Source organism: Strigops habroptila, chromosome 12 (assembly GCF_004027225.2).
Source record: "Strigops habroptila isolate Jane chromosome 12, bStrHab1.2.pri, whole genome shotgun sequence".
Classification (NCBI taxonomy): domain Eukaryota; kingdom Metazoa; phylum Chordata; class Aves; order Psittaciformes; family Psittacidae; genus Strigops; species Strigops habroptila.
This window is the reverse complement of record NC_044288.2, coordinates 5,030,351-5,169,839: the sequence shown is the minus strand read 5'-3', so window position 1 is coordinate 5,169,839 and position 139,489 is coordinate 5,030,351. Positions and strand designations below refer to the sequence as shown.

General features: G+C 49.5%; 7 protein-coding genes and 2 long non-coding RNA genes across 16 annotated transcripts in view; 2 read left to right on the top strand and 7 right to left on the bottom strand.

Annotated features, from left to right (window-relative positions):
• Nucleotides 1-7,639: 7,639 nt before the first annotated feature.
• On the bottom strand, nt 7,640-10,767 carry YRDC (yrdC N6-threonylcarbamoyltransferase domain containing). Of its 2 annotated transcripts, XM_030505073.1 has the most exons (7): nt 10,603-10,767; nt 10,326-10,521; nt 10,094-10,208; nt 9,642-9,761; nt 9,078-9,220; nt 8,644-8,729; nt 7,640-8,185 (listed from the first exon to the last, which is right to left on the bottom strand). In XM_030505073.1, the coding sequence occupies exons 1-6, from the start codon at nt 10,733-10,735 to the stop codon at nt 8,666-8,668; spliced, it is 771 nt and encodes a 256-aa protein (XP_030360933.1). In that variant the 5' UTR covers nt 10,736-10,767; the 3' UTR covers nt 7,640-8,185; nt 8,644-8,665. The 2 variants fall into 2 exon arrangements, with proteins under 2 accessions (XP_030360933.1, XP_030360932.1); XM_030505072.1 differs by having other exon boundaries at nt 7,640-8,729; nt 10,603-10,751.
• A 61-nt stretch (nt 10,768-10,828) lies between these two features.
• Nucleotides 10,829-12,372, top strand: LOC116915281. The gene is made up of 2 exons (XR_004389991.1): nt 10,829-10,867; nt 10,944-12,372. It is a non-coding gene; the product is annotated as an uncharacterized LOC116915281 (long non-coding RNA).
• Nucleotides 12,373-15,141: 2,769 nt separating this feature from the next.
• On the bottom strand, nt 15,142-30,144 carry MTF1 (metal regulatory transcription factor 1). The gene is made up of 11 exons (XM_030505071.2): nt 30,058-30,144; nt 29,257-29,721; nt 24,949-25,187; nt 24,437-24,568; nt 23,831-23,904; nt 23,154-23,287; nt 22,308-22,385; nt 21,183-21,285; nt 20,068-20,624; nt 19,128-19,194; nt 15,142-18,163 (listed from the first exon to the last, which is right to left on the bottom strand). The coding sequence occupies exons 2-11, from the start codon at nt 29,668-29,670 to the stop codon at nt 17,775-17,777; spliced, it is 2,187 nt and encodes a 728-aa protein (XP_030360931.1). The 5' UTR covers nt 29,671-29,721; nt 30,058-30,144; the 3' UTR covers nt 15,142-17,774.
• A 1,142-nt stretch (nt 30,145-31,286) lies between these two features.
• Nucleotides 31,287-49,348, bottom strand: INPP5B (inositol polyphosphate-5-phosphatase B). 6 transcript variants are annotated; one of them, XR_003994219.1, is made up of 23 exons: nt 48,985-49,347; nt 48,811-48,890; nt 47,690-47,787; nt 47,304-47,333; nt 46,738-46,848; nt 42,460-42,553; nt 40,809-40,979; nt 40,154-40,255; nt 39,630-39,744; nt 38,871-38,987; nt 37,840-38,027; nt 37,179-37,290; nt 36,927-37,036; nt 35,882-36,017; nt 35,193-35,303; nt 34,408-34,570; nt 34,015-34,250; nt 33,807-33,912; nt 33,306-33,419; nt 32,850-32,934; nt 32,339-32,466; nt 32,025-32,136; nt 31,361-31,724 (listed from the first exon to the last, which is right to left on the bottom strand). XR_003994219.1 is itself a non-coding variant. In XM_030505066.1 (22 exons), the coding sequence occupies exons 1-22, from the start codon at nt 49,039-49,041 to the stop codon at nt 31,600-31,602; spliced, it is 2,595 nt and encodes an 864-aa protein (XP_030360926.1). In that variant the 5' UTR covers nt 49,042-49,334; the 3' UTR covers nt 31,287-31,599. The 6 variants fall into 6 exon arrangements, 4 of the variants coding, with proteins under 4 accessions (XP_030360926.1, XP_030360930.1, XP_030360928.1 ...); XM_030505066.1 differs by lacking the exon at nt 33,807-33,912 and having other exon boundaries at nt 31,287-31,724; nt 48,985-49,334; XR_003994220.1 differs by having other exon boundaries at nt 33,770-34,250; nt 48,985-49,346.
• A 6,908-nt stretch (nt 49,349-56,256) lies between these two features.
• Nucleotides 56,257-64,406, bottom strand: SF3A3 (splicing factor 3a subunit 3). The gene is made up of 17 exons (XM_030505065.1): nt 64,251-64,406; nt 64,109-64,156; nt 63,920-63,972; nt 63,367-63,472; nt 62,880-62,952; nt 62,461-62,552; nt 62,052-62,134; nt 61,552-61,690; nt 61,131-61,199; nt 60,726-60,793; nt 60,265-60,372; nt 59,887-59,956; nt 59,077-59,241; nt 58,862-58,972; nt 58,293-58,383; nt 57,372-57,427; nt 56,257-56,737 (listed from the first exon to the last, which is right to left on the bottom strand). The coding sequence occupies exons 1-17, from the start codon at nt 64,344-64,346 to the stop codon at nt 56,660-56,662; spliced, it is 1,506 nt and encodes a 501-aa protein (XP_030360925.1). The 5' UTR covers nt 64,347-64,406; the 3' UTR covers nt 56,257-56,659.
• Nucleotides 64,407-69,067: 4,661 nt separating this feature from the next.
• FHL3 (four and a half LIM domains 3) lies at nt 69,068-99,115 on the bottom strand. 2 transcript variants are annotated; one of them, XM_030505063.1, is made up of 6 exons: nt 98,423-99,115; nt 73,389-73,573; nt 73,136-73,310; nt 72,396-72,565; nt 72,074-72,260; nt 69,068-71,005 (listed from the first exon to the last, which is right to left on the bottom strand). In XM_030505063.1, exons 2-6 carry the CDS (start codon nt 73,542-73,544, stop codon nt 70,854-70,856), a joined length of 840 nt encoding a protein of 279 aa, XP_030360923.1. In that variant the 5' UTR covers nt 73,545-73,573; nt 98,423-99,115; the 3' UTR covers nt 69,068-70,853. The 2 variants fall into 2 exon arrangements, with proteins under 2 accessions (XP_030360923.1, XP_030360924.1); XM_030505064.1 differs by having other exon boundaries at nt 73,389-73,570; nt 98,423-99,069.
• UTP11 (UTP11 small subunit processome component) lies at nt 99,116-104,467 on the top strand. The gene is made up of 8 exons (XM_030505062.1): nt 99,116-99,302; nt 99,387-99,448; nt 99,964-100,066; nt 100,308-100,421; nt 101,085-101,178; nt 101,903-102,033; nt 103,606-103,716; nt 104,183-104,467. The coding sequence occupies exons 1-8, from the start codon at nt 99,240-99,242 to the stop codon at nt 104,264-104,266; spliced, it is 762 nt and encodes a 253-aa protein (XP_030360922.1). The 5' UTR covers nt 99,116-99,239; the 3' UTR covers nt 104,267-104,467.
• A 26,726-nt stretch (nt 104,468-131,193) lies between these two features.
• On the bottom strand, nt 131,194-132,317 carry POU3F1 (POU class 3 homeobox 1). The gene has a single exon (XM_030504479.1). It carries the CDS (start codon nt 132,315-132,317, stop codon nt 131,196-131,198), a length of 1,122 nt encoding a protein of 373 aa, XP_030360339.1. The 3' UTR covers nt 131,194-131,195.
• A 5,520-nt stretch (nt 132,318-137,837) lies between these two features.
• The window catches only part of LOC115616071, a 12,420-nt gene continuing 10,768 nt past the window's right edge, over nt 137,838-139,489 (bottom strand). Inside the window, exon 4 of the long non-coding RNA XR_003994205.1 lies at nt 137,838-139,489. This exon is cut by the window's right edge and continues 1,611 nt beyond it. This is a non-coding gene — a long non-coding RNA (uncharacterized LOC115616071).

Sequence of the window (139,489 nt, the reverse complement as noted above, 5' to 3'; positions counted from 1 at the left end):
CAAGGTTACCCCAGGGCTTGAAACACACAGGTTGTGCCCAGCAGCCTCCCTCCAGCCCATCCTGCCTGTGCCCCTCAGAGTGATGTGGACAGGGACAGGCAGCATCCTGAGGTCTGGCTGGTGGCAGTGGCTGCGTTTCTAGATATCCCTTTCATCTCATCAGAGGCTGCTAGATTTAATTCCCTGCACTTGAGTATAAAGTCAGGGTCCCATCCGGAAAGCAATTTGTGTCTCCTGGAGCAGGCAGTCATAACATTTCCCATTAAAATGTAAATTTGGCCAAGTTTTCTGGCATCTCTTTTCCTTCCTTAAGGTAAGGAGAATATGAACTTGTATTATTTTTTCCATCAATGTTATCTTCCTCTCCGTTTTGTGCTAAGTAAAAAAGCTGCCCGATATACACCTTCTGCAAATTAAATTTGAATTGAGCCTGACAGCACAACAGGGATCCAGATTACAAAGAGATGTGCTCGCCTAATTGGAATCATTTCCAAGGGGTTATTTGCAGAAGCGTTAACCACGGAAGGTTGGGTGCCAGACGTGGTCTCTGCACCCAACACTCAGCACTGCCCTCGTGGTGCTCCCAATACTGGCAGCACCGTGCTGGTGGTGCTGCCTCTCAGGAACATGCTGGATGCTGAGCAAGAGGGACATTGAGATGAGCTCTTAGGCAGAAGCTCTTCCCTGTGAGGGTGCTGAGGCGCTGGCACAGGGTGCCCAGAGAAGCTGTGGCTGCCCCATCCCTGGCAGTGTTCAAGGCCAGGTTGGACACAGGGGCTTGGAGCAACCTGCTCTAGTGGAAGGTGTCCCTGCCTGTGGCAGGGGTTGGAGCTGGAGGAGCTTTAAGGTCCCTTCCAACCCAAACCATGATGCTATGATTACTGATGATTTCAGCCTTCCAACCCAAACCAGCCTCTCCCAGCCAGGCACTGCAGAGCCCCTGGGGCTCCCAGGGCCAAACAGACACCGGTGGTCCCTGTTCCACCATGGTCCCCATTCCACCACTTGCATCCCCAGCAACGTGCTGTGCCCCCACCACCACCAGCAGAGAGGGGAGGAGATAACTTGGAGCAGGCACAGGATTTCAGCCAAACCTGCTCAGAATAATTAAACCACTGGTCCTTGCTCACACTGCAGTTTTTTAAAGATGCTCTTTCATGATTAAACCCCCAAATCCCTGGAGACTCACCACTTCTTGTGCCTTCAGACACCTGGAGGCAGGGAAGTGCTGTCTCCACGCCTCGGGAAGCTTGTCAGAGTCTGAAGGGTATTTAAAGGATACGACTATACACCGAGGAGAACAACCTGAAAATTATCTTCTGATGGTCATCTATGCAGAAACCATCAGGGACCAGCCTGCCCATCCCAGGGCTCCCTGCCCAGAACTGCTGCTGGACATGGCTCATCAAAGTCATGCTGGAGCAGAGCGGCTGCAGAATTAATATGGGAGCACAGTGAATTAATGACTATCTGCAGCTGCATTTCGAGTGGGGATAGTTTCAGGTGCAATGGTTTCAATGATATTGTTTCCAAGAAGTCTCCCATTCTCCTGACTAATTTGAGGTTAACTAAATGTGTTTCTCACCAGGAGACAGCTCATCAGCTCAGCCCCCAGCAATGACAGCTCCTGCAGAAGCAAGACTTGCTTTTATCCCCAGGAAGAAGCAGGGTGAAGTTGTTCCATACTCTTGTTTCTCTTGCAGAGCCACCCATGGGAGCTGCAGCACCCAGCAGCCCTGGCACCCATTACCCCATGTATGGCTATTGGCCACCACATCATCCTAAACACAGTTTGCCTCCCTTGAGGGGCTCCAAGACATGCCCAGGTCTTGGGTGATGTGGGGAGATGCAGGGCAGTGGGGTCCCCCCATCCCAGTCCCTCTCCATGGGCTGGTGTGCCCTGTGTGGGGCAGCTGCTCCGTGAAGGAAAGGCATGAATTGCGCCAGCCGGGATGGCCACCATGGGCTTGGGGCACACACACCATGAGACATTGTGGCTCCCAGAGGCTCAGGAGTTCCCCCTTCCCCAGACACCTTATCACAACAAGCTGTGGCTAATGACAGTTTGCGTCACGGAGTAACCAAGTAATTGCACTTGACAGAGCTGCAGCCAGCCCACTTCCCAGCTGCTTGTGGGCAGAGTTAATGGAGAGCATCATCACAGACACAGGGGAGAGCTGGTTGGTGAATAACAATTAACAGCTTCATTGCAAGGAGGGGGCTGATCCAGGGCTTTCCCTGTCCCAGAGACCTCCAGGGTCCCTGGGGCAGCTCATGGCACAGCACAGGCAGCTCTTGGAACACACACATGGCTCAGACCGCAACCAGAACCTCTGCCCCTCAGCAGCAGTAAGTGAATGAGCAGCAGCAGACACCATTCATTACGCACAGAATCATTCGCTGGTGACATAAAAGGGAAAAAAAAGGATCTAATTCAATCAAAATATAATTAAATGAATAGTTAATTTAACAATTCCGCAGTGAAAACCCCTTGACCTCTGGAGCCATCCTCCCTGCAAGCACGAGCTGCTCATCGCTCCAGCACTCAGCCTCTGGCACCCCATGGCCACCCCATCTCTTGGGCACATCCCTACCTCAACCTGCTCTGCCCAAAGCTCTCTCCCCAGGGACTCATCCTGCAGCCATCTCCAAGGTGTCAATTCCCTTTAGAAAGGCTAAATTACAGCCTTTTTGGAAAAGGGAGGGGAGAAAAGAGAGAAGAAATGTGCATACACAGACCACATTCCCTTTAATCCCCTGAAAAATCCCAGTCCTAGAAAATATTCTTTAAGGAGATGGAAAATAGGGAGAAGATGAGCAGCATCCAGGTGGAATTTCCTCCAGATAAAGGAGCTGAGAGCAGATCTGACAAATGTGTCTGGAGTGACTCGGGAGATGCTGTCTGGGAAGCGGGCGCTCCAGATGGCCTCAAGGTCCCTTCTGTCTCTATCGTCTCTGCTTCTACAGGCTAATTCCTTAAATCAGCACCCTGTGGAAACGTGCCAGGCATCCCGCCAGCTCTGGAGCTGGAAGAAGGGCTGGAGGACACTAGAAGTGGATCTGCATGCACAGTGCGTAAAAGGAAGCTGGGATTTTGCAGTAGACCCCTATAATCTCCAGAGATACACTCCAAGGAGCATTTTACGGCAGATTCCTCTTGAGACAGCAAAGCCCTGAGATAAAGAGGTAGAAAAGCCCCAGCCAAGAACTGGTCATCTCATGGGTGCCCCTTCCCATGTGCTGCTCCACAGCCCTCTCCTGTTACAGGCTCATTCCTGAAGCACAACCAAGAGCTGCAGCTCAGCATCCTCCTCTATGTACAGGACTGGACAAGACGGACACACTGCCAGGGATGGGGCAGCCGCAGCTTCTCTGGGCACCCTGTGCCAGTGACCCACCACCCTTATTGTAAAAAATTCTTCCTTATATCTAGTCTAAATTGACCCTTTTTTAATTTAATACCATTCCTCCATGTCCTGTCACTACAAACCCCATGAAAAAGCCTGTCCCCATTTTTCTTATAAGCCCCCTTTAAGTGTTGAAAAGCTGCAGTGAGGTCTCCCTGGAGCCTTCTCCAGGCTGAACATGAACATGGCTTGAAGCACATCTGCACCATGCCTGAACTGTGGCTCTGTGAAGCCATACGTGTTCACCCAGACCTGCAAGCTCCAGGAAGGACAAGGAATAAATCTAGTGCCAATCATCATTAGATAGCAAAAAAAGTGTAAAAACCATTATATACATTCTCTGCGGTACCCTCGTGTAACAGGACCTCTTCCTGGGCTGCTCTAATGTGTGTCCCGCTTCCAAACAAGAGCAAAAGTCTCCAATAAAGAGTTCTCCAACTATCCCAGATATGAAATGTTGTCAGCACAACCACCTCTGCCACAGAACAGCTGCACAAACTACACATGGGTATGGAAAGCCACAAGCTTTTAGCCACCAGCTGCAGCAGGAATGATGACACAGGGAATGATGACACAGGAATGATGACACAGGGAAGCACTCAGGAGACATTCATCAGTAAGATCACAGTGAGAAGCAAGAGTTATCCACCAACTGCCCAGCATGAGGCAGACCTGATCACCCGGCCAAGGCTCCCCAAATCAACCCACTGACAGCACTTTACCCCCATGGCTTCCACAGGGATGGAAAGGGTCGGACACTCAGCACCCTCACCTCTGATACCCACACAGACTAAGCCTGCCTGGTCTGTTGCTGCTTGTTGGAATCATCTCAGTCAGTTTGAACTGGCTCTGCTAATGAGGTTCTAAAGATGCATTTTTATGTGGAGGGCAAGCACTAATTAGAATGCAAGCCATGTATTTCCTGCTTGGAGTGCTCGTGCCAATGTGATTTCAACACGGGTTGCAAACACAGGAGTCACCCTCATCTGTGAATTGGCTTATGAAAGTGTTTCTAGTTCCACCACCTAGGCAGCTCTCCACTCCAGCAGAAACTGTTTGTCTCTCCAGCATGTCCAGGGGTGTATTTTCACATCACATCTCAGCAATCACAGCCTGCAGTGTCTCAGGCACTCACCATTGCTGCTGCTCCTGATGCTGCATCCCCTCGGATGCTGCACACACAGCTCCTGGCATGGAGTCTCTGCACAAAGTCACTCAGGATAGCAGCAGGTCCCAGCTTTGGAAAGCACCAAGAACCTGATTAAGCAACAAAGCCTGGGTTTGCTCCATGCTGGTGTGTTCCAGAGGTGCTGACAGTGCCCAAATGCTGATGCAAAGGCTGGTCATTTTGGCTGGTGCTGAGTACATCACATTGACAGCTACAGTGACCTGCAGCCGCCCAGAAGCCAGAGTAAAAAAGGGATTTATAGTGCCTGCATTTCCTGCAAGAGAACAAGGCCAGCAGCCGTTTCACCCGCTCCTGAGTGTGGCTCATCCTCTTGATGCTGGTGGTACAAATAAAGCTGTCACTTGCAGGAACACTGAGCACCAGCAGCACGGAATGAGCCAGAAGCAGAGACACCAGTTGAGATGCTGGGATGTTTCCCCAGTTTTCTGCCCACTGAGGCTGCTTGCAAAGGCTACACCAAGTTGTGGCAGAGAGACAAAGCTTCAGGCACCCCAGAGCAGACCACAAAGCCAGCCCCTATCCACAAGGCTGTTCTGCCTTAGGGCTTTGCCTCACCTTGAAGACCATCACCTTCCACCCAGCTATGTGAGGCTGTGAGGGCATCACCTTCATCTTCCAATATATCCAAGGGGAAGGATGAGCTGCTGCACCAGAGCCCCAGCAGCCGGGGCAGCAGCTCCTGGGAGGGCCCTCACCCGGTGTCCCTGTGCCGTGGCTGTGGCAGCACAGAGGTCAGGAGCGAGCTGCACCCTCGTTATTGATGGTGCAAGATTAGCTTGTCTGAACAGGGAAATACATCACCGGAAAAATAGGAAACATTTGGAAAGTGGATGGCGGGCATGAGAGTGATGAATGAGTGCTGGAGGAGCCTGGTGAAGATCAATGAATAGCTGATGAGCTGAGGAACAAGACGGAGGGAAGCTTCACCATGCAAATACAGGGAGGGAGCAGAATCAGCAGGGAAATTGCTCACTATGATGAGATGTTACTGTGAGTCCCCAAACAGCCTTTACATCTGTGCCACAGATGCAGGGGAAGCCAGGCATTGGGGCAGCTGGCTCTGGCTCTGCTCAGCATCGGGTTGTGGAAAGCAGAGCACCCAGTCTGCCTGCCGGGGCTCCAGGATGGACCCCCTGTCCCCATCAAGTCACGCCTCTATCTATCCTGCAGGATACCTGGTTTGGAGAGCTGAAGCAAGAGCAAGGGCTCAGAGAAGGGAAAGCACCCAGAGACCCCTCACGCACACGCTTTGCAGATGACAGTAACTCGCCCAGCCTGGTGCTTCTGGGCTTTTACAGCAGAAGCTCCACACACAGGCAATTTCTGTGAAGACATCATTTTGGGGGTCAGCTCTGCGTGCATTACAGTCCATTAGCAGCGACTGAGACAGCTGCTCACGAGCAATAAAGATACATAACCACTGCGTGGCACTGGGAAAAATCATCCCGGCGTGGGCTTTGCCAGGACCAGGCACAGGCGGGAGAGTGGCACCACGTCCTGTTCCCCTGCCTGCAGCAGGCAGCTCATCACACAAACCTCCATCTGCACCACAGCAACACCATGTCAGCACAGCCCCAGCCCTGCACTCGTTTATTAATGCTTTCAAGGAGCCGTAGAGCCAGTGCAGCGCTGGCTCCAAGGCTTCCTGCAGTGGCCGGAGCTCTATCTAGTGGTGGGAGACAAGGTTCCGGTGGCTAGGCCACCCTGGAAGCAAAAGGCTGGGTCCTGCTCAGCTCCCAGAACAAACCTGTATGGATGGAGGCATCAGGGAAGCCAGTGGGAGTCATTCAGGATGAGCATCGTCTCCAGCTATGCAGTAGTGAGAAGGGTCCTGGTGTAGTGGTTTTTGGGAACTCCTGGTCCTGGACCTTCTGCACGACAGGGCAGTTGAGTCGGGTGGGCTCAGGGATGGGACTCCAGTAAATACTGATCCTTGCCATACTGCTGGAGGACGTAACACGCCGGGAACAGGGAGACCCAGCTGAGCCACGTAACCAGTTCACCCGGTTAGACGTGGCTGCTAGACCTGAAGAGCCTGACTCGCTCAAGTTGCGCTCACGACTTCCAAATCATTGTTGTTTGGATGGTTCTGCCCTGCCTTCAAGCCCCTTCATCTGCCAGCTCATAAATACTCACAGACAGCTTCTAGAGGCCCTGAACTCACAATATAGTGACAGCAAATTCACTGGGCTTTGGATTTCTGTGCAGTGTCCTTGTCCTTGACACTAGATATGGAAAGCGAAAGCTATTCCCACCTCCCTGGAGCACCCACCCTCAGCAGCCTGACCTCTGCAAGCAGCTCAAAAGGAAGCTGCTTGAAAAGAAAATGACAGCAGCTACTTGTGGGATGATGGGCTGAATACAGCCATTTAAAACTGTCCCACCACCTCCTTCCCTGCCGCTGGTTCTTGGAGACACCACCTGAATCCTGGGCCAACCTTCTCACGCCACCAAGGCTCCCACTCTCCCTGCAACATCGCTTACGATGCTGTATTCATAGCGCTGCTGGTGGTGGAGGGACACAAGCATGATGTCCTCTCCATGGAATACAACGGTGTGTACATGTACTTTGCATCCAGTGGTTTCTCTTTTGGCTCATCCCACCAGAACTGGAAAGCAATCAAGACTTTCTGTGACTCCAACGTGATGTTCATCCCCAGCATCAGCCTGGCCTACGTCGACACCAGCATTTGCCCCTGGAACAGCCACAACGCTCAGAACAGTGGGAAGTACTATGAAAGCTCTGCAGGCTGCTCTCATGGTCAGGCCATCTCCATCACCAAACAGAGCTACTGTTCTCACTAAGCACCTAAAAGTGATGGACAACAATGTCTAAAAGTAAGCATTTATAAAAAATCATTCAAATTGCTCACCAGTTTTTAAATTAACAATAGCTCCGTAAACTTTACTTTTCAATGAAGGATAAATACCAGCAGACACTTTCATCCATTCCCTGTTTACTCCCCAGCTTAGCACTGTTTCCAGAACAAAACCAAAAGAGAGAAGTCCACATCTAAAAAATGAAGATCAGCAAACCAAGAGCTTGTTTCATTCTTTGTATTAGGAGGAAGCCAGGTCCTTCTGAGCTCTTGTCTAGACAGGGACCATTGGAATACCGTTAGTTTTCAAAAAGATTTACAGCTTCACCTCAGTAGCAGGTTTTCATTACATTTAGAACAGAGAAAAACAGCCAGGGGACACCAGGGCTATAACATGGTGAAAGCTCAAAAACTTCTCTATCCTTGCTTTTCTTTCAGTGCAGATACAATAAACAAAGACATGGAATAAGTGGTTAAGGAGAGGGTGGGTGACATACACCCCCCATCCTGAGAACAGTCTAATGTGCAAATAGTTGTATTTCAAAGGTCTAACCATGTTAACAAAACAGACGGGTATTTGGGAATGATACAGCAGCACAAGGTCAGCACATATTTGAGTTGGTTTCTCAGACTACAGCAGATGTATAAAGATGATCCAAGGGCTGGAGCACCTCTGCTATGGAGACAGGCTGAGGGCTGGGCTTGTTCAGCCTGGAGAAGAGAAGGCTCCAGGGAGACCTTGTAACAGTCTTCCAGTATCTAACGGGGGCCTACAAGACATATAAGAGAGGGACTTTTGACAATGGCCTGTAGGGACAGGCCAAGGGGAATGGCTTTAACCTGCCAGAAGGGAGATTGAGATGAGCTCTTAGGCAGAAGCTCTTCCCTGTGAGGGTGCTGAGGCGCTGGCACAGGGTGCCCAGAGAAGCTGTGGCTGCCCCATCCCTGGCAGTGTTCAAGGCCAGGTTGGACACACGGGCTTGGAGCAACCTGCTCTAGTGGAAGGTGTCCCTGCCCGGGGCAGGGGGTTGGGACTGGATGAGCTTTAAGATCCCTTCCAACCCAAACCACTCGGGGATTCTACGATACTAATCAACACATACCCACCAACTACTGCTCCGTTTTTCTATCTTTAGTTTATTAACCCTGACAGAACCCATCGACCTTATTAAACAAGGCCATGAATGCCCATTTCCTGAATGCACAGGCACACAGTGCCCAGCCTCACCAGCTCCTCAGAGTCTGAAGTCTTAAGATGATTCTGGTATCAAGCCGTACTTCTGCGTCAGGATTTCAACTGTAGATGTGAGAGCACTGTGGGGTGAAAGAGAACCATCAGGAAAAAGGGTTTTTAACAGTTAAACTGCATTTTGGGGGGAAAAAGCAATCAGCCAGATGCAGTACTGCATTTTGAATCAAGGGGAACATGAACTCCAGAAATTAGTGTTTCACTAGAAGCTGCTAGAAAGGGGTGTCCTGCACTGGGAATTTGGAGCGCTCTTTTAGGATTGCTGAGTGGGCTGGTAATTAACCTAAACAGTGTTAATGTGACGGTTCATCTGCTATGGGAAAAGAAGCAAACCAGGACCCACTTGAACTCGAAAGCTTCGTTTCGTTTCAAGCGAAGCAGCAGCTCAGATACATGCAGCACAGCGAGCTCACCAGCCAGGCCGAATGATAGTGAACTTCCCCGACACAGATAAATCAACCACAGTTGACCCCAAGCGACACTCCGGGCTCTGAATGTCCCCAATTGGGCCTCCATCGATGATTAAGGACAACTGAGGCCACAGGTCTTGGAACTCCTAGAAAAAAGATAAAAGAGATGTGGCAAACAGTCCTGAAGATGGTTTGTGATAGTGTTTTCACTGCTGGACGTTCTGGTGTTGAGGGAGATGGTCTCTTCCCTTGCTCTGTCTGGTCAGCTCACTTTTTTCTGTCATGAGCACATCCCACTTTGATTTTTGAGCACAGATTTATCTCAGAGGTGTAGGAAAGCCACAAGGATTCTCTGGTTGATGCCTTCTTAACTGCACCACCATTTAAGAGTGCACAGTGGAAGCCAGAAGACTATCAGGACACTGGGGGGCAAGGACAGGGCATCTGTGTGGTGCTGTACCATCACCAGGGTCACAAGCTTCACACAAGCTGGTTTCCAACTGCAGGAGTCCGGAGCTCTGACAAACTACCACAAAAACATCCCTTAAGTGGCAAACTCAGCCTTACCGAAACCGTCAGCGTGCTGGCCTGAGAGCTGATGTTAGCACTTGTTAAAGCCAGTGGTCCAGAGCAAGCTCGTGCCAACTCCCTGATGAAAGGGTGGTTTGGAATACGAACGCCAACCAGCTACAAGGAAGAAGAGAACATGGTTTTACACGCAGGAACTGTTTTAATCTTGTGCTGCCTATCGCCCTCTTGACTTAAAGCTGATGCTTTAGAGAATGATACATCAACAAGCACTGAACCAGCAATAATACAAGATGCAAATCAGCCCCTAATGCTGTGTTACACCACGTTCAGTAAGTCACAGGGGGTACAACAGCACAGGGACCAGCTTTGGGAAAACACCCATCGCTGCTAAGCACGGTAAACACACACATAAGAGTAAAAACTACTGCAGCAGAAGCACAAAACACCCCCCCTTGAAACCAGATCCACCTCCTGTAGCAAAGACCTACCGATGTGAAAGGATTCAAGTCTTTATTTAGCTCTTCCGAACGCTGTAAGACCAGGGTCACAGGTCCAGGAAGCAGGTCCCGCAGCAGCTCATCCGGCACATTGACATGGCAGTACCTGCACAGTGGGAGGATGCAGCTTCACCCCGGTGCGGAGCAGCCCTTCCCCGTGGCCTCGGGCTCTCACGACTGCACCGTGCAAGGGCAGTGGATCCGAGCGGAGGTCCTCACCCACCTGTAGAGGCGCTCCACGTCCCCGAGGCAGATGGCCAGCGGCTTCCTCCCGTTCCGCCCCTTCAGGCTGTAGATGCTCCGCACGGCGCCGGAGTCCTGGGCCAGGCACGCCACGCCGTACACCGTGTCCGTCGGCACCGCCACCAGCCCGCCCGCCCGCAGCGCACCGACGGCGGCCGTCACCGCCTCCCTCCAGCCTGCGCGACACCGGGGCGGGTCAGCGATCCCCGGCCCACCCCGCACCCCCGCCGCGCCACCGCCTCCCCCCCGGCCCGTACCTTGCGGGTCGGGCTGTGCCGCGCCGCCGGGCGGCAGGAGCAGCCGAGCGCTGCGGCCGCAGCCCAGGCCCAGGCCCGGCCGCGCCGCTCCGTCCCCGGCCAGCGCCAGCGCTGCCCGCGCCGCCCGCCGCATGCACGGCCCTCTTCCGGCTCGCAGCGGGCGGTGCGGTGATGCACCTCCGGGGACGTACCGGGGCGGGCCGTTCCTATGGCGACGCGGGACGGACGGACGGAGGCGGCCGGGGAGCGCGGCGGGCGGCCCGCGGTGGGTACCGGGTGCGGGACGGGACGGGGAGGCGGGCGGCCCGCGGCCCCGCCGCTGAGCGCTGTGTCTGCCGCAGGTGGAGGAGCAGCTGCGGAGCCTGCTGGAGGCCCGGCAGCGGCGGCTGCGAGCCCGGATCGCCGCCTGCGAGAAGCTCACGGCGGAGATGGGAGCGCTCCTGGACGCGCTCCGGGCTCCCCCTGCCCTGCTCCCACCGCCGCCTCGCCCGGCGCCCGGCCCGGCTGGAGGAGCCCGCCCGCCTTCCCCTTCCCTGGTACCGGGAGAGCCGGAGCGATAGCAGGCGCTTCCCACAGCTGTGGCCTTGGAGCTCGCGTTGTCCTGCGGCACCGATACCTTATCTCACCCAGCTTACCCTTCAAAGCAAAGCGGGATGGGCTCTGTCTGTACCTCGTGCGTGTGCCCGGGTCTGCTGCTTACAGGAGGAGGTGCGGCCTTGAACAGATCCCACCGGTTTGTCCAAGCATGGACTCTTCCCTTGGCTGTTCACAGGATCAGGGTTTGGGAATGATCCGCTACACCGTGGGGAGGCTGGAGAGGAACAAACGCTCTGTGCTGTGGGCAGCGACTCGGTCCTGACTATCCCTACAGTCCCAAAGTCAGAGATGCATCATCCAAGACATGCACAAGCTACAGAGGGCCCAACTCAGAGGTTTGGGGTGGGATGGGCTTTTTTTGCCACATGGAAATATTTTGCCACGCTGAAAGCTTGATTTACTCAGATTGAGGGAAGATTAGGAGATTCAGTCTGTTTTCCTTATCGACACTATCTTTCTGCAAAGCTCCTCTTCTTACCAAGGACCACTTAGTACCTAAAACTTTCAGAGCTGCAATGCTGAAGCTCTCATGTTAACCAAAGGAAGAGTTGCCTTTCTCCCTGCCCCTGCAGCATCAGCTGGCTCCTGCCACCTTATGGCACCTAGACGGGTGTTTGCGTGAAGGGGACCAGGCAAGCCTCTCCCCTCTACAGAAATTAAGAACTTTAACATTAACAACTTCTGCTCCAACTCCTGAGGATATGGAGTTCATGAAGGGCAGTGCAGGTGGGGAGGGAGGATTTGGAAATACCTTCACATCCTGATCAGTTCCTAAGGGGGCAGGGGAAGGATCCTCACACATCTCCCCCAAGAACTCATAAATACTGTTAGGAAAGACTATTATAACACAATGTTTAAATAAGCATTTAATTAGGATTCCATTAGTATTAATATTGCTTTCAATTCCAAAAAAGTTAATTTCCACTTCTTTGCAGATATTTCAAAGTACAATATTAACTTCATACAAAATGAGCAATTAAGCAAACACCATTATTTCACATTTTACATTCTTCAAAAAATACAAATTCATATTTACTCTTTGTTTGGGGGTTTTGGAGATGCTCTTCCTTTGGAAGTACTGTACCTGTAACTAACATCTTCACATTGCTCAATGTAAGCACATTTTTTTTTTTTTCCCATGTTTCATAGTTAAATAAATTCCTTTAATACCCATACACGCACTCTTGAAAAACTGGGGTTCTTTTATTTTGCCATCTCTAAGCCCACTGCCCAGCTCCCCACGCGTGTCAAACCAGAAGCAGTCAGGAGACAACCTGTGGTTCTCCTACAATTCCTTGGCTTCCCAATTATGCCATCGCTGACTAGGACTTGGGTAAGGAACCAGGCTCGAGGTTTGCTCATCCCTTCCCAGCACACTGACACTGCTCTGTGTGAAACCCAACTGCAACCACAACTCTCTCCAAAACAAGGGCCAGACCGATCGCTCCGGTTCAGTAAGCAAGTGGAAGGACACAAAGCTACACAGCAAGAAATACCAGCTACTGTAACTACGGTACTGCAAAAACATACCTTTGATTTTGCTGAAAAAAGATCATATGAAAAAAATCTCTTGTTTTTAAGAAAAAAGTAGAAACTGCATTTAGTTTGAGAAAGTGTACACTGCATAATGAACCAAATTTTGGCCAGCTTGCACACCACCAAAAGCATGGTGTGGGATTTTTAAACTAGTTCCAAGAACACACACACTTCGACTATGTACACGACTACATAAATATCCAGTTTCATTTGCATTTCTCAGTGCAGACACAGAACCCAACGTCTAGAACAGAGGAAATACACCAAGACGAGACGCAAAAAAGTTAAAAGTTCAGCCCTGTCCATGAGTATCAACTCCAGGTAACATTTATAAAAACCATATTTTGTTGTTTCCAAAATATGTTACGGCAAAAAATAGTGTACAATTAAAAACTATGCAATCAGAAACCTGTAGGGTTTATTAAAGACATGCTTTGCTTCTCGTTTTTTGCCTTACAATCCAGATGGACTCTACCAGTTCTGCCCAGCTAGCTCAGGTCACTAATGCCAAGGACTCTGCACTCAAAGCATTTCAGAGAGACAAGTGTCACTGTCCTCGCTGCACAAGGAAGAAGCTGAGGCACGGGGCAGTTACGTGACTTGCCCGAGGGCTTGCAGCCAGCCAGTGGTGACACCACGACCCTGTCTGCTCAACATCACAGGCCCGGCTGCCTCTTTCTTCAGTTGCCAGCGGTGCTCCCCCCCAAACCAGGAACAGCTTTGCAGCACCGATCAATTCCAAGGTCAGCGACACCTTAACTCATCTCCCCCAGCAGTTCCACAACCAACAGGCCAGTCTTAGTTCCTTCTCCAAGCCTTATTCCTAATCGGTGCAGGAAGAGCACTGTAAACAGTTTAACAACATTGCTGCAGTTGCAAAAACAATACCTTGGACGGCTGCAGAAGCACCATCCTCCGTGAAGTAAGGCAGATAACATGACATCAAAACGATCCCGAAGACTTTAAAGGTGCAACATGCCCATTTCAGAACAGCTTGTCACTTCTGCTCACCCTCACATGGCAGAACAGAGGACGAGGGAGGAAGGGTGCACACCAAGGAGCTCGGCTGTGTCCAACAGAAGTGACAAGGAGCCCACCAGAAAGCATGAGAGAAAAGGCCTGCTAAAGCACAGTGCTCTCAGTGGAGTATTTGCATAGATTGGACGTTTGCTAATGATGCATAATTTAGTTTGGGTACAGACAGGGAAGGGCAAGTACGTCACCGAGCTCATTACTACAAAGATTCAGTTAGACAGACACAGACAGACCTACCACATGGGACAATGATCTTTAGCTACAAGTATTGCACCAAGTTAAGTGCTCTTCTTTGCACACCCCTGTTAACTTTTACTCAGAGCAAAAATAAACTTTGTGAAAGTATATATACAAAAGAAATTGCAGCAATTGGGTTAAAGATAAAATAACCTAAAGTGCATTTTAGATACCAGTATGAGGTTCTGTGAGCTAGTCTTTCTGGACACAGCATTATACAAGTGCCCAAGTCGTACTTGTTCTATATAATTCAGTACCAGCATTTAAGCAGTGCTGATTTTCCATCCCTCTAGCATCTACAAGCATGAAAAGCAACTTCTACAGCCTTCAACTGTATGCCAAGTCTGCTTCCCTGGGTCACTGCTTGGTGACTAGAGTGGCCAATGTTGGCAATTCGACCCATTCTATATGTTTAAGCTTCTGCACCCATCCAGAAACTGTACAGAACCAAGAAAATCCCCAAAAGCCACAAAACAGCCAAACCTTTAACACAGAAGGACCCCAAGCAGTGCAGCTTTGCTCTCTGACTGATAATTGCAGGGGGTTGTGAAATGTGGGTTTTGCAGAGGGAGGACACGCTGTTCTCAGAGGCTCCAGCGTATGAACAGAACATGCCCCATCCTGGGAACCCAGTGTCTTACCAGATCTACAGCAGTAGAAACTCTCCCCCTTTCTTTAACAATATTGTTGTGAACACTCTAAATGCTGGGGCAACAAGAGGAGGACAGAGAATTCTCTGGCACTGAGGAGTCTCAGGGCTTTGCTGTGGCTGCCCTCCCTTGCCAGCTACTCACAGTCTCCTCCCTTTGAAGCGCATTAACCACCACCCCAGCAGTACAACGCCTGAGGATGCAAATGTCCACTGTGAAACACATCAGATACGTGCAGATGGGACACTCTGGAAAGCAGACCAACAATGAAGCAACAAAAGCACACATCTGTACAACACAATCAGGTGGGATGCACAGACCGTGGCGCAGCGGCCTGAGCATTCAACAGAATCACCACACTGCTCTCGCTTCGTTACAAGCTCTAATCAGTTTCACCTAAATTGCAGCCTGTCTGATGCCTGTACAAGAGGGTAATGGCAAAACCAGCGCACCTAAAAGTCAGCATGAACTTGGAACACTTTGCTTTTCCTAGAACACATCAAGAGAAAACAGTAGGTGTGAAAACAGCAGAGAGGTTTAACTGCTGACACCCACTCGGAGAGGATGGCAGCAGTGAGGTGCTGCACGCAATCACGCTTCCAAATTAGCTTCTGATTTCAAAGCCTTTGGTAGATTCTTCTACTCACTTCTGTCACAAAGCAGTTTCTGAAGATGCTATCGGGCCCAATGGAAGGGTGGTTGAGGTGAACTAAGTCACGAGCAGCAAAAGTAGCACAGAAAAACACCTCCCTGAAGGACAGAAAGGCTCAGAAGATGCTAAATCCAGGCCACATCTGGTACCCTTGTACCCATCACCCCACAACTCCAGGGGAATCTGCATGCTCCTGCATTAGTAGAATCTCTCACACACACATGCATCCACTCTCCCTCAAACACAAAAGGCCCCCTGCAGTGGCCTGTGCCCCACAGGACACCTCACACAGCTCCAGGCACCACTCACACTCCTCCAAAGTGGAGCTCTACACTGGTGGAGATTATCTCTGCGAGGACAGTCCAGCCACACAGGCTTGAGACTATTTATTTTGTGTTCTAAACAGTTCTTGCTGCCATGCAACCATACTGCATCACGAAACTAAGATGTAGGAGGAAAAAAAAACCACGGGACCACCATCTCGCTACCCTCTAGGGATTACCATTACAAGAACCAAACCTAGAACACTCTTTATCCGCGTTTCATGGATGCAAACCTTATTGCTGCAGAGCCCACATCCCCACTGTCACACACACCAACACAAAGGGAACTATCAGCGTGCTTCCAGTTCCGCTGGTGCCCCCAAGCTCATCACTGCAGTTACCAAAAGGGAGCACCCTGCCCTAGCAGAGTAAGATGACACTTCCCAGGCACAAAGCACTCTTTGCACAGCCTTTCCTCCCTCATGTTCACCCTAACGGGATGGAGTTTCACCCTTCTGCATGTCACAACTGGAAGGGAGTTGTCAGAGAGGTGAAAAGCCAATTCCATCCGTGCTGTGGCAGCGCGTTCACTAAGGCTACACAGAGCACATCACCAGAGGGTTTAAAAAACCTGCTCATCATCCCACATCCTGGGGAGGTCTGGCTGCAAGCAGAGGGTTCTCCCCCCAGGAGGTACAGAGAGCAGCTTTGATCAAGTACAAAGGGTGAGAGACCTCTATCCACTGGGATTTCGCATTCCTAAATTTAGTGCGCAGAGACACTCCGCGTTAAGTGGCTTACAGTCATTATCTTTGTATCTCACTAATGACAACACTGTAAACTGAATAAAGACTATTTAATATTCTTTCCTTTAACACAAAAGGACTGACAGCCAAAGCCAGAAAGATGGAAAAAACACTATAAAATTACATCTTTTAAAATAATGCAGCATAAATAAACCATTTAGAATGAGACTGCATTTATTGCAACATTACAGGCTTTTTGGTGGAAGGGGGGGTTTGTGGTTTATTTACCCTGAGTAGGTTAGAATATAGACTTTCAGTTTGATATGAAAAACTACTATGTTGTGTAACTTCTTTTAGTCAAGAAATAGCCCCGTGCACAAAAAGCTGGCATTGCAGTAGGCTGGAGGCAGATTCAGGCAGAAATCATATAGCTTAACAGAAAACAAGGGAAGCTTGTGGACAGCTGAAGGATAGACTCACTGAATTCAAACTGAGTTTCGGTTGAATCATTCTGAAGAGTTGTTCTTGACAAAAGATGAGAGTAACCAGCAAAGGCACCATGCTCCTGATTAAACAGTCACGGGGATTAAGAGGATGACTTGGTTCTGAGCCAAATAAATCAAAAGAGCAGCAGGCACCAACCTGACTACACCTGGGACTCACTGCATCCTTCAAAGAGAGGCAAAGAAAACAGACTCTTGAGCCTGAGGAAGCAGGGGCTTCGATTGTGTTTCCACCTTGTGAAACAGTGTCTGCCACCACCCTTTGAAGTCCTAATGAAATTAAATGAACAGACCCATCAGGAGCACAAGGTACTTGTGCTCCTCTGAAATAAAACTCCCCAAAAGTTTCTGTAGGCTTTAGTAACAGCGTTAGTACAAAGCTCCCAACTCAGTGGTGTGACAATCACATTCCAGTAAGATTGCAGATAAATCATCTTCTACAATAATGCCATTTTCTGCTACAGCAAATTCCTTTCCTGGGCTCCCCTTATAGTGCATGGTTAGTATCAGACAAAAGAGACAGAAGAAAATTATAGACCCAAGGAGTTGTAACAAAGACCCACTTGCTGCCAGTACCTTAATCCCAAACATAAGCGATGTGCAACTGGAGACAAACTAAACCCCCCCTTTTCTTTTTAGAATCTTTTTGCACACGAGTAACCTTAACTTCTGTGTTCACATATGACAAGCAAAAGTGACAGACAGTGCAGCCAAAACAGTTCATATATAACTTAGCATTTTCTTTTTTTTTTTTCTTTTTTTTTTTACCTTTTTTTTTTTTTAGATAGATTCTCAGAGATGGATGTACCTGGGACGTGACTAAGATGACATCTGTGAAGCAGAAATAAGCCACAAAACTTCCAAAGAGGAAGGAAAAAGAATCGATCCTTCAGTTTCTGCTTCTAAAGGAGAGGGTTTTACCCTCCAGGTGCAAAGGAAAATCTGGAACATCTTCACTTAGAGAAGCTGTTATTCAAACCCATTTCTTCCTCACCCTGCAGTAGTGCTTCGATTGGAATTATATTAGATGGGGTTTCAGGGCTTTGGAGGGACAGGAAGTCCGATACATCCATGGCACTTAATGTTTCAGTCTGTGAGTCTGGAGGGTTAACTATCTGACTGCTCTGCCCACATGAAGGAGAAGGGGAAGAGGAAGGAAAGGTCTGAGGCTGCAGCTGGGGAGCTGGCTGCTCCAAAGCTTTTGAATCAGATGAGGAACATTCCTTCTTAACAGTGGCTTTGTCCTTGGCAGAGTCTCGGCAGGCACACTGACACTGGCAGGCCTCCTCCTGCTTTATAATAATGACAGGAACACTGAGACCAATCTGCTGAACAGGGTTTCCTGAAGGTGAAACAGAAACAAAACACAATGGAACTACATCATTTCACAGCAGGGAGAGACAAACCCTCTTTGTTAAATTAGACTGTATGCACCTTGCAGCAGAGATCACATCTCGCTTTCTTCAAGCACAAGGAATAACTCTAGCAGATGGTAAGTAAGAAAAATGTGGCAAGAACTCTCTGTTGATGAGCAACCTGTTCAGGTTGAACCCAGGCTCAGCACAGTACGCCTCTTCTCTGACAACCATTAGAACTTTCACAGCATCAAATCTAACACAGAGTGGCATTCAGATACCCCAGTCCCTACGTACCAATCTGTGAAGATGATGATACAACATTACACCAGCGATTCTACTCCTTGACACCAACACAGGTATTTTCCTGTTCATTTTCTCTAGTCTGCTTTTCTCTCCCATCTTGTTTCTCATGCTTCCTCCTCACTCTTCCTATGCTGCTCTACCTGCCTGGCTTCCTTTCTTTAAGATTTACAGTTTAAACTTACCTGATCAATCTTGACTCTGACTGATTCATCTTTGCAGTATACCAACACATAGGAACAGAACTTCTACAGTTGTTTCATTTTGATGAATCTCATGGATAGTGCTTATCAAAATTGCTGAAGAACTGATTAAGTTTACTAGTTCACTACCTGTTCCATGTCTTCATTTCAAAAAACAAAAAGACAAATTATGTCCTTGCATTTCTCTCTTTTCCTCTATACAAGTTCCATTAAAATACTATTTTTATGAACACTGGATCTAATTTACAAGTTGTCACAGAAACTACTATGGGACAGATCTCAGCACAAGCCTCTGAGGGCAAGGAAAACCTCAGGAAGGTAAAAATATGAAAGGATTTTCTTCAGCGTTTCTAGAAGCAATAAATTCACCACAAATGCTGGTCAAGCCAACAGTACCACAAAGAAACAGAGAGAGAAAGAAAAGCAAGTTCAGTGTCCAGCTTACCTGTATTGCCAGCTACTGGTAACGCGGTGGTAAAAAAAACCTTTTCTACTACTTTTGGAACTTGTGGCTTTAAAGGGAAGGGGAAAAAAAAAAGAGAAAAAGTGTGAGTTGATTCCAATACCATTTCTGTTGTTCAAATTCTAAGCAGCTTCAAGCAAGAGAAACAGCTATAAACATATTCCAAAGAGAACACAGAGGAAACTAATAATGAGTGATAACATTTAGCTTGGTTCTGGGCTATGTTCTGGCTATCCCAAAACTCAGAGAGTATTATTTCAGAGGTCCTAAAGATGGGAAGCAATGACCCTCCACACCACATGCTTGTTAACACAGCTTGTGGGTTCTGACAGCTGAATGACTGAATTCTTCAACAGCTACTGTGCTTGCTCGTCCTGCTTGTACCCACAGCCATTCACTCTTGAACATTTGCAGCTAAGAAAGCCCACAGACAGCAACAGTATTCTGAAAGATAAAACCCTTGAAGTCTCAGCTACCCAGGTTTACTGGAGAACTAGAAACATTCTGCTTTCCCAGAAAACTTCAGTATCTTTATCAGGCTACATCAGGAAGAGACAGATCACAAAATGCCTAGACACAAACTTCAGAGTCTTTTGTGCTTCTACTTGTCAAAAGTAGATGATATACATTCTCGGGCCATGTGGCACTCTGTCTGACACCTAACTGATTACTGCTGTGTCAAGTCTGTCACTGGGGAAGAGATTAAAGATCTCAATCTATGTTCTGTTTATTTCCTTATCTCTTTTAGGGGGCTGCACTGGTAGCACGTTTATATATATTAACATGATAAGCATTATACAACACTACATCCTGGTTTCTTACAGTTATCTTACAGTTACAGGTTTGATCCTCTTCCTTTTCAAAAGCAAGGACTCTAGGAGGCAAAGAGACGGTTCCAACTACACATAGTGGACATACTAACCATTTGTTCTTGGCTTTGCGGAGAACCAGTGGCACCATTTAAGATCCATTGTAAGTTTTGCTCTCCCATGACAATGCTGGACTGCAGAATAGCAGTGCTCTGAGAAGGAGTAATGGTTATAGTTGGATTACTGGTCAGAACAGAGTTCGCACCAACAGGCACAGTCTGAACGACAGCTGGCAGGGGCTCAGTGGCACTTGATGGTGTTGGGGCAGATGCCCCAGCAACCACTGAAAGTCCTTGCACGAGGGGCTGTGGTGGGGTCTGAGTATGCTGCAGGAAGTCTTGGTGACTGGCTGCAAACTGTGTGCTGTGAGGAACAGGCACTTCTGGGGATTGTAAAACAGTTGCAGGATTTCCAAATGCAGCTTGCTGTGAGCTGGTTCCTATGGAAGAGGGAGCAGCAGGGGCTGCTGAGGCTTGTAGTGCTGAATGTGAAGGCTCAGAGATGCCAAGCTGCAGTACAAGTGGAAGAGACAATGACGCCGAGTCTCCTGCAGAAGGCGGAACAGCAGTGACCGAGTCTGTATCACCGTTAAAACCATCGATCAAGGCAGCTGCCAAAAGAAACATGGAAAAATGGAAACACATCACTTCTCATAAGATCTGAATAAACTATTTTTTCCAATGAACTTAGCAGAAATCCCTCAGCTAGTTGCTCAGTCAGGTATTACCACTTCCACATCTTCAGACAAGTGCTCAAAACCATGTAACACCAGACAGTGAAACCTAAAAGTAGGTCCAAATTTAGGAAGCCAGTAACACTCAATACTACACACAAGCTCATCAGCCTCATTAGCTCCAAGAAACCTTTTTATGAGCCAGTTTGTGCAGCTACCTCAAGAGAGGAAGCTTGAAAAAGCACTTATGTGGAAAGCCCAACAGCATCAGTGTCAGCATTTGTACAACAGCACACTGTAAATGCTCTGTCAGTTCCTCCATCACCATCCGAGCATTACACCCTCTCTGAATACATTTCAAAACTGAAGTTAAAGTTCTGTTTGCTACTTAAGAGTTATGTGGGGCAGCAATCTGCAGCCTGAAATGCTGAATTAAGTACAGAGGAGGAGAACTGTTAAAAAGCTCTCTCAAAATAGAGCAGATACAATCTGTACCTGTCTGCTGAGAGTCATCCTGATTTGCAGTGTGATCTGGGCTCTGAAACATCGACTCAAAGATGCTTGCTGGTGAGATTGTGCTAAGGTCTTGTCCATGTGTCTGGCAAATAGAAAATACAGAGGAAGACATCAAATAACGTTCTATGTCAGGTCTCCATAAACTATGCACAGTCAAGTAGTGTATGAATGTCAGAAATACCTCTCCAAATAATCAGCCACCTTCAGGAAAGGCAACATATTTCACTTACCTAGTGTAAAACAACATTGAGCTTTTACTACCTACAATCAAATTTACCAACCTAATGAGCAAATCCTTACAAAAATAAGTCATTCAAAAGGAAAATATATTCTTCTGCATCCACACTTTGTTTAACCCTTATTTCTGCCAGAAACAGAAACAGACATTGATTTGTTCTTGGCTGTTTGTGAAACCATTTCTGGAGCAGCAACAAAATGGCTCTGCTTAGATTAGATCCTGGACTATGCACTGCTTGTCACCCACACTGCTGTAAGATATATCAAAGTGCTGCATGCTGCTTCCACATCGAAACACAACAGAATGACCCTGTCTCATCAGTATTTAATTTCACTATATGTAACATTTAAGCTCAGTCAACAGCTATCATAAAGCAAGAACATTGTTATGGTAAAATCAGATGCAGAACCTTTAAAAACCTGCTTGAATTAAGCACTGCAATATTCGGAGGAAAATCTCTCTCTTTCACTCAACTATGCTGAAATATTGGAGGTTTTGTTCCAACATTCCAAAAGAACAGCAGTAATATGAGTCAATTTACAGGCTCAATAGGGTGTGTAAGAAATACATTTTTGTCAAGATTGAGCCTCCTGCAAATTGCCATGAGACAGAAAATAAGGCAGCATTCAGTACATCTAAACCAATCCTATCCAAAGTCACTTATTCTGTGGAAGAGCTCATCTCCTCCATGTACAGTCGCGAAATGAAAGCCTGAAGCAGAGCCTGCTGGAGGCCCAAACAAGTGAAATAGAATCCACCAGCCACACGTATCTACTCTGCTGAGTTCTAGTTGAGAGGACAAGCACGTTGCCAGAGAAAAGCAAAACTCAAATGACGGGTGAGGCAATTCCAGGGCAGTAACTCACTGGATTGGAGTTCTCCCGCAATTCTGAATCTGTTGATATGAGGCTTAAGTCACTCAGACAAAGCGAGTGGCTTGTATCCTGTAAAGAAGAAAAAGAAATGAAGTTATGTATTTAAAAAGTAGCATCAGCAATGTTTTTCATTACTTTCTGGAGTCCATACAATTCTGCTTAGGCAGATTTTTTACCTATATGTGATCCAAGTCTCAGTTCTAAACTCAAAGGAGCAATATTACTAAGCAAAGGAGATTCAGTAGCTACCAAGGATACTCAACATCTTTTTCACATTGCTTCCAAAAATTTAAATAACAAATCAGCCTATAGAAAATACAAAGTTTAACCCTTAACAGTTAGTATTTATTTTACTTCACACACTTATTACGTAGCTTTGATCAAAACATAAGAACCTACAAGGAAAGCATGATAATACATCTAACTGTCTAAAAACTTGTGTCAGTATTTGACATACTCAAAGCAGCAGTAGCCCAAGCATTAATTTTAACGTGATTCAAATGAACAGACAAATTTAAATGAGCTCTTCTAAATAAAACCTGCTCACCAAATACCATGCTAGAAGCTTGGGGAATACTGATCCCTCTGTTTATTACCAACACGCTGTCAACACGGCATATGAGAACAAACCCTACACTGCCATCCTGAATGCCAGCAACTGCAGGACTTAACCTGAGTTCTCAGTTCAAAACAGAGGCACCCATGGGAGACCAAGTACTTAGAATTCTCTTTGTAAATCCCAGTCTTAAACATTATACCTTTAGACCAAAGAATTTCTTCCCCACAGTTTTTATCTCCACCTAACACAGAAGCATTAGGAAGAAAAATGCTACTAACCTCAGATACGTTGTTATTGGGAAGTGCATTATAGGAATGTCCTTTCTCATGACCTTTCATGTGACTCTTGAGGCTATACTGTGTACTAAAAGTCTTCTCACAGCCATTACTGGGACAGAAGAAGGGTTTCTCCCCTGTAGGCAGGGCAAAACACATGTAACAGACTTACAAATGTTATATCAGACACATACTGTTAAAGCACCTAGGAGAGGAATAATATTTCATACAAACAAGATTATTTAATGCCACATCATGCATTCAGCATTCTTTGGAGTCTTGCAGATATAAGCTTCCATTTTACCATGTGAATTGACACAGGAACGTGACATCTCATTTTGATGCATCGTTACTGATATATTTGTGAAACACATTCATGAAATTCAAGACCTCTCAAGCATAAACAGAAGTGCATAAATGGAATACTGGGAAGTGCCCTGCCCTGGGTATAGGAGTTTGCACTTGGCCTTGTTAAACTTCCATTAGGTTCACATGGGTGCTCTCCTCCAGCCTGCAAAGGTCCCTCCAGATGGCAGCCCTTCCCTCAAGCATATCAACTGCACCACTCAGTTTGGTGTCACCCACATATTATACGTAAGTATAAACACATATCAGGATTCTGAGAGTGCATATAAACTGAATAAGATCAATTCAAGAAAAAACAAACCCTTGGGACTTACCAGTATGTGTCCTAACATGTGTTTTAAGGTGGTGGCTTGCAGCAAAAGCCTTTCCACAGCCGTCATGCTCACACCTGAATGAGGCATCAGAGAAAAGATAGCATCAGGCTTATTTGATGAGTTAGTTACAACCTTTGATCATGCTTTGCAATAGTCCCAAGACTCAGAAAAGCGGGCCTAAGCTCATCTGTTTTAGCAATCAGGCATCTCCCAACAGCTCCTGTGGATACTACACAGACTATAGCAGGCCTTTGAATAGAACTGTAAAATCCAAGCATGAAATCAGCATTTGAAGGGGGCCTCCTTCATGAAATAAACCCTGCATCACAGCAGAGAAGCAGCAATATGTTTTAAGAACATGCTCACTGTGGCACAGATTTAGGTTTAAAAAATAGCTTGACTATTCTTGTCTTTGAAGACAGTCATTTCACCCACTTCTACAGGCAGCTGAGGGAGCTCTAGAACAAACATGCTCAAATGCCAGCCGCCTTCAGTTCTTTTCTCCCAAGAACAGCTTTTCATTCAGGACAGTCAGAGCTGCTTTTTGGCACAGGCAGCCCATTACACAAGTCCCACGGAGGTAAAAATTGCCATCCAGTGACCTACCGAAATGGCTTTTCTCCTGTGTGTGTTCGAATGTGCTTCCTCAGGTCGCTGTGCGTTGTGAAGTATTTACTGCAGCCTTCTGATTCACAGTTAAATGTTTTCCCTGTGTGAAGCCTCTGATGTGCTTTCAACCTAAAAAGGATGTGAAAAAAAAGCCCCTAGATTCTATGATTCAAGACTATTGTAATATAAATAAGCTAAGTATGTCATGATAGGTTCTGTCATCCCCCTCTTGGCATAGCAGTTCCATATTTTGGGAAGGTTTATATTTATATCTGTACCTGGAAGAAGCATAACAATTTCAAGGCCAGGTTGGACGGGGCTTGGAGCAACATGGTCTAGTGTGAGGTGTCCCTGCCCATTGCAGGGGGGTTGGAACTGGACGATCTTAAGGTCCTTTCCAACCCAAACCATTCTATGATTCTACGATCCAGACACAAACAAAAAGCAGATGCAACTTGCAGAACAACAACAGCCACATCTACGAGAGAAAATAAGCAGAGACTTCCTACCTGTACAGTGTATTGAATGCCTTTTCACAGCCCTGCACATCACATTCAAACGGCTTTTCCTTAGTGTGCACTCGAACATGGATTTTGAGGCTGTAGGAGGTAAGAAAGGCCTTGCCACAGCCTTCTTGATTGCAGACAAAAGTGTATTCCCCACGATGTGTCTTTTGGTGAGTGCGCAGGTTTCCGGCAGTGCTGTAGGTGCGCGGACAGCCCTCAAAGGTGCACTGGTACCTCTTCACCTAAGAGACAAAATGCTGCATGCTTAATCATTTTGAAGCATTTCTGGAATCCAGACAGGGTAGATCTGCAGTTAAACATCAAAGACAATGGAAGAGATTTTTACACCAAAGCAAAAAGAACATTTAATGGTCAGATAACTTAGTATTTCTGCTTTACTACGTGAGGAAGGGGTGGCACACATAGGAAGGCTGACCTTATAGAATAATCATCTAATAGAAGAGGTGGGAAAAGGAAAAATGTGATCTGAAATGTTTCTAGCTAAAAATCTGCTAAAACAGTAGGAAAGGATGTTAAGAGTCTATCAAACCTAACCACTATTCCCATATAGTGCCTGCATTTCACCTGAGTGCTTCCAGCAGAGCTACTTACTTGTGGAGGAAGATGACAAGGGAAAATGTACGTTCACAACCTGACTCTCAAAAGCACAGCCCTGTGTGCTGAACTTCCATTAACACCCTGAATGAGAACTACAGTTTTCGCCATCTCCTATGGCCTACCCGTCAGTCCATTTATTACTTCATTTTATCTCAAAAGCAGCCTCCACTGTGCTTTGTTGCTCTCTCCTGTGGTTACTGAAATAGGCAATGCCTGAAGTGCAGTGAATCCAATGGGATTTCTCAGGCAGCTATCTGGATCACCAGGAAGCAATTTTACACTGAACTTGATTTCATAGCCTTCCAGCTTCTGCAAGAGGCAGAGAGACCACGCAGAAGCTTCCAGTGTGCCAGTCCTAGCACTTAATTAAATCTCATTCTCTCTTGTGAAGTAGAAGGAATAAGCCATCCGATATGCTTGAATAAATTTAGCTTGAACATTAATTATCAGCCTTTCATTTGACTGTTACAGTTGAGAAACTTTAACATCTAAAAGTGATTATAAAGCCCAAGAGAGGACTTGGCAAGTCATACTGGGTATAATTTGGGTTCTAGGCAGCTCTCCGCAAGGAAAGAGAAACAAATAGTCTCTCAGTTACTTCCAACCTGTTTCGTAGGGGACAAAATTGCCAGTAGGACCCCTTTAATAATGCTTTATAAAATCTGAGTATATAGGAGTTGAGTAATCTCTGCAATCATCTCTTGTTGGTACCACAACAACAGCACCATGAAAAGCACCATACAGAGAAGGAAATAGCGATTCACTGTAAAGCAACTTACCCTTGATTTATACCTCAAACAAGGTAAAAGTTATCACTAAATACGCCAGTGTTACAATACAGTTACAACATCATGTAGAAGTTCGGTTATGTTGAGTCAGCCAAAACACAAGAGCAGAGACCGATAAGAGACAGACACAAGGTCAGAAAGTACTTTTTATTACAGGAGAAGAGGTACATTATCTTCACCAGCGATCATCCGATCAGTCCAATTCACCTATCAGCGCTGAAGTCAACTTCCCTGTTCCAGTTTTAAGGCAGCTGGAAATTAACACTTTCCATGCTGCACTATGGGACATTCTCCACCGTCCTTCCCGTAACACACAAGGGCTCTGACACAGACATGAACTACCTAAAAAGTCAAGTGAGGAGTCTGTGAAGCTTTCTAGGTGTTTCTATTTAAGTCTAGAAAGTGAAAGAAAAGGAGAGAATTAATTCTAGATGAAGGATTTGGTTCCTAGCTGCCAATGCACGTCTTTAAAGGAAGATGGCAGTACCACTTTCAGTTTTAAGGGCCTGAAGTAGGCCAGAGGCCTCGCAGCCCTTCCCCTCTGCTCAAAGGCCAAATATGTTATTTCCCAAATCATTTCGAGAATGATACTGCCGACAGAAGCAGTGCTACCACCACATTTTAGGCAAAATTAAAGCAGTAAAGCATTTAATTCTCTTTTCCCATTAGGAACATTCGCACATCAGACAGACAAGCACTGATTATACACATAAATTATGCAGCTATTGACCATGAAAGCCCCACAGTTACAGCAGCAAATACTCCAGAGTATCCCTGTACACTTGCAGCAACAAAAAAGGAACACACAGCACAGGAAAAGCCACAGATGGGTATGAAGAGTACAGAAACAAGTTGCTTTGAAGACAAAGGACAGTGTCCTGTCTCTCCCAGGGACATGCACCAGAGGGAAGCCAGGAAAGTTGTGATTAAGCATTAACTTAGAAGAAAGAACTAACTGTCCAGTAATCAGAAGAGTGGCAAAAGCAGAACCTGTCACCCTGTGCCAAAGTCTACTTCGACTGCTCAGTTTGCCCTTAACTCATCCTGAGTTGATGAGATTCCCCTTCGATTGCTCCTCTTTTCTACGGTATCATTGAACAAAATAATGAATTTGAAATACAAAACTCTGCTCACGTTCATTCTCACCGACATAATTATAGTGAGGGAAGTATAATATAACAAGAGGAAGTTAAAGGTAATTAATGAAGTGTAAACCCCTCTTTTGCTTCATAAATGTCTAAGACCGGCCTGAAAATTTAAGACTTTAAAAGAGTTCTCTCAAGTGTTAGAACTGTGATAGATTGGAAGTACCAAGGAATTGGACTTTTAGAGATGAGCCAAACGTTTGGGGGCTTTGGAATGTTTCCTACCCCATCTCCAGGCAATTCACCAAGCATCTGGAACAGCAGGAAGGACCAAAGAGGGTTTTACAAGATGGAGGAGTCTCACCTATGCTTAGAGCTTATTTCCACTGCACTCAAATAACTGCCCCTCCACTCCAGAAAATTAATTCAAGACATGGAAAATAAATTCAGATTAAGCATTTTATTAGGAAATTCCAGGTCTTGCAAGCTCCTTTTTTAAAAGGGGAGGTGAAGGAATAAAATCAGTTTAATTACATGTGCAGCCATCAACGCTTGTTTAGCCAGTACACGCTGTTCTCAGACACTACTGATTACAAGCTTATTATCCTACAAAAAGAAAAGTACTGACGTGACTAACATACACAAATTAAGCATTTCAGCAGCTCAGAACATAGGATACAGCAGCTGCTGATATGAATAACAACCGAGCAGAGTTCCTTACACTGACATGGGCTTATTGGACAAACCTCAGTCCAGAAGTTCCATAATTGCAGAACCAACCTCCTCCAGCCCCATTTCCTCATTGCCAAGCGAGTGATAATGAAGGTTCCCTGCTAATCTGAATTATTCAGTGATCAAACCCAGCTTCCTTTCTCAGCAAGGGCTCATTTCTGCCCTCCTCTCTTACACTCAGTATCAGTTACACGAGCAGTTGATATTACCACCAATGATACCAGCAGAGACACTTGTACAGATCATCCCTTATTTAACTAGAAAGGGCCAAAAAAGGAGCACAAAGTCATCGCTATGTTGATATTTCAGTCGACTTGACATTGCTTTTGCACTTGGAAAGCAAGAACACCAAGTACAGGCCCTCAGCACTTTGCACGCAGGTAGAATTCATTAGGGAAACAGAACTGAAAGTAACTGCCATTTTAAAAATGCAAGCTGACCTAAGAGTTCAAACAAGAGCAGATGCTGGTTTAAAGCTTCCCTGATTTTCCTCTCCCAGTTTCGTTGTGACAATAAAACTACAAATAATTTCAACTTTGGCATCCTGAGTTTCACACTTCAATTACTACCAACAGTCTGGAAGTGCAGCCAAGTTACAAGTCCTCAAGAACGTGGTTAACCAAGGAAAAACAGAGCTTTGGTTATCTGTGAAGCCAGGAAATAATCAGCCAACCAAAAGAAAATTAAACGACCACTAAAGTTACACACATTACTAACACAAACGTGGTTTCAGTACCATGTTCTCCTGCTGTCTATCATGTTACCACACGTCAGACAGTGCTTCCTGACTGCTTCACAAGCAAGCAGCAGGATATTTGAGTGAAAACTGATGACACCCGCAGCTTCTCCTCACTGTGGGAAGCAGCTCTGCCTACCAGCAGAAAGCATTACTATCACTGAGTATACCAGTGGATCTAAGGGAGTGTAATTCATTCCACTCCACAGTAACCTTTAAGAACAAGGGAACCTTCTGACTGCCTCCCAGCAAACAGCTTTAGAAAAACCCCACATTTTCAAAGCACTTAAGGCCACCAGGTGAAAAGCACTCACAATAAGAATCACATTCAGAGTCATATTTAGCTACTTACTTCTTTAAGCTTGGTTTCAGGGCATTCAGACTGCAAAGTGAGCGTTGCTCCTTCGATATTTCTTGGCATAGGAGTTGAACCAGGATTTATTGTCAGATGAATCTGATCTGGAGAAATAATGTGTTGCACATAACCCTGGGACATTCCTTCATGATCTGCTATTAAATGAAATCCTTCTTCATGACCCTCTGGCAAAAAAGGCAAGTGATCAGCACACTGTCCTTCATCCTCATCATCTTCCAGCACGCTGTGGTCCTGCTCTATCAGAACAGTTGTCCTGTCATAGACCGTCCCGGACGATGAAGAAACCAGCCCGTTTTTATCAGCAAACCTCATCATATTGTCATCTTGGGTTAAATCGTCTTCCTCCACTTCGTAGTAGATAACGTTGCCTTCGGGACTGTTCTCCCCCATGGCTCACCGCCTCTCAGTGCGATATCGTGCACTCAGACCGTAGCGACTCATCTGCAACACAAGGACGGGCGAGGGGGGGGAAGGAGTCAGGCGGCTCTGCCCCGGCCGGGCCCCCGCTCCTCTCGCAGGCCCAGCGCCCAGGCAGAGGCCCCGCGGCCCCGGCCGCACGCCCAGCCCCAGGGCGGGCGGTGCGGGACGCGCCGGGCCCTGCGCCACGGCCCCCGCCCGCGGGCCGGGGAAGGTGTCCCCTGCCCGACCGCGGCGCTACCCCCGCCCGGCCCGGGCCCGCGCTATCCCCGCGGAGAGCCACCAGCGGGGCCCGCGGCGCCCCCCTGCCCGGGCGCGGAGCCGCATCCCCCCGGCTGCAGCCGGCCCCGCCGCGCTCACCGGGCTGCGGGCAGCGGCGGCACCTCCTTCCCCGCCCCGGCGGCACCATGATCACCAGCGCACTCCCTTCCGCTTCCGGCCCCGCGCGGACCGACGGGAGCGCCGCGCCCGCCGCGGGGGCTGGCGGGATGGGGCGGGCGGGGACCCGGCGGCGGAGGTGATCACGGCAGCGTTAAACGTGGTCTATAGCACCAGGATACAGTCACCGATAGGGAAAGAGCACAGGGAGAAAGAAGCTACTGGGGAGGGTGCAGTGGAGCCCCCAGGGATGATCCGGAGCATCTCTCATGATGAGGGGTTGTGGGAGCTGAGTGTGTTTGGTCCAGAGAAGAGCAGCCTGAGAGGGGATGTCATCAGTGCAGATAAATCAGAATGAACCAGGTTGGAAAAGATCTTTTAAGACCATGAAGTCCAACCGTTCCCAGCACTCCCAAGGCCACCACTAACCCATGGCGCTGAGGCCTCGGCTACACGGGGTGTGAACACTTGCAGGGACAGTGACTCCAGCACTGCCCTGGGCAGCCTGTTCCAATGCCTGAGCACCCTCTGGGGAAGGAATTGTTCCTCAGCTCCATCTAAAGCTCCCCTGGCGCAGCTTGAGGCCGTTTCCTCTTGTCCCGTCCCTTGTTCCTTGGGAGCAGAGACCAGCCCCCTCCTGGCTCCATCCTCCTGTCAGGGAGTTGCAGAGAGCGATCAGGTCCCCCCTGAGCCTTCTCTTCTCCAGAATAAACCCCCCAGGTCCCTCAGCCGTTCCTCATCACACTTGTGCTCCAGGCCCTGCACCAGCTCCGGTGCCCTTCTCTGGCCCCGCTCCAGCACCTCAATGTCCTCCTGCAGTGAGGGGCCCAGAACTGACACAGGATTCGAGGTGCAGCCTCACCAGTGCCCAGTGCAGGGGGACAATCACTGCCCTGGCCCTGCTGTCACACTGGTGCTGATACAGGCCAGGATGCTGGTGGCTTCGTGGCTGCTTGGGCACAAGCTGCTCATGTTCAGCTCCATCAGTCAGCAGCACCCCCAGGTCCTTTTCCACGGAGCAGCTTATCTCGAAGGTGGGTGCCGGGAGGATGGGGCCAGACTCTTTCCAGTGGTGCCCAGTAACAGGACGAGGAGCAATGGCCATAAACTAAAACACTAGAAGTTTCACCTCAACATAAGGAAGAACTTCTTTACATCGAGGGTGGCAGAGCACTAAACCAGCCAACATCAAGAACAGACGAATCAGCTGCTAAAAGGCACTGAGAACTCTTTATTTAAATAACAAAGACTTAGAATTCTGAGTTTTAATACAACTTAAATAAAATACAGTGTTAAGTCTCAGCTTTTATATTTTTGCTTGTCTACATACAGCTTATTTAGAAATTTTATATACTTTACAGCTTAAACAGTGACAGCTGATTCAAGCTCCCTGCTCTGTGCCTTCAAAAGCCATAGATTGTATAAAATACTATGCTATATATAAAAAAAAGGCATTATACTGTACAAACCCAATATTTTTACAGTAATTTGATACCTAAAAATAAGATTAGCTGCATCTGAGATTCATGGTAGATTGTCTTCTATCACGAGGAACTGATGGATAAATTGCTGAGCTTTACTCTTTTCAGTTATATCAGGTGGAGGATGTCCAGGAGGAGGTCGAAGCAACAAGCCACCAAATATACTAGCTGTATTAATAAAAGAAAAGAGAAATCAATAAAGCTGACAGGAAGAGCCGGTCAGCAGCAGAGTATCAAGGGTAATTCCCCCAGCCTCAGTGAGTCAGAGACAGCACCTGCCTTCGGAATGGGGTAAGATAAAGCTGGTGACCCACACACCTCCAAGTCACTTAGGCTGCTGCAGTGACTGTTTTTCTATGGACTGTTCATTGTTAAATGCTTGAGAACAGTGAGGCCACAACTGTGCTTACGTTTGTTACATACACTGCCAACCCCCTCTGAACAGAAGGGGTATTTTGCTCTCCTTACCGAGAATATTCACATCCAAATGGTTTTTGCACGAATTTTTCAGTAGTTCTCGGAGAAATGCCATTAGATAGTCAAACACATTCTTATGGCACGCTGGCAGCTTAGAGATAATCTGAGGAAGGGAGAAAAAACACCATTTATATTGAAGACACAGCAATGGCTTAGCAGCATCTACTACCAACATCACCCTGTCTGCAAATACTAACAGCCCTTCATAACCAAAAAGCACCATTTCTGAGAGCAAAAACTGGTCTGGCATAACCCAGTTTGCCTCCCCTCCCTCTGGCATTACAGAACAGTGAAGCCAGCAATACCTGACAGCTCTGAGGGTAGCTGTCGGCACTCTCCAAACATCTGCTGTAGAACCTGGAGCAGATGACCGGCTCGGGCAGGCTTTCCAGGAAGAGCAGGAGGGCTTCTGCTACCGAGTGGTTGCTGCCATCTGATCCAAAGAGGGTTAAGGAAGAGGCAAGTACAATGTGATCTGGTTTGGTCACATTTCTGCTGACACATTAATCTAAGTCTCCAAGAACCCCTCATATTGTTCACAGCTTTGAGTTAAGCCACTTGACATAGCAAGCTGTTTCCTTTGGCAGTTGGACTCTTACAGGATTCATCAACAATCATTCGTCAACGTTGCAAGGAGGATTAGTGGACGCATTAGTACTGACAACGAGGAGTAGCAGAACTGCAGAGCTCAGTTACCCCAAGATGAGACTCAGTGATTTAAAAACCATGGTGGAGCACAGCAGATTGATCAAATCTTTTCCAGCTTTGATCACTGAGGTGTAGTGAGCTTTACCAGACGTCAGGCTGAAAGGATACGGAGGGTATCGTGTATTCCTTTGTCCAAACAATCTCGGATTTGCTCAAATTCAGATCTGAGGCCTGGTTGCTGAAACAGATCCTCCTGCAAAGACCATTAGTCATTCTCAAGGAAAATAACAGTTATTTGGGTAAATAGAGCAATGTTGTTGTAATCTGGCTGGAAAAATCTCTCTAAATTGTTAGTTATCAGCACAAATCTCACCATGAGCAGCTCTAGCAAGGCTGCTGTGCAGCAGCAATGCAGGAGGGAGGCTGGTGATGCAAGCCACACACAGACAAGCTCACCAGCATGAAATGGTGCAACCCGGAGCACCAGGACCACTTATCACAATGTCCTTTATCTCTCTCTACCATTGGCCACAGTTCACAACCACTGCTATTACCAGTATCTTCTTCAAAACTAAACCCAAGGCAAACCAGTTATTTTGTGTTTCCAGTACAAACACTACCAACCTGCTGGGAAGCATTGCGGTATAAGTAATCCACCATCATCCACAGCTCTTTTGGAATTTCCAATGGCTTTTCAGCTGGAACAGCATTACCACTCATTTCTAGTGGCATCAGGGTCTGAGGGAAGGAGGTGTGGGGAGAGAAGGGAAAAAGGAAAGGGAGAAAAAAAGGCAGCTAGCCAAGTCCTTCCTCAGCTCTGCAAAAATACTTCACAAAGCTTATACCTGAGCGTTAAGACTTGCTGAGAAACTGTGCAGCTTCACTCACAACTTCATGCAAGACTAGTACAACAGGCACTTCTATCTGAAGTCCAGATAGAAGAAACAAGCTGCTCTCATAAACATGCTTCATGTGCACTGAGCTCTGTAGAAGCATTACATCATGCCTCACATAAACACACACATCTCCATTCCATGCAGAGAAAGCCAAAGGCTTGGGGAAAAGGTCTACATTTAGAAGTTGCACACCTTTTTTAAACATGCAGGCAGAGCAAATGGATCTTACTTCCAGTGCTCTCTATATGAAATGGGTTGGTTCCTCCACGTGAAGAACTAAGGCAGGGTGTGCAGACGGTGCACTGGAGAGCACAAGCTGCATCAGCATTCTCAGACTATGGACCAGGGAAGTGGAAGAAGGCTCCTTAACAATAAAGACTTAACATCTAGTTTAATGGTTCTTGTGGGTTCAGAAGACAATCTTGTCTTAAACTCACAAGTTTCCGAACGGATTCTGCTGACATGTCCTGGATCGGTACCCTCATGTGACACAGCGCATGAATAGGAGACCCAAAGCAACTTGGCAAGTAGTTGCCTGTTACAGATAGAAAATAATCCTTCCCCCTAATCAGGTGCAGGACCAAGATATCTTCAAGTTTTTCCTCTCCAGAGTTTAAGTGTGTAGCTGTAGATTTATTAACAAACACCTCCAGTTCAATTGTGATCTCAGTATCTGCCAGAAGACAAAAAACCCAACATAATTCATTAAAGAAAGGTATTAAACCAATAAGCCTGCAAATAGGCAGAGCAGTCTCAAAACAGCAGAGAGAACTAAGATACAAGGTGACAACAGTAGCTCATTAACAAGAGATGGACAATGAGGACCTCACCTGAGAGCAGAAAGCCCTTACTGGGATTAGCAATGAGCCACTCCTTGGAGTAGCTGTCCTCATCTGGTTTGCTGATAAATTCAAACTGGCAGGGCACTTGTCCATTGCGGATTGTAAACCTCTCCACCTGCAGCTGCATGTATTTAACATCCTTAAAATGGAACTAGAAACAAATACCAATCACCATTATCAGCCAATTCCACCTTGCCAAGCACTAGCAGCAATTCCTGTCCTGTGGTTTAATCATTAAGCAGCAAAATACCCAGATTAACCCCCTTGCTCCTGCATCCCATCTCTTTCAGGACTACACAGGATTACATTTGCTTACTCTATATGCTAAGTTGGTTGTATCAGTGGGCCCTTTAAAACAAACGCTCCCCTCAAATAACCTCAATGAAACCTGAGAACAAGATAGCTCTAGCCTCAAATGTCTCATTTGCTTATCTTTTGTAGGCCCCAAAACACAAAGCAAATGCCAGTTTTGTGACCTTCTCCAAATCCTCCAGAATTTACATTTTATATTTCAGAGCAAGGGCCACAAACTGTCCTTTTACTCTCACCCCACCTCAGGGAGCAGTACAGCCTGTGTTTCAGCCTGGTACTGTGAACGGAATTTACCTGCATCTAAACAGAAACTACTATTTCTAGGGCTTGTAAACAAAGAACAGTTGGAAGACAAACTATTATTCCTCTTTGGAACCAGACCCCATGGTCTAGAATCCATTTTCTACTGCTGGAATATGCTTCTGGGGTCTATGGAATCACAGCACAGGAACATACCCTACCTCTCTCTGGGAGAGGGTCACTGAGGGAATGTTGGCATTCTCCAGCTTATCCAGGGAGCGCACTATTTCCTCACAGGCTTTTCGGTAGAGCTCCTTATCCACAACTTTCACCTGAAAAGGACACACACTGAAGCTACAGGCACTTACTGTACCTCTGTGGGAGACCTGTAACACAGCTGGTAACATGAAGTGATTTGATTTTAGCAGCACACTAGTGTATACAACACGTGTAATGAACAGAGCCACCTGGAGCACTCACACTCCAAGCTCCCCTTGGGATCGTGCCATAACTAGCAAGTAGTAGCAGAGCAGCTCTTGTGGTTTTTCCTTAAATAAAAGTCTGAAAACACTCTGCTGTGCTATTAATGATGTAGAATTCCTGCACTGCAAGTTTCTGTGTTATCAGGTAAATAACAAAAACAGGCAAAAGATCACTTCTGAAAAAACACCTCCAGATATTCATGCATTATTCTGCTTCACTGAGTCATTTAACACAACCCTGCCTTACTAGGAACCACAGTCCTACCTCAGTATCTTATCTAGCCCACCTTTCAAGCCATTGTTCTCCGTGGAGGCCATAAAAGCAGGAGGAGAGGGAAATTGGCAGGAGAACCTTCCCCCTCCTTCCTGCTCTCCCCACAGAGAGCGCAAGGTCAGCGAGTTATTTCCTTCAGCATTGATGTACTTACCCCAATTTCAAACACGGAGCTAACTGGCTTATGATCACTGATCTTCAGAGCCATATGGCTGCGATAGCTCAGCTGGGTGATGTTCTGCCCTTTCCAGAGTATCCGATCACACCAGGCTGGAACACGACACTTCTCACTACAACAGAGGTACAAATGAGTTTCCAGGCACAGGGCAGGCGGGGTAGCAATGCAAGGCACAATCCTGCTCTGCCACAGCCTTGGTGTTTTCCTGATGTGGCGTGGAGCTACTTCTCTACCAAAGTTGTATTTTCTGCAGTTTCTTTTCCTAGTTACAAAAGTTTATTTGTCTGCTATTAGCTATCTCTGTATCACGCTTTACTTTCTATTTCTTTTCTACCTCTAGTGGAAGGTGTCCCTGCCAGTTCCAACCCCCTGCCACGGGCAGGGCCACCTTCCACTAGAGCAGGTTGCTCCAAGCCCCTGTGTCCAACCCGGCCTTGAACACTGCCAGGGATGGGGCAGCCACAGCTTCTCTGGGCACCCTGTGCCAGCGCCTCAGCACCCTCACAGGGAAGAACTTGAAGCCAATATCCCCAGTTTACGAAGAACAGGTCAGCCACTCTGTAGTGTGTAACACGAATGCTGGTCTTTTGGAGGACCCACTCAGCTACAGACAGCACAAATGCACCATTTCAAACCCTAGCTGGTCTGGCCTTAGTAGGTACAGCACATATCAGCAAATAAAAGATCCTGAAAGTTTTGCTTGGGAAAAGAAAACCAAACCAAACCGAACCAAAAGAATGAATCCAACTCAAATGATTCCTTAATTTTGTGCAGCTCTAACTAAGAGGAAACCCAATGGATAATTCCTGGAGGAAAAGAAAAAAAGATTAGGAATATCTGACAAATAGCAGTGGAAGAAAAGCAACATAAATAGATGTAAAGTGGAGATGAATTTTGGAGCCAAGGGAGAGGAAACAGCAATAACCTCAGAACTGCTCCTGTTTATAGTATTTATATATACATCTGCAATTCTTTTTAGCTTTATTTCCTTTGGTAGCGTCGCACGAGGCAATCACCATACCTTGTGTCCCAGTCATCACAGCCTGGATCATATTTGTATGTTGGCTGGAAAGAAATCTCTCCCTCTGTAAAGCCTTCAAAGGCTGCATTTGCATTCATTTGCCTCTTTAGCTAAGGAAGAAAAAAGGGTAAAAAATGTAATTTTCAATAAGCTCGAGCACAGTTCCCATATGAGCTAAAAGGGAGATGTTCAGCACTGCAGTTTCTAACTAGCACCCTCAGCACCACCTGCAGGTAGGTGAGACATCAGTACCTGGTCATACTGGCAAAGCTCTAGAAATGCTTTCTCATCTACAAGCTGCTTCACTTTTGCCACATCCAGATCCTCCAGCCGATAGTTGAGGTCACCCAACCATAAGACCACACTGAAAGAGAACGTACACCAGAAGTCTGCAGAGGCCTGAGGATGACCAAAGCACAAGCTGGCAGCACCACAGCCATGCCTCAAACCACCCAGTGCCAGCAGGAGCTCTTCTAACCTCAACAGGATCAGGTCTACGCCTCTCCATCAGAGAGAACAAGAGCGAAAACTTGAAAGAGAAGCTACATTTTCTACCTTTGCTGGGTTTAATTCCTACTCTGCATGTTTGTCACTATCTCTTAATAACTGGTACTTTTAATAGTCCACACTGACTAAATCCCACGACCCACTTGGGAAATCGATGCGTATTATCACCCCATTCCCACTCCATGCTTGAAAATAAAAGAACCTGGAATAGCATAAGAAGGCAAGGGACTTGTCAGCACTGTATAGGTGACCACTCTCAAAACCAGGCTTATGGTAAGGCATTTCAGGCCCCTCCAGATCACTGGGCACCCCTTCTCACAACCCTGCTGAGAGAACCTCATGCCCCAGTACATTCACATGGTTCTTCCTTGCCACATGCAGCAATTCACACAGTCAGGAAGCATACTCGTGTTTGCCAATAGTGAGAGGGGGCAAATTTGGATTCAACTGCCAGAATTGCATCCGAGAGCAGATGTCTTTGAAGTCCTGGTTCCTCCGCTCGTATTCCTCCATGTGAGCTGCGAGGTGGCAATTCACAATGCACATGCTAGTGTTATGGAATTTAAACCTTATGGCAACACCACCTTTGTTACCCTGAAAGACAAAGACAAAGACATTGGTCAGAAGCTTCTACACAACAGATTAATCTTTGCCCAGATGAATCTTTGGACAAGCCAAAAGACATTGAGGCAGATGGCTTAATTGCAGAGGAAGGAAAAGGCTGAAAATGCCACTGACGATTATTGCATGAATTGAAGCCAACAACTCACGTGAGGGGTGCACACAGCAATAAAACACAGCAAGCACATGGAGCTCAGTTTGTAATTCAGGAATTAACTAACACAAAAGGAAAGTAAAATCACTAAGAGAGCTGGTCCATTACTTCAGCAAGTCCTGGAATCAGTTTAGCAACAAACTGGATCTTTTAACACAAACAATAAGAAAATTGTAAATGGAGGAGAATGCACACAGCATAGCTGGTCAAAACCACCACTGACAAGGTATAAAAACTACAGAAACTACATTCAAAGGGCACAGATTTCATTCAGTGGTTCAGAACGTGCAGGAAGTCCTCCTCGGAAAAACTAATCTGGATAGACACATTCATGTTTCTTCTACTCACATCTCCTTCTGTTACTTGCTTTGGGCAGAATCACAGCCAACAACAAAACCACGTGAGAGCAAGGCCCCACACAGCCCAGCATGTGCAATCAGGAAGAAAAGGCCTTCAAAGATTCTCCCTCAAGGTCTTTGAGCCTTTGCAAGCAGAGGGCAATTCCCTCTGGCAACGCCCAAAGCTGGCATGAGGACAGGAGTCTGTGCTTCCAAAGGCAGCTGCATCCCTCAGCTGGAGGAATAGCCACTATGTTTAAGGAGAGGGGCTCTCCAGGGCTTTTCTATGTCTCACCCCTTCTCATGCACAGTTGCCATTCTTACCATCCTCCCCATGACTCCAGTTCCCACAGTCCCAGCTTCCACCTCGGAGATGTGCAAAGCATGCTCTGCTTTCACATAGAACAGAAGCATGATTCCCACCAGCCGCACAAGTTTCACCTGAAAAACAGATGCTATTCCATTAAATACTTGAATGGGAGAGGTTTTGGTGTGAGAAGGCACATCACCCCCCAGCCCAGAACATAGGTCACCAAAATACAGATGGAGAAAAAGAGAGTTCCAGGCTCATCCAACAGAGCAGCCGGGCGCACAGGCACTCCCAGCAGCACAGCACACGGAAGAGACAGGGACCAGCACCCCAGTAAATGAAGCTGAAGCCCAAAGCAAAACCTCCAGCACAGGCACAGCCCATGCAAGGAGCTTCCCTTCAACAACAGTGACAAGAAACAAAGCAGACCTAAGGAGTGGGAGCCAAAACATAAGTAGCATTCCTACCAAGATACTCTCACAACTCACTCCACCATGCCCTGTGGAGACAGACATGGAAGAAGCTACTTCCTATTCTCTTCCCCCATGATAGCAGGAGCTTCCTTTATGCATGGATGCCCAGCTCTGCTCTCCTGTCCTGCCCTCACCTCAGCACCGTGCACATCAACACTCCCTGCTTCACCTTCAGAGCACTTCTGCCTGACCAAGAGCTATAGACAATGAACTCTGGAAGTCGCAGCAACTGAGAATAAGAAAAACCAAAGAGAAAAGAGGCCCAAGTGGAAATCAAACCTCCCCAAAAGCTGCATTTACCTTTGCATATTTGGCATCTGGGTGAAGACTGTCAGTTACAGCTTCAAACCATTCTTCTTCCCTCGGTGTGTAAGTGAAAAACAAGGCATCTCTACTCAGATCAAGCTCCTGGAAACTGTGTTAGAGGAAGGAACCCATGGATGCATGCACTTGTTTATGACTCCCCAATCCTTCCCTCTGGGAAAGAACTAAATCAATTTATACTCACTATATTTATAACTGAAAACTCAAATTCAGTTATGCAGATTTTAGAGGTATGTTAAGTGTAAAGCTCAATCACTATTAGTATTAAGTTGAATGGCACTAAAGATTTTGTAACACTGCAGTGCCAGAGTTCAAACACTAACAACAGATTTACAGCCCTTCCAGGCTGTGCAAACACATACTTTAAAGCTGTGCAATGGAGTAAGGCAGTACAAACATTCCTCAGCTGTAGTGTCTTGGCTAAACCTCCACGCTACCAATTCACAAGCAAGCAACCCACAGTCAAGGTATGGAAGGATGGGCCAGAAAGAGGCACTCACCCCACACAGTAGATGTCTGGAGGCTCGGCATCGCATGCCAGCCAAGGCTGGAGGCTTTCTTTGGGTGACTGACCGTTCACATTGTATGTCCCCACAAAAAATCTGAAAAGAGAGTAACTAAATCCCAGCACTGCAATTGTAGAGCTGATGGAAATACTCCTATTATTAACCCAGGTGCTTAATACTACATATAACTGATGAAGAGTAACATGTTTCTGGGGGGAATTAGGAAAATGTGACAAAGTTTAAACCCCTAAAATGATGTAATTACAGCAGCATCTTTACAGACATGTTTTACAGACAATACACATTTACACGTAGTATGGAAAAGAAAGAAGACTACATGATAAGCAGTGAACAGAGCAGTGAGAGAGAAGGCCAGAGGTGCACAGAACTGATGCATATCCAGACACAGTCTGAAATAAGCACAGGAAAAAGTCATTTTAAAAAGGACATTTTCTCAACAAGAACTAGAAGGTCTCAACAGAGACAGGAATGAAATTCTTCTCTGCTAATGCCTAAATGAGGAAAGAAAGCTGTTCTGGGAAGTAAGGATCACACTTTTCTAGTGTCCATCAAACCCAGATGAAATAACAGCTTATGCTAATGAACTTACAGCCCACAAGAAGAAGTTCTTCTCAGGAATGATCATTACCTGAAGTTCTGGATGTATGTGTAGGAATCCACCTGTTGTAGAAGCTGAGATTTAATAATAGTGTCTCGTAGTCCAAACTTTGGCTCTGATAAGATTGAAGCCTTGTCTGACACCATGACGCTGGAGGACCGCACCATTTCAGTTGTCACTTCAGGTTTGAGTTTGTTTTGCCTGGAAACAAAAGCAAAACTGTGTGATGAAACCCAGGATATACACACACCCTGAACAGCTTCTTTCTGTCACCAAGGACTTGATTCACATCTATCTGTTTCACTGATCATAGTCAATGTTTGGGATAAGCAAACAAGACCAAAAGGAGCATTTCTTGTACCTGTAGATAAAAACAGTGTAACTAACTGAAATAACAAATGGTCTTCACTAATCTGGTGCAACCTGTTGGTTCACAGCAGGCCTTACTCATACCTCAATGTTGACACAAAACCTGTACACCTTTCCTGCTTCCTGGAGTAAGGAGGTGCAAATCTCATCTCCTGCTGCCCCTGCTCAGCCCTTCTGACCTCAGCAGAAGCAAAGCCTCTGGTGGAGAACTCCCAGCTCTGCCTAGAAAGGAGGCAGCACAGAGCGGGTGGAGGTAGAGCTGGTTTTATTTAGTATCTCATGGCTCTGCAAACTCCTTTTGCAACAGCAATAATGCCACAGCTTGGGAGTTCCCACACCGAAAGGATGATGATATGAATTTAAGGTCACCAACTTGCACACCAGTGCCAAGGACAGCACACAGGCTTTGAAGGATATATGGCAAGGTCCACAAAGTCCTGGGAACTGGAAAATGAAACTGACATTTTAAGCGTGTATCTATGGGACAGGGTGGCCCTAAGCCAAAGCTCTCTGAATTACAAATAAACAACACTAGCAGCTCCTGTCCTACTAAACCTCCAAAATATGCCCAAATAGGGGACTAGCAGGACTGTCCTTGAGAGGCTGCACTGAAATTCCCACTAAAGCTCTGACAGCATCCTTATGCTGAACTTTTTCCTCTCCTTAACTAGAATCTGCAGACTCTCTTCTCAAAAAGCTGACAACTTCTGCTTTAGATTCCACCCCCTCTGGGGACTGCAGCTGACACGGGCACCCACAGATGGAACTAGATAACGCAGCTGCAAGATTGCTCGAGCTCTGGTGTGTGCACAGGCCTCACACGCTGCCACCAGAGACCAACTTCCCCCGTTGGTTTCCCACTGAAAACCAGGAAGCAGAAAGATCGCTGCACTTTCTTTTTCTTCCTTTAGACATCTAAGCATCAGCAATCTGCCCACCGCAGCTCATTCCATCCACACGCAACCGAGTACCCAGAACTTATATATATTTACTGTCACTATACAAGATCCTTTGTGGAGGAGAGGTGTAGCTAAACCAGCAAAGAAACGTTGCCAGCACTTTTACTCCTCACTAGACCTTCCACAAAGAGCTGACGTGCACAACTCTCCCTTCAAGTGAACACCCTTGACAGTGTTCAAGGCCAGGTTGGACACAGGGGCTTGGAGCAACCTGCTCTAGTGGAAGGTGTCCCTGCCCGTGGCAGGGGGTTGGAACTGGATGAGCTTTAAGGTCCCTTCCAACCCAAACCAGGCTGGGATTCTATGATTCAACTGCTTCACCAAAAACTACGCAAAAAGAGAGAGATACCTACCCAGGAGCACTTTTATCAGTGCTGTCACGGCTCCGGTTCTGACTAACCACAGGCTTTTTTCCGTTCTTTTTGACGCCTTCAGAGCTAACCACTTCTGGAAAGGAAAAAAAACAAAACCAAACCGAAGAGTTTCACATTAAACACAAAATGTTCTTTAATTTATCAACGCACTTATGCAAACACTGGCAAAAATCTGTCAGCAGAATGTAAGTTAGAGCTGTGTGGAGAAACAGCACCCTGCAGCCTCTCTTCCAGTTACCTGAGAGATCTAACCTAATCTGACAGAACTGTTCCGTGACGATGCAGCTTCCCTTCTAGAGGAAGAACTTGACACTAAGATGTGGTGGGGTCACGGAGAACAGCAGAGCTGTTGGCTCTCCATTAGAGCTAAGCCAAACCAGGACTTAGCAGCACAAAATCCAGGGCTTTATCCTAGGAATCTAAAAAATGTAGGTTAATAACAGGTTTTTCCTTTCTGAAGCAAGGCAGGAAGTCCAAAGAAAGGAAGAGAAAAGGAAGAAAAAACAACCCCCCAAAAACCACACTGCCATTTATAGGGTTTCTACTTATCTACAAGCACACAGCAAAGCACAAGCATCTCCCCCCTCAAGACCATGCAGAACAGAGTCACCACATGAGCCCACTGTACCACAGCAGAAACAAGTGCCTCAATGCAAACTGCACCCTCCTAAAAAAGTACAGGGCTGCCACCATGCAAATGTAACTAGATTCAGGGGTGACACTAAACACATCACTTTACATTAGCAAAATTTGACTGGTCTTTCAGGATTTAGTTTCAGTCACAACATTCTGCTCCTACAAATGGCAAAGGAACAGTTAAAAAAGACGATCCTGCATGGGGGTCTCTGTGTTTAAGATGAACAAACAACAACCTCAAGATGATGCTACTTAGTACATAAATCTAATGATGATATAGACATTGTTTTTAAGATGCTAAGGTTCTAGTCATTCAGCTGAGCTGCTCTTTCAGTGAGCACAGCCCAGAAGAATTAAAATGTTATTGTTGTCACAATACCAGCTCCAGGACAAGGGTGCAAACCAGAAATAGAACCTGAAGTACTTTACCAAGGCACTCAGCATGTAAACAACCTGACAAGAAGTGGCCGTGTTCTCAGCTTGGAAAACCTCTTCTGACCAAGAGCCCTCTGAAAATAAAGACTGTGTAAGAGGATTTATCAGAGCCTCGCTGCAGAAGAGCCTGTGACTCAAACCTCATTATGGATCACGCAGCCAAAGTCACACAGGAACAGGAGCATACGCAGCTCAGAGATGCGCTGCAAAGCCTGGTCTTGGTGAGCTGGGACGGAGCTCACCATAGTACTTCATATAGGCACTAAGTACTTCACCAGTGCTGCCTGAGCCTCTGCAAGCTCTACGGGTAAAGACCAAGCAATGTAGAGAGATAGGAAAAGGGCTTTAAGCTAAAAGAGAAGAGACTGAGATGAGCTCTTAGGCAGAAGCTCTTCCCTGTGAGGGTGCTGAGGCGCTGGCACAGGGTGCCCAGAGAAGCTGTGGCTGCCCCATCCCTGGCAGTGTTCAAGGCCAGGTTGGACACAGGGGCTTGGAGCAACCTGCTCTAGTGGAAGGTGTCCCTGCCCGTGGCAGGGGTTGGAACTGGATGAGCTTTAACATCCCTTCCAACCCAAACCATTCTGTAACTTGTATCCTGTTCAGTGCTGCTGATACAGCCACTACATGATCCATAGATCACAGTCATGTATCACACTTTTGCATTTTAACCTCATTAGCTGAAATCAGTTTTAGGTAGGATTCTCCTCAGACAGACATCAGTCCTGGAAAAGGCCTGTTTCCTTTAGACAAATCTATACCTAGATACAGACTGCTGTAGCCAGAGGGATCTGTGGGTTAGCAAACTGAAGTGGAATATTTAGTAAGATAATGACCTCGTTCAATAATTGAAATGGGCACAGAAATGAAGAGCTATGTGCAGAGATTACAGAACAGCAGGAAGCGGACAGTCTGAATCAGGCAGGATTTGCAGCTAAAGGAGATTTAAGCGGTAATAAAGATCCTCTTGTTAAAAACATGCAGTGACATTATAGTGCCACAGCAGGAAAATGTATTGTATCTTTTAGATAACATAGAATTTACACATAAGTGTTCAGAAGGGAGAATTAAATTAGCCTTGTCATTAGATAGATGAGTCTTAGCCAGTCTGCTCTTTACTTAATGGAAGTGTAAGCAGCAATCCATGCAGGACTGTGCTACTCCAGCCTGGAGGGAAATAAGTTTGTTCTTTTCAGGGTTCCAAACGAAGCAGCACCACATTTGTGACTGTGACTGCACAGAGGTAGCTTTTGGGGTAGGGGCTTTAATCAAAATTGTGAACAGAAACCATACAAGGTACATTTAAATCCCTTTACAGATGCTCTCATTCACCAGCCAGCTTCAATTCACAGATGAGATAATGAACTAATATCACCCTACTACCTATCAAGTTGCACCAGGGGAGGTTTAGGTTGGATATTAGGAAAAATGTCTTCACCAAAAGGTTTATCAAGCACTGGAACAGGCTGCCCAGGGAAGTGGTGGAGTCACCATCCCTGGAGGTATCTAAAAGCCTGTGTTGCCCTTAGGGACATGGGACACGTTGCCCTTAGGGACATGGTTTAGTGATGAGCGTGGCACTGCTGGGTTAGCGGTTGGACTTGATGATCTTAACAGTCTTGTCCAAGCTAAACAATTCTATGATTCTACTAGCAAATGGCAGCATTTAGACAGCACTTAAATGCGCTTTGATTTGCATATCAAAGTTGCTATCTCAGTATGCATGTTCATTTAAGGGCAGAATGAGATACAGCTATTTCTGGAAGACAAAACCTCATTCTATACCGATTTATGTTCCAAAAGACCCCAAGGGATGGGGTCTTACAAGGGGAAAGAACCAAAAACAAACCAACCAAACCAGATGCCTAGACTCCTCTGACTCAAGAAAATCACAGAGTCATAGAATCCCAGGTTGGAAAGGACCTGGAGGATCAGCTGGTCCAACCTGTCTGGGCAAAGCATGACCTAGACTACATGTCCCAAACACAATGAAGCCTTGAAAAGGCAACCTGGCCAAAGCTCAGAGGCACGATTTGATAGGGGAACTACTTCCTAAGGAGCTCACCATTCAAAGGGTGTTACTGTGCTCTAGAAACAACAAAACCACAGTAACAAAAGGCCGCGGTTGCGTTTCGTTCAGCCTGTTTTCCCTCCCGAGCACAAGATACGCCCAGGTCTCTCCCAGCCGGTTCTAGGCTACACGTTCTCACACGAGGGGCCATTCCCGACCCCTCCCGCTCGGCCCGTCCCAAAATTCGCCCCTTCCCTCCTCTGCGCTCACTTCCAGGAATCGCTTGGGCGCTCCAAGATTCCCCACACCTGCGCTCCGCGAACAGGGAAGCGGCCGCGGGGCCGAGCCGAACCGGAGGAGCGGCACCGGACCCACGGAAGCCCCGACGATCCCCGCCGCGGGCGTCGGCCCTCGCAGAGCGGCCGGGCCGTGCCCGAGCACCGGCGCTCCCCGCATAGACGCCGCGCTACCGGGCAGCGCAGCTCCACCGCCCGCCCCGCTCCGCTGCCCTCCGCTCCCCGTCCCGTCCCGTCCCGACCCGCAGCCGGTGGGTCCCCGCGCTCACCTCGGCGGAGCCGCCGGCCCGAGGACATCCCCGCAGCTCGGCACCACGACCGGCCCCGGCCCCGGCCCGCCCCGGCTCAGCACCGCCCCAGCGCCCGCCCCGTTCCGGCCACAGGCAGCGGCGGCGGCAGCTCCGAGCGCGTCTTCCGCGGGGGTCGATCCAGGCGCTCAAAGCTCCGTGGGACCGCGCGGCAGGAACGGAGGCGAGCCCCGGCCGGCCGGAACGGGGAGCGGGGTGACCGCGGGGACGGAGGTGAGCGGGAACACGCGTGGCCGCGCCGCTGATCACCCCGGGCTGATCCTCGCCTCGGGGGCGGGAAGGGCAACGGGAGGACACGGCAAGAGGGAGGGCACACGCCGGCAGCTCTGCCTTGTCTTCACCGGCTCCAAACGAGCCTTTGGACTGCACCAGCAGCAGGTACCAGCATCTGCTCAGCCAACACAGCGAGCATCTCTGCTGAGCTGGGTGAGGAGCCATCATGCTTGCAAGCTCTAACAACTGTGTTCAAGTTTCAGATGCTGACGCTGCTCTTCAGCAGTGACCAGCCGAGTGTCTTCACCTCCCTCCACCACCAAACCCGCGGGTCACATCCAGCCCGTGACGGAGCTCGTACCTTCCTGGCACCGGCTGACCTCCCGCAGGAACGTGCGCGTGTGGGAACCGAAAGGCAACTGCACCGTGAGTTCATCATGTTCGGAACTGATCTGGACAGTCACGTCACAGCCTAAAGACATGGGGAGAAAAAAAGCTCCTGGGGTCAGCCCTCAGCAACCGAGCATCTCCTGCACACTGTGGCAGCGGGTTAGTGCATGCAGATTTATCAACAAGCCTCTGCAAGCCTTCTGACCCTGTTCCTTTCCCACATTTTACATGAGAATGCCATTTAAAAATGGAAAAGTCAGCGTTTATAATAAGTTTTATCCTGTTCATTCAGTGACAATGATTAATCTTCCAGTAGCAGTTTAAAAGCCTCTGGAAAAAACATTCCTTTGGTTGAGCAGGGGGACAATACCTGTTAACATGAATGAATCAGAGCAAACAGCACCCCAAGACCCCCAATAGGAGCCATACAAGATCCCCCCACTCCACATCTGGACCACCAGAGCCCCTGCTCCAACCCCGTGGAGTGTAGCTGGTGCAAGGGCCCAGGAACACTCAAAATACCACAAGAGAACTTACCAAGGACATGAAGGTCAGTGTCAATGACAACTGCAAATGTAAAACAAAGTTCTGGTTACTAAGCAAGGCAACGGGTTTGCAGCCCGCGCTGATGATTTGAGGTTAGCAAATTCCTCAAATCCCAAATATTCCTGGTACGAACAGAGACAGGCAGAACAAAGCTGCTGGGGCTGGGAAGGACATGGGGCACTCTGGGGTGCAGAGCAATTCATCTAGCAGAGCCCTGCCAGCTGTGCACGTGGCACACAGGAGTCAAAGGGGATTACAGAATGAATTAGAAATGTGAAGGCTGAATAGATCCCAAATTTCATTAAGTAGAACAACAAACTATGGACTCCAAACTCTTCTTTGGAGGTGGTTGCTAAGCCACCCAAGTGTGTTCGTACCTTCTTCCACTGCAAACCCTTCTGTGATGGGGATGACTTTCTCCAGGCAGACATCCTCAGCCTCGATGGCCATCCGCCGGTGAGTGTATATGTGGATCCTGCAAACACAGAGCAGACACAGAGGCAATACCTCCTCGATTCTGGCATCGCTGCAGGTACAGACAGATCCCATCCCACCCAGGAGCACCTGTGAGCACAGCCTCACACCAGCCCCAAAGCAATTCTCGACTGTGCACCCATCCACCTGCTTACTCATCATCTGAATAAGAATGAATTGTAGCACCATGGAATCCCAGGGTGGAAGGGACCTCAAGGATCATCCGTCCAACCCTTCTACGCAAAGCATGATCAAGACTAGATGAGCCAGCAGCCTGTCCAACAGAAGGGTTGGAAGGGACCTTAAAGCTCATCCAGTTCCAACCCCCTGCCAAGGGCAGGGACACCTTCCACTAGAGCAGGTTGCTCCAAGCCCCTGTGTCCAACCTGGCCTTGAACACTGCCAGGGATGGGGCAGCCACAGCTTCTCTGGGCACCCTGTGCCAGCGCCTCAGCACCCTCACAGGGAAGAGCTTCTGCCTCAGAGCTCATCTCAATCTCCCTTCTGGCAGGTTAAAGCCATTCCCCCTCGTCCTGTCCCTACAGGCCCTTGTCCAAAGCCCCTCTCCAGGTTTCCTGAAGCCCCTTTAGGCACTGGCACTGCTCTAAGGTCTCCCTGGAGCCTTCTCCTGGTTGAACAATCATAACAGCGCCCAGTGCTGGGGAATCCACCACTTCCCTCGGGTGATTATTCCAGAGGCTGATTGTGAAAGATTTCCCTTTTGTGTCCAGTCAGCATCTCCCACAGGAGTGACCTGTGCCCATCACCCCCCACCGGTTCCATTATCACCCCTTGTAAAAATTGAGTCTCCATCTTTTTTGCAGCCACTTGAAACACCGGAACGAACATGGTTGTGTCCTGGCAAAGCCACCGGAGCGCAGAGCCCGCGCCTGGCCTGTCCCCACCTTCCCCCGCTGCCCAGCGGAGGCCTTTGGGGCAGGACGTGGCTCTCAAGCGGCCTCCGCGCCCCGGAGCCCCCGCGGCCGCCCCGCTACCACCCGCCCTCCGCGGCCTTGTCACCTACGCGAGCCCGCGGCGGGTCTCCACCAGGCCCAGGAGCCGGCTCTCCGTGGCCTCCCCCGCGGCCAGGACGCCCTGCACCGCCTTCAGCTCAGCGTCAAGGAACGGCCGCGGCGAGACGGGGCCCGCGGCGCGGTGGGGACGCGGCCTCCCGCCGCAACCCCGATGCAAAGGATACGATCCGGCACGTCGCACCCTCCCCCAGGGTCTCCTGGATAACGACCGACTGGTCCATGCTCCGCGCCGGTCGGCGACCGCTGCCCGGCACCGCTCAGCGCCACTATCGCGACGTGTCGTGCCCGGCCCACGGCGCCCCCCAGCCCCTCAGGCGGGGCCGCTACCGGCGCCGCCCGGCCGGGCACCCCCTCCTTGGCGGCGGTTCCCGGGCCCGCAGCAGCCGTTTTCCGTTACCCTGCGCGCCGGGGCCGGGCCGGGCCGAGCCGCCGGAAATAACGGCACCGCCCCGGGAGCCGCGGCAGGGACCGGGGCTCGGCCGAGCGGCAGCTCCCAGCCCCCGGCAGCGGGTTCGGGCCCGGTTCGCAACCACCCGGGTCCTGCAGGCCCGGACAACGCGGCACCGGCGGGTCGATGCACTGGGCGGTCGGGCAGGGAGGGAGGTCCGGGGGTAGTGCAGAGCCAGAAAGGTTCGTGCCCCGGTAGAAACAGGACGTGCTCTTTTAGCAGTAGCACCTTGAGCCGTTTCCGTGCTGGATTTCAAGACCCGGCTGGCACAAGTCTGCTTATTATTAATTCTTATTACAATAATAATTATGCGAATTAATTAACACAGAGCGTGTGAGCAGGTGCTAGAAACCGTCCCCAGTCTTCTGCATAGAGGTGGGAGAGTTTGGCCTAAGTCAGGTCTTTCCACAGATGTAGGAGCAATAGCCAAGATCTAGGGAATAGGAGAACTCAGAGCAGTCCCCATTAAAGTAACTGCTCTCCATCTGCCTTCCTGCTCCCATAATCGTCCTCCAGCAGCCATCCAGAATGGACGAGACAGCAAAGAGGAAATGAAAGAACAGTCTGAAATATTCACTGTAAATCTCTGGTCTTACAAGAAACATAGTGCTGGATGGTGGTTTTGAGACAGAAAACCCCTCGTTTTCATCCTGTTTTCACTTGCTGTGGATATGCTGCTACTGTGGCCTGAGTCAAAATCTAAACACACCCTTGTGCCGTGGTTTGGATGCACTGGACCAGCAGGCTGAGGCCGCCCTGCGACGTGGAATGGGCTGGGTACAGCTTCTGTGAGGCTTCTCTCACCCAGTCCCACATCTGCTGCATGCTGGATTCCCAACCCACAGCCCCTCACAAGGGCTGGCAGAGCAAAACCCTTCCATCAGCGAACCAGCACATCCAGGCCCTCCCCTCGAGTCACGTCATGCTCAGACACACTCCAAACACCCCCATCACTGACCAGGGTTCTATATTTGTGCAATCTTTTAAGAGACAGCAGCAGCAGAGGACAGCAGAGCGGGTGTGTGCACTGACACTGATGACTTCTGCCCAACGAGCAACACAGCAGCTCTGTCTGATGCAGGAATGGGCTGGAGGTGGTTCACGTCATGGCTCTGCTCTGCCTTTAGCAGTAGAGAATCATAGCGGTGAAAGGGGATCAGCTAAAACATGAGATACTTTTAGATGAATCCCATTTTCCTGCTTCAGAATTGGAGCGGAGACACTGTGCCTAATTTCACCTATCCAGACAAGAGGTATCCCAATACCAGAGCAGTTTTCAACTAACAAGTAAGAGGATGCCCAGAAAGGCCATGCTGTGAGCAGCTTATCAACTAAAGCAGGCTCTGTGCCTTCAGTCAAGGCAGAATTCTCTGGGTTTTAAGCAGGCTTAACACCCTCCTGTTCCTGCTTCCAAGGTCACTCATTCCAGCATCCATAGCCCCAGCTGCAGCAGCTCCCAGAAACCCTCGTTAGCTTGCAAATCTCCCAGGCCTCCAGGTTTTTGGCAGCACAGGGAAGAACACCCGTTTGCAGCTTCCTTAGTGCATTGGTTAAATGCTTTTCCTCTGGCAACACTGGGGGAGTCTTGATTACAAGGAGTTAAAACTCACTGAAATGTAAGATGCCAAACAGGACATGGGACTCACCCAGCCTGCGAAGGTGCAGGATTTGGAGTGGAGTTTAGGGATGGGAGATGGGATTTGGGAATCAGCAGCCGGGGCCTGTGGAGGGCAGCAACTGAGCCAAGCTCAGAGGCCTGGGGTTGCCCTGTGGGCAGGAAGGACCTGCACAGGGGGAAGAAGCAGCCACATGCAACTGGGCCACATTGGGACAGGGATGTAACAGCGGGTGTTCAATAGTGGCCTTGGCTGAAGTCAGAGAGCAGCAGGGATGCTAAGGAGCACTGCAGAGCTCCGCTGCAGGCAGGCAGGCTGCGGAGCATCCAGACTGCTGCTTACCCCCAGAGGGAAGCAGAGCCCCTGGAACCGAGGAGAAGGGCCACCCCACACACCATCAGCTTCAAGAGCGAGGCCGGAGTCACCCGCCCAGCGCTATTGACGTGGACTTTGCCATCCAGTTTCAGACAGCTTGCTCTCAGGGTAGCTGGGCAGCACTCCTGGTAACAGGCAGCCTTCGTCCCACCAGCACAGACTGGTTTGGCAGCCTTGCAGGCTTTGCTACATCCCGCCATATAATTCAAGCCCATCTTCTTCATCTGCAAGGAGAAGAGAGACATTAGCCTGGGGGTCCTGCCAAGCTTTTACTATTCACATCACAGGAACTATGCAGGCTCCTGAGCTGTCCTGCTCTTTAGCCCCAAGGCCATACCTCACAGAAGTCCTGCCCAACATTGCATCTAGCAACAGCCTTCTTGCCTTTGAAACATCCATCGCCGTGACAGGAGAACGCTGTGCACACCTTCCCCTACAAGAGAGGAGCGGACACTGAATGTTCATCAAGCAGGACTCCCAGGACAAGAACTGAATTTTACACAGCCCTTCTTTCCTAAGGGCTCCTTTCCAAACCCCTCTCTGTTCTGCTTGGCCAGTGTTGCCTCAGGCATTTTAGATACAGAGGTAAAAAGACAAATATCACCCATCTGAAACTGCAGGAAACTTGAGTGAAACACCAGCGGAGCAAACAAGTTTCAAGCCTCCTTTTCCTTCCTCTTAAGAGGCCTCTGCGAAGATAAGCGCCTTTCCCTCCATGCAGGCTCAGGAAAAAGGCTGCAGTGCCCCATCGGTCCCTGTGGCTGCAGGAAATGCTCCATGCAGTCAGCTCCAACTGCTTGAATTGATGTTAGTACTGGGTTTGGGAGCAGGCCTGTTTGACATGGTTCATTATGGACTCTTTTCTTCCAAAGCTCATTAAGGATCCCCTTCCAGAGGCAGGTTTTGACCCCATAAAGCAGGTGCAGGAGGGACCTTTCCCTCTCCCCCTGCTCAGCCATCCCAGCGTGCAGACCCAGAACCCGCAGCCACAGCAGCATCTGCCCGGCTGGTACCTACGTTTTTGGGGGGAGCTCTGGGGGTGGTGGTGGTCGTAGGTGGCGTGGTGGCGGGAGGCAGGTCACCTGCAGACACAAAAGGAGCCCTGTGAGGCTGTGCCCAGCACACAGCCCATGCAGAACCCTTCACAGCCACACACAGGGCATTCACCACCACAGTTCACATGCAGCCACAGCTCTCTACAATGGGTTTTACTCACCATCTCCCTCTTCCATAGCAGGATTAACCTCAGACCACTACCACTGTGGGCACTTACCATAGGAGCTGGCGTTGAGCTGCAGGCAGAGGGAGGAGTTGCAGCAGTCCAGGGCGCACTCCCGTGTGCTCACACTGCTGTTGGTCCTGCACATCTCCGAGCCACAGGTACTGCTGCACCTGGCTGTGTAGTTTGTGCTGGAGAAACGATACAGCTGCAACAGCAGAGCCAAAGGAAGGAGTGTGAAGAGATGCCTTTATGAAGGAGCAAAGGTAACTGACAGGCTGCCACAGAGAGACAAGGGAAACTGGAGAATAATGGGCTTAAACTTAAACAGGGCAAGTTCAGGTTAGACAGAAGGAAGAAGTTCTTCCCTGTGAGGGTGCTGAGGCGCTGGCACAGGGTGCCCAGAGAAGCTGTGGCTGGCCCCATCCCTGGCAGTGTTCAAGGCCAGGTTGGACACAGGGGCTTGGAGCAACCTGCTCTAGTGGAAGGTGTCCCTGATTGGAACTGGATGATCATAAGGTCCTTTCCAACCCAAACCAGGCTGTGATTCCGTGATTCTATGGCACAGACTAGTAGAGTACTGTGGGTTCCCGATATAAAGAGAAAACAGACTTTTCCCTATCACAGCCCCCCTGCACCTCCATACCTCACAGTAAGTCTCATTACGGCACGTCACCGTCCCGTTGGCGTGGGCTCCATCCTGGTAACACCTCTCCCCGAAGCACTGAAAGCTCTGGCAGGTGAGCTGGAGGGAGAACACACCATGGTACCACTGTGCAGCAAAGCCTCCTTTGGTTTGGGTGCTGTCCCCAACCATGGCCTCACTGTCTGGAGAAGCTGCATCCATGCACCCACCCACCATGCCCAAGGTGCTCCCCTTCCACCCAGGAGATGCTCTCATGGGACTCCTGGCTCTGAGAGACCAGTTGGGCTAGAGACCATGGGGCTCTAACAGCCAGGCCAACAACCTTCTTGCCATTCCTTCACTTACCATTGTTTCTTGTGTACCATTCACAGAGGTGTTGGTGGCCACCAAGGTGTTGGGGGTGGCCACTGATGCGTTGGGGGCCACCGAGGTTTTGGGGACCACTGAGGTGCTGGGGGCCACCGAGGTGTTGGGGACCACCGAGGCGTTGGGGACCACCGAGGTGTTGGGGACCGCCACCAAGGCTTTGGGGACCATCGAGGTATTGGGGGCCACCGCCGAGGCTTTGGGGACCACTGAGGTATTGGGGGCCACCACCGAGGCTTTGGGGACCACTGAGGTGTTGGGGGCCACCACCGAGGCGTTGGGAGCCGTGTTGTGCTCTGGAAGACAGAAAGTTCCCCCTTGGTGAAGGAAGCACCACCAGCCTCACCCTGCATCCCTTCCTGAACCATGCCACAGCCCAAAGGGACCTGCGGGAAGCATCAGTCACGTTGTGGTTGGGGTGTGGATGGCACTCAGTGAGAGGATGTCCCAAACAAGGTCTGTTTGCAGCCAGCAATAGGGCAGCCCAGAAGCTCCAACTAGCTCCCAACAGAGACAACAAGCCACCACAGCAGCACTATGGATAGATGTTACATCAGCTTCTCCCTCCCCCTTCCAGCCACGCTGCATGTGAAGAACAGGCTTTCAGGGGTCAAAACCTTGGTAGAAAGTTCCTCAGCAGAGCTCCCTCCTATAGAATACAGCCTGGAGGGGACAGGGGCAAAGTCCCCGTTGTACCACACTGCCTTTGCCCCGCTCCCCACAGAACCCCCCAGGTTTTCCTTGGGGTGCAGAACTCACCTGCTGTGGCAAGAGGGTCCTGGACGCAGAGGTGCAGAGCCAAGACGCAGAGCAGCAGGCCTGGAATGGAGTGGGGATGGCTGAGACCACCACATCTGCCACCCGCTTTAGCCACAGCCCAAAGAGCCTCCCCAGCAGCAGAGGCAGCTCACCCCAATACACCAAATCCAGCCTCCGTGGAGCAGGGAGGTTGTGGGGAGCCCCACAAGCATGCCTGAGGCCAGGGACCTGTGCTGGTTGCAGGGAGCAGCCCTGCTGCAGAAATACCCCCTGACCTGCCCAGAGCCCCCAGTGACAGCAGCCACCCTTTGTCCCATGGAAGCCTCTGGCAAAGCCTCCAGCAGCTGGGGCAGGGATGGATTCCTTGGGAACGCCGGGATGGATGCTGCAGCAGAGCCCCTGTTACCTTGAGCTGCATGGATGAGCCATCGGTGACCTGCCATCTCCATCCACCAGCAGCTTCTCCCAGGACCTGGCAGGAAGAGGCACGCTGAGAGCTGGGCAGCAGGAGAGGACAGTCCAGTGGTCACTGCCAGCATGTGCTCCCTGTGCCTGCCCTGCACACGGCTTGGGATGAGGTGGCAGAAACAATCAGGACAAGTTGCGTAAGAAAGACTTCTCCTATTGAGTTTTTCTCATATAATCCCAAAATGGTTTGTGTTGGAAGGGACCTTAAAGCTCATCCAGTTCCAACCCCTGCCACGGGCAGGGACACTTTCCACTAGAGCAGGTTGCTCCAAGCCCCTGTGTCCAACCTGGCCTTGAAGAAACCATTCTACAGCCTTTATTCCAGACATCATGGGACACTAGAGAAATCCAGGTTGTTTAGCACTCCATGTTTGGTCCTTGTAGTGGCAGGACATGCTTTTCAATCCTAAACTCCTGGCAGTAATACCCGCCAACAGCACCCCTGCAAACTGCCATCCAGGTCCTCTCAACAGGCTCTCAACCCAGAGATCACCTAACATCTAAATAACCAAATAACTCAGCACTTTGCCACTGTGCCTGCCTGGACTTAGGGAGCAACACGAAGGTGCTTTGAGCCACAGCTGCAGCAGGAGGTGGTTGAACAAGTGCAGAAGGGGCCTGGGAGGATGCCCCTGGGAGCCACGTGTTCCCGTTGGTGTGGTAACCCTCCACCAGTGCTCACAGGCAACACACCAGCTGCCAGGAGCATGAAGCAGCTACAGATGATGCTTGGCACCGTGCGGCAGTTTGCTGATGCTTTGCACATAAAGACATGACCCAGCAGCAGCAGCACCCATCACAGGAGGCTGAAGCTTTCATGGCAACCACTGAGGCTGTTCATTCCAAGCGAATGAGAAGACAAAGCAGGCTGGCATCTCTTTTAGCTTCCAAAGTGGGGCACCCACCACCCAGACCAGGTTTGGCCCTTCCTGAGCAGGGCACTGCTCCAGCACAGCCCAACCCAGCTCTGAGCAGGCTTAGGAACAAACACCCACCAGCCACAGCCTCATCCCAGGGACAACTCTCCCCCAGGGCAGGGAAAGGGAAGAACCCACAGCACTGACTCACCCTGTCCGTGTGCTCCACGAAGCTCCAACACACCGGGGAGAGCCTGCAGCCACTGCCAGCAGTGGAGAGCCTCTGAGCACCACAGGAGCCGTGGCACCAGCCCCACAGGCTGCACCCTGGTGCCAGCAATCAGCTCCACCCCTGCCAACCACCCATCACCCAGGGGAAGCGCTTGTTACCTGCGGCTCCTGGAGATGCCAACGGCTCTGCACAGAGACCACAGGGAAAGGGGGTTCTTTTTGAAGCTACAGACGTCATCGCCCAAGCCAAGAGAATCCACCAGGTCTTTCGAGTCAACAACAGTGCTGGAGAAGTGACCACAAACTGCCCACACAGCCCAACCTAAACCAAGCTCAGTGAATTCCCTGAAAAACATCCCAGTGGCCAAAGCTTCACAGGGAGGCAGCCTGAGGTAAAAGCAGCAACAAGCCAAATGCATTTGTTTTGCAAAGGAGCCAAAAGAAAACCATGTAACGTTCATGTGTGCTTTATAGAAAGTCAATCCTCATCATAAAAATTTCCATCAGCATGGGAATGAGAGAGAATAAATTGTTTCTGACAATTCAAACTGTGTAGAAAGCATTTAAAAACCACTGCAATCAAACCTCTTCCTTCCAGCATACGAAAGGAGACAAGTTTCTCAGCACTTCCTAAATTAAAATTGGTTTATTTTTTCATGTTTTGCCTTTTTTTTTTTTCTTAATATAAAACAAAGTCACAAGTCTGCTTTTCACAAGGGGCTTACTAAAAGTGATCCTATAAAGTATCCTTGAAATCTCTATTCATGCACATACAAAATCAGGAACTGAAGAGCCAGAGCTGCTGACACATCTCCACTTGCTTTTCAGGTGTGAAATCCTTCACTTGGGAAAAGCTACAGCAGGCCTTGACGTTTCAGGTCTTCATAGGTCTTTTTATTCACCACGTTCCCACTGGAATCCTCATATTCCTCCTAGAACGGAACCAACAGTTTAGAGACACCTGAGGTTGTACTACAGTATTTAAAGTTTAGCTCCAGCCAAGAACCTCTCTACATGAGGGTATGCAGTGGATCTACCAGCAGGCTCCATGAGAAGAGCTTATGCCAAGGCAGAATAATTACAAGCTGTAGTACAGGCAGTATTTCATAGAATCATAGAATGGGTTGGAAAGGACCTTAAGATCATCTAGTTCCAACCCCCCTGCCATGGGCAGGGAAGCCTTACACATGCCCTGCATAGTGGTTTGAGATAGAAGTATAAGAAAAGGCACAAGTGTAAGTGAACACACTGCTCACAACAGCTCCTTCTTCTCACAAAACAAAGAGGACATTGGGACTGTAAAGCAGCAGCATATTAAAAGACTCTTACACAAAGGGCTGAGCCTGTGCTCTCTGAACCACCCTCCAACACACCACCAGAAGCACTTTCCACACACCATCATTACCACGAGCTGTGCAATGAGCAGCATCAGTTCCTGCTTCTCTCTTCAGTGTGCAGGAGATTAAAGAGATTCATCTGACAGAGCCAGAGGGTTCATGCCAGGTAAACAGGAGGATCCCACACACACAGGACTAGACACATCCAAATGCCCCTGTCGTGTCTCACCTCTGTATCAGGCTGCCATCTCTCCGAAGCCTTCTGTTGTTTCAGCTTTGCCCACACTGTAAATACAAAAGTCATACAGGATCTGATGCCATTTCCCTTGAGATACTAGTTTTTCATCTGGTCGAACATACACAAGAGCTTTTTGCAGTCCAGGAATGTATCTATTACAAATTTATCATTCTTCTGTATGGTTTACTGAAAGGCACAGAACTAAAGCAAACAAGGCTTCAAAGGGATCATTCAGGATGGGGCACAAGATAAAGATTCAAAACCACTACTTCAGAGATACTGCTCCAAAGGTAGTAATAGCTTTTTGGGAAATCAAGGCTTTATTTGGTTTCTTCTAGGCAACAATTAATTTACCTCCAGGAACTACAACCTGTACCTGTTAACCTAAGTGAGGCAGATTGAAGGAACAACCTCTGCATGAGATAAATACAGCTTCTTCAATACATGAGCACAGATCACTGTCAGCTCTAAGGACTTGTGGAGGCTGGCAAAATCTGCCTATAGGCTCTACCAGTTCCAAAGGTTTTTTCTAGCTTCCCCATGAAGACACTGACAAAACTCAATGAAGAATTCCATGGGATGATGTAGCCACACTCTGCCTAAAGAAATGGTGGCCCATGGCACTTGGCTGAGATTTCACACACAAAGCACCACAGCTGGTAACAACACAGCTGGCAACAAATGAACACTGCTGGCAATCCCAGCATCTGTTCCAGGAGGTATCCAAGGAAGAAGAGAAGCTGCTCTCCCCTTCAGAGCTGGGAGGGATTATCCAAGGAAGGATCATCCCCCATGCACAGTGTTTCTTACTCTCCCAAAACTAGTCTCTGGTCACAGGGAAGGGCAAATCTTTGGCCAGAGCTAATAGAAGAGTTTACAGCACAAGTTCCCTGTTCTGCCATCAGTACTTACGTGAGACTGCATCCTCAATCTGTGTGACATTGGCAAAATGTGCAGTGTTGGGAATTCCCAGGCATCTCATTCCGTGAGCATGTCGCCATTCCTGGGGAGAAGAGACATAAGTCAGTGTACAAGAGGGAATGTCACTTCATCTGCAACACCAAAGACTATAAAGACACACGAACATCTGGACAGGGTGAAACAAGTACTATCAAAACACAAATCTAAACACAGTCCTAAAAACCTCTATTAAAATATTTTTCCTATACTTTAGCCAGTCAGTCTAAAGTACAACAGACTGTCAGTCAAGAGGCACTCTGCACAAACCAGATCTGGACACTGGAATTAGTGTTCAAACAAGAAGGAACTAGACAGAAACTGGCACAATAGATCTTAGTGGCACAATGCATCTACACAATGTATAGTTCCAATCACAGGGATTGATGCCCTGCAGCATCAGCCCAGACCCACATTTTAGCAGTGGGAAAAGTGCACCTGAGCACTCCACTGACTTACTAGTTACTTCTTATAAAGATTATCTGAACATGGCATTGATGTTTCTGTAGCAAAACGTTACTTACTGCAAAGTGACGCTGAAAAGCTTTGGGCCCTCGGTAGGTGTAGTTACCACAGATCTCACAGTTGTAGTTGATGTTTAAACCATGTAATTTATACAACCAGTATGGGATCGGCTGACAAGAGAAGAGAAATGAGGATTAGGTCAAACAGCAAGGCAGGTTCAAACAGCAGAAGAGTGTGGAGTCAGTGACACCCCCCACTTTTCCAGCCCTGTTACCTTGCCATCCCAACCAAGAGGCAGGTTTTTAGGATTATAAATGATTTCATTTTCTTCATCTTCACTCTCGCTCTCACTGATCTGCTCTTCCTCCTCCTCCTCCCTCTCCTCCCCTGTCCGTGCTTGCTTACGCTGCACATTCTCATGAGTGAGGTGCCTCTGTTCCTAGGGTGAGAAAAGAGAAGGAATTGTTCACAGCAAGGAAGGAAGGGCAAACTCTTGCAGCATGAAACAACTTCATCAATGTTGGGCTCATTTTACTCAGCCCAACAACCAGAGTCTTTAGTGTAATATTTCCTACTTGCAAAGAATTAAACTCATACTACCATTAGCACTTCCAAGGGGACAAGCTAACCCCAGCAGCCACCCTGCTAAAAGCAATCACCCCAAACTGAAACAAGGACTTAGGGCAAGCATCGAGGCAGAACAAGTAAGGGTTTGCAATACCCTGGGATTTGGACATAAAATGGAAATTATCTTCATTGATGTGGTTCCTAGAAGCAAAACACACCCCCGAAAAGACACGGCAGGCTTCCCCAGAACATGCAGCCTCTGGGTCTGGGATAGACCCAAGACATGCCTGTTCTCAAAAGCCTGCAAAATAATTATCTAATGGAAATATAAATGTAATTCATCAGATTCTACTTGCTGAGAGAAAAACCTATCTGCTAAAATGCACTTTAAAACTGTGGACATGAAAAGAACTCTTCTTACTGCCTATGAAAGCACTCGGTAAAGACATGGATGACCTTTCAGTCACTGGTTGACAGCTCTGAAATAAAAACCTCCAAGACAGAATAAAATCCTTACCCCAAGAACTTCCACATACTCATAAATCTGAGCTTCCAGGAATGCAAGATCTTTATTCCTTTCAGTGTCTCTGGAAATAGATAAAGGAACTTAATGAAGCCCATTCTAAAGGAACTTAATGAAGCCCATCATGTGTGCACTGAGTTCCTACAAACAAATCTGACTTGTATACAGCAAGAAAACAGAAACAAATATCAAATAAACTGCACACAAACTCAGCTCTGGTGTCTTCCACTTGGACTATTTGGACCAACATAAAAAGCTTTTAATACTCTAAGAATCTCTCCATCACGATGATATAAATGTGATGTCTATAAAACTCTTCTCATCCGAGTGAAAAGAACACTCCCAACCTCAGAATGACCTTTAAGAACTCACCTTTTGCTTCCTTTTGTCTTTGGATTCTTAGCAAACAAGGAAGGATCAAGTGCTTCAAGGGATTTGCCTTTAGTGCTAAAAAGTCTCTGGGCACGCTCTTCCAGAGTCCTGTGGAGAAGCAGGGAGGAGATGAACCCAAACCCCAGTTTTACATTCCCTGAGAACTATTTGTATTCATGCCACAAAACTCTAAATGTAGCTTTTAAGAGCGCAGGAGATTTCCTATTATGTCTTCATTCCTCAAGCCAAATTCTTCCAAACAAGAGACTCCAGTACAGGACACTTGTCAACACAGGAAGGACACCACAGTATCCCCTGACTGGTTCTCCAAGTTTTGTCTTTCAAACATCATTGAGGTAACTCTTGTACAACAGAGTTGACAAACCAAGTATCCCATAAAGGAATGCAAGCCAGGAAAACCTCAAAAGCTGAAAAGGAACTATAAGAAGACTGCAACTTACCCACCACATTTTAGTCCCAGGGCCAGTAAAGCTGATTTTAACCTGTCCAGTCCCAGGGAGGCCAATTCCTGTTCAATTGAAATAAATCACAAGACAGGAGCTATTCAGCAAACACAATATTGTCGTAAATTTATTTTAACTCATTAGAAAAGACAAAAACCAATGAACAACAAGAAAGGACTGTCAAGGGTGCACCACTCCTCACTGAAGAATGAGAAATGTGACAAATCGGACTAGATCTTTCAAGTTACACTCCCCTAACAGGAGAAATTAAATCGTCAGCATAATCCAGGTTTTATCCAGCACAGAGAAAAGCACAGCAAGTCAAAGTATGAAAAAGAACAAAATGATTAAGCTTTTACCTGCCCAAAACATAGCCTTAAGTGCAGAGCACTGAAAACTTACCTCCCAAGAGGAAAATGCTGAGAGGTCCAGGTGGGCTCCAGCATGAGTGAGTGCACTGCTGGTCTCTTTCTGCCAACAAAAGACACATACAAGATCTTCGTGACATCCTACCACACTACTTCATGCAATATTCTAACCTCAAGAAAAGCAGTTAACTTCACAGATAAAAATCCTCTCGCTAAACCAAGCAAGGGAACAACAGAAAAGCTACAAAATAAGCAAAGCTTTAAAAGGTTTGTTTCAAACCAGTTACGTTGGGTTTCAAGTTCAAGGTGGTATTAAGTTGCATCTTCGTGATACACAACCACACACCTTGCTATGAGACTTAACCTCAGTGATGACTTTACACAAATGATGCACATTCACAAATGGAAACCTCTCACAGACACAGAAGCATCCTCAGAGCTCAGTGACTGCTCACCGGCCAGCCAGGGAACGTCCCATTTTCCCACTTCTTCTCAAACTCAGTCTGAATTTTCCCAAAAAGTTCATTCTGGTCCAGTAATGGTTTCACTCGATCTGTGTAATCCTGTAGGTACTCAAGAAGCATTTCAAGGTACCTGGCAGAGGAAGCACAGGTCAGTCAGTATCAACCTCTAACATTTCTCTAACCACATCTTTGGAAAGTAATCACCCTGTAGCACTCCAAAGGGAGATCATTAAGAGAATGACACATGATTTGTAGATGCAGCAGTTACAAGGATGAAGCAAGGTCCTTCCACAGAGTAGAATGTGGCTTTCCAGAGTGTTGCTGCACATTTTCCCAGGGCTCAGACACATGACTGAGTTACTACAGCTCAGTGACCTGACTTACGTGAGTGAAGTTTGACTGTTGATTATATTCTTAGCAACTGTACACTTAAGAAGCAAACTGCTTCTCATCAACTACCATAAAAGAAGCAGGTAGGCAAAAAGGCTCACCTCTTATATTCAGCATTTTTTCTCTCCTTGGGAATATCGAAGAGTTGGTCAAATGTGGATAAGTAAGTGATATAATCCAATTTCTACAAGGAAAAAGGGTGAGTCAGACTTTATACACATGCAGCCAAATTAACAGCCAGTTTCCAGGTACCAGACGAGAAGAAAAGCACTAGCTCATGCCATCATTCTGGACTGGAGAGGCCTGGGGTTCTCGGGGTGCTAACACAACTATCAGCACTCAGTAGCTGAAAACAGGAGCTTTTTACAAGGCCATCATGACATTAACAATAGAGATACCAACTGAGAGAACAAGACAGCAGAATCACAAAGCAGCACGCAGAATTCAGGTGCTGTCAAGGTGTACGTGGAACAAAGTGACTTTGAAATAGCTATTTGGAAATAAACTTACCTCTGATGATTTTAGGTTGATGTACTTGAGATAACAATCATGCAGATCCAGGTATCGTCCATACCCTTCCTCATCTGTGAACTCCACCAGGTCTGTAGGGAAGATCATGAAATGCTTTATTATGAGCTTCATCTTCTCTACTTATTACACATATACTTTAGAACTTGAAAAGGATTAATCCTGGACTAATTTATGCTTAAGGGATGTAAGTTGATCAGACATCTGGCAGCTTCTCTGTGTAAGCACATTAGAACATTCCTCAAGAGGAAGAATTTAAATGACAAAAGAGCAGTTTTCAGAAGTCATTCAGTAAAAGGGAGGTGGAACTCTGAAGTGTGCAAACCAGATCAAACAACTCGTTAAATAATGCCTCTCAAGCACCATATTTCCACTGGCCTCATAGAAAACTACACACTTACTTTGAGCCTCTTCACTGGGGTTGTCTCTGGCCTTCAGCAGTTCCTCAAACTCCACTGACATTGGAACACAGATCTTCAAGAACAGGCAGAAGTTACAGAAGTTAGTTCCTTCAGCCAATGTCCCAGGATAATTCATACACAAATCACCACAGGCTGCAACCAAGAGAACTCCTAAAGGTGCCCAAAGCATTTCTTCACCATTACTTTTGCATGGGCTAAAAGTCTCAGCAGCAAAACGTGTCTCAGCTAACACACAGAGAACATGGTCAGCATCTTCTATCTTCTACCCACACTACTCACACAGGAGCTAACACACTGCCTCTGAAGCACTACCCACCCTTGAACACCTTCTTTTCTCAAGCAGCATTTTAGTGAATTGAGTATTGTAGCTTAAGGTAATTAAAGTGGAAAAAAAAAGCCTGTTGATTGTAGGGATGAGGAAAACAGACCACAAACCTCCTGTTGTTGTGAGCAGGTAACCACTCACCTCATTCGGGTGCTTCCGATGAAATTCCTTTATTTGTTTCAGCCTGTTGTAGAATTCTGCAAATTCATTTGGCCCTGAAATGGCGCTGAGCTCCTCCTTCCGTAAGCTGTGAGTACATGAAGGAGGGACAGGTTACAAGGGGAAGGAAAAACACAATGACACGGTCTTTCTCCAGGTCTAGTGCTGCATTTTGATCACACAAAACTCTGCTAAGACTGATTCCACACCCCAGACAGTCACATCAGTGCTCAGTCTGCCAGGCTGATGGTGTGAGGCTCCAGGTCACGGCTCCACTAGACATGTTGTAGTCTGCTCTTACACAGCTCCACAGCAACTCAGGGCCTCCCCATTAAACCAGGGAAAGAAAACGTGTATGTCCAGCATGGACATAGCCAATGTGCAACCTGGGTCCTGCTCCAGCAGCTTTGGTCCCCAAAACTTCAATCCTGGTTTCACAGACCTCATATATTTAAAACTGACTTTGAAGAGCCCCCAAGTTCTTCATCTGCAAAACACGTTCACGCAGCAAATAAGGCATTTGGACAGCACTTACCCGTCCTTGTCGTCATACAAGTCTCTCAGGTTGCCGCTCACCTCCATGTACCTCTAAAAGACAAACGCAAACCCCAAATGATGCCATCAGGGCCGAGCCTGGCTCACCCCGGGCGCTCCGGCAGCTCGGCCCGGCCCGCGCCGCTCCGGCAGAGCCCACCCAGGCCTGTCCCGGCCCCGCTGCACTCACGTCCTGCATGGCCCGTGTCCGGTGGTCCGAGTTGATCTGGTCGCGGAGCTGAGGGGAGAGGAGCAGAGGGTGAGGGTGGGCAGGAGCGGGGTTAGGGGCAGGGTTAGGGGCAGGGTGAGCGGGGCCGCGGCCCCGCACGCACCGTGGACTTCTTGGTGAGCATCTCCTTCACCATGACATCCATGAGCCGCTCCCGCTCCTCATGGTACCGCCGCTGCTGCTCCAGGATCGTCTCCATCCTCCCGCGCCCGCCCGCAACCCGCCGGCCTCCTCTTCCGCTCCCGCTCAGCGCAGCGCCGGAAGCCTCCGGTCGCTCCTTGTGTCCTGGAGGAACGTTCCGGCCCGGAGGGGCGGCGCGGGGCCGGGGCTTAGGGGAGAGAGGCCAGGCCGGGTGCTGGGGCTTGTGGAAAGGTCTTTTAGTGCCAGGAAAGGGAGGACCCCGCAGGGCTGGAGCGGTTCCTGCCCCGTGGGGTCCGGTGAGCAGGCCAGGGCTCGGGCTGAAGCCCACGTTGGAGCACACATGGAGTCCCCGTGGAGCAGCCCCTTGAGGCTGGGAGAGGTGGGAATCGTGGAGTCATAGAGTCAGTTGGGTTGGGAAAGAGATTTAAGCTCATCAAGTCCAACCCCAGCGCTGCCAAGGCCACCACTAACCCATGGCACTGAGGCCTCGTCTACACGGTGTGTGAACACTTGCAGGGCCGGTGACTCCAGCCCTGCCCTGGGCAGCCTGTTCCAATGCCTGAGCACCCTCTGGGGAAGGAATTGTTCCTCATCTCCATCTAAACCTCCCCTGGTGCAGCTTGAGGCCGTTTCCTCTTGTCCCATCCCTTGTTCCTTGGGAGCAGAGACCAGCCCCCTCCTGGCTCCATCCTCCTGTCAGGCAGTTGCAGAGAGTGATAAGGTCCCCCCTGAGCCTTCTCTTCTCCAGACTAAACCCCCCAGGTCCCTCAGCCGTTCCTCATCACACTTGTGCTCCAGGCCCTGCACCAGCTCTGTCGCTCTTCTCTGGCCCCGCTCCAGCACCTCAATGTCTCTCTTGGTTGGAACGGAGAAGGGAAAAGCTAAATAGCTCTCGCAACGTCCTGTTCAAACACTGCCACAGCTGCTTTCCATAGGGTTATCTGTGCACAGATACAACTGTGTGCACTCCAAACCAGCCCTGGCATCCCCCAGCACAGCACTCAGCCTGCTAGCACATGTGGTTGAAGTCCTCCTGACCATGGCCAACTGCTCCAAAACCTGCTCCTATTCCCCGTGCAGGGGCAGGGTGTGCACACAACAACCCTCCTGCACAGCGTCCTTCAGCCCCGCGCACACGCTGCCCTACACAGACATGTGCTCTTCCTCTGTGCCTTGCTGCAGAGCGTGAGGCACAAGGACAGAGGAAACAGGAAGAAGTACTTATAAAATGTCATGGCTTTAATTGCCCTTATCAAGATGACTGTGAGCTTGCTTAAGTAAACACTCGCCCTGCACGTTCCGGTGCCTGTCTGCGAGCAGAGAGCAGCCCTCATGCAGCAGGCTTCCCTTTTGGGGAGCTCTGCTCCCCAGGGATGGGGTGGGCATCCAGCCCATGCAGCAGTGGTGCTGGGAGCCAAGGCAGAGCGTGCAGTGACCCTCCACAAGGCCTGCCTCTGCCTTGTCTTCCTGAGGCAGCTCCCAGGAAGCAGGACAGATGGTGGCTCAGCACAGGCACTGTTGGTATCCACAGCACACGGCTTATGGAATCACCTCCTGCAGCCAGTTTGAGGCAAGGGCTGAGGGCAGGGCAGGGAGCAATGCCCAGGCTTGTGCCCTGGTCACCGGGCTCATCACAGCCATCCAGGCACCAAGCATCCACCCGGGTCCAAGCCCTTGTACCCCTGAGACCAAGGGAGAAATGCCTCCCCATCCCATGCAGGTGGCAGCACTGACAGGCTCCAGCAGCATTACATGACCCAGAGTCTGAACTGGAAAGAAATAAGCCGTAGGATGATGTGCAGCCCTCGCTCTGTCTCTCCCAGATCAAAGCTGTTGCCCTTGGTACTTGGGAAGCACAGACTGTTGTTGTCTGACGGGCTCTGAACAACATGACTGCACTGGAGTGACCTGGTCCTGGTGGAAGCCCTCCCACAGAAACCCTGGCTGCAACCTTCCACTTCCACTTGGATTGTAACTGCCTCCTTCAGATCCACCCGGAATGCCAAGCAGAGATTGCCCCCACTTTCCCAGCTGCAAAGCTAAAATTAACTTGTACCTCAGCAATCAATGATCCCTATTTTTTCAAGCAGGAATGATAAATGCCTTTAAGCCAAAAGCAACAACAAGAAATTGGGCTTAATTCTGGCAGACAAACATGGTCCTGCCCTGGGAACAGCCAATTCACCGAGGAGAGAATGGTACTGGAGGTAAGAACATTGTCTGTAAGTACTCTCTTGCACTAAAGGCTGCCCCAAAGTACATCAGTTCCTCCTCGTGGATGCCTGTCTAAAAATAAAAAGGGAGATAAGATTCTGAACTTAGTGTTCTTCCATTTCTCTTTGCATGAAACTTCATCCCTGGAAAGGGAAGGAGTTGAAATCAAGCAATGTCCCATCGTGCCATATGGCCTCTTTATTTTGGGCTGCTGGCATTAGGAGGGTCAAGGTGGGACAAGACCAGCCCCCGTGTGACCTCCCTGCTCCTCTTGCCGTGAATGGTGCCCCTCGGTGCAGCTTTGTGCCCATGGCTGTGGGACAGGCCTGGGAGGGACATTGCACAGTTTTCCTGGCAGGAATCCTGCGGGATGATGGGATCAAACCCACTTGTGCTGAGCTGCAGCTCCTTCCCCATCTCCTCAGGACCTTCACTATGCGCTGCCCTGGCAGGGTGGGACAAAGGGACAACCAAAAGAGACCTGGGGGATGCCTGCAGGGTTCAGCCTGGCTGTAACCACAGCCCTGTCTCCTAACTCTAGAGACAAAGGAGGGCTATTCACACTTCAACACTTGCTCTCCCACCATTCCTGGGACCTGCCTGTTACCATTGTGGTGCTGAGCCTCCAGCCCAGCACCATCAGCCTCCTGGCTGGTCAGCTGGAGGGATGCAGGAGCAGCCAAGGCAGGTCCATGCTCGATGTGAGGAGCTCAGACAAGGCATTATGGGCACAGTAACCTGGCTGCTGCCCGAACCTGTGTGCAGCCACAGCTGGAAACGGGGCAAACACCAGCAGGGAGCTGAAATTAGCCCTTCCCTCCTGCCCAACCCCAGGCAGAGCTCACCCCGGCTGTGCAGCTCTCGTCAGCTCTGGAGCACAGGTAGGTGTTGCTGCCTCACACTGTACCCAACACACCAGCAGCTCGGCTCTGCTCCTGGGAAAACTTGCTGGAAGAGCAGAACAAACCCCTGGGATGTGAAATCGTTGCCTGCAGCCAGCCCAACCCAGGAGCAGCCACGTCCATCTCCAGGGGAGGAAGCACACAGCCAGCACGGGCACTGCTGCATGGCCAGCACTGCGCACCCATCATCACCACTGAGCCGAGCCGCTGCTTCCAGGCACTGGGAAGCATCACATCCCTGTCCTGGTCCCCATCCCTGCCCAGCCACCAGCCAGCCCCTAGGAGGGCCCTGCTCTCAGCACCAGCCCAGAGCAAGGAGCCCTTTCGGGACCCCTCGCTGGGGCTGGTGCAGGCAGTGGCTTGGCCCTAGCTCTGATCCTGTGCTGGTGGTGCAGCTCGGCCACGTTTGGTTCATGCTGGGGCCTCTTTCTCCACCCCAGCCTTGGACTCCCAGCGAGTCCCCTGCTCCCACCTCACCCCGTGCAGCAGCCCCAGCCCCGGCCTCCCCCCTGCAGCATTGGCCTGTGCTTAATACTATTTCCATGGCTGTTGTAGAGCTGCTCTCTGGGAGTCTCGGGGGATGTTTGTGCATGACATCACCCTCCCCCTCCTGTAAATCAGGCTCTGGGCCCTGCACAGCCATGACCCATTCATGACAGGGATAAAATCCAGATGTTCCAGCGCTCCGTGCAGCTGGGTCATTTCCTTTTTTGGCTAAAAACGTGAGGCTCTTGAGGCTGCCTGAAAGAGGAGCCCGGGGGCCCTTTGTACAGAAACCTTGTGTGGTTAATCCCTGGAAACAGCGCTGCAGGAACAAGGGGTTGTGGTGCTCCCGCTGCAGCACGGGCTGAGGCTGCTCACTCACCCTTTGAGGCCAAGCAAAACCGGTCACAGGGCAGCAACAGCAACAAAAGTGTTCCTTGAACAAGCCCGTTAGCTGCCAGAGCAGGAGCCTTGGAAGGAGCCAGGAATGTGCCAGGGCCCTCGTTGCCCACTGTGGTGCTGGAGCAGCACCCGCAGGAGCAGAGCCAGGGGACCAGAGCGGGTGCTGGGGGCCAGGGCAGGCCGGCCCAGAGGAAGTTGTGGCATCTGTTAGTAAATGTAAAGGAATCTGTGGAAAATAGTTTCAGATGTTAGGGAATAACCGGCTCCCTGGCTGATAAAAGTGATTAATGAGCATGCACTGCTCCGGGGAAGGCTGCCAGGACGAGACCACTGTTATCCCGATGGAGATTACAGCAGCTTCCCCACCAAACCTCCTCCCGAGAGCCTACGTGTGCGGACGAGGGAGTGCGTAGCGCAGGGGGCAGGAAGCTTGGCTGCACAGTGGGATGTGATTCCATATCACAGTGATCCAGACCAGCTCCCGCGGCGGCGCAGGATGCTGAGCCTGACCCGACAGCCAGCCTGGAGGCATCAGCCGCGTCCTGCTCGGGCCTGTCCTGCACAACAGCCTGCCTGGACAGACAGCAGGCACGGACAGACAGGAACCCACCGCAGAAAGAGGGAGCTGCTGTTTCTCTGCCATAACCCACAGGACTGGTACTGAGCACTGGGGGGGGGTCACCATCCCCAGCACAGGGTGAGGACAAGGCTGAGCAGAGCCACATCGGTTCAGACAAAGCTCTGCCTTGTGCCTGCTGCTTGAGAAACACACGAGAACAAGCATCACTAAAAGGGTTTATTATATAAAGCCATAGGAAATACACAGGAGAATGAGGTTTAGGACACTTCCTTCTTGAGACTGCCCCAAGCTCCTCAGAATAGCAAACACACAAACTCTGATTTGCCTGCATCAAAGCTTTCAAACGAGGGTTCAACAAGGGTCTGAATACAGAGTTAATAACACTTCAACATGCATAACATTTTAACAGGTTTTTCTGTTCCTAAGTGAAGCCGGGGGGGGGGGGGGCTTGCCCCTTCATCCTGCAGTTGGTTATAAAATGACAGATATTGGTGACAAAAGAGTACAAAAGGGAAAAAACCAAACACAAGAAGATGCTTTCAGAGAAGTACATGGTTGTCTAAGCAGGAAAGCGGGGTCAGCGTAAGTGCCCCAGCAAGACAGAAGCAAAAGGGATGCAGGGACAAGGCAAGCAGGAGCATCCCACTGAAGGGGGGGGTCTTAAGGGGCCCGGGGGCAGCTCAGCCATGGGGCAAGGATGGCTCGAGCCCTCGTGTGAGTCCGGGGTGGCTCAAGATGTCCCATTTTGCAGTTCGGGCCAGTGCAGGGACTTGGGGGATGCAAAGCCCCTCCTCAGGGGAGCTCAGGCGCCACCTTTGCTTTGGGACACAGCGAGGGACGAGCGTGGCGGGGGGGGAGCTGCTGCGCTCTGCCCATCGCAGGGGAGACACAGCCCTGGCAGGAGCAGGCTGTGGACACCCCGACTGCCCCCCTGACTGCCCCCCACATTCCCAGATCTTCCCCTCCCGTGCTCCCACTGAGCACAGACACAGCCCCACAGAGGTCTGCAGTGTTACCTGTGCTGCTGGCGGGTGGGCTCAGCAAGGTAATCCCCATCCCATGGTTTCCCATGGGAGGGATGGAGCAGGAATAAAGCCCGCGGTGCTCTCAGCCTTCAGCACACCCTTCTCCAGAGCCCAGCCAGGCACATCTCAGGGGGCTGCTCCATGCACCAGCTCAGGCACTGCAGAGGCAGCCCTGGGAGATCCCGGCACAGATGGGAACGGGGCAGGGAGGTGATGGGGCAGAACACCCTTTACCTGTGAGTGATCCGAGCTCCTCATCCACACCTGAGTGAGAGCACCTCCACGGAGCTGTGCAGAGCACAGGGTCTGGCCTGCAAATGGTGAGGTGGCTACAGAAATCCGGAGCTGGATCCCATCTGGCAGGACACATGCTCTTTTCCTGGCCACACTGCAGCCTGGTGTCCCCCACGCTCTCCCCAGAGCATGTGCCTTCATGCCCAGGTCAGCACAGGCCAGCCACACGTGTGCTGCAAAGCCATCCACGATGGAAGCCAGCACGGCCAAGCTGCACGGACCAGGAGCTGCTGCCTTGTATCACACAGAGCAAGGGAAGCACATGGGGAAAAGAGAAAAGTCAGCACTGTGCCAGGGGGAGCAAATACATGCTGCCAGCGTGCAGATCCAGCAGCCCAACGCTGAAGCTGCTGCTGCCCTTTGCTCAGCTGGGGCCCTGGGCTCAGCTTGTGGTCAGACAGGAAGCAAAAGGAAAGAGTAAATAATGGGGGGGGGGATCTTGAAGCTTCTCTTTCAATTTTGTTTAGCTTTGACTCTGCACAGAGCCATAGCGTAGCGTATTCTAGCCTTCAGGAGGGGCACAGGAACCCCCTGAACACACCGTGGTTCGGGGTCAGCCCCCATCTCCTGTGCCTTGTGCCCTGCCCCTGCAGTGTTGTTGGGGTATCTGGCACAAAGACCCTGAAGAATAGAGAAAGCCCCTGCCCCACGGTGTCCTCGGAGGCTCATAGGTCGCTGCTGCAGTCGCGGCACAGGATCTCATCGTTGTCAGGGATGAAGCCTTTCCCCACCAGCGAGGTGTTGCAGCGGGCACAGTTAAAGCAATTGTGGTGCCAGTGACGGTCCTCAAAGGAGACATATTTACCACCACCAAAACCTACAGGAGGGACAGAGAGCAGCGTTAGAACCCCTGGGGATGAGCTTCCCACACAGACCGAGCCCTTGCCCAGCCATCTCCGAGTCAGGCACCCAAACCACCCCCAGCATAAAATACATCTGAAATACAACTATCCACTCTTGCAGGGGAGAAGAGGACTGAAATGATTTCACACCAGACTTTGCAGGGTTGAGATACTCAGACCAGAATCACCATTTGCTCCCCAGAGATGAGCAGGGAGCGGAGCTGCACCACCACAGCGGGTGTGGGGAGCTCCGGGCAGCACTTTCCAAGGACAGTGCTAGTGAAATCCCAGGAAGAGCTCTCCTGCCTCCAGCCCCAGCCCAGGCTCCTGCAGAGGCTCTGGGGGCAGCTTCCTTCTTCCTCCTCCAGCAATGGCTGGACTTGTGGGCTACGACTCCCTTCTCCCCGGGACTGCAACGAAGTGGTAAGGACCAGACGGGAAGCGATGTGCCCAGGAGCTGCCATGTCCTCAGCCAGAGTCACCCTCTGACTCACCGGCTGATTAATGCCTTTGCCTGCCTGCCCAAGCAGCGACAGACATGAGCTGCAGAGGGAAAGGTCAAGTGGAGGAGAAGAGGAAGGAGGACAGACCCTCCCAAGGGTTTCTGCAGAAGAGGACCCTCTGCTTCCCCTGTCGTAGGCAGGTACGACAGGTCCAGACTCCCCTGCAGCAGTTGCTGCTCTAGCTATGGCACACTTTGAAAGATGCAGATGAAGGGACACAAACGACCATAAGACCACTGCAACAGATTCTCTCTCGTGGGGTTCCTCAGAAGGTGACTACAGTTGTTTCTGTGGGGGACATGCCTCAGGGCACTTTGCACTCCACAGCATTTGTCCCTGGGAGGCTTAAAGTGCCTGGAGACACTTGAGCAAGGCTGCATGGTGGAGATGTGTATGAGCATCATATGGGCATGGTGACACATGCACTCAAGAGGGTGGCTTCACCCAGAGAAGTCACCACATGCCTGGATATCCAGATGCCCTGAAACAGGGCAGGTAGGTCATGCAGAAGGGCCCTGTCACCAGAGCTGTTCTGCTCACCTGTGATGGGCTTTGTGCAGGCACTGCACTTCTTGGCATAGAGGTTCCCAAAGCACTTGATGCAGTAGGGGTTGTCATCCTGGGAGGTGAACTGCTGGCCAGCCAGGGGGGTCTTGCAGCCTGTGCAGACGAAACACTCCTTGTGCCAAGGCTCATCCCGGTAAGTCACTCCTCCCTTGGTCAGGGTCTGCGGGAAGAGAGCACACACTGGTGACACATGGAGGTGCTGGAGCCTGAACCCTTCTCTGGTGGGGCTTAGGAGTGGAGAACATATCCCTAGATCCCAGAACTTGGGCACTTTGGGCTGTTGGGTCAGACATACCTTTTTGCAACGAGTGCAGCGAGGAGCGAACTTGCTCTCGTAACAGGGCACACAGTAATAATCCTTCTTGTCTGGGATGAAGGACCGCGAGCCGATGGGCTGCTGGCAGCTGCTGCATATGAAGCAATGCTCATGCCAGGTTTGTCCGTTGTACTCCAGCTTACGGGATCCTGCAGAGAGAGTTCACAGTGACAGAAGGGAGCAGCACTCGCACACACATGGGCTGTGTACACCGGTCCTGCACACCCAGCTCTGTGCCTGCCCGCCCTGTGGCAGCACAGGACCGCAGGCAGCTGCAGAGGGACACCCTGCCCACCCCACAGCCCCAAGGGGAGGGCTGCAGGCACATGCCCCCGGCACTGGCACCCAGGCCAAGGCAGAGAGGCCTGTTGTAACCTACATCTGAAGATGGTGCCAGAATGGCCAAGCAAAGACACGCCTTTGCCTCAGGCCACCTCCAGAGACGCTCACACGCCTTCAGTCATTCCTTCTCTCCTCGTCAGCACACACCAGAAAATGCCCAGGAAACCCTTTGTTATTTCCCTCCCAGCTCACTTCCCCATGGAAAAGGAGGAACAGACAGAAAGGGCTGCTGTGGTGACTGCAGCTTGGCAGACAAGCAAAGTGCCAAGAGAACAGGAATTCATGTCTCTCCCTCGCTGCCCTAGTGTTGGATCCCGCAGCCCCAACACTGCTGGGACCAGGAACCAACTGCAGTGCTTGACTCTGCCTGCTCCTACCTGGCATGACTGTCTTCTCGCAGGCAATGCATTTGGAGGAGAACTCGCTGCAGTAGCAGTCATTGCACAGCAGCTCCTCTCCTTGGCAGGTGAAGGGCTCATCAGCCAGGGAACGGTCACAGCGGAAGCAGCGGAAGCAGTGCTCGTGGTAATGACGATCCTCATAGTACAGCTCCTGGGGAGGACAGCTGAGATGAGGAGGGCACACATCACCCAGGGAGCACCCTGCCCAGCCACGGGGTCCCGCACTCACTCTGCAGTCGTGGCCGATCAGCTCTTTGCACTCATCGCAGGTGTTGGCAAAGTGGGCATCGTAGCAGGGGATGCAGTACGGGCCGTTGTCCATCTGGATGTACTTGCGCCCATACAAGGACTCCTTGCAGTTGTCGCAGTCAAAGCACTCTGTCATGGTGCCAGTCTGAGGGCCTCCTTCACCTGCTAAGAGATCAGCAGAGATGCTGGGTCAGTATCAGCTTTCCCTGCCTGAGAGGTCCCTGCACAGCCCTGCCAGCTCCAGAGGGTGAAGACCACGAAGCCCTGCACCGAGCCAACAAACCTGTGTCCACACCAGGACAGGACACAGCCGCGAGCTGCTGCGCCTGCTCTGTGCCTGTATGCGCTTCCAAACAGCCTGCACACATTCAGGCCCTGGGATGAATCTTGCTTCAGGTTTAAACTCAAGTTCAACACTTGGAGTACTTAAGCACCACTCAGAGAAACCTTGACACATGAGCATGCAGCTGAGCTTCTCACTGTCTGCCTCCTTGCTGGGAAGCAAAGTGTAAATGAGGACCAAAAGAGACAATTTATGTGCACTAAAAGTTTTTGGTTTGGCACTGACAACAGGACCACGCACACGCTGTGTGGGTGCGCGTCCACTGCCACATCAGAGCCAGCCACCTTGAGGGAGACCTGTTTACCAAGACCCACACCTAGGCACCAGCATGGCCCTGGACCAAGAGCAGGATTCCTCCTGCCAGCCTGGGAGCTGAAGCTCTGCCCGATGGGGCTGTCAGCGGTTCAGATTCTGGAGCTTCTCCAGAACTTTCAAGCAGCTGCTCCAGGGGGAAGCAGGAATCAGGCACCCCACATGGCCGTGCCCAGCTACGCAGCTACATCCCAGCAAACTCTTTTGCACATGATGCTCCAACTACAACCACTCTTTAAGGAGAAAGTGCTGGGGAGGGTGGGTGGTTTACAAGCAACAGAGGTGCTGCGTGCAGATCAGACACCTCTCATTGCTCCTTGTCTCCCTCCCCGACAAGAGGTTTGAGGAACTATTTCACTTCCTTTGGAGCACTAACTCCAGAACAAGAGTATCTTCCTTCTGTTTGGTTTAGCCTGGTTATTCCTAAATATGGAGTTTTCCACTTGCAAAATCACACCCTGCTTTAATACAGGTTGCTGTCAAGTGTAGACAAGCCCGTGGAATTACATCGGAGCAGTCAGCAGCAGAGTGCCACACGCTGCAGTTTTCTCCGTGAACCCACCCACTTCAGAAAGAGCTGTTATGGCTCGATCTACAGTTTAGCATTTAATGGGACACGAAGCTCATGGAAGCTCTGAGTCTCCCCGGCCATCTCCCTTAGGCTGGGAGGCAGCCTCCGGGACAGAAGCTGATCCAGACAGCTCTGACTCATGGCCGCGAGCTCCCCAGGGCTATTCTTGGTCAAGCCACACAGCTCCCAGCTGTTGTCAAGCCTGGTATGTGCTGATAGGCCTGGTGGTGAATAAATCTAGTGTTCCCACATGGCTACGTGACCAACAGAGGGGGAACAAAGTCCCTTTTCAGACACTCTGGTTACCCAGCTGCTGCCCCGGCCGCTGCTGACCGCTCCGTGCCCTCCAGCGCGGCAGGCTGCTGCGCGTGGCTGCGGCTGCAGGAGCAGCCCCACGGCGTGCCCCTGCGAGCAGCGTGGCCTTGGGGCCACCGCTCCACCGAGCCCGTCCTCCAGTGCCCCCCAACCAGCAGCGCCAGGCTCGCAGCGGCTATTTCCAGTGTATTGCTGGAGATGGGGCAGGTTGCACAGGGCAGCCAGACGGGTGCCAAACTGGAACCGCTGCCCCAGCTCTGCCCACAGTGTTCGCTCCCTCTGGGGTATCCCAGGAGGTGCTCACTCTTCTGGGCAGCAGCTCCCAGCACCACGCAGGGCTCCTGGCCACTTCTCACCCACCACCTCCTCCTCTGCCACCCCACTTGCCTTCACTCCCTGAAGCTGCCCGGGACCTTTCTCTCTCTGGTAAAGAATGAAAATCAAATTAATAACCCTCCTCTTCCTCTCAGCCGTGCTGAAGGGAACTTTCCAAGGTGTGTCTGTAATAAAAGGGCCTCTAATGAGCACTCCTACCCTGGGAGCGACGGTACCGCTGGAGCTGGGAACTGCCGTGTTTGCTCAACGGGCTGTGCTTTATCTCTGTGGTCCTGTAATAGGGGGTCAGAGGACATGAGAAAACACGAGGGAAGGAAAAATAACTTCAATGAGGAAGGCTTGGATTTTACTGGTGACACAGACTCAGCCTCCCGAGCACTGCTGCCTCTGACACTGTCCATCTGTGAGTCCCTGTCCCCAAGCTCGAAACAAGGGACAGCACTTCCCTGCGTCACAAGGACAGGAGGTGAGCAGATAAACCCACCCAGTACTGAACCACAAACCACCCTGATAAGGAAGGTGCTGTCCCCCAGCTCCACACGCACCCTTGGGACCCAGTGCGAGCAAACACAGGAGAGCTACGGGTGGGAGCACCAGCTCCCCAGCGAGTGCTCAGGACCTGCTCTCCCAGGGCAGCCGAGCTACAACCATCATCAAAACCAGGATTAAAAGTGACAGGACAGGGACATTTCAATCCCAAATGCTTTGTCACCCAGGCTCCTGGCAGTGCCAGGACTCCTCTCCTCCATCCCCAAGGGCAGCTGGCACTCCTGAGCCCACCAAAGCTCCCCATCAGCACTCACCAGCAATAGCGCAGGTCCCCCGCAGGATGCACGACCCAGAGGCAGTGAAAACCATATGACACCGAGGAAGACCCTTGCTCACCTCCACTTTGAGTAGTTTCTCCCCAAAATCTACCTACATCTCCTGCACGCTGTGGGAGCCAAGCTCCTGCTCTCAGGCTCTGGACTCAGAGCCCTTGGCTGATGCATGGGCTATGAACAGAGCAAGTCCCAAGTGACGTGGCCAAGACTGCTGTGAGAGTGTACGGGATCAGCCTCCACGATGCCTCTTCCACAGAAGAAAAGGAACAGCCCCAGGAAGTTTGCTCAGGGTTATTTGTACTAGATAAGCTGTTTGCTCTCTTTGTTCTGGTCTCGCAAGCAGTGCTGGGCAGGGGTGTCAAAGCTCTGTGCAATGCCAAAGCAAACTCTGCATCTTCACCCCCCGACGACACAGCACTGCTGGAGACCAAGTTCATGGAGAAGAGGGAGGTGGGACAAAAGAAGTGAAAGAAATAGTACAAAAGCCCACAATTCTTACTGTGATTGTGGTGAGGAACCTGGCAATTGTCTCCATTCGTGAAGAAATGCATTTACGAACCCCTTTAACTGAGGCTCAGATTGAGAACTCACAATACAGGCAGTCGCTATGTGCTAAATCACATGTGCTCATCATACTTCATAGTCTGCCCTGCCCTGTAAACATTAGCTGTGATCAAGGGTGATGTAAGTAACGCCTTCAAATACTAACCAAGGTGTTGCCCTAAAATGATGGGATTCGAGTTGCTAAGAGAGCGTTTCCTTGCCCATTACTACATGGCTGCAGTCCCTGTGGAACGAGGAGCAAAGCAGGTCCCTCATACATGGGGACGATGGAGCTGGGTGTGGGGTATTCTCCCAGCTGTCTGAGGGCAAAAATAAACAACAGATATATGCCTGCCAGCTGCCTACCCTTTCCCTCGGACAGATATAGCTGTGCTCATGGAAGAAAGGAAGTCCAGTTCCTCTCCTGTGCCCATGAACAGCTTTGGGAACAAGAGCTCCTCTCACAAACAACATTTAAAGTGCTCCAGGATGCAAATCTGATCAGTCTGGAACAGAGCTCAGAATAGCTTCACGTATGAGAAAGGTCAGCAATTTGTCAAGGACGCCCAACAGAGTCCACTTTCTAATTAGAGAGTAACATGCACCTAACACCACCCCGGTGTCACTGTCCACAGCAACACAGCAGGTGGCTTAGCAACAGCCCCACGAGATTAATACATTCATTTTAGTGTCGATCAACTGGGGAGCTATTATGCAAAGGAGGCAGCACAGAGCGTCCGGGGCCAGGCTTTGTGCTGCACGCAGTCACTGAAGAGTTTAAGCAGCCTTTTGAGATGATTCCTGCTACAGTGAACTCCTCCACGGAGAGGTCTCATGCACATGGTGAACCTACAACCCTGTGTCACTTCACGCCGGTTTGTGGTTTGTTGTCAGGTCACAACCAGCTGCTCCACTAAGTGATCCTAGAGCAACCCATAAGGTTATTCCTAGGGAAACATTTAATCTTTCCAGGACACAGGAATAGACCTGCCTTTAACTGTCGGGTTCCTGCCTGTTCTCTTCCCTGGGTTGTGCTGAGCACTGCTGGTGCAGTTGCAGTTCACACCTAAACAGAAGAGACAGCACAACCTCGCTGGGACAGGCGAGTGTTCCCCATGTAAGGATGAAACTGCCCAGGGACAAGGCTTTGGAAGACGGTCCTCAACACGCTCCAAGGTCAGAAGAGGAGAAGAACGCTTTTTGTTCCTGTTGGCTTTCCAGAACCATTATGGGTCCTGGAATCTGTGTGAAATTGTTTGTGCCTGCCTCCGACCCTAAAAGGGAAACCAGCTGCTTGCTCTGAGGAGCAGCTCCAGCCCTTCTGTTACACTGGGAATGTTTTCAGTCCTGACACCGCTCCTGCGGATCTGCTCATGGTCACTGCACACCCCAGCCCAGGCTCTCCAGGGTGGTGGGGACCAGCTCCATAGGGCACCATGCACGCTGCTGCTTCTCTGTGCCCTCTTGCTCTGCTCCCAAACCCACGAGCATGGCTGTAGATCTGACACGTGGGAACAACATCCCTCATCTGCTGTTACAGGAGATCCTGCTTTCAGGTGAGAGGCTGGAGGCAGCTTGCCAGAAAGGTGCTGAGTGTTTCATCAGGGTAGCCCAGCCTGCACGGAGCACCCTCAGGAGCAGTGTTGCATCAAGCCTTCACCCGCCTGCTTGTAGCTTGACTGAGTCACTTCCTGCCTTTGGATCTTGCCTTGGATCTGTCTTCCAGCCTGGAGCCTCCCCATGGACAGCTCGGCAATCTCAAGGATGAAGGGCTGCTCTGGGGGGGGGTTAAAATCCTTGCAAGGACCATGGGCCTCATCCATGGGCAGCTCCCCCATCCCCAGCACAGCAAGAGGATGCTGCAGGTCATTTCTCCAACACATAGCGAGGATTTGGTTCTTACAGTCGAAGGAGGAGACAAATGAATCAGCTGGGTGTAAGGCCACACAGCCCCCCCCTGCAGCACTGGGATGTTGTGCTTGTGCATGTGCATGCATCAAGCTTGCACCACAGTTGTTTGCCCAAGCACGGGCAAACCAACCTCCTGCCCAGGCTGCTCTGGGCTCTGCAACAGATTTAGGGAAACGGCTGGCACAGCTGTAAGGAAACACCCTGCATTCCCAATGGAATCAGTGCTGTCAGAATCACCCTTGCCAGCAAAGCAGGCAGCCTCCTGAAAATGCCCACAACATGGAGAGGAACAAGTAGCACAAACTGTTAAAGCCTCTGGTAAGTCACAAGGAAGACCTAAGATAGCTGCATGATTTTAATACAGTCTTAGGATGGCAAATTGAGGGTTGCCTAACGTTCAGAAGGGAACTCTGAGGTTTCCTCTAACCAAAGAGCAAAACCACATCACGTGGACTTCTCCCGACAGCTCTGCAGATAGATCAAGATAAGTGCTACAATCACAACTGTCCCTCAAATGTCTGCTCTTGCCCTTAAAGCAACAAAGCCTCACCTGGCTGCAGCCCACAGCCTGCTGCAGGAAGCACTGCACTGTTTGCACAGACTGAGACATCACACCCGGTCCCAATGGTGAACAGCCACGGTGCAGGCACAGCCACCACGTCCTGGTGAGCACGGCAAAGCTGAGCAGCGCCTTCACATGCAGAGGGTTCCAGAAGGTGCTGCTGAGGGCAGGTACACAGAGTCCAGTCCTGCCCCAAAGCAGCTTCCCACAGAGAGGAGAGGCTGAGGAATGAGGGTGCAAGTGCAATGAGGAACTCCTAATAGAGACAAAGTCCAACTCTGGTAAATGCAATAAGAGGTGCCCTCTGTCTCAGACAACAGGCTGACATGCAGGATGAGAGACAGGAAGCATCTTTATCACTTTATCCACCAGTGACATGGCACAATATATATGCTAATATTTATTTGCTGCACTATTCTACAGAGGAGGTGGTGATGGGATGCATCTCCAGGAGGCCAGGCTTGCCTTTACACTGTCTTGTAACACCAGCAGTGCTGATTCTGGGAGGAAAATGACCACTGATGCCTGGCCTAAGTACCTGCTGGATTCTGCCAAATCAGAGACACTCAGAAGATCTGCAAAGCAGCAATGATTTTTTTAAGGTTCAACTTTTTGAATTACCAGAAATGATTGGCCAGATCTCCCAGAAAGGCCAAAGAAAAGAGAGACCATACGCAGAGTCAGCTATCTGCACATGGAAGTAGTTTTGGCCTCGATGTGCTTACAGACTGCCCAGTAGGTATGGTCCGCAAGAAATCCTGACATGGACAAAAGGCTGTCAGGAAGTCCAAAACTCTGCTGTGGTTTCAAAACACCAATGAGTTCACAGACCTTTTTCCTCTAAATCCTTCATTCTTTCTCCCAAGGTAAGGGAACGTAACCCAGAACTTTTCCTACGTATGTGAAAGGAAAACCTCCTGTGAGTAAGTCAGGCTCTCACAAGGCAGCATCCCCATACAAGGTAATGGGACAAAGTCTAAGCAGTATTTGTGCACACTGGGACTTTTGTCCCTTCTCTACCCTTTAAAGAAAGAATCTCTTTTTAATGAGGCCACAGTTGCAGGGGAATCCAATTTTCCATGCTACAGTGGAAAACCAGGCGGGTTTGCCCATCTGAGATTCAAACTGTAGTTTCCTGTGGCCAAGACCTTGCTTTTTTTGCTTTTGGCTTTCAGCTGCTTTTGTCCCTTTCCTCCTCAGATCTGCCCTGCCCGAGCATGTCCCCTGAATCCAGCTGTGAGCTGAAGCATCCACACAGGGAGCATGAAGATATGTAGTTTGGAGGAAGAGAAAGAGACCTGTTCAAACAGCAGCAGTGAGAAATGCCAGGCTTCCCATGGGTACTGGTCACTGGGTCCACCCCCCTTCCAAAATCCCAATCAAGGGACAGCAGAGCGCAAGCTCACAAGGAGAAAGAACAGACAATTCCAGCCCTTGCTCTAGACTTATTTTCTTTAGGGAAAGTTAATTCTACCAGGGTCAGAAGGGAAGCTTAAGGGCCCCTACTATGCACCCATAAAACGAAAAGCTCTGCCCAGGAAGAAAGGATGGAATGATTTAAGAGTTAAAATTCATTACTAAAGGCAAGGGTTAACTAACTATTTCAGGTTCTGAACAAAATCCTCCCTCTACAGAGGGCAGCTTGGACCAAGGGTGGCACTAACAGCAGCGGAGCTGTTGGGACACACTCAGAACAAGCAGCCTGCGTCATTCTGCTGACATTAAAACTGAATGTTTGCTCAAGAGATCAGCTGTTAATCTTATTCAAAATGTATACAGAGCAAGCACATTGTGCACGCTCAACAGGAAGTCTGGAATTGAAACCATTTGGGCTGTTTGGACCTCTCAGGATTCAAACAGACCACTGAACTGAAGGAGGAAGTGAAAGAGGAGTAAGATATGGACACATCAGAAACTTCTCCCAGCCAAATGAAGTCCTTTTTAATAGATGGTAAAAAACCTCTGGTTTAAAAATGCGCCAGAAGAGATTCTGGCCCGTGTCTGAAGAGGCTTGGGAGGAAAGAGAGACAGCCTGGCCCAAGCTCCACATCGCAGGTACTTTCCCCTGCCACGTGCAATGCTGGCCAAGCAGGAGCCTGTTGGCAGCAGTAGCTTACACAATGCAAACCTGCTACTGAAGCTCATCACTGCTGCAGGACAGCAGCTGTAGACGTGGCCGGGGTGACCGTAATAGGAAGAAAGATGCTGGAGCCAAGTTTCAGGGAGTGTCGCTGATCACAGGATCAGAGGAGTGAGAGTCATGGTCCAGGGAAGCTCCCATCGGCTTGTGGTGCCTCAACAGCCCTGGCACAAACGCCACCAGTTAGTGGGTGCTTGACAGACCACATCATAAGAGTATGCCAATGTCCAGTCCGCAAATTCCCTTAGTTTCCTCCTTCAACTAGAAACTTGGGCAAGAACGAGGAACTTGTTGCTTGTGCACAGCTGAACAAGCCTTTCAGACATACTGAGCAAACCGTACCTTAACCATCATCCTACTGGCAACAAACAGTAATGCAAGAACACAAAACAAAGCCTAGAGATAGTCATCAACCATATAAAACAAATTAATGGGCAGCGGCTGGCCTCCAGGCCCCAGCTTTCACACCAGGTCTAGGCAGAAGCTAATCTGAACAGTGAAATGCCTGTTGCTTAGCATGGTATAAGTTATCTGTGGACCTTCTTTGCCTGTGCCATTATGAAGTGATGGGCAAGAAAAGGTGGTGGGAAGGGATTATAACTGGAGGAAGTTTCATCAAAAAAGTAATGACGAGAGAATATATAAATGCACCTGAAACTAGAACTTGGTAGATAAGGTTCTTCATGTTACCTGGCTGTTGTAGCATGTGTGGTTTCTGTTGTGTGCTACAGCCCCGTAACACCACACCTCATGGCAACTACAACCTTGCATGAGGAACAGGGCACTGCACAAGGCCAGTATTCTCCAGCAACAAACATATGACCACAAAGATCGAAGGGGAAAATACATCCATGCCCCAAACTCAAAAGACAGAACTCTGTCACAGAGCCTAGGATGTCCTAAACTTTCCAAATGCAGAAACCCAGTGAGATCTTTATAACGCTCTGGCTGTTAGAGAAGGAAAAAGGGAGTCCCGAAGAATAAGCATGTTATGAGGATTATAATCTAGCAATGAAAGTTTAAATTTAGACTGGATTGATTTATTATAACCCAGCAAAGTTGGCCCATAGCCATAGAAATGCCTAACTGCTTATCCAACTGCAAACCCAGGGCTCCGGCAAGAGCGTTTCAAAATCTCTTTGCCCCATGAAATAAAGGTCATCCCCAGTACGCCAGAATTCAAACATGAAAGCATGACAGGAAATGACTAACTGCGCACTGAGGCCAATTTACCTTCATCTTAGATCTGCTCAGCGCACAAGAATCCTGCAATTCAAACAGACATCACAGCCTGAATGCAGAAAAAACAAGCTGACTGCTCTGGCTGCTCGTTCTTGGGGTCTGTGCATCTCAGCACAGATAGCACTGAACAGAATGGAATTCCGCTCTCTTTCCCTAAAGGTCTCTCACAATTCTAGCCCTATGCTGTAGTTTTCACTTTTCTTCGAGGCAGCTGTTATTTAAATCGAGGATGAAGCCATTCTTATTTCTGAGGCAATACATAAGTTAGCATTTACAAAGCTTTTCATCGTCCCTGAATAAAAGCTACTTAGATTATACCTCTATTTTGCACATAAAGGCAATCAAGGGGCTGCTTCCAGCGTGCTTCTGAACAAGCACACATGGGAGCTTGTGGCCAGGCTACAGGATGCAGTGATGGTGCACGTGTTTTGTGCCCATGTGCTGAAAAGCAAACCTGCGTGGTCTGATCCCTTACTGTCTTCTCTAGCAAGCCTGACAGCTCTTTGCTGATTAAGGCTCTGCTCAACTTCAGGGGTTTTTTTAATAAGCAAAGCAACTTTGACTTACAGTAGCAAGAAAAGGCACAAAAACCCAGACATGTTTTATTTAATGCATGCCTATTACTTAAAGGGCAAAGTGAATTTTTTCACCAAATTTGGTCAAAATACTTTTTCCAACTTGATTCTTTGCCCCCCAAACATGAGCATTTGTAGTTGGATTCTTGCAGATATACTGACTGAGAAGTGTAACCTGCATTGTAACCCTGGCAGTTTGGTGCCTTTTGGGTCCCTCCACCTGCATGCAAAACCAGCAGAGAAAGCCAGGAAGGTGACAGAAGAGACACCTCTCCCACCATCCGACCACTGACCATGGGACTCTCCACCTGACTATCTGCATGAGAAGTAAGGACAGTCTCAATCTAAGGTCCTTTTTACAGCTGCTGGTGTCCCTTGTGAGCAAAGGCAATTACAGCTCTGTAGCCCGCAGCATGTGAGCAGCTTCTAAATCTGGGGAAGGACTGAATCCTGGCAAAGGCAAATTGTCTCAGGTTACCATCCCGAGAACTGCTTGCCTGTGGTCCGAAACAAAACTAAGATCATTTGTTGCCTGGGAGATGCTGTTATGTGCCAACTGCAACCCTCCTGAAAAAGGTATTGCTCTGCAAGGACAGCATAGCTGAGCCCTCCGAGCAACAGAAAGTACAGAACAGGGACAGACAGGATCATCGGGAGGGGAAAACAGCCTCTGCTTTTAGCCATGGCCTTGCCAACATAGAAGGGAAACAAGTTTCCTTCTGTGGCTGAAGAGTTCTCTGCTAGGTGATGTGGTCATCCAGTGTCATTCACTTCAGCGATACAGAGCCAGTTATCTTCAATCATCTCCCTTTTAAAGCATTTCTCACTGGCACCTTTAAAAAGTACTCTTAGATACCACATATTTTAAACAATAGACATCATAAATAACATCAGTTGTAACTGTCACATATTTAATATAAAATCTCTAGGAAATAACAACATGCTTTCCTATTTCTGCCATGCTGCACTGCCACGTTTTGAGCTAGAGTGGTACCCTTGAGGGAAAACTGGTGCCACATCCAAAAAGGCTAAGTGGAAACAGCTATTTTAAGGGGCATGAATGCTCAGAAAATTTACAAATGCCTTTATATCATGTATCTACCCTTTGGTTTCCAACATCTATGCCCCTGCCCGCTGCATGGGTCTGCCTGTGAACTGATTGTTGCTCAACATGGCAATGTGGGCAACGTGGGGCACTGCTGGTGACGGGTGGCACAGTAAAACACATGTGCTGGCTGTCCTTAAAATCTCCCAGAGAGAGGAAAACTGCTCCTTCACAGAAATAAACCCGACACACGAACCAAAGCAACGTTAGAGAGCCCGGGTTCCAGGTCTGTGGCTCATTTGCAGAACCTCATTCTCTCATTCAGATCTGAGATTTACAAGGGAATCTACACAAAACAGATTTGTCACAGATTAAAAAGGAACCAAAAGGTCAGAATTTTAACTAACAGAGGCTCCTCTCATGACAACTTTCAGGTAAAGACCAAGAAGAGTTGATGTGGCAGCCCCTGAAAGCAGCAGATACGAAGCAATGCCCCATTTCTTTGCTGCAGAGAAGGTGCTTCACGCTCATCCACTGAAGGAAGCAACAGCAACCCGCTCTTTGATCATATTGAAAGGTCTTCCAAAGCTCTTTGCGTGCACACGCAGTTTGAGGACCATGGGCTTTACTGCAACAAGTCACCACCAACTCCCTAATAACCCTCCTGCAGTTCTCCAGACCAACCAGAACAAAAATGCTCTATTTCCAAGTGGTTTGTCCCAAATTGGCAAACCCCAAGACACAAAATAGACCAGTTCTGTTACCTTGCATTGCTGAATGCGATGGGCCAGCGTAAAACCCAATGGTCCCACCAGCTCTCCCAGTGACTCACAGCACAGACAGTCAGAGCAGGTGCCACCAGCAAGAGACTCTCACTAGTAAATCATCACTTCGCCAGCGAAACCCTCAAGTGCTTGCCCAGAAACAAAAGCAGTCGCATCATAAACCAGAGGGTGACATCAGTACAGGGATTGCATTTCCTACAGAGGTTTAAATGTCACTACTTGTGACTGGAAATCGGACACTTATATTCAAGTTACTCTAACTTTTCAGAAGAGGCATAAGAATTGCGATTCTGATTTTGTGTAGATACAGTTCACTTCCAAATCCTTTCCATTTCACAATGTCATGATGACAGAAAAGGAAAGAAAATAAAATAGAGAACAAGCAAAACTCATAACATAAAGTGAAAGGCGAATGAACATCAATTTAAGGCTGACTTACCAAGTCAGGTGTGAATGAGGTGCGCAGCAGAACTCCTTGCTTTCCACTGGAAAGGGTCAGTGTTATTCGAACAGCTTGATCTACTTGGGACCCAGTTACTCAAAATCTCTGGATTTCCCTCTTCCACTCTTATTCAAAGTTCTGCTCTACATCTTCTAAAATTAAAACTCAAAGCTCTCAAGGATCTGAAAGCACTTATTTCATCATTCCTTAGTTGAGCCACAGAGTACAAAGACTCTGCATATACACATATATATACACACACATACATAGTCTGTGCATAGGGTCTAACACCTTCACCAACCTAAAGTGCATTTGTGATTTTCCACACACAGCTCTTCAGGCTCTCCAAAAGCAACATATCCAAGACTCTACACAAGCACAATGGGTCAGATTTAATCTTCCTGTGAGTTCATGATGTTTGCACAGGGTTGAGAAATACTAGAAATAAAACTTCTCTTGGCTGAGTTACATGCAACACTGCGTACTTCTTGCTATTAATGACTCTTTAGTAAGTACTGCTATTACTCTACATATTCCAGACTACTCCAAGTTGGGTATGGCAGCAATTTTCTTGGTATGAAGTGTTCACTGAGTTAAAGGTAGCCACTGAAATGCCTTAAAATTTAAATGCTGACTTTTCTCTTTGGATATTTCCAAATGCAGATGAGAATAACTAATCCACATTTAAGGACACAAACTAAAGATTAGTTTCTTTACTTGGAAAGCAGTTTAGCTCCTTGACTCCCTGCTGCAAATAACACGAATACGATGATCCAGTGCAAGACCATAAATGAAAGGGCACTCAGTTTCCACAGATCCAACATCCCGTAACTCTCATAGGATTGTTGCTTCCTCAGTTTCCTAACGGCTGTCACCAGCAAAAACATTATTTACCCTTGTAATACCTGCAGGGCAGGCAGTTATTTTATCTCCCTCGTGGGATTTGCACCTCGGTGGGTTTTGGCACAAGGCAAGCCTGGTAGAACTAAAAATGGAATCAAGATCCAAGTCCCTGTCCATCTTTCTTCTTCTGAGATGCAGCACATACCCCTGTCAGCCTGGAAACCGTGACACCCACTAATGCATTTTATAGACTCATGTCCAAATAGATTCCACAAACTGAACTCTGTCACAGGCAGGGAAAAAAGGAAGGAAGAGAAGGAGGAGAAGGGCATGAGGTTTAAGGTCCCTTCCAACCCAAACTGTTCTATGACAAACAGACACAGTACTGCCCAGTTATCAAGTACAGTTAATCCAGACTCCAGATCTTTCAACCAAGTAACACCATGTCTTTGCTAGTTGCTCCTGCTATTTAAACTTTAGGCTTTCAAAGTGAGTGCTCTGGGTTGGAAGAAGGCACCGGAGTAGTGCAGCACCAGGAGTTACACACCAGTTCAAAGCGTGTTAGTCCTGAAGAATAGAAAAAGCCATGTTTTCCTCAAATGAGAGTAGCAGAATTCCAAGGTGAGGTCAAAAGCCTGGCAAGAGTCAGCAGTTTAGGCTAGTGTGTGGGATCACGATGCTGACAAAAGCAGTCCTTCCACTCAGAAACATTTCGTGATCCTCATTTTTTTTTGTTGCTGTTCTTTCTTCACCATCTTCCCATCTTAAGCAATACCTGGGAATACTGCCATCAGATGTGGACCTCAGGGAGGAATTCTGGTCTTCAACCGTGCTGAAATTAGGCCTTTCAGACAGACATTTAATATTGTTTATTCAATTTCATTTGTTTCATTTGAAGAGCCTTAAAAAAAAGACCTTTTTCACCAGCAGTACGGAGTGAGGATACACGCTGGTTTAGTGGAAAATGGCATGATCAGCAGCCACACAGATCTGACCTGCAACAGCAATCACCTAACCTCTGATACACTCACGTGAGGGAAATCCTGTGGGCTTGGATCATTCAGTAAGGTTGTTTTACGCTTACAGGAACACCACGTGTCCAGAATGGGCTCTAAAGTGCTGAGATACAGTCTGAAAAATCAACTGCTACTTGTTTTTACAATGGTTTTTTGCATTTTCTATGAAATAAAACCTCCCAAAGCCCTCAGGAGGCAGAGCTCAGCCTGGAAAGGATTTTTATGGTTACACTGTAAACCCACAGAAAGCAGGGACCTCGAACGGAAACAGTTCATTACAGCTGAAATCCTGATCCCGGGTTCTGCCTGAAACAACTGGGATTATTTCTCCAGATAAGCAAATTCCTGGTGCTGAAACCCACTCTGATATTTAAAGCAATTCAGAGAAGATGCTGAGTAGTCACTTTTCTTCCCAGATAACGAGATTGGAACCGTATTAATCGATGAATTTCTAAGTGAACGCTTGAAATCTGGGTAAACAAATTTAAAATATCAAGGTCATATTTACATTCCAGCGTAATAATTCAATATTTAATATCTCGTGCTTCCAGTATTCTAGGGTTTTCTATGCACCAAAGTATTTAGGCATGTAAAAACCATCTGTAGCAGCTGGAAGGCATTCATTTGGGCTGCCACGATTAATTAGTTTAAAAATACATAACTAAAGTGTTCATTTTATTTCCAAAAAGCTAACCCTGCTGCTTTGAGCTCTATTAGGGGGCTTGGTGAATAATGCTTATGCAATGTTCTCAGCGGGAGGGATCAGATGCCACAGTTTCACAAATGCATACAAATATCTTAACTAAAACAAGTCTTGGATTTCAGTTAATGCTCCTCTGGGCTGACTCAAGTCATTATTCACAGCAATATGAAAAGCAGCTTGCACATAGTTTATTCTCTCTCCTCTGCACCCAAATGCCCAGTGCTGAAATCTGCATTATAAAATCACTGATGAAATTTCTCTTCATACCTGCGATTCACATACCTGTGTTAAAGAACGACAAAACATAACAAGCCTCTGTGTATGCCTTCTCTCTCCAAGAAGTTCCTGCATAACCTTAACACGGCTTTTGAAAAATCAAATAAGCAAGAGGCACAGCTGAGATTGTAACAGAAAAAAAGGGTTAGATTTGGCTTAGTATCCACAGGGATCACTTTTCTGGCCAACAGTTTGCAAAGGGTTATTTATGGCTAGCCATTTTTTGCTGGAAGATGCTGAGGTTTTAGCAGAGTTTCTGCAGAGTATGCAACAGTATTCCGCATTTGCTCAGCTAATGAGTTAAATCATTGCAGCTCTCTGATGACTTGAAGATTATGGGTGTAGGAAAAGGGAATGCTCGGCGAGGGGAACTTTCAGCAGTCACCACCAAACTGCGGTTAAAACAGACACCAATGACTCTATTCAGCTCCCAAACCTCAGACAGTTTCCATTTTCTCAATAACAAAGCATTTTTGTGGAATGAGGTAACAGTCTCCATCTGCCAGGTTCTAACTCTCCACTAGGATTTCTCAAGAGTGGGGCTGAAACGAGGGCTGGCCAGCGGAGCCCAGGGCTGCAAAAGGCAGGAGTCCCTCCTGCCTGGGAAACAAAGGGACAAAGCAGACCCAGGACAGACCTGGAGAGGAGCCTCTGGGATCATCACAGGAAATCTCCTGGGAGTTTGTATCAAAAGTAGCCTCAAGGTAGCTCCAACCAGTTCCCAGTGCAAAAGGCTGAGGAAAGAGTGAGACTTTCCACTGAGGATGGACTGGGACAGGCAGGAGGGAGCAGAAGACAAATGGGTGCCACAGGTTCAGTGGTCAGCAATCCATCATAGCAGTGTCAGGAGCCCAGAGCAGTGTGATTTAGAAGCGAACAGAGATCTGTGAGCACACAGTGCAAGCAGTAATACAGCCATCCTGCTCCCCAGGGGACACCACAGCTCACAGGACTCACGCTGGGATGTACCCTTCCACACCTGAAAGGCTGTGGAGCTGAGCCAGAGCAGTTACAGCCTCAGAACAGAGGTTGGAGGAGGTTTGGGGTTCTTGCCTTGGTTTTGTATTTGGCAGCCTGTATCTTGGCTTCTCAATTCCAGGGATGCTGAGCACCTATATCCATTCCTTTGATTTCAGGCAAAGTCAGCTCAGTTCCTCTGAAGAGCAGACCGTTCATTTAGATTCAGATGAAGATGCTGCATCCTGTTGGGACCCCACATCCAGCCTTCACCTCCTTCTGTAAGCAGCTCAGACTCTCAGCTCCGGGTTCAGCACATCTCACCTGCCTGCCCTGCCAAAGGATGAGCAAACCAGAACACCACAACCCCAGGCTCACTCATGCAAATAAAGGTAAAAACCTTGGAACAGCATGGAGAGATGAGGCCAGCTGGAAAGAACTCGGAGGAAAACGTGGCTACACAGCACGTAACACCAGGAAAGGATCTTCATGGTGCATGTGGGTCTTCTGATCTATTTTTTTTGTCCCTGCATATATAAATCTTTAAAAAGCAATGCAGGAAATTCTCCAGGACGCTGCAGCAGCTGGTGCAAACGGATGACTCGGGCAGGTCAGAACATACAAGATCCAACTTAGCTACTACTTTGGTAAATAGTGCTGCCAGGAGCAGTTACTCACACCATTTGGAGCCCTCGTTCTGCCTCTGCGGCAGAAGACATTTGACTATAAATTTTAAGTCAAATTTATAGTCAAATGTTTATTCAGAGGGGTAAGAAAACATTTCTAGAAAATCCCTTCTGATTGTATTATTTTAGTCTGGTGCATCAGGTTTTATATTTACAAGGACAACAACAAGCATTCTCAAGCAGAAACTGCCCCAAAGCTATTTTTGCACAATTGAAATTTGCAACCAGATCTATGATGCTACTGCAGTACAAAGGAAGAATCAGTGAGGACACAGATTTAAGTGTCCTGTTTAACATTCACCAGAGCATCAGTTTTACTGATCAACCACAAAACTTCATAGCTGAAGACTCAACCAAAGCAAATACATTTAACCCCGGTGCTATTTAGTCCGAGGGAGATGCTGAAATCTGTGCACTCATACATATTCATATGCCCTAAGCAGCAGCAAACTCATAAAAACACATGGAGCAACCGGAACTCAACTCACCTGCAACCCAAATTGAGAGACATTTCACCTCCAAAGATGCCAGTTCTCTAACCATCAATCTTTAATTCTGCAGGTCAGGCACAGCCTCCCAGACATGCACCGATGTAAACCAAGGAGGAGCTTTTTAACAGGTTTTGACAGGTTGCCCAGAGAAGCTGTGGCTGCCCCATCCCTGGCAGTGTTCAAGGCCAGGTTGGACACAGGGGCTTGGAGCAACCTGCTCTAGTGGAAGGTGTCCCTGCCCGTGGCAGGGGGTTGGAACTGGAGGAGCTTTAAGGTCCTTTCCAACACAAACCTTTCTATGATGATTCTATGAATATCAGAAGATATGGGGTGTACTCACACCACTGCTGCTAATTTCCTGCATGGCCTTGTACAACTTCCTTCCCACCTCTACATCTAGTTCTCCCACCTAAAGCAAAGGCAAATTTTCAGTTGTTTTTCTGAAGGCGTTTGTGTTCCTGTAGCTTTTTTCTCTTGAAGTTTTGAAAATGTTAGTATTGACCTCTTCACTCTCTCGTTTAATACCACATACCCAGCTGGATACCTGGAGAACACAGCTGCCAAGTGGCATACCTTCTTTCCCAGCCAGGACAAAACATTTCCCAAGCCATTTTTCTTCCTCTGAAGAATGCTGCTGCCAAATCTCTAATACTAGCCTCACTGCAAGGTCAGCCAAAGAGGACTTCCATCAGAGATGAGCTCTGCTAGAGAAGGCTCCCTGGAGATTATAAGAATAGTACAGTCAAGCCCAGATGGCAACAACGTGCAGAGCACATTTCCAGCAAACAGTGACTGGGCAGAGGACTATGCAAACTAAAGTCCACGCTGAGTTCTGCTACCTGCTAGCTAAGCGCTGAAGTCTAGGCTGAGGCCTTTGGGAAAGGTCAGGCTGGATTTACAGGCTCTGGAGATACTGCTTTTGTTCTCACTCTTTGCTTCTCAGTTCCTTCATTAAAAGATACTAATCTCTCTGTAAGGCAGCTCTTTGGAGCCAAGAGTTTAGATATTATTGCAAAACATATGCTTAAAAGAGACTGGAAATGATGTTGGCAGTGTTACAGAGGGGAGCGAAGCGCAGCTTTGGGTCAAAACAAGAAAAAATAAACCTAAGCTAGTAAGCAATTCCCATGTGATGGTTTAGGAGAGCCAGCAAAAGCTTCTTCTAGAAAGAAAACAATACTGTGAGAACGAAGCTAACGAGAGCTGGCTCTTGGAAAAATAAAAGGGCAGTAATGAGGCAGAGTATTGCCAACAGCACATATCCAAGAGAATCTTTCTGGGAAACCGACCCAAGTCCTTACACTGGAAAGCCCTGAGGGACTAGGGACCTTGAGGCTAAAAGCTGGCAAATTGCTGCATCAGTTAAGGTTGGTCCCGATGTTTTCTACTGCGTAAGAATAATTTGGTTTAGCCTACAGGTCTCTCTAGAGCAATGGGTAAATTCAGGCTGCTTCCTCTGGGAAGGGAAATGGAGTGTTTGGCAAAGCCCTGCCCAATGGGACGTATTTAGAAGGTTTCCCACCATTGACATCCCTTCAGCCCAACACCCAGCCCAGTGCACCCAGGCTGTTGGCTTTGCTTCACTCCCCGTGTACCACCAGAGCTCAGCGGCGCTGCCACAGCGCACGGGGCACATCGTGCTGGTGGACACTCACTTTGGTCAGTGCTCCACTGGAAAACGTGATGACTGTGCCTCCACAGAAGCATCTTCTGGAGACTCATTCACCCAAAATGGACAGTTAGAGCAATTACTCTGATGTATCTTATTTTCCAGAGGGATAAGGAGACCTTGTTCCATCTCTCTGTTTCCGAGAGATCAGTTAACACACCATGGAATAAGTACACTGATGCAGAATTGTAAAGACAAGGCTTTTGTTTGCAGCATTCTCTTTCATTTCCAGTCCAACTACTCATAGTTACAGGAGTGTACAGATCACAGAAGACAATGAATGTGATCCCTCACTGCGCTTCTGTGCTGGCACAGAACAATCCTGCATTGGCAGGGGATGTCAAGGTGCTGTCTAATGACTTTCCTCCTCTTCCAACTCCTTTTCTGATTCATGTTGCCATCTTCCTTGCAATTGACCTAAATAACATGTTCAGGCAGCGCTGGAAGTATTTCTGCCTCATACTTCAACAGCAGGAATATCTCCACACCTGGAAAGGGTATTTCTTGGGAAAGTCACACCTCAGGTGGCTTCGGAGCGTCCTTCCCAGGGAAGGAAGAGAAGCACCGTGTCTTGTCTCACTTCATCTGTAAGACTTCCTGGCTACAGGAGAACAAAGGTTGCCCAGGTGCAGAGAAAACACATGCTATGTCTGTGCCCAAGCCCCAGCAAATCTGAACAGTGTGGGCAGAGTATTCAGTTACCTCATTTCCAGGTGTGCTGTCAGCATGAGCCATGACTGGCTTGGGATGAAAGAGGGAAAACCGTTCCTAGATCTGGACTTGTCTGCATCGTTTATGGTAATTATTGCCCAGCAGCCTTTAATCCTTTAATGTCGTATCACACTCTCAGCCCTCAGTTTCTCTATAACCTTTTGATCACCGCTTGCTGTTCCACTGAAGAAGAGGCTGGAATATGGAGTGCAAGACCACACTATCCCATCAGAGCCAAAGGGAAGAGGAGAGCTAAGAAAGCCACTACAGAAGGACTTCAGCAGGTCAGCCATCTTCAGACACACAGTGGTTATGTATGCTAGCAACACACAAGGACTTAAAGTAGCCATATACCTAAATAAAAGCTCTCCAGCTATTCACTTCAGCACCTTTTATAACATAACAAAGCATTCAACACCACTACATCACAGGAATACAGGAACAATCCAACCTCTATTACCCTACAGAGGCTTCACACAGAAAGATTTTTGATCCTCTCCCAATCTCGTTCTTTCCTTTACCATAAGTTTAGGCACTCCTGATAGCCATCAAGATACCTCACCTCTTCACAAACCCCTGCAGACTACTGGTCTCAATGTTATCTTACAGCAATGGGCTTCACAGCTGTGTGCTGAGTAAGCGGAAAAGCAAAAAGTCAACTGAAAATGCATTTATTGCCAATAAGGAAATAGACTGTGGGGAAATGCAGGAAGGTATTCCGAAGCTGCATGGACTGTCACAGCACTTCCAGCTCTCACATGAGGCAGTTCTAGTATGTGATCTGCACACTACACCTTGCAAGGCAGGCACTAGACCCTCAGCAGCCTAAGAGAGGCTTTCTAATTCAAAAGCTACACATAAATAGAGTTCCCCTAGCACAATAGAAAGGAAGTTATACTTGATGTGTATCACTGCCTTTCCAGGTAACTGAGCTTCAAAACTGAAGCAGAAAAGCTGCAAGCAAAACTCACACATCTCTGTGCCACAGCATGCCTGTTTAGTCCACAATAGCTAGTCTCTATCTGTTATCTCTACATTTTTTTATTAGCTCATGTTTACTTTGGCCACACATCCAAGCAGTCATTTAAACAGAGTAAGAGAGGGAAATCTTGGACTCCCAACAATGGCCACACAGTCTAATCTGCCGCTGGGGACAATGACTTGACTCCTATTGGCGTTTAGTGCTGGCAGGGTCAAGTGTAACATGTGCTGAAGGAAGCACTAGGGAAGCAGATCTGCGGCCGTTCCAACCACACTGAGCACTTCCTTGAGCTATTCAGAGGTCCCTTTCCCCCTCGTGTGTAGAGAAAACAGCTCCAGCTGTCCAGTCACCTGCATTGGCTTCTCCTCTCCCTGGATTTATGACATTGGAGGCTGCTAAAGGTTCCAGGTTAGATACAGCACATTCCTCTGGCTTCCAGCTCAGGCTTAGTTCACAACTAAGTTAGGAAGCAGTTAAGATTATGTCCTTGGCATCAGTCTTGTATTTGGTGCTGGAAGATAATTTATATTCCTGAGCAGAACAGGCACTGGGCAGGTTGGACATAAACCCCAACAAACTTCCATGCAGCGCTGACACCAATCAGAAGGGTCTAGAGTTAATATTCATCCCCGGTGCTGATTTAAGAATTAGTATTTTCTTATTTGAGACGTTCAAAATACTTTGCATAAAATCACTCTGCAACTTGCAAGCCTAGGACAATCTACAGTAATCAGAGGCAAACAAAAAATGACGCGAGTTAATGTTAACAGATGACAACAGGCCAAGTGAAGCCAAAGCAAGACTGCACTAAGAACAAGAACATAAATTGTAGGGTTTTTATTCCATTGCTATTTGGATTTTATGTTAAAACATTTCTAAATAATTCTTGATTAACTATTAACGTAGCTCTAATATACATGTCTTGCCAATTGCTCCCAGAGTAATATTATCCTCTCAGTGGGCTCCTGTTGAGCCAGAGCAGAATCATTTGTTAAAACCCCTCTCCATTTAGCAAATATGAACAGACACGAAGTGAGTCACTGAGCAGAGGCGATTCTGCTAGGATGAAATACAGGAAGGTGGAAGCCATGTGGCATTCTTCAATTTCCCCTTTCCTTTCACAACCAGCCCCTTGGTATTTTCTTCAACAGGAAAACTGACACTCCCCCTCCCTGTAAACTGCTGACAATTGTATTTTACACCTGGCAAAACCAGCGCAAAGCGGAAGGAAGAGAAGAAACAAAGACCCAGGACTTTTCTCAGCAGCTACATCTCTGCACAACGGAGCAGTTTTCTTTCCAACTGCAGCCAAAGAGCCACCACTTAATGGACAAAGTCTACAAGTACAGATGAGCCTTCATGGGAAACACCACCTCCTCTCCATGGAATGACACAACGGGGAACGCTGCAGCGGCTTCACGGCAGCTGCTTCCCAGGGAGCAGCCAAAGCCGTTAAGGTTGGCCCAAGTCCCACCGAAACCACCACAGCACGTGCAGCTGAACCCCTTTGCTTGCAAAATCTCAGCCCTCATACTCAAATGTCCCATCCTTTAACAGTTATCCTAGATTCTTGGCAGCAATCTGAAGATTACATAGTACTGGTAACGTTTCTCTGTCCCCTAACAATTGGTCTCTTCCCTTTCCTAGATGCAGCTGGTGTCTATTGTTCTACCTGTCTTTTTTTAAGGAGAGTAAAACATTTACATCTGTTTTCATGACCTCACCAGGCAAAACATTTGTCAAGTTCTCTCTGAATTTTTCCATTTTGGCCATCGAAATTGCATCTCGTTCAGCAGAAATAGTCAAAGGCCCCTAAGGAACGAGGTGTAGCAGCTTGAGGTCTGGAGTCAAATGCTGAGCAAAACTGCAAATGTCATTGCACTGTCTTCTTCCCAGACCAAGGTCGGTGCTCCGTGGTGGGCATGGGCAATCCAAGAACTGTGGATGTCAACCATGGACACTGACTGCTGAACACCAGAGGAGAAATGGTTTCCTTACGTGAGCAATTACAAGAAATGATGAAGCTGTTTGTTCAGTGGAGAAGCTCGGCTTTTATTCAGACCAGTCAGTCCCCAGGTTTCCATAAACACCTTTTTTGCCTATGGAAAATTTCTTACACAAAAGGTGAAGCAGAGGCAAAAGGTTTATGCTCATGTCTCTCTCTGAGGCTGCTGCTGCAATCAGGGCTCTTCAAGCATGACCTCATGCAAGCCAAGGACAGTGGAAATCCCAGAGACATGGATGAGGACCCCAGCAGGCACCATGAAAATCTTGTGTATCAGTGCTGTGATTACCATCGAAGTACTTCTACAGAGAAATGGGGTGGGAATCACCAGTTTATCCCATTTTCCTGCTGGCATTTCAAAAACACCAGCAGGCCACGCAACAGCACCAGCTCAGCCACAATTAGGAACACAGGAGAAAGCATCTTGCGGTTGAGTGAGTCCTGGCTCCGAACAGAACCAAGTGCTTCCACAGTTGGTGCAGTGGGAATTTCAGTAACCTGCCTGCAGAGTTTTCCCTGGCTCCATCAGTTAAGGATTCAACTCTGTCTTAAAGCTGTGAGGTTCAAACCCCAAAGAAATCACTGAGCTCATACCCCTCCAATATCTGTTGACCAGTGAACACTGCCCATAGCCACACAAGGCTGGTACTGTGTGTGTCATCAGGGCAACCACAATGACATGGGCCCGGGAAGAGCCTCCTGCCTTTCTTCCCCATGATGATCCTGGATAGTAGGGCCACCCCGCTGATGGGCTGTTTCAGTCTGCTCTAAACCCAACTGCAGCATAAACAGGAAGCAGAGCTGACAGCAGACGCGCTGCAGATGGTTGCAAACCCTGCAGAGGCAATGGCAGGGACCTACTGTCCTCCCAGAGACCAAGGAACCAGCCTATCTTCAGCACACCAGTCCCTGCTCGGCTCTTCAGTGCTGTTCTGCAGGCAGGGGAGATACACAGCTTTTCCCCCAGAAGGCACCTCAAAAACATCCAGCATGGGGAGACAGTGGTGCTCCAGCAGCTGAGGCCATGGAACCATTCACAGGGCTTCCTGCTAGGGAATTCTGGATATTTCCAAGCACCACCCTGCCTTCGGTGTGCCTGCACCACTCCCTCTGTACAGGTTTAAGGAGCTCTTATTCCAAAACATACTTTTGCTGTAGAGCACCCACTATAATTAGTGCCCACAATTGACTATATTGCCTATATTTTTGTCTCTTGTGCTATGCCACCAGTCTTAAAAGTATACAAAATTACAGACCTAGCTGGGAAAGAATTAAACCAATGCTCACGACAAGTAGCCAACAAGAGGAGCAAGAGAACCAAATGGTCTCCATCCTAGGAGAAGGAAGGAAAATGGCACAAAAATAAGACAGGAGAAATGTCAGACTTCCCCTTTCCTGCTGTCCTGCCTATCAGGAAGTCAAACCACATTTTGACAAAGCAAATTAGGGAAATGAGGCAGCTTCAACACTGTTGTGAACATCAGAAAAAGATTACTCATGCCAGAGGCAGATATTTAAATACAAGAGACCCCTAAGGACATATCCAAGAAAACGCTTCTCAAAACTGAACAGCAAAGGGAATATCTGACAACCCCATACCCGAAGGGGCTGGAAGAGCCACAGATTTCTAATGCTTGGTACAGGAGTCTGAAAACTAAAAGAAATCTCCCCGAGCTGTTCTCTAGTGGCATGGGCTGCCAGCAGGATCCTGCGCCCACCAGATGGGCCTGCTCTGGGGCCGCCTTCTCTCTGCTCCTGTGAGAGGTCTTCCACTTTGGGGAGACTTCTTTGTGATTTTCAAAACTGGGAGATAGCGAAGGCATTAAATTCAATTCTAAAAGGACAGAGACCTCAGTATCAAAGCAGCACCGTGAAGATAAGTAACCACCATCATCCACCATCCATTTGAGCTGTGAGTCAGCGGGGAGTAATTCCTGCTAACATGCTTCACCCAGGGTAACTATAAAGTGAATTCTCATGGAAGAGTCAAAGTGATTAATGCAACCACAAGTACAAAACACCAACTAAACTGGCAACCAAAAAAGAAAACATCACCTGAAAGAAAACATAACCATCTGAAACAAAACTGTGCTTAGTTAAAAAACCCCAACACATTTTGAACTGATGCTGAGCTGCTTTTTAATAGCGAGATCCAAACCGTGACTGTGGAGTCTTTGTTTAACACACACACACAAAAAGCAAGGCTTGGAGCAGTCTTTCCCTGTACCCACCCTGGGATTCTCTAGAAACATAGCAACCATTTAGGATGTGTTAAACATTTCCCCGTGCTACGTTCGAGCATTTGGTTTAAGTTTACTTCCGAGTTTATTGGTAGGGTAAAGTTTCAGAGCTTGCTTAATAAAACACAGCTTAAGCTTTGCAACCGCAGTCTGGAGAAGAGACACGGCCGAAAGATTGTTCGTTTTTCCCCCTTTCAGAAAGCGGTGCGAGCTGTGCTTCCCACACAAACCCAACCGGGGCTCCCCGGGTGAGCTGCATCCCGGCTACCGACAAGCCAACCCGCCCGGAGTCCCCCGGGGCTCCCCTGTAGCGCCGGGGACACCCGCAGCGGAGGCACCGACCCCTCCAAACACACAAACCCACTCCCCGCGCCCCGGCACAACCCCCGGCCCGCCCGGGGCTGCTGGGGGCGAAGCGGGCGGCAGCTCCCGCCACCGGCCCTGGGCTCCCGCCGCTGCCCCTGCACGGTGCTGCCCGTCCCGACCCACCTGGTCGACGTCCCCGCTCGCTGCTGGTCCCGGCGATGGGCAGGCGCGGCTCAGCTCAGCACGGCTTCGCTCCGCTGTGCTCCCCAGCCCCGCGGCGCGGCGCCCGGCCCGGGGCGGGGCCGAGGGGCGGCGGGCTGGGCTGGGCCGGGCCGTCCGGTGCCCGCCCCGCGCAAGCCCGCGCTCCGAGAGCCGGGAGGGGGCTGCGCTGCAGCTGGCACCGGGGTTCCGCGGGATGGAGGAGCGGCAGCGCTGGGGCTCCGGGGGAGCCGGTAGCTGCGGGTTGTTCTACCCCCGAGCGGTAGCTGCTGCCCCGTAGGGACGCCCCGGTTTAGGTCCCCGACCCCACCGAGCTCTCCCCGCCACCGCCGGCCCTGCGGGCTTGTACAAGCCCCACGTGGAGCACGGAAGGGGGCCGGCCGGCCTCCCCACACCGGTCACCGGGGCTGCGCTGCGGAGCCCGGCCCGCGCACACCAGCGCCCCCCGAGAAGGGCTGCGGGTCCCCGCGCTCAGCCGGACCCTCATGGCCGTGCACCGGCGGCGGGGAACCCCCATCCCCCGGGGAAGGCCGGGTCGGTCCAACCCCCCCCCCCCCCCGCGGCGGCGGGGCCTAACCGGGCACCGGGAGCGCTTCGTGCCGCCCGGCCCCGCTGTCGCCATGGAGACGGCGCCATCGCCCGGCGAGCCTCGCGCGCGACGTCTGACGCCGAAGCTCCGCCCCTTCCGCTCACGGCGCGGCGGCAGCACCGGGAGGCATCGGGACACCGGTAGCGAGGTCCTGGGTTCGAGGCCTGAGCCCGGCGATCGGAGCCCGCCGCCATGTCGGCCGCCTTCAGGAAAGCGGCTAAATCGAAGCAGCGCCCGCACCGCGAGCGGTCACAGGTCAGTGCACCGGGCCGGGCCGCTCCGCTCCGGGAGTTACCGGTCGTGGCGGCCGCTGATGCCGTTCTGTGCTTCCCCTCCTAGCCCGCCTCCCGGAGGAAGCTGGGGCTGCTGGAGAAGAAGAAGGACTACAGGCTCCGCGCTAAGTGAGTCGGGGCGAGGCTGCGGTTGGAGGCGGGGGGAGTCCGGACATCACCGGAGCGTTGCCTCCGGGCGGAGGGGTCCGGGGTGGAGCCAGCGCTGGGGACCGCGCAAGAGCCGGTGTTCCCGGTCACGTCGGGTAACACGCACTCGAATATCCCCGTGGCTGAGCCGGGGGAAAGCGAACGTGGAGGGTGAAGGCTGCAAAGTCGTTCTTCTGGTTAATCAAAAGTTACAAGCGTTATATTCATCATTAATGCCTGATGCTGTAGATCCAGGAGTTCTGAGCAGCTCAGTGAGCTTTGCAGAACGGTGACTGTATTTCCATGTCCTATTGTTGGACACTATTCATTTCCAGCTTGGTTAAGGAATAAACTGTAAAGCTAAAGTTATTCGTTGGTGTCTCAAAGATCTGAGCATCACTTTGAAGGACTCGGTTTCTCATCAGGGACTGTGAACATGGAGAAACTGCTGAACAACATCTATGGGTGGGTTTGGGTTTGTTGGTTTTCTCTCCTAGTGACTATCACAAGAAGCAGAATGCCCTCAGAGCGCTTCAAAAGAAGGCTCTGGACAAGAATCCCGATGAGTTCTACTTCAAAATGATACGTGCTGAGCTGAAGGTGAGAAACTAAACTGCCTTCAAGCAGGGTTACACTCAGTTGCTGTGAGTAACATCGTTTTTCCTCTACTTTGATTTGGTTTTAATTATGAATTAATAAATAGATTAGCAGACCTGGTTTGGTGCCTACAGAAAGCTCTAAAGAACATGAGGGCAAAAGACAAAAAGGATCTTTTAGTTTTATTGTTAGGACCCATAGGTGAATCGTATCTCTCTGTATGTGCTGTATTTTCTGGTTTTAGGATGGAGTTCATGTAAAAAAGCTGCCAAAGGATGAAGTGACCCCTGAACAGGTCAAACTGATGAGGACACAGGATATTAAATATGTGGAGATGAAGAGAGTGGCAGAAGCCAAGGTAATACTTCACTTATTTTAGTGTTTGCTCAGAATTGTTCTGTTTATTGTGGTTTTGTTGTTGTTTTTGGCTAGGGTATTTATGTTTAGTGAAATCTGATTTGTGTAATAGTGGAAATGATGGATGGAAATGTCAGTGTGTGTAAATCCTAAAGGTAAACATGGCAAATTTTTATGTACATTTCAGACACTAAACATGTACTCTTGCTTCTAATATTTATAAAGAATTGAGAATTATTGTTACAGAAGATAATTGAATACAGTAGGCAGGCAATCAACAGATATACAACCCACTTCTGGACATGCTTTGTGCTCTGATGGTCATCCAAACACTATCAAGGCAGATAATAAAATTAAAGAAAGGCAGCTTTGAATTTGCCTGCATACTTTTGCTAGTGATTTCACGATGATCATTCCTGCTTTCTATGTCATACAAATAACTTACTGTTGTGAAAATTGATTTGTACATATTTAGCTGGGTAATACCAGAAACTACTGCTAACCTCTACTCGGAAGATTATGGAGATATGATATAAATATAGACTAGATGTATTTTCAAAGATTAAAAAGAAAGGAAGAGTTTGGATGCTTGAGAAACAAACAGGGAGACATTATTTACCTTGTCACGGATGTTTGGCAAAACAAATTAACTTCCTTCCTGCAGAAAATCGAGCGGCTGAAGTCGGAGCTCCATCTGCTGGATGCGGAGGGGAAGAATCCCAACAAGCACGTGTTCTTCTTTGATACCAAAAAAGAAGGTAAGATGCTGCGAGGGCTGGAGCAGCTCTGCTCTGGAGCCAGGCTGAGAGAGCTGGGCTGGGGCAGCCTGGAGAAGAGAAGGCTCCTGAAGGGGGAGACCTTAGAGCAGCTCCAGTGCCTAAAGGGGCTCCAGGAAACCTGGAGAGGGGCTTTGGACAAGGGCCTGTAGGGACAGGCCAAGGGGAATGGCTTTAACCTGCCAGAGGGGAGATTGAGATGGGCTCTTAGGCAGAAGCTCTTCCCTGTGAGGGTGCTGAGGCGCTGGCACAGACTTTTCCCAGAGAAGCTGTGGCTGCCCCATCCCTGGCAGTGTTCAAGGCCAGGTTGGACACAGGGGCTTGGAGCAACCTGCTCTAGTGGAAGGTGTCCCTGCCCATGGCAGGGGGCTGGAACTGGATGAGCTTTAAGGTCCCTTCAACCCCAAGCCATTCTCAGATTCTATGATTTAAATAGGTTGTAGCAGAAAACTTGTTCTGTTTTATTGTAGGCTGTTTAAAATATGGTGCTTTCCTTATGCCATTACCTTAAAAAAAGATATTATTTTTCCCAGGAATAATAGTTTGGTGCTCTAGAAATCTCTTTTGATTACTAGAGAAGACCTCAGTTCTGCAGGAGCTACGCTGCTAGGACTTACATCACTGACAGCTCTTGAGCTACATGTTGGGAAGGTTTGCTGGGCACTGGTCCATGGGAGTTTATTCCTAAATTTCTTGTTATTTACAGTTCAGGAGTTTGATGTTGCAACTCATCTGGATACTCTTCCGGAGCTCGTAAATAGAGTGTACAACCGACCAACCATTGCAACACTGCAGAAGGAGACACTGAAAGGAGCTACTGATCCTCTCCACTTAAAGGTACTGCCACTATTTCTATTGCAGCTGTCCTAATGTTTTAATCTTTTGTATAATAAGCACTGAAGAGGATTAGTTGGACCATTGTGGAGGGGAACAAAGTTTTTCTGTTGTCTTAAAACTTACGTTGGTAACACAAGCTGTGGTGGATGTCACTTAATCATCAAGTGCCTGGAGCCTAGAGTCAAATCTTCTCCTGCACTGACATAGAGAACTTGTTTACTGGTATCCCAGTCCACTGTGGATTATAAATCAAGAACTGTGACACATAGGCTAGAACAGAATGGTATAGATCTGATTAGGCAGTTTCCTTGGCAAAACTGATATATTACTCATCTGTTACACAACATACACCTATGGGACTATCTTTTCATTAGATTGCTGCAGTTTAGGTGTGATTATTTGCAGCATCCCCTCACACCTGCCCAAAAACCCTTTCATCCCTGAATAGGGATGTGAAGAAGCTTATTCCAGTATAGATGTATCTGTTGTTAGGTTTCTGATCTTACAGTATTTTTCAGTTAGGTTCTGAGCCTGAGATTCTGAGGCTTAAGATGAAGGATTTCTCTCTCTCATTTTCTCCTTAAAAACCTTTAAGTTATAATCTCACTTCCCAGCTTTCCTAATATAAAGTGTTTCATGGCTCTTCAGGTTGCATTGCTTATGCAATCCACTTTGTGATGTTCTATTATCACAACATTTCTGTCCTAGAAGTAGCTACACTCAGCTTTAACACTGTAAATACCACTTAATTAATTTAGAATATCGGGCAGTCCTATGAGCTTGATTTGGTCTGTGTAAGGTTAAAAACAACACTTCAAATTGCCAATTGGTAAATTTGTAACCTGTTTTTTTTCCCAAATCAGATGTCAGATAACAAACACCCTGTGGTCCCTTTCCTCCTGCCAGCTTTCTCCGTTTGGCTTGTCAGGAAAGCAGTTGGACAAGTCGCAGACTGACAAGTTTTCTCCTCTAAATGTCTGAGTCATATTTTAAGCATGTTGGGATTTGTTCTCCTTAATTTAATTACTTCGATCACACCTGCAGTAATACCATTTTCGTGCTGGGAAAGCCATCCACTCGCGGGAGGTAAACGTGACCAAACAAGTTGCATTTTGAGAAGCCTCTCTGCAATTTTTAAGCATTTCAGGAATTAGTCTCTGGTCTTTCCTTTTATTTTCCCCTCCTCTGGATAAACTGGCCTTTTGTTGGGGAGTTCAATGTTCTCTTGCACTTAACATTGAAATTAAAAGAACTGAGAAAAATGAAATTCCAGCCACATACTGAACAGGGTTACACAGCATCTAAACTGGAAGAGATTTGAGGCTTTATGATTTAGGAGATTAAAACAAGAACAAAGAATTAAGTCCTAACTAGAAAAACCTCGAAATCAAGATGTTAAAAATGGTTCTCTGAAATCCAGCCACAGAATTGAAGCAGCATTCTTTCATATGATTATGATTTTAAAATGTACAAAATGCTTGTGAAGTCTAAGTGCCTCAGAATAGGTCAGTTATAGACCACAGTGTCTTGTTCCTTTCTGTCTTAAAACAGCTTCTATTTTTGTTTCTCCAGAAATTAGCCCAGCAAAGGAAGAATCAGTACGACCTCCTGAAGCAGCGCATTGAAAGAGAAAAGGCCATGTTTGTTGTTGCACAGAAGATCCAGACACGTAAAGATCTTTTGGTGAGGGATTTAGTTCTGGTTCTTGGAATCTGTTTTGTTAAGGTACTTGGGTCTAGTTTTGTGTGGTGTGTTTCTTCACTCTGATTTTATACTGACACTTCCAGATAACTCCTAAAAGTAAGTAATCCTCTTTTAGTATGGAAAAAGCGAGGAGATGAAGCATTACAGCTGTGCCATGGCTAATAAATTATATCTGCTAGACCAAGTCTTACCATGTCAGCAGTTTGTGAACAAACCAGATTGTGCCTGACAACCTAAAGGTGGAAAGAACAGGCAGAAATATAATTCACAGCTAAAAAGTTGGAATTTTCCACTAATTCCTTGTCATTTTTCACTAATTTTCACTAACTCACACATTTTTCACTAATGCCTTGTCAGTCCCACACAGGGATTTTCTTACCGATATGAGGCTGGGTTATTTTTTCTTACAGGGGAGCAAATATGTTTTTCTTATTCTTTTTTCCAGGACAAAACTCATAAAGTGAAGGTGAAGAAAGAGACAACAAACGGGCCAGCCATTTACAAATTCAAATTCCAGAGGAAACGTTAGCCATTCCATTAAATAAATGCTACCACCTTTACTTACGAAGGAAGAGGATTCTCCTTAGGAAGGAGAACTGCGACACCACATCCCTTTGTTTTTCACTGCAGCCTAGCATCTTGTTAAAACAAATTACTGTGGGCCTGCGGTAGCCATAAATATATTGTATCTAATTAATTGATTAATAAATCAGAGTTTGTTCGCTTGGTATTTACAGTGGGAAACCACAAGAGGTGCCTGAATGTCCCAGTAATACACACCATAAACAATCCTTGAGAAGTCAAGGTCAAAGTTAAGAGCCTGGGAGAAGGGCTGTGCTGGGATTGTTGTGCTCAGCTCCATGGTCCATGATACAGCCAAACCAGAAGAGATTTCAGGTCAGCTCTTTTAGCTTTTCTTTTCAAGCAGGTTGAAGTTGAATTATTATCTTTCTAGTCACTCCCCCCACTCCAAGATCCCTCTAAGTTTCTGCTTTATCTACACAAAGTATTTCACTTCAAAACATATGAGCTGAAGGGCATTTCAAAGGGTGAATTTCTACATTTAGGCACCATATTAGCCAAAGGTAATTCTGGAGGGGTGCTAGAAGAGGGAATTGTTTCTGGTGACAGACTTTCCTTCCAAAAACTCAACCTTTATGAGTAATTTTCATTGCTGAGGAGCTGTTTGTGCTCATTCTGCTCCATGATGGGGCAGTGCCCGTGCCATGCTGAAATACCAGTGTTCCCCACTGTGTTCCAACAGAGGCGATACTGAAATAGAGAGCCAATATGGGAGGCAGCTGCCCTTTTTGCTGCTGTTAGCTTGTGGGAATGCTGGTAGCTGGAAGGGGGTTTCAACCCAGAACAATGAAGACGCATCCTTGAGCGTCCTGGAGCAGTTCAGGCAAGTTGGGAGAGCCTGGGCGTAAACATTCCTTTTCTTATCTCTCTCACTTGTACAACCTCTGCCAATAATAAGCACATGCCCATGCAAGATGGTAAAAAAAAGATGCTCTTCCCAAGCTCTTCCCACTTTGGGAGCTCTCCTAAATGAAACACAGCTTTTTACGTGCTCAGCTGCAGGTTGTTCCTGCCATTGCAAAGATTCCCAAACTGGCAATGATAATGGGGGGAATTTTCTCCTATGGAGGATGAAGAGAAGCACTATGCTTTGCTCCCAAAAGTGGGTAGGACGTGCTGGTGGCTGAGGTTTTGCCATGCCACCATTCCCGGCCTGCTTCAAACCCAACGGCCAGGAGGGAAACTGAACACACCTCATGGGAGAAAGCCTCTCCTCTTCCTTCCTCCCGGGAAAACACACGCAACACCGAAACTTCCAACGCTTTTCTTCCCTGTGAAAGTTGCTTCTCCCAGCGAGACACCCCCCGGTGCTGCGGGAGGCGGTGGCAGGGCCCGGCCGGCAGAGGGCAGCAGCGCGCCGCGGCGGGGCCGGTGTTGGGGGGGGGGCACCGGGGCCGGTTGCTCGTCCCGGTGTTATTCTTAATAGAACCTGAAGATTTGGTAAGTTTAATTCATTGATTTTGAAAGCTCAACTCGGCAGTGATGGGAGAAATACAAAGAGTGAGAGGAATGAGAAGCCAGAGCTTCAGAAACCCCAAGTTCACACAAGAAACCTCCAAGTTCATGTATGGTTTGGGGATCTTGTAATTGGTTTTAAAACATACACGAAGGTCCCCATGACACTGGATGTCTTTGAAATGAGATCTCTTCGACTGAGATTTAAATGGATAAAAATTTGATCGTTATCCCTGATTTATTATACCTGCATCAAGAGGGAAAGGACGGCAAGGAAAACCAGCAATTCCATTGAAAGGCCCTCAAGGAATTACTACAGTTGAGAGCCAAAAAGTAACCCCACCAAACCCAGCTAACCAGCCTGGCACTCGGAATGGCTGGTGCGCCTCTGATCCCGTTGGTAGAATAAGTGTTGCAATGGGCGCAAATGACCTAATCCCTGGAAAAGAGCTATCACTTCCCAGTAAAGGAGCAAGATATTATGGGATGCAGTAGGTAGCTGCGGGGCTTTGAGCGGTCCAGTGCTTTCATCATGGAAAATTATAGGTCGAGTGCCATACCGCTTATTCTCCTGGTGGTAGTTCTCATCTACACTGCAAGCTCGGCTACATAACAGCTTCACATTCACTGAACAGGATATGAGAAGCAAAAGTGGTGCCTCTTCTGAGTCACCTTTCCTTGGGAAAACCATGAAGGTCTTGCTAAAAGGAAGCCAGAGCACTGTTACCTCCATGGTGTCGCGTTGAGCGGACTTCTTGCTGCACCCTGCCCACAAAAGCCAAGGTACAAATCCAGTGGGCTGGGGAGCAGTTTATCATCTTGTGGCCACAACAGACTGCAAAGAAGTGCCAGCTCTCGTGCACGATCATGTTTCACCTACTTCTGCCTCCAACATTCAAGGATTTGGTGGATGCTGATCCCTGAACTTCCACCTACAGCCCCCAACGAAGTATCGCACCATCTCAAAGAGTAAAACCCAACCAAGCTCTTATCTGACCAACAGCCATCATTGTGTTGCACAGTATTACTGTGGCTCAGTGTCCAGATGAACACTTGGACTGTTAAAGCTGAAAATGCCATCACAAGTTAAGCACCACACTCCAAAACAGTTGAAGATTTGAGACAATAAGCAAGGACAAGGAAGGGTTTAGGGTGAGGTTTGCACTCAGCTTCACAATTAACTTTTAATAGGAAAGTTGGTTGCTTGTTCACATAGCAGCTATCTGTGTGCACTTGCACAAGTCCCTTTTAATGCTGATTCCACGTTTAAAATAATAAAAAAGGTAAAATTTCTGGGTGAAATCACAGAATGACTTCAGGCTGCCAGGGGAAAAAAAGCCAGTGTATCAGGAGGTAATACTAGAAGTTATCATAGCATAATAGAATGGTTTGGGTTGGAAGGGACCTTAAAGCTCATCCAGTTCCAACCCCTGCCACGGGCAGGGACACCTTCCATTAGAGCAGGTTGCTCCAAGCCCCTGTGTCCAACCTGGCCTTGAACACTGCCAGGGATGGGGCATCTTACAGGACTGTCATGAGACTTCATCTGGAACACTACATGCAGATCACCAAGATTCAAGAAAGATTTAGTTCACAGTGGGTCAGATAAAAGAGCCTCTAAGATGCAGAAGGGAATTGAGAGCATCTTACAAACAGGATTAGACGCACCGCAAAAAGCCAAACAGTTCCCTTCAGCTCATCATTCAGACCTTGCTCCTGGTTTGACTCCCAAAGCCCTTAGCTTAGCTCCCTCACCCTAAAGCACTGAAATGTTTCTGCAAGGGCCTGGGAAGAGTCAATACCTTATAACTGAACAAAACACCCAGCCCACTCGACCGCAGTGCAAGATTTAAAGTGAGACATTGGTGGGATCTGCCATCCTCTAGCTGGGCCCTTGTGGGGAAGGACAGAGAGAAACAGCCCACAGCTACTTTCTGCTTGTGATAATTATAGTATCAAAGGCTGAACCAACAGGTTCTTTAGCAAGGAGATTCCCTGCAGCTTGCAAGATACAGATATCAAAATACCCCACAGATTCACAGCTCAGGTTTCAGGTGACTCAGAATAATATTGTGCTGTATAATAATTTCATGTAATTCCTTGTTCAAGCTGAAGAACTCAATTGATAATGACTGTCTATAAAACTTGATAGCAGGCTACATTAAAACACTCGCAGGATTATCTCTAGGCAACTGCACCAATATATTACCAGCAGGAGAACCATCACCAGCCCTTGGGCTTCAGGGGTGATTTCCTATAGGCCCCGTTTTCCGAGCCTGAACCAAACTGGAGACTGGCACAGTGGCATCTCTTGCCCCATCCCTGTTGGAAACACTTGGAAACGCCAGAGCCCTCCTCACTGCTTTCCTTCAGCAGAGCAGAGATGCTTCGATCCCACCCATCCCACTGCTGTGCCCGTGTGTGCTGTACCACATGTTATGAGACCGCTCACCATGAGCCCAGTGGTTGCACAGCCCAGTCCCAGCAGCTCAACTCACCATCCCCATCCCAGGGTTGTCAGCAGGATGATGATCCTGGCCCAGGGCAGTGGTCCAGGCATGGGATTGCAGCCATCTCCAGCTGGCTGTGACTGTCACCAGGACCCTGTTGTCCTCACAGCGAGGTTCAGCTGAGGTGACTTGCCCAAGGGCACCAAGGGGAAAAGGGTGGTGGAGCTCCTCCACTCAAGCCAGCTTCACAGCAGGGAGTTGAAAGAGCAGGATGTAAATCAGGAATGACTAATGGCTGCCCTGAGCCTCTCTAAACCTCTCTTTTCCACAGGCTCCTTGGCCACCCGCACCTTTCCCCGCCTGGCTGGGGCAGGATGAGGGCTGCCAACAGGCAGGAACAGCCTGGGCACAGGGTATCATCCCCATTCCCACTGCCACGCACTTGGACACAGCCCCCCATTTCCCTCTAAACAGAACGTTCCTGCCCAAATTCCATCACAGAGGGATACAAATAAATAAATACCTGCTGCTGCCTCTGTGGGGAGAAGCCAGACATCAGAGCAGATCGAATGCTGCACAAGGTGAAAGCAGCTGGTGCTTGCTTTGCCATCTCTACAGTTACATACCCAAAGCTTTTAGTGCCTTGAGAACACCGAGGTGAGCAGCATTGCTTTGAGCAGGTAGGAGCCCATTATTTAGTGAGAACATATTCCCAGGATGGCCCTGGCTTGGCAGACCTAAAGACTGAAATAGTAAGTTAGTGCATATAGATCATAATTTACTGAAGCACAAGCCCTGATGCACCTTTCTAGGGAAGCTCTAATTTATTATGCATTGTCATTAGCTGCAGCAGGGCCTTCATTAGAGCTAGAGTTAAGGTCTGTTTTGGCTGCCTCATCAGCATCAGTGAACTGCGTCCCTGCGAGGTTTGATACAATTTAATTAACCTAATTAAAAGCTCTGATTGCAGAGATGATTGGGGTAGAGCCAGCAGCAACTGCATATTTATAACAAGCTGGAAGGTGTGGGACTGGAGCCAAATGATATGCATCTCTAATGAGCTGGTGCTATTGAAGTGTGGATTTGGAACACTAACATTTATTTTTGGCAACAATGGCCAGTTTATCTTCATGATAGAAACGATCACGGCTTGATTGTATGTAGCACTGTGCTCCCTGGGCTTCTCCAGCCCAGCGGCAGCCCTTCGCAAGCACCCCACAGCCCTGCTGCTCCCCACTGATACCCCTGATGCACCTCAACACCTCTGCATCCAGGCAGACGCAGCACTCCCCAGCTCCTGCCCCACATCCCTCACACACCTACCCACAAGACACAGCACATGCAGCATGCACAAGCCCTAACCACACACTGGCGGTCCCAGATAAGCCAAGTGAAAGATGCCAGCAGGTTTTCCTTCCCTTCCCTGGCCACCACCTCCTCCAGCCCTTCCATTCCACAGCCAGGCTGAGCTCCTGGGATGAGGAACCTGCCTCTGTTACCCCTCCAGGCACCGAATACTCCATGCCCAAATCTTCTGCTGGGCACCAAAGCCCAGAAACGAAGAGCAACCTGAAACGAAGAGCTATTTACCTACACCCCAGCAGCCACAGCAGGGGCTTTAAGGCTTCTGCTGGCTTGGCTGATTGGGCTGGTGGAGGCTGGGTGAGTACCAGCACCTGCCCTGGTCCACCCACTGCAGTGAGAACCTTTTCTCCTCCTGTTTAAAGCCAGAGAGACCTCCAACCCCTTGCAGTTATGTTCTGAGGGGTGCTGTGTCAGAACATGGGGCTTCCTGGCAGCCCCAGGCAGGAAAACCTTGTTTTGGAGCTGCAGCTCTGCTTGACAGAGGAGACAGCAGTGACCCCTCTCTCCAAGACTACAAACGCTATGCAGACCCAAGGCAAGATGTGCCACCAGCTCTCAACACCCAGGACCCACAGGGATGTGCCGGTGTGGGGCCCAGAGCTGTGCTGTGCCTGGTGTTCCCAGCTCCATTGCCTGTGTGGGTGCAGGAGCCTGGTTCCCTGTGGCCAGCACCAGTGGGGCTGCTGCATCCTTCCTGGGAGCCGCTGCTGTCCTTAACTGCCTTGATCTGCCTCATTGCCCTTCCGATGGGGATGGGTGTCCTGGAGCAGTGGGTGAGGCAGCAGCATGGGTCAGGGGGTGCTCTCTGCACCCCAGTTGGTGCTCCCAGCACCCCAGTTGGTGCTCCCAGCCCTGGATTCCCTCCTGGTGCAGGGTCAGGGTGCTGCGGGGGTCCAGTGTGCCCAGCGGCACCACTGGGACATCCTGGGCAGAGCTGCAAGTCTGCCGAGCCACTTGGAAAATTTGATCCATGCTAATTATGCTGGAAAAAAAGCCCTTCTGATAAGGAGTGTGAAATGGAAGCGTAGATAATGCTCAGCTCTGAGTGCCATTAATCTTTAAAACTGGAACAATAAGGGAAAACACTGCAGGGCATATGAAGCAAGGTGTGATTCACATCTGCTGCTCCGTGGCCGCCGCCTGATTTATTGGCACAAGGCAACTTTCCTGCACTGTTTCAACAGAGCTGCATTACATAACTCCACAGACTGTTTTGCTTCCCTTTTAGCAACCAAAGTATCTCCTCGGTGTGTTTGATGACCTGCTGTCCTTCCCTGATACAGCTCCTGCACAGGAGATGGGTCCCCCAAAGCCTGGGTGTGATACTGGCCCATGACAGCAGGGATGAAGTCCCCAGCCCCGGATGCACTGGTGGGGCAGGGCAGGAGGGTCTTCTAGGGTCCAGACTGCTCCGTGCTCTGTGGACATGGAGATGGAGTCTCCTTCCCATCCCTGCAGCCAGGCACTCACTGGTGCACCACTTGGAAGCACCTGGAATTCCTGTCCCCTCCCTGCACTGCACAGACACTCTCTAAGCCAGAGCTCGCTCTATCGCCCAGATGTACCGCATCTATCGGCACGTTTGATGCCTTCATTTTCAAAAAGCTTTCTCTGGGATTCACTTTCTTTTATTTAAATTGTGGATTTGCTGAAGTGACCTTTTAGCTGGCTCCGAGGAGAGGTGGGCAGCTGCCTCCCACTGCAGTCCCAGAAAGACCTGTGGCTTTGAACAAGTTCAAAGCTTCGCTTCCCTTTTGGCAATACCCCTCAACAGAGCCTTTGGATGGGTTTTTCTCCCACACTCCTGAAAAGACATCATCAGAGATATTTCCCCTCACAGGCTCTTTAATATTTACACTGACTTTTTGAATAGATAATATATTCCACCTTTCTTTTAGCCTTTTAAAAGCACATGCTCCTCATAGTGCAGTTGGAGAAGGCAGTGGCTGCTGCGTGCAGGCTGCCTTGGCAGGCTGGGAGGACAAACAGAGCTGGGAGGAATGCAGATTGCTCTGAACCACACTCGCTTGCCTGTCTGCAGCTCATGGCACCATCCTGGGGCAGCCACAGACCTGGAGTGGCCCTGCTGAGTCCCACATTCCCTGCTCCAAAAGACACAGTCCTTAAAACCTTCCTCCCAGTACTCACTAAGCCCAAAGCTGCTCATCTTGTTAGCTGGAAGACAATCCAGATACAAACCAAAATGCTTCTAAAAACTGTCCCGTAGATTGCCAAGCATCTTATAAAGCCTGGCCATGGGCTTAACCATATCAAAATCATACGGATGCTTTTTGTCAAAACCATTTTAAACCAGGGAGGCAGCCAGCAGCTCACAACCCAGAAGGGTCATAGATGCACTCGCAAATGCTGTCCATAATGATGTTGATTCCAGACTGCAAGTCCAGGAGGGACTGTCATATCCTGTGTTCTGATGGCCTGCGTGCTGCCATCCACCGCGCTTCACGCACAGAGCCCAAAGTGGGTCCAGCAGCTCCAGCTGGGTTCTGCTGTTTCAGGCTGGAGGAGGCTGAGCCACAGCAGCCTCGAGCAGGAGGTTCACCCCTGCCCAGGGCTTCGGTGACAGCAGAGAAGTGCTGAGGAGAAAGATGCTTGGGTGTCCCCAAAAGCAAAACCATGACCCCAAAGGCAAGACCTCTGTAGTCCTTGGCATTTTACTTGGATGTAAACTTCTTCCTCGCCTCAAACCTGATGAACATATAAACTACAGACGGATGTGAGCACAGCATAGCCAGAAACGTTGATGGAGGCTGCAGGATACACACTGCCTCACTCCATGTAGTATGAATGGCCTCTGGGTAAGGTACATCCTCCCGCTGCAACAGCATACATCAGGCCAACTGTTCCTTAGGGCATGAATCCGTCACACAGGGCTGTCTGCAGGGTGAAGCCAGGCTGAGGAGGGGTGGCCTGAAGTAGCCCCTTAGGTGGTCCAGCGATGCCAAGAGCCGTGAGGCACACAGCTGCGCAGAGGGGCACATACTTTCAGCCCGTGTTGCCCTAACAAACCAATGTCCCAGGATGCAGACAATAATGTTTTTATGAGACTCTAAATTCTAAACTCAAATGCTCTTTGTAGTGGACTAATAGCCAACACGTGGCCCTTCGTCTCATGCTGAACTTTTGTGGTCCTACAGGGGGAAAAAAAGGCCCTGGTGAGCATTTACACTGAGCACTTTGTTCTCACAGATTTGTAGAGCAAAGAGAATAATGTATTGAGACTCTCAGCCCGTGCCAGTTTGGCTTCATTTGTCCTTCTGAACTTGCCCTGAGAGATAATGTTTCCTTCTAATCTGCTGCCGTCCACCTACAGCAGGGACCCAGTGAATAATTCCCCCAAACAAGCCTTTATTCTTAAGTCTCTATCTGGCCCTAACCCTTTCTCCCCCCCTTACAGAGTAATTGTTGTGTTCATTACATGATAATAGCCCAAGCTGTATTCCAGCCCACACTTGCCATGGCCACACAAACAAGGTTCAGGCTGCGCTGCTTTCAGGATAATGCTGCTCATTTGGCATTATTTGAAAGAATGTGCCAGGCATCTGAGCACCAGCAGCTCACTTGGCCAGCCTGCCTGCGTCACATCACGGCTCAGACAGCGCCTGCACCCTCCTGCAACAACCAGCACAACCTCCAAAGAGCTCAGGCTTTTTTCCACACATGATAACAAATGACTATCACACTCCTATGGAAAGAAGACCCAAGGAAGAGGAAACAAGACTTATAAGTCTCTGGTTAATGTGACAAATCTATTCTTTTCTGTTCAGGTATTTATGTCACCCTTTCACAATGATATTTTAATAAGCCTGTGTAAGCTTCACAAATTGCCCTTTATATCTGCAAGAGATGGGAAGCTCCAGGGGATGAGCAATGTACACACTGAATGCACAAGAAACCCATTATGTAGGCTGCTCCTGGAAGTCACTCTCTAGGGATATCTGAAATGGGTGCCCCTCTGAAAATACCCAAGGGAGCTTCCTCTCCTGTAGGGAGATATTAGTGTTTATCAGCGCCGGCTTCATGCTGCCTTTCAATGGGATAAAGCTAAGCCGAGGTCAGATGCTGTGGTCAGACGCTGACAGGGGGCTTTGTTCCTAACTCTGCTCCTGAGCTTAAGAAATGGCTAAGGGTCACCCTGCTACCTCCCAGGAAGCTGGGGAAACCAAAGCCTGCAGATTGTACTGGCCTCAACCTTGGAGTTGGCTGACAAAGTGTTCCTTTGCTGTGGGGAGGCTGGCTGAGTCAAGTAATGACTATTATTTACTGCTAAGTAATGGCTTAGCTCAGACTGACATTTGCATCCCATGCAAGTGTCATGCAGCGTGTGCCAGCCACGTATGGTGGTGCAGGGTGAGCACCTACATGTGGACATGAGCACCTACATGTGGACATGAGCACATACGTGTGCATGCAAGTGTGTTTAGGAGCATGCATGCAGCGGTGTGTATGCTGAATGCAATCTGTGCAGGCTGCTCCCAAACTAGTCTATGCATGGTGGGGGGGGGGGTTCTCTCCAGGAAAAGCAAGAAAAAAACCCTCTCACATGCAGGTTCACACACGAGCATGTGTATGCAAAAACATGCAAGTATCCGCCATACACATTCATGCTCAGTGTGGGCACAAGATTCCTTACAGCTCAGAGCTGAAAATCCCCACTGCTGTGCACTGCAAACCCCTGTCTGCCCCAAACACCCATGGATATCCCCCTCCAGCCCCACGGCTTAGACTCTGCCCATTCCCCAGGGCTGCTCCTGAGTTCACAGAGTGCTCCAGTGAGTGTGCAATATCCCTGCACAGGACAGCTTGTTCCAGGGGAGCAGGAGCTCAGAAAACCTGAGCAGGAATGGCAGTGTCCTTTGTGCATCATGAGGATGGACTCCTGCCAAATTCCTCTGCACCCACTGCCTCTATTAAATGCGTCAATCATTTCTTGGCAATCCAAGCCCCAGAGAAGAGTTGAGAGGCAACTTCAGACAGTTCAGTTGCTTTCATTAAGAGGTGAAAAATACTGAGCAGGAGGTGAGCTCTGCCTGCACGGAGAGCAGGGCTGCTGAACCCTTCCTGCTGGGGAAAGGGAAGTGGCAGCAAAAAATAGACCTTTACGTCGTCATGGACTCACCAGCCTGTGAAACACCCCTGATGCAACTGTCCAAGGACAGCCCACAGACCCTCATGTATGGGTCTTGGTCTTGTTAGTTGGCTGGGAAAGCTGAGGGGGGAGCATCAAAGTGAAGGGGATGCAGGAGAGCCCATGCACAGTGATCCTAGTGCTGGTGGGCAGGGGATGGGGTATGCAGAGGGATGTCTGTCATCCATCCAGAACCAGACAGCATCACTGCCACTCAGACAGCATCTGCAGGCTTAGAAGATGTTCCCAGCAGCATCCCCACCAGCTATTGCCAGTCAGCACTCAGGGGCTGGAAGTGAATTAACTCCCATTTCTGCAGCTGAACCCAAGGGAACAGGCTGGGTGCTTGTTTGCCACCCTCAACCCCAGCAGCAGCGGTTGGGGTGCTGGGAGGGAAGGTGCACTCGCTGGAGGGTAGCACCAGGGTTTCTGTGGCAGGGCCGGCAGCGCTGGCACCAGTGGGGCTTTTGGGAACAGAACAGGAAAGTCCGGGTGACTCAATGATTCCTGGCACAGGGCATGGCTGGTGCCATCCGAGCACAGTGTGAGGGAGGAGGACAGGGATCCGCGGGGCTCAGGCATGGGAACAAAGGGCCTGGGAAGACTTGTTGAAAGAGGTCTGGGGGTGTCATTGGGGGAAGGCCAGGAGGGGCCAGGCCACTGAGCAATGGTGGGTCCAGGGGAGGTGAGATCAGGAGCTGCAGTTATTCCTGCTTCACAGGGCAAGATGAAAAGGACGCTGCATGAGAACAGAGACACTTGAACTGCTCAGTTGTGCCCACAGCCCAGTGTGCCCACTGCAGATGGGCTCAGCAAGTGAATCACTCCTGGGATGCCACACTGCCCCAGGGTCAGGGTCATTCCTGTTGGCAGATGCCCCCCACTGCCCTGGAAAGTGCTGGTGCCCACCTCGGCACTGATGGCTAACTCCAGCCCCAGCTCCTCCTGGCCCCAGCCAGTGCTTCCTCCACCAAGGATGGTGATGAATGTGCAATTGCACCCAGAAAACCCCCTCGCTGCGTGTGGACACCAGCATCCTGAGAGGCTCCCCCCTGCCAGGAGCTGCTCCGCACGGCGCCTGAGCCCATTCCTGCTCCAAGGGCTCCTGGAAAGCCGCCGCACACCCACTCCCATGCAGGCAGCTCCCATCTCCTCACCTGCTGCTCCTTCCCTTTGCCTCCTCACGTAATCGCTTTGATCTTCACTCCAGGGGCTCACTGTTAAAAATTAATGTTTCATGGATGTTGCTGCCCATAGCCTGAAAAAATGGCTTTTATCCCCCAGGCAGTGTCTCACACCAACTCCTGCAGGACTGCTCTGCTCAGAGTTAAACAGATGGGGACAAAACCTTTTGGGCTCTTTGTGTCTTGGTTCAGAGCAGGATGGGACCTGCTGCTGCCCCATGGAGCTGCGCTGAAGGGGGGCAAGCTGTGACCATGCCATGGTGCTCAGGCTGTGGCAGGCTCTGCCAGTCCCTGGATCAGCTCGGTGTCCCCCGCCAGCCATGCCCGCACCCCCGGGGCTCCTCTGCATCAGTGAGAAAAGGACCACAAATGGGCTGCTGGGGCTCATTCCCCTGTAATCAGCAGAAGGGCCAGTGCAGGATGGAGTGTGCTGTACCCTCTCAATGTGGTTTTGTCCCCAAGTTCCTCTGCAGCCAGGTGCCAGCAGCTCAGTTCTCCGACCTTACAAGAGAGAGATGTGAAGAGCAGTGATTTCCCCAGCACCCTCATCTCCCCTCATGGACATCCTCACCCCAACTTTGCTCACAGTGCCAGGGGTTTTGCCCCATCTCTTGAGCTCCCCTGTGCTGGGGGAGCTGACAGTGCACAGCCTCAGCCAGGAGCAGGGTTGAAGGCACAGCCCGGGGCGAGCACAGCCTGGGAACGGTCCTCGCTCCTGTCCTGCCGGGTGTTTTGGGAGGGAAGGGATGCAGCGCCCGGGGCAGCGGGCTGGGTGCAGCAGGAAGTCGAGCTTGCCGAGCTGGGTGTGTAGCATGTGGGGATGCTTGTCTGGGCTCCCAAAGCATTTTCCAAACACTTTAATTATAGTGATTTATATGGCAAAAGTGTGGGGGCGAGAGCTTGGGAAAGGCATTAGCAGGTTTGTTCCGAGGGCTCTAATCAGAGGTGATGGTGGGGGGGAAGGGAGGGTACAGCACTGGAGCTCTACCTCGAACTGCAGCGTCAGGACAGGTTTGAAGGATGCAGAACGTCCCAGCATGCCAGGGATGTGCTGATGGCATCCCTGAGGCCTCACTGCATCACATGCTCCTGTGGGAACAGCAGCAGGAGTGCCACCAGACATCCTGTGCGTGTCCCCTGTGCTGCTCCCGAGCCAGGGTCTGCAGCACCAGGCTTCCCAGGGATCCTTCCCCACCTCCAATGGGGCTTAACAGAGCTGTAATCAGCAGGGCTGCAGTCAGCCCCATGCACAGCACAGGCAGAGGATAAACACAAGGACATGTGGCACATGAGGGTTTTTAGTAGATAGTAACCAGAAAACGATCAACAATTCAACAGCAACTCAGCATTTGTAGGATCCTAGAATGGTTTGGGTTGGAAAGGACCTTAAAGCTCATCCAGTTCCAACCCCCTGCCACGGGCAGTGACACCTTCCACTAGACCAGGGAAGAACTTCTTTGTAAGAGCTCATCTCAATCTCCCCTCTGGCAGGTTAAAGCCATTCCCCTTGTCCTGTCCCTACAGGTCCTTGTCCAAAGCCCCTCTCCAGGTTTCCTGGAGCCCCTTTAGGCACTGGGAGCTGCTCTAAGGTCTCCCCTTAAGGAGCCTTCTCTTCTCCAGCCTCAACAGAAGCTGTTCTCCTCTTTTTGGTGCTATCTTGAAAAGTAAAAACCTCTTCAATTGTTTTGTACAACGTTCTCTTAAACCCCCACCACGTTACACACACTCACACATGCTCATCCACAGTTTTCTGCAGCTCCCTGGCAGCTGAAGAGCCTCCGGTCCCTGCACAGAGACAACATCTCCCCCAAGCCCGGTGAGCACTGCGGGGCAGCAGAGCCCACTTGAGAACCTCAGCCCCCTCCAAGCCTGGCTTGCTCCGAGGACACTGTCACTCCTGCAGAGCCCTGATGACACTGGAGGAAACAAGAGGACTCTCAGGCTGCTGGTGGCACCAGCCTGGCCCTGGGCACAGCATGGGGGCTGCAGAGCTGAGCCATGGTGTGGGGATGCGAGCAGTGCTGGAGTGGTGGCTGTGACCCCTCCAAGCCCCCACGGGATGCAGCCCTGGCAGCAGCGTGGCTGGAGCACATGTCACCCCTGCTGCAATCCTGCTTCTTGGCCTGTTTTCTGATAAATAACCTTTTCCTGTCCTTTTTGACACTGATGTTTATTGATGTCTGAAATCCCTTACAGCCAGGTCTGGCCTCAGATAGCCGAGGTGCTCCGCGCATCCCATGGCCATGGAGCAGGAGCGGGGAGCAGGGCAGAGCCAGCTCTGCTTCACCAAGATGCCCACAGCCTCCCTAACAGCTCCCAGTCATGTCAGGGTGGATGCTGGCAGCATTTCCCAGTGGAAACATGGCATTGAAAACAGGGGGAAAAAGAGGGTACTTTAAATAAACATACCTCTGCTTCCCGAGGTGGCTGCTCCTGTCTGTGCAGGCAGTGCTGAGCATCCCCAGCCTCGGCTCTGTGCTGCTGGTCCTCTCTCCCAGGACTATGGGGCAGCAACCCCAATGGCACAATTTTTGCCCTCAGGGCACAGCATTAGCGTGCATAGAGGGCAAAGAGAGCCAAGCCTGTCGTAGCAGGATGCCCCCTGATCTCACCACCAGCTCAACAGCAAGGGCAGAAGGCACCAGCCAAAGGGGACCAAACCAAAAACTCACACCCCAACTTCCACCCCGAGGACATTGCACTAAACCCACACGGACACTGGGTGGCAAACCACCCTGCCCCACCTGGGGAGAATCTGCTGATTAAGGGATAAGCAATCACCTCTCTACCCACAGGCTCATGTTATCACTTAATTGAATCCAATTGATTGAGAAGCTAAAAGCAGCCTTGGCTTAGAGCATTGCAGATGGTGCTTGGGAGCAGGGCAGCATACTGAACCCTTAAAAGCATTGGCATCGAGGGCAGCCACAGCCTTGCTCTCCTGAAGTGTCTTACACATCATTATTATGAGCAGGACCCAGCAGCAGGGCAGTTCCAGGGGAATATTATTTATCATACTTCGAGTCTGCACAAACAGCCTCTTATTCTTGCCCCCTCTGCCCTCAGTGGGCAGCCTCTGCGCCCACAGGGATTTCAAGGGAAGGAAGTGTGCATCTGCAGGGCTCTGTGGGGGCAGCCTGGCTCTTTAGTGGTCTAACCACTAGCCCACACTGCTGGGAACAGAGCCCAGGAGCTGGTATGTGCGAGCGGCTGCACCCCGGCTTGTGCGTGAGCTCTCAATCAGTGCCAGAGAGGGGGACATCCAAGAGCAGCCCTACCACAACTGTCCCCTATGAGGGAAGGGGGACAGACACTGGGGTCCCTCCAGGGATGGGGGAAAGATGGGGAGGGAATGAACAGGCACCTGCACAGCCTCAGCAGCAGCCTTCACTTTGCAGGGATAGGGAGGTCAGCACCTCCTCAGCAGCCACTTGAACAGCCCCTGGGTGCCCCTGACACCCAGCACTGATTTGGGCTGCAGTTGGGGCATCTCCACACCAAATCACAGCAAGTGCCGTGCTCCACAAACTGCTGCTTTGCAGTGAGCCTCACTGTGGGACACCACAGGGGCTGGGGAATCTCTCCTAGCACTCAGGTCACGATGCGACTGCCCAGGCATGGTCAGCCGTGGCTCACCTTGCACTTGTCTTTCTGATTTGGTTGCATGTTTTCAGGCTGACATCCCTGCAAAAGGTGGTGCATATTTCATTAACTCTGCTACTTTCTTCTCCGCTAATTAAAACCAGATTACAGCTCATGCACACTGCATACTTCGCAGTGAAAGCAACCTGCTTTCCCACTCTGCTCTCTGGAGCCTTTGTCGCCAAAGCAATTTATTTAGCCTGGTGAGCTGAAAAAGGTCTGCAACCCTGCAGGGACCACGGGAGTGCCTGAGGACCTGGCTGGCTGAAGCCTCTCCTGGACTCAACTTTTCAGGTTCATGCCAGGTTGGGCCAGGATCCCCCAGGGCCAAGAGGAAGAGCATCAGTGCAGCATCCCAACAGCCTCACCGTATAGAGCCTTGGGAGAGTGGAAGAAGTGCCCCAGGCCAGCCCCTGCCCCACATCCCCTTAATGAAGCCATTACACATGGATTATTTTCCTTAGGGAAAGGGTAGAGTTTCTGCAAGAAGACAGGACTTCCCCTGTGGCCCTTGTGCTGGTGCTGGCAGGAGCCACGTTTGGAGTAATACATCATCAATGGAAGGTATCTAATGATATATTGCCCTAATACATCACCATAGCAACAGTGCTCTAATAATGTATTATTCTAATGTGTTACCCAAGCGCATGTTCTTCCCGATGATATATGGCTGGGATTGTTGTGCTCTGCCAAGCCCAGATGCAACAAAGCTCTCCTGCCCGCCAAGCACCCTCCTCGGAGCTCAGGTGGGCTCAGCCCTCCTCCTGTCACACTGTGGCAGCCACCCGTATCCTGGGCTGCATCCCCAGCAGCACAACAGCACTGGCACAGGGTGCCCAGAGAAGCTGTGGCTGCCCCATCCCTGGCAGTGTTCAAGGCCAGCTTGGACACAGGGGCTTGGAGCAACCTGCTCTAGTGGAAGGTGTCCCTGCCCGTGGCAGGGGGTTGGAACTGGGTGAGCTTTAAGGTCCCTTCAGCCCAAACCAGTCTGTGGTTCTATGCTTGTGGTCAATGTGCTATTTCTGAGGTAGCTGCAGGGGAAGGCTCCACCATGGCAGTTGTGAAGGTGCACCTCAGCTCTCCACAGAGTCCTGCCAGCACACGCCATTCTCCCTCTTCTCCCTCCCCACCAGCCACAGTCTCCCCACTCCCCTGTACCTTAACTCCAGCAAGGGTCGATTGGGAACATGCAGGGAGGAGTGTGAGAATGGGCAATATCTGCAGAGTTTGCTCCCACCTTCATGGGCATCCTCAGAAGTGCTACCTTGGCACCCAAGGGTGGAGGAGCTCCTGGACTCAGTGTAAATCAAAGCTCATGGCACTGCACAGCTCAGGCAGTACACACCTGAGCAGCCACGACCACGATCCTCCCCCTTCCCAGTGTCTCACTTGTGGAGCTCTACAAGGCAATTTGCAAAACATTCCTTCCCTGGCATTTGAAAAGTTCAGAAGGGGAAGTGACAGGCTGGTTTGTGCATTTCTCCAGCCCCTTCCAAGGTACCAGGGCTGCACAGCACCCTGGGTTTGCTCATTGACAATGAAAATACCAGCTGGAATTCTCCTGCCGCCCATTACAGGGACAGCATTGTTTCCAATTCACACTATCTTTTTGACCATTCAAATGCCATTAATTCAGTCACCCCAATGCGTAGGACAGTTATCTGAAATGTTTTCCCAAACAGCTTAGTGACTATAGAGCAACAATTCATGGCATTGCTCGGGGACATCTGTGCGAAGCAACGCGCAGCAAAGAGCCCGCGGCCAGCTGAATGCTCCCTGTGTGGACCCCGGATTCCACAGAGGAGCAGGGAAGCCGGCAGACAGAAAGCCTGAATGAATGGCAGGAGAAATCATTTCATCTATGCAAATCCATGCCAAGCTCCCTGTGCAGCTGCTGTCAGCGGGGAGCTCTGCCCCTCTGTGCTCACATGGAAGGAGATGTTATTGTGTGCGGAGACCAGCAGCCGCTCCCTGCGAGGGGATCACAGCCACTGATGTCCCCCATAGCCCATATCGGGGGCAAATCCTCCCCAAGCACTGCACAAGGAGCAGGGCTTAGTGGGGGGCTCTGCAGGATAGCACTCGCTGTCCCTCTGCTCCGAGATTCCCAGGCCTTGGAAGCTCCTACAGAGTGAAAGCTAACTACCAGCTTAAAGCTAATGACACCTATGGCTTATTCCTCCACTGACCAGAAGAGGAGCAGCAGCACTTTCTGCATCAATTGTTGACCAACCTGAGCCCCAGCCTGGCCAGGGAAGGGCTTGAGTACACGCGGGGCTGCTCCATCTCCCCAGGGCTGTATCGGACTGTCCCTCTGCTGTGGACAAGCCTTCTGCAGCCCTAGCTGTATGTGGTGGTCCAAGAGATGCAGGATGCTTCCCTGTGCTGCATTTGCAACGCTCCCGTGCTGCACCTGGGCAGATTCCAATCTCTCCACGTTCCAGGGGGACAGCAGTGACAAATTACAGCATCTGCAGCAGAGAAAAAGGGAAACAGAGGGACCGAAGGAGGAATTATCGTATTATCAATAATGTTTCCAATAGCTGATGGATGAGGACACCCAAATAATTTTTAAGGTTTCAGTAGAAACCTTCCAAATGGCAGCACAAAGGCAAAGCATGTATTAATCCAGGGGCTCCTAAGGGAGTCCTCCAGGGATGTGCACAGCAGTGCCAGGCACAGGCAGTGTTATGTGCTCAGCATCATGCTGCGGACAGCCCATTTAACAGTAGACAAGAAAGGACCTTTTCCTCCTCCCCGTGAAGACAGGAGTAATCCTGAGATTACTTCCCAAGAGGAATGAACAGAGAGACATGCTGCTCAATGAGACTCTTCCAAATTGCTGAGGTTTTTTCCTCACCTCCCCTACCTGGGGCTCAGTGTGAATGGTTACCAAACAGCTCTGGAAACAAGCAGCTTATTGAAAGCTGACGACAAAGCCCACCGAAACTAAGGAGTAGGGAACATCAAGGAAATTTTGGATTCTTTGGAGAACTGAATTTGCAGAGCAGATACCCTGCTTTAATGACACACAGACATTCCCTTCACCAGGCAGGGTGCATCCCCTCACCCCGACCATGGCAGGACGTCCTGCTGACAGCTCGGTGCTGCCATATGTCAGACCCAGCCTTGGAAATGCTTCCATGCTGCAAACCTAACAGACAGCATCGTTTTGTGTTGAGACCTGGCACATCTCCAGGCTGGGGTTGCAAGGGATAATCTGTAGATTGAATGTTAATGAATATTATTGTTGTTATCCGGGAGGGCTGTGCTGCCAGTTGTACAGCTTTATTTCTCCCTCCACACCTCCTATACCCAACAGAAAGGGCAATTCCAGCACAGCTGGCAACCCAGGAAGCTAATTGAAGGCACATAGGAAAAGGGGATCTTTTCTGTGCCTAGCAATGTCACTCCCTCCTCAAACTCTGCCGCTTCCAGTAAGATATGGGACCATTATTTCGCCTCAGTCCCACCAGTCCTTCCTCTTGCAAACTCACCATGCTTCAGTCATCATCCCGCAGTGGTTGTACCTGGAGGTCAGGAGCAGGCATCAAGGGGATCTTTAATAGCATAAATCTTTTCTTAGCTCTTTGGGGACAGAGGCAGGCAGGGGAAATGCTGTCACTTCTGCAGCCCTGCACTACATTCAGTGTTGTGACGTGGCTTTGCTCTCGGGAGCCTTTTTGTGTTAAATATCAGTTCATGAAGCAGCAGCTTACCTGAGAAAACTGGTTTAGGATGCTCCAGTGGCACAGCACAGGCCAGTGCCCCTCTGAAGCTCCAGCGAGGACCCTCACCCTCCCTGCAGGGCAGGCTGGCTCCCAGCCACTCGGCAATGCACTGCAGCCCACCATGATTTATGTGGCACTTGTACAATTGATGCGCTTTGTGCCTGGGGACAGTTAAATGGTAGCTCTGTCATTAGTTTAAGCAGAGGTTAAAGGTGATCAATAACAAGGGTTTCATGCCCAATTGATCACCCCTTGCTATTTATTTCTGCCTTTTGCTTCCCATCCCATGGTGCTTTTAGAAATAGCAATTAAAGACATAACAAGTGTTCCACTAAGCAGAATATCAAACACTCCAGGTATCAATTCAATACTCTCCCTCTTAATGACGCTGACCTGTGCCTGTCCTCCAACACCAGCAAGGCTGAGCCAGCTTGTGATGCTGCTCCTGTTCCCCACAGCCAGGGCTGGAGAGGGAACCCCTTCCCTGGGGGGCACAGCCAGACCCTGCCCAGGGCAGATGCGGGCAGGCAGCTGTGTGCTGGGCTGCACCCCCAGAGCGTGAGCAGCAAGTCAAGGGAGGGGATCCTGCTCCTCTGCTGTGCTCTGGGGAGACCCCCCCTGCAGTCCTGATCCAGCTCTGGGGCAACAGCAGAAGAGAGATGGGGAGCTGTTGGAGCGAGGCCAGAGGAGGCCCCGGAGCTGCTGCGAGGGCTGGAGCAGCTCTGCTCTGGAGCCAGGCTGAGAGAGCTGGGCTGGGGCAGCCTGGAGAAGAGAAGGCTCCTGAAGGGGAGACCTTAGAGCAGCTCCAGAGCCTAAAGGGGCTCCAGGAAACCTGGAGAGGGGCTTTGGGCAAAGGGCTGTAGGGACAGGACAAGGGGAATGGCTTTAACCTGCCAGAGGGGAGATTGAGATGAGCTCTGAGGCAGAAGCTCTTCCCTGGGACGGTGTCCACAGACCCATCAGGCTCCTCCCTCGCTGCCGCAGGGGCTGGGGCACAGCGGATCAAACCCCTGAACCCACTGCTCGAGAGGATCCTGTGAGTCTCTGCCCTCATTCAGGAGAGTCTCATGGGGGGATGACAAGGGACACAACATGTGAGGTCAGGTTTAGCAACAGTTTTCATGCCTTTGCTTCTAAATCACGCTCCAACACCTGAGACTGTGCCAAGGCGTGAGCAAAAGGTGTGACTAAATCTGTTCTGAGCACTAAGTGCCTGCCTGCTCCTGTCACTGAGCTCTGCAGAAGGGACACAGCCCTTGGTCCTGGAGAAATTCCCACCTGGCTGGGAGAGGGCAGGGGGTGAGGGCAGCCACCAGGCACTCGGTGCTCCTCCAGACAGCTCTGCCAGATACACACCACAGGCAATGTAAGTACAACCCTGTGCTGATGTGAGTCTGCTGGGATGGGGAGCTGCTGCTTGGCTGCGCTTGCAATGGAGCCGGAGCTCCATAGGGCTCCTGTGCTGATGGAGACCCCGTCAGCAGCGGGTGATGCTCTTCCACAGCCCTTATCCTCAGAGCACACAGCAAACCTGTGCTGCTCTCACAGCCCCAGGGCAGCAGGGTCAGCAACACTGCCCAGACCAGGAAAACACCCATATGGAGACTGAAATGGGTATATCCATACAGAGAGGAGGGGGGAAAACGGCAGCTCTTGTGTCCCTGCAGTACAGCTCTGCCCACAGCGCACCCGGAATCCAGCACATGGAAATGCTCATTCCGCTGGAGTAATCTGTGAGCAAACCCTCTCCATTCGCACCCACCAGCCAGGGAGCATCTCATACTGATACAGCTCCTTTTGCTGAGGTCCTCGCAGCAATCCATGGAAATTCACCCTTGCGACTTAAGGAAAGATTTACTGCATCACTTCATGAGAAGCAAAAACAGTGGGAGAAGAAAAAACCACCCCAAAACATTCCTCATAGTCCTCAAGGAATTTAACAGATCTAGGAGTAAAATCCAGGCGCTCCAATACTGTTTTAGAGCAAAGTGCCATTGTAGCAAACCTGATAAGCACCCTTCTGTAGCGCAGCGCTCTCACTGCCCAAACTGCTGTTGGTTTATTTGAAAAGAATATATTAGAAAATAATATAAAAATATATTATTCATCACTTGACATGACTGAAAAAACCTCTCTCCAATTTAAAACTAATTATACATTTAAAAAAATACATGAAGACATCTGATGTAATGGCCTGACTCCTTCAAACCAATGACTGCAAAAGATGCAAACACGTACATCAAATTAACTTCCCAGAGTTTGGCTGGCTACAGAGTTAAGATCCAGCATAATCTCTGAGCTGCGCAGCCTCTAGGGTGAGTGAGAGGCATTTATACACTGAGCTCCAGGCAATGAAAAACCACAGAACAAAATTCCACAGGGGAAAAAAAAGAAAATCTCTACAGTGAAATGAAAAAACACCCATTGGCTTTCCCATCCCTTCTATCATGGACTGGTTTGGGTTGAAGGGACCTTGAAGCTCATCCACTTCCAACCCCCTGCCCTGGGCAGGGACACCTTCCCCTAGAGCAGGTTGCTCCAAGCCCCTGTGTCCAACCTGGCCTTGAACACTGCCAGGGATGGGGCAGCCACAGCTTCTCTGGGCACCCTGTGCCAGCGCCTCAGCACCCTCTCAGGGAAGAGCTTCCTAAGAAGGTATTTTTCCTATCGATCCCATAGTGAGGTGCCTTTCAAGGCCCTCAGCTGTTATGGGTACAGCTCCCAGGACAGGGAGCCGAGCAGCTTCAGCTCACCATCCGCCTTTCTTACATACATTGGCAGAAAATCCAGCTTGGAAACATCATGGAATACTATTCTTTGGCTGTGGTGACTGTTGTCCATAATCTGGCAAAGCAATCAAAAGGGATTGCCCCTGTGGAGCTGCAAGAAGTCAACGTGTCCATGAGGAAACATGACCTTGCTGCTGGAGGTGTTGCACAGATGCCTTTATCAGGCAGAATGCTCCAAAAGAAAGGTAGTAAGGAGGAAAATCAATAAAAATACATCTTGAGTTTGGCATGGACACCATTCTCCTCTGCAGCAAGTGCCCTCAGCAGTGGATGAGCCACAGCACCCATGTAACTAAACCACCTTTCCCAGGCTTACAAGAAAGAACGCTCATTTTGACCAACACCAAAAATAATGTACTATCACGGAATATGAAATATTCATGAGGTCTGATCCAACATGCACATTGTATCTGCTGTACAGTACCATATGCTTTAACGCTGCCTTGTCATTCCCATGCACGGCGCGGTGGGTTACATGGAGAAGCCGGGTCTCACTAGTTGCAGTTGAAACCAGGGAGAACTTCCATGGGTAGAGTTTACATGAATGAAGAAGGAAAACACTGGTTCAAGGGCAGTTGGCTGCAGGTGAGAGCCGTGCACACACACACACAGTTACACTCGCCACCAAATACCAAGTGGGAGAGATGCTGAATGCCCATAAATCAGCTCGGCAAAGCGCAGCAGGAGCTCACATGGAAGACTTAATGAGCTCCTTCTCTGTGTGTTTCCTATAGACACACGTACACGTGAAGCAGAGGAACGATGCTGAGCAGAGCCCACATCCTATTCACTGATTTAAGCACAGAAAAATCCTGTTCTTCGGAGGTGCCCATTGCAGGAGGGTCTGCTGGGCCAGGTTCTCTAAGCAGCAATGTTCATCTTAGTGAGACCAGACACTTTTGTCTATGGACATTTAGCATTTTAAAACAAAACCAAACAAGCCCTCAGCTCATTGCAGCTTGCTCCTGCCCCTGCCTGAGGCTGCTCTGCCCGGATGCATCCCCCTGGCAGGAGCCACCACACTCCTGTCCTGAACACATGCGACAAGCTACAGGCACCAGCCTGGAGTTTGCTGGCTGGGATGTGCTAATTTTCACCAACCCCATCGTAAGAAACAACACAAAGCAGCAAAGGAGAAGCAATTCCACAATTGTGAACTTCTGGGGGAACGACCCAAGCCTGTTTCCAATACCTGTGAAATAACAACACTGAGTTTTCCTGGCGCTGATCCGGCTCCAACCAAACAGCAGCCGCATTAGTATAAAAATCACAGTATATGCAAACAACATTAGCACAGAATTAAAATAGATACTCAACCAGAGGGTGCCGAGATCTCTCCTTGTGGGAGAGAGAGCAAGCAGGGACGGGTAGAGTTAGGAAGGAGAATCCAAGGTGTTAACGCTGATGCTCCAAATTGACATGAAAAGAGATGAGCGGTTCCACTGCTGCTTTGGCTGTGAGGGGCCAGTTTGCATTGCGGCACTGCGCTGGGATCAGGCTCCGGGTGGATGGCAGTGAGCAGAAGAGACTGGATTCTGTTGAAAGTGCAAGATGAATAAAGCATCAATAATTACGTGTGACTGTGCCCAGCGAGGCGAGCTGCTGCGCCGCAGCCACTTCTGCACTTGTCACAGAGCGAGCGCTCCCTGCTCTGGCAAGTGGCAGCAACAATAGTCTAAGACAAGAAACCGGGAAAGAAAGTTGGACACTGGAACGCCACAACCTTTTCCCAAGCACACGGGAAAGCTGAGCAGCGACTGTCCTGCTTTTGAAACATAAAAGAGAGAAGAAAGGTAAGTGATCCCCTGCTGAATATTGGCTGAACATGGCAGAAAGCAGCAATTTCCTAAAGCGCTGCTCACCAATGTATAAGCCAGCAGCATCTGGGAAGCTCAGCTCCCTCCTGAGCCCAGGCAGGCTGCTCGGCTCCGGGAAGGAGGCACCGCACAGCCTGTGCCCCTCTGTGGGCACAAGGGAAGGGCTGAGCTCACCTCAGGGCTGGGTTTGCTCAATGCCAACTGCTCCAGCTGGGCAGAGACCCCTCGGCCACCACCTCACCTCTCCTCACCCATCCAAGGTTTGATTCCAACTGCACCCACCTCTTTTGGACCGTGCATAGAGCCCGGCATGGGCAAGGCAAGTGGGTTGCCACCGGCCCAAACGCAAGTGCAAAAATGATGCTGCACATCAACGATGCTGCTCTGAAGAGCATCTGATGGGGCCAAGCAGTGCCCAAGAGCAGAGAGCTCCCACAGTCCCTCTGCCCTTGGGTTACAAGGAAGGATTTCACAGCAGCACAGACCTAAACCCTTCTAATATCTCTCATAACTCCTTTATCTACAGTTCCTACATTGCACATCCTACTATTTACTTTGCATATTGTTAAATAACTATTTGCACATCTGCTTTTCTTCAATGCATCGACATCACAGTCCTGCCTTCGTGTGCTTTACTCCTGGTATAGCAGTATGAGCTCATACTTCAGTGAGAAGCAACCACCACCAAAAGAAATAAAACAGTCTTCCTCCAGTAATTGCTATTTAATCCTTGACCAAGAAAACTAACAACTTATTCTAGGAGAGGCAAACCTTTGGGGCATTTGGTTTTTAGAATGGCTGAGCACTGCGGCGCTGCAGGAATAACATATATAAAGTGTATTTTATTTCTGCTGCTCAACAGCATGAAGGAGCTAATGCAGCGGGGCTGCCAGCACCTTATCCAATCTGACAAACCCAACAACCCAAGGGTGCTCGTCCTCCCCAGCACTCACTGCATATCTCATCCATTACAAGAATGCAATGTGAGCACTGACCCTTCCCTTCTAAGTATCAATATAAATCCTGTTTGCCAGCCGGGCTGGTTCAGAATGAAGAGCTACAGAAAAGCTCAATGCAAAGGAGAGTTTGTTTCTCTAAAAAATACAAAACAAACCCTCTTTTGTTCATTTCTGATTTGGTTTCTGCTTCCCTCGAAGCCTGGCTACCACACAGAAATTCCTAAGCACCGGCTGCAGAGTTGCAGCATTTCCAAGCATCGAACACAACATGCGTGTGAAGCACACAAAAGCCCAGCTCAGGAAAGGTTTTCAGAGTTGGAAATGAATTTAAATGCTTTCATAACACATTGACTCAAACCTTGAATCCTCACGCTCCTTTACTGGAGGGTATCACCTCAGCTACTGCAGCCGTTCAGCTATTTAGAAATGAGGAAATATCCAGTAAATACAGCCAAACTTCTGGATTCAGCATCTCGACACCAGCTCCAATTCTGAGCTTTTCTATAAAACCCAGCCTCATTACAAAAAAAAGGACTCTAAGTCTGGAACAAAAGCTGACAAAACACACAATGCACATTGAGTCCTTTAAGTGAGATTCCTTATTATGCTCTGCATGCCAAGGAAAGTTATTAATGCACTAAACCACAGCATTTGGTGGTTTACTTGTACCAAATGCAAACCATTTCTCTTCATACTTATGAGCATCAAACATAGTATTTAAAGAAATAACTGCTCAAAGTGACTTTATTTTAAAACCTCAAAGATCAGTTTAGCAGAATTTTGAGTAACTGAATCATTTTGTATCAGCTGGTGTAGAGCAGCTACGTTTTAAGAGGCATCGAGAATGCAATAATTTATAACCTTATCTATTGCAAATGCAGAGTTAAATCAGACAATTATTATACACCCCCCCAAAGGCACTAAATGCAACAAAATCAAAACGCAGCAAAGAATTTTGAGGTGTAAATTTTCAAGGGTCAGTTTTAGCGATAAATTTTTAACATATCAAATGTATTAAAAAATAATTCTACCCAAGTTCCCGTGCAGATGAACTGCTACCACCAGAAAACCCCTTTCCAACCTGCTCTTTTCACAGTGTATCGTTTGTATCAAGAGGCAAGTAGGGAAACTGCCAAGTGCCGGATGTTCAAATACATTAAGTTCTCTACCAAATAAAAAGGAAGAATTTGGTGCTTTACGACGGGATTTTGACTGTTTCATCAGTGCAAGAGCTCCGCACAGGCACAAGTTGCAAAAGTTCTCCCAACAGACAAAACACCGCGGCAACCAAAGGACCTGCAAAGGCAACCGCGGTCCTCACATGCGACTTTTCTTGACATCTGCTGAAAGGGAAGAGGTTTAAAGCAGAGCTGCAAAGTGGTTCTTGTAGAAACAGAGAACGCAGGAAGTAAATATTCAGCCTCTCCTTGGTGTAAGCACAAAGTATCAGGGCAGGAAACCCTGGAAGGGAAAAACCGGGGAGATCGGAAAAGCGGAGAGTTGTTCGACTGGAAAGAAAGAAGGAATTTTCTCAGCTATACTAACGCACATCTGTTACTCGGGCGATAAGCGGGAGGGAAGTTGCGTTTCGAACGTTTTCTGCTCGCACCGCAGACTGCAAAAAGTTACGGTAAAGATCGGTAAAACACCGTAAAACCACAACCACCGCGCTCCAGGGCTGCTCCCGAGTTCCGAGGCTGGGTTTTGGCCGTCCGTGCCTGTGCGGACGGAACACAAGACAACGGGGAAGTCCCGCTGAAGCGCCGTTACCGGGGAGGGGGGACGGGAAACGCCGCCGGGCTAAGAGGGAGCCCTCCCGAGGGGAGGGGAGGGCTCCAAGAGGGGCCCCGGGAACGGAGCCCCGGCCCCGGTTGGGCGCCCGCAAAGACGACACGAGACCGGTTCCTGGGTAAATGGTTTATGTAAGTAATAAAATATTTACTATAACATAAATAGAAACGTACCCTCGCAGTCTACATTGGTTTTGCAATAAAGATACAAACGAAAACCGAAACCCAAGGGGATGGACCGGACCGAACCCACCAACGGGAGGGAGAGAGCTCCGCGCACGGTTAGAAAATAAATAGAAACGGGCCGGGAAACGGTACCGAAGCGTCCTCCGGGCGAGCCCGGGCCGGTTCGGGGGCGCAGGGAATAAATTAGAGATCGCAAACCTTTGGCTACTGCTGCTGCGGCCGCGGCGGCTCCGGCGCGACCGGCGAACGGGCGCGGAGCGGGGCGCGGAGCGGGCGCGGAGCGGCCGGGCCAGTCTGAGGAATAAATTAACGCGCGACGCCCGCGGCCGCTCCGCCGGGGCCGGTGCCGCGGGGCCGGTCAGTCACTGCACGGCGCCGGGCAGCGCGTGGTGCAGCGGCGACGTGTCCGCCTGTGCGTAAACGTCCTCCATGGGGGGATGCGGGGCCCCGGCCGGCGTCATTCGCTTCTCCTTCTGCCGCCGGTTGCAGAACCAGACCCGCACCACCTCCTTCTCCAGCTGCAGGGAGTCCGCCAGGGAGGTGATCTCATGCGCCGAGGGCTTGGGGCACTTGAGGAAGTGGTTCTCCAGGGCGCCCTTGACGCCCACCTCGATGGAGGTGCGCTTCTTGCGCTTCCGGCCCTGCGCCGCGATCTTGTCCAGGTTGGTGGGGCTGCCCGTGCTGGAGTCCGTCTCCTCCAGCCACTTGTTGAGCAGCGGCTTCAGCTTGCACATGTTCTTGAAGCTCAGCTGCAGCGCCTCGAACCGGCAGATGGTCGTCTGCGAGAAGACGTTCCCGTAGAGGGTGCCCAGCGCCAGCCCCACGTCGGCCTGGGTGAAGCCCAGCTTGATCCGCCGCTGCTTGAACTGCTTGGCGAACTGCTCCAGGTCATCCGAGCTGGGCGCGTCCTCGTCCGGCGGTTCAGGCGGCCCCAGCGGCGGCGGCGGCGAGGCCGCCAGTTCGTGCGCTCCCGCCTCCTCGGCTCCCAGCGGGTCGCGCAGCCCGTGGTGCAGCGCGGGCGCCGGCGGGCCCAGCATCCCGTTGAGACCCGCGTAAGGCTGCGCGTAGAGCAGCGGCTGCCCCGACGGCGGCGACATGGGCGGCAGGTGATGCGCGCCGCCCTGCGCCCAGCCGCCCGCCGCGCCGCCCGCCGCCGGCTGGTGCACCAAGTGCGGGCGGTGGTGGAAGGCGGCGGCGGACAGCTCCTCGCGGGGCCCCGGCGGGCCACCCTTGGCGTGCTCGGCGGGCGGGAGATGCGCGCCGCCGCCGCCACCTCCACCGCTACCCCAGTCCGTGCCGGCGCTGGGCAGCCACTGGTGATGCGCCAGCCCGACGGCGTGCCCGGCAGCGGGGGCCAGCCCCTGCAGGTACTCGTGGTGCATCATCTTCTGCACCTCGCGGTACGTGGTGCCCTGGTGCAGCCGGTCCCCGTCGGGGTGCATGAGCGCGGCGGAGCGCGGTAGGTATTGCGCGGTGGCGGCCATGCCCGTCTGCGCTGCCCCTCGCCGCGCCGCGCTTTAGAGCCGCGCGCCGGGGCGCCGCGCGCCGGCCCCGCCCCCGAACCCCATTGGCCCTCCCGCCCGCCGCCGCCGGCCCGCGCCGCTCCGCCATAGGGCGCCTCCCGCCGCCCCGCGCTCCCCTCCGCCATTGGCCGGCGGCGGGAGGCCGCTGCTGGCGGATTGGCCGGCGGAGGAGCTCGGAGGGGAGGGATTGGGGTGAGGAGGGGGGGAGCCCGCGTGCAGCCCGCCGGCGGGGCGGCCGCTGATTGGAGGAGGGAGGTTCATTCATGCCGAGCTGCGATCGGCCACATGGGCCGCGGGGGCGCGGGGCCGGCGCGCCGGCGCGCTCGGGGGCACGTGCGTGGCGCGGGAGTGGCCCCGACGGCCCGGGCCGGTGCGGCAGCGGTGGCACGGCACGGCACGGCACGGCATGGCACCATCCGGAGCAGCACGGTGCAGAGCCCGCCCAGCCGTGCCTCACCGGCCTGCGGGGCTCCAGGCTTTGCCCTGTCCCCTCTGCCCCATGGTTTTGGGGTGTGCCAAAGTGGGTGGAGAATGCAGCCTCCTGTAGCTGCTGTGCAGGGGTAGCTGCAGGTCCTTGGCCAAAGAACCCTGTGGTAATCAAGAGCTTTTCAAACATTAAAATCCCTGATTTACCTTCCCAGAAAACTCGGCCCCTGGGCCCTGCAAAGGTGGGAGCACCTTCCTGAGCACTCCATAGGATAAAGCACCAAGGGCCAAGAAATGAGGATCTGAGATCGTTTGGGCGTCACGGGAAATGTGGGTCTTGGAAGCAGCCTCACAGACAAGTCTCTGAGCCGGTTTGAGGGTTGGCACAGGATAAAGGGTGGAGGAGTTTGTGGGAACAGACAGTGACAACAAGCAAAGGACGTGTCTGGCAGTGTTGGGAGAGGGGCAAGGGACACCTTAATTAACCCAGCTCTAAGACTTCGTTTGGGGCTTGAGGCCCAAAGTGAATCAGGATGGGCACCAGGAACATTAATCACTTCTGAAAATTAATCTTCGCCTCTGTGCTCCTATTTGTAAACTGGGAGCAGAGACAGTGACCTTTGCCAAGGGCTTGGGTGAACAATGAACCATCGGATCAATACGTGTACGAGTGTAACATGACAATGGCCACATGCAGATGCCCTGCTCTGTCCCATAGAGAGGAGATGCCTGGGCAGGGTGGCTCTCTGCTGTTAGGGACATCCACTGCTGCCTCCTGAAATGCTTTTCCTGAGAAGGTTTCCCACATCCCTTCCCTCCGCATTGAAGGCACTTCACCACTTCAGTGCACAACAGCACCCAACACGGCAGGAACTGCTCCTGCCCTGCTCCAGCCAAGGGCCAAGCTGTCAGCAGCAGGATCAGCCCCTGCCCATTGCAAGGGCTCAGGCATCACCTCAGGACACTGGGGAGCTGCTGACTCATGGAATGAACAGCTACCTTGCTGCTGGCAGGCTCAGTTTTGCACCCTCCTTGCCAAAACTGACAAAGTTGGCATTGAACATCTGCATTTTGGGCTGTGGAATGATGTGTAGTTGGTTCTTTTCACTGAACCCAGTATCTCTTTTCAGGTACACAGCCTTAGGAAGAGGCTGGACTTAACAGGAGAGATGGGTTTCATAGATCATGGAGTGTATTTCGTTAGGAGAATAATGATCTTTCTTTTCCTGAGAAATCCCTCACAAACACTGCATGTGTTTGTAATGAATATAACCCTTTCGGATGATGCCGTGACATGCTGTAAAATATCACACGTGGTTAAGCATCTTCTGTATATTTTTTTCTGACCTAGACTCATATTCATGTCAACTCCCCATGATGCAGTGCCATAATATTCAAATTTTTGGTAGCCAATTGCTTTTGATATTTATATCCATTTTTTAAGGGAATCACAATGAATAAATGTGCCCAGCTCTAACTTTATGCAAAATAAGCTGTGTGTATATCAGTAAATCATTAACAGGAATGAATCATTTCCAAAGGCTGAGGACAGGATTTCAAACTTTATCCGTTTATGTATTTAGAAGTCACCAAAGGAGAAACACATTGTGTGTGATAGTTTAGGTCCCCATCACAGCCTGTTTACACAGGTTTGGTTTATGCTGAACCTGTTTACACAGGTTTGGTTTATTTACAGTATTGGTTTATGCTTGATCAAATGATCTTTTCAAACCAAGGCATTGTGCACAGATTGTGCTCTGGGCTTGTTTTGCTTAATAAAAGTTGAATTTAAAGACTGGAAACAGCAAAGAACAGAGGGAGATGAGAAATTCCCATTTAACACCTTCCTTGGCACCTCCAACTCCAGAAGTGAGAGCCAGGCGGCAAAACTACCTCTATTTTAACAATGTGCAGCAGGTAAAATCAAAGGAGAGTGCTGACCCTAAGTAAGCCCTAAGGAAAGGTGTAAGATATGCCCATATAAACACTAACTTCAAGAGCTGGCCAAGCATATTTGTGTTCCTGGTGTCCCTGTCTCGACTCAGGGGTTGTGCTGTTTGAAAGACCCTGTCACTATTTCAGGATGTCATTCCATTTAAAAATTATTTGTCTTCGATGTATTATTATTTTTCCAGAGCTGTGCCATCCAGCAAATCCCTGTAGGAGGGCATCCAGGTTTCCTAGCAAAAGCTAGTTCCTTCATTATGCCTTACCAGGAATATTGGCATGCAGTCCCTTCCCTCTTCAAGGAATAAACAACCCCATGGGCAATGTTCGATATGATTCATTCTCTGTGTGACTGTGACAGCATCAAAACCTGCCTAATGCAGCTGGATCCGAGGCTGGTGGGAGGACTGAAGTAACGAGGCAAGCTCGGCATTAGGGAAGCGGAGCCTGAATCACTGCAGGGATGCAGCACATGCTGCGCTCCCCTGAGCGGGTCCAGGGAATGGGGAGGCTCAGGGTTGCTGTTGCATGGGATTGATCTGTGACAAGGGGCTGTGTCGTGTCAGAGCATCACGGCTGGAAGCCTGTCTCAAAGGAGCTGGAGGAATCCTCCCCACCAGTTTTCCACTGGAAATGTGAATTCCAGTTCTCCCTCCACCCCTCGCCTGGTCTAAGCTCAGCTCCTACGTGTGATACCAAAAGGATCTGCCACGCTTGACACTGCAGTGCCAGCAGGAGAATCCATGCACCGGAGCAAGAGGGGCTCCAGTTTTACCAGGGCTGAACAGCACCAGCATTCTCTTCACACTGGTACAGACTGGAAAGCTGTTCTGGAGTTACCCTGCAGAGTGACACATCTACTAACACCTTGTGAAGTGAGCGCGCCACGTCGTGTCCTCATTCACTGGACAAATCCCATCTGACCCAGTGAATTCACATGTGCTGCAGGGGCTTTAACTCGCCCGGGGGTTAGGACTGCTTTCTCTTCTAAGGCAAACCAACAAAGAGATTGCTGCATCTACCCCCAGGTCAACAAGACTCCTACCCAAGACAAAAATCAGTTTGAGAAAAGCAGATGAGCTGGATTCTGTGAGCTTTGGGTCCAGGAGATATGGCAAGTGCCAAACAACAGAGTTAGTGAGAGGTTCTCACCCTGCAACTGCATGCCCTGGAAGATGAGAGGAGCCCAAAAGCCAAGTCTTCTCAGAGTAAACTCTGTAAGTGTGAAAATCCCCTGAGGAGAGGCAGCATCTCTCCAAATTCTTAGCATTTTGTCTAAATGTCCTTCCTCCAGCACAGATAATAGATATTTGACAACTGTTGGGATGGCTCTTTTGGCAAAATATTCATATTGCTTTGCTCATTTAAACTTGCAAAATCCTTAATTTAATGAGTGACAATTAACAAGTTTGTGGCTGAGACAACAGTGATTTTAACCATAAAACTAGAGAGGAAGAGCAATAGAATGAATTGTGGAGAACAGTTAATACAGACGTGTGAGGTTTGCTCACTAGGATTGCCTTTAGTTGTATGTGGTCTTGTGATTATTTGAAAATTGTCCAGAAGTATGTTCTTACAAGGCCCAAATGAATGCAAAAAGTGCTGTTGTGATCTTTTATTGAATCAAGGAAATTTAGTTTAGGCAGTCACTAAATTCCTATTTACACAACAGTCCTTAATGGCTCCAAAGGAAGCGCTCCAATGTATTCGGCAAATAATCCCTATTTATGAAAGCTCTGTAATATGCATTTACATAATCCCCACTTTAAAAAGCTGTATCAGCTCTAAAGTTCTTCAGCTCAGAGATATGCCCCAGGGGATTAAAAGTACCAAACAAAACAAAGGGAAATAAAACGTACACATGCACATATCCACAGACACGCACCACGATCTGTAAGATTAACACAGGCAGAAGGAGGCAGCAATGACGCAGCAGCCTTCCTCACCCCCCTCCACATCCAGCAGTGTTTGTGCCATGAACACAGGCACAAGGACAAGTCTATGGGTGGCTCAGCATGATTTTGAGCGTGTGCATGGTACCACAGTGTCCCTGTGCTTCAAGTCCCTCTGAGCTTTCCTCACCTTTTTCCACAAATACCATATTGGTTCATCCTATTTGCTCACTACCATAATGAACCACATATTTTGGGATGTCTGTAGCAGCTTTAGAAAGCAGCTGACTTGGCACGAAGCTGGTGGGTCACACGTTTTATTCCTACTCAAGATGACTGGATACTTATTAATATTTCCATGTGATGGATGTGGCATTTTGCTGTCTGAGGTGCTGTCCTTGAGATAAGAAGTATGACAGGGAATAGATCTGCACCAAGCATGTTAATGTTGCTGAAGGGTTTGAATTAAAAAATGCTGTTCTTTAGCATGGAAAACAAGCTGTCCCTGGAAAGCTAATTGTCCAGGAGAAATGTGGGGTTTGGATACTGATTTGTTACCTTCTTTAATATTATCCTGGTTTTGTTTAGGAAAGAAATGCTATGACTTGTCTGGTGAAGCACCAGTTTCACAATTCTGATGGCTGGGTAAAGCATCTACTGGATTCAGTCAAACTAAGAAAGTGAAAATACCATTTCCAGCTGCAGAGAAATACCTTCACTGCCTGTACGTTCTTCACCATGAGTGTGTGTCTTTCCTTTCAAACTCTTTCCTTTCAAACTCTTTCATTAGCATTTATAATATGAGAACATGGAAGCACAAAAATGTTGGCATTTGCCTTCAGCAAATGCCAGCATTCAAGTGATGTGAAGCCTTGTCTGCAAAAAGCTCACCCTCTCTGAAGCTGGGTTATCAGCCAGCTCCAAAGGTGCTGCAGGCACCAAGGGGAGCAATAGCCAGTGCAGAGCTGTACACTCAAGCCGTCTTCCCACCTGGACCAGTCCTTCTCCAGAAGCCAAACAGGACTTTTCCTGGTTTGCCAGGGTAGGGCACGGTCCAGTGTCCCCTCAGCTTCTTTCTGCTCAGCCCTAGGGAGCACTGTCCTGCATAACAGCCTGTAAAACTCTTCACCTTAAAGCCAGGCTTGTCCTCTGAGTGAGGTTAGCGGTAACAGAAGGGCTCAGCACCGGGCTGCACCAGATCCCTGAGGCACTAAGCATTTCTTCCCAAAATAACACAAAAGCTTGGTAATTTCACTTTGTGCATTCCGAGCTCTGTTCCACCTTAATAATGAAGCTTTTGAGTTAAAGTTTCCATTTAATGAGGCTCTTTGCAGTTTACATAAAAACCCACATGAATAAATACTCAGTTTAGAAAAGATAAGACCTGGGGATGAGTTTGGCGGGGGTTCAGCGAGAAAGATTATGCATACAGCAGATAAAGGTGTCTACGGTTGTGCCGTCGCTTGATCTTGTCAATCTAATATCAACTCGAACATGGAGGAGAAGCAGCCGTTATCCCTCTGGAGTGCAGTAACGGGATCTCAGGAATCACCACACCTGGAGCTGGTCAAACTTAGGAGCAATCATGTGCTCGTCCCTCAAAATCAGTAGTGATTGCAGTCAGTGTAGCAGTCTGCACAGTCTGACTGCTGGCAAAAGGGAATTGCATGGACAATGGTTCATTTTTTCATTTCCCAAACAGATTTGGAGCTGGACGTGTGTGTCCCTTTGTTCTCCCCACTCCACACTCATCAATGATGCACAGTTCCAGGGCTGGTCTTTCAGTATCAACAGGCCACACTTCCCAGGTTGGCTCCCAAAAATGGGATGTTCTGAGCAATACAGATGCAGAAGAACGGGGAAGCAGAACTGTTCTTTGTGGCAAGGCTGAGGTGCAAGGGCTGGGAGATGAAGGGACAAATCCCTGTAATTTTGTTGTTACTACAAATTATGCCTTGTTTAAACTCTCCACCTCAGGCTTTGATCTGTTATACTGGTGCTAATCCATGTATTTATGCTTTGCTAGTCTGGATTCAAAGTGGTATCATCCAGCCCATCGTCAAGACCAAGAGCCCTCCCTATCTTCTGCCTGCACTGTCATGCTATCATAATCTTTGCACTTACTGTGACTGATCACTGGCCCTGTTGTGATAACTGAGGCAGAGGACAGGAGTTCAGAAGGAAGGAAAACATCCATTTTTAATGAAATCCACCTCTGAGGAATAGCAAGTAGGCACCAGCCTCCAGACTACCCATCTCTGCTCCTCCCTGCCTGTGCTCTTCTCACACCAGGAATGGAGGCCTGGCAGGATAGGCTGAAACTCAGCAGCAGGAAGAGGTGTTGTTGCTGGTGGCTCTTCACTGGTCTTATTCTCTCCAGAGAGAGGGAAGTGGTGAGCAATTGGAGTAGAGGAGCACGCCCAGGACAGCATGTCACTAAGTGTGGGCAGTTTTATAAGGATGATGCCACCAACAAATTTCCTTTCTCCACTCCTCTTTTTGAGCCAAGCTCGATGACAATACCAAACTTGGTCAGTTCCAAGACTCATCTTTGACCAACTCACCCAGTAACTTCTCCTTGTGTGCTGCTTCCCAGCAGTCTATTAGTTTCTGTCCTCCCTTTGGCCATTTCCTTACTCATTTAAATTATTCTATTAACCTCTACTTCCTTCAGTCCTGTAAAGAGCCCTCATAAGATTACTGGGGGGGTGTGTGTCCAAACCATAGACACAACATAACACAGCTAAATGTGTAAAGTCTTCTATCGCAGACAGTGACTTCTTGTGCACACAAATAGTACTGAACTGAGTGGGAAGAGCAGGGGCTGTAAGGGACAAACCTTTCCTTCCATGATGCCGGACCCGTTTG

What these genes read in the sequence shown, in the direction of transcription:
- YRDC (XM_030505073.1), bottom strand. Translation starts at nt 10,735, where the DNA reads ATGCGGCGGGCGGCGCGGGCAGCGCTGGCGCTGGCCGGGGACGGAGCG. An exon ending in GGCACAGCCCGACCCGCAAG is followed by an intron (nt 10,522 to 10,602) that starts GTACGGGCCGGG and finishes GGTGTCGCGCAG; the next exon opens with GCTGGAGGGAGGCGGTGACG. An exon ending in GACGTGGAGCGCCTCTACAG is followed by an intron (nt 10,209 to 10,325) that starts GTGGGTGAGGAC and finishes CCCACTGTGCAG; the next exon opens with GTACTGCCATGTCAATGTGC.
- MTF1 (XM_030505071.2), bottom strand. Translation starts at nt 29,670, where the DNA reads ATGGGGGAGAACAGTCCCGAAGGCAACGTTATCTACTACGAAGTGGAG. An exon ending in CTGAAACCAAGCTTAAAGAA is followed by an intron (nt 25,188 to 29,256) that starts GTAAGTAGCTAA and finishes TTTGTCTCTTAG; the next exon opens with GTGAAGAGGTACCAGTGCAC. An exon ending in GGATGACTCTCAGCAGACAG is followed by an intron (nt 20,625 to 21,182) that starts GTACAGATTGTA and finishes TTCTTTTGGCAG; the next exon opens with CTGCCTTGATCGATGGTTTT.
- INPP5B (XM_030505066.1), bottom strand. Translation starts at nt 49,041, where the DNA reads ATGGACCAGTCGGTCGTTATCCAGGAGACCCTGGGGGAGGGTGCGACG. An exon ending in CACTGACCTTCATGTCCTTG is followed by an intron (nt 46,849 to 47,303) that starts GTAAGTTCTCTT and finishes CCATGTCTTTAG; the next exon opens with GCTGTGACGTGACTGTCCAG. An exon ending in TAAGGGCTTTCTGCTCTCAG is followed by an intron (nt 34,251 to 34,407) that starts GTGAGGTCCTCA and finishes GTCTTCTGGCAG; the next exon opens with ATACTGAGATCACAATTGAA.
- SF3A3 (XM_030505065.1), bottom strand. Translation starts at nt 64,346, where the DNA reads ATGGAGACGATCCTGGAGCAGCAGCGGCGGTACCATGAGGAGCGGGAG. An exon ending in TTGTATGACGACAAGGACGG is followed by an intron (nt 63,473 to 63,919) that starts GTAAGTGCTGTC and finishes ATGTACTCACAG; the next exon opens with CTTACGGAAGGAGGAGCTCA. An exon ending in CTGGGACTAAAATGTGGTGG is followed by an intron (nt 60,373 to 60,725) that starts GTAAGTTGCAGT and finishes GCTTCTCCACAG; the next exon opens with GACTCTGGAAGAGCGTGCCC.
- FHL3 (XM_030505063.1), bottom strand. Translation starts at nt 73,544, where the DNA reads ATGACAGAGTGCTTTGACTGCGACAACTGCAAGGAGTCCTTGTATGGG. An exon ending in CGAGAAGACAGTCATGCCAG is followed by an intron (nt 72,566 to 73,135) that starts GTAGGAGCAGGC and finishes CTCTCTCTGCAG; the next exon opens with GATCCCGTAAGCTGGAGTAC. An exon ending in GCTGCACTCGTTGCAAAAAG is followed by an intron (nt 72,261 to 72,395) that starts GTATGTCTGACC and finishes CTCTTCCCGCAG; the next exon opens with ACCCTGACCAAGGGAGGAGT.
- UTP11 (XM_030505062.1), top strand. Translation starts at nt 99,240, where the DNA reads ATGTCGGCCGCCTTCAGGAAAGCGGCTAAATCGAAGCAGCGCCCGCAC. An exon ending in CGCACCGCGAGCGGTCACAG is followed by an intron (nt 99,303 to 99,386) that starts GTCAGTGCACCG and finishes TTCCCCTCCTAG; the next exon opens with CCCGCCTCCCGGAGGAAGCT. An exon ending in AGACACGTAAAGATCTTTTG is followed by an intron (nt 103,717 to 104,182) that starts GTGAGGGATTTA and finishes TCTTTTTTCCAG; the next exon opens with GACAAAACTCATAAAGTGAA.
- POU3F1 (XM_030504479.1), bottom strand. Translation starts at nt 132,317, where the DNA reads ATGGCCGCCACCGCGCAATACCTACCGCGCTCCGCCGCGCTCATGCAC.